The following is a 102,237-nucleotide window of genomic DNA, read 5'->3' on the forward strand; positions in this document are numbered from 1 at the left end:
ACATAGAAATCTATAATCAGTGAAAATACCCTCTGAAAATGAAGTGGAACTCTTTTCTTGCTGCTTCTTCTTCACTTAACCTTAGGAATAAGAACCACATTGCATGAATAAGAGCAAAATGAAAACAGAACAGCCTGAATAAAGTCTAAAGCCAACCCTAGACAGGATCAAGATTTTCCAATGGTACTTTTTTTGCTATCCAAAAAAAACTCCACCCTCCATGTTTTGTTTTGTTTTGTTTTTTAAGACAAAAAAAAAAAAAAAACAAAAAACAAAAACCTCCAGGCTGGAGTGCAGTGGCATGATCTCAGCTCACTGCAACCTCTATCTCCCTGGTTCAAGCCATTCTCCCTGCCTCAGCCTCCCGAGTAGCTGGGATGACAGGTGCTCACCACCACACCTGGCTAATTTTTGTATTTTTAAGTAGAGACATGGTTTCAACATGTTGGCCAGGCTGGTCTTCAACTCCTGACCTCAGGTAATCTGCCCACCTTGGCCTCCCAAAGTGGTGAGATTACAGGCATGAGCCACCACATCTGGCCAACTCCACCCTCCTTAAAGGAACATAGTATCATTCAGGATCTCCACAAATTTTCAGCAAATTAAAAATTATTTTTTAAAACCCCAAACAAAACAAAACCTAGGGAAAAAAACAACAGAAAACAGAAATGGACCCACAGGTAATTTAGAGTTCTGGCTTATCTGAGAGGGACTCCAAAATAATTAAAAATGTTAAAAAAAAAAAAAAAAAAAAAGAACAGACAATTTTAAGAGTTGGAATCCAGACAGAAGATTTATCTAAAAATCCAGGACTACAGAGAGGAGAACAGAAGCAGTTACTGCAATTAAGAATTAGATGAGTTGAGGATCTATCTATAATCAGCAGAACAGTGGATTAGTAAGCCAGAAGAGAGGTCAATATTAAATATCCAGATTAATGCACAGAGAGTATTAAAAGAATAGAAAATATATAAAAGAAAAAGATAAATATGATAGAGTGAAAAGGTCTAACCTAATTGCAATTGGAGATCTAGATGAAGAAGAGAGAATGGGACTAAAGAAATATTTAAATAACTACCCATTGAGAATTTTCCAAAACTGATGGAAGAAATCAAACCACATATTCAAAAAAACAAAACAAACAAACAAACAAAAAATCCCTACAAACTTGTAGCAGGTTAAATACAGAGAAAACTATGTTCAGGCACATCACACATACATTTGTTTCTGACAAAGGCAAAAAGAAAATATTAAAAGTTACCAGAGGGGAAAAAACATTAATTTGAGGAGAGAAATCACAAGATATGGCTGACTTTTCAACAGAAACTATTGAAATCAGAAGATGGTAGAATGGCATCTTTAAAAAAGAGGTGGAGTGGGGAAGGATACTGCCAACTTGGAATTCTATAGTCATTGCAAAGATTCTTAAAAATGAAGACAAAATAAAGATACTTTCAAACAAAAGGTAAGAAAATCCCTTATTAGCAGAGTTGATAAGTATTAAGCCAGTTATTTAAGCTGAAGGACAATGATCCCAGACGGAATTATGGAATCAGAGTCCCCTGCTGGTTTTTGTGTTAATGATGTCATATATTTTCTTCTACACATTTTAAACTTTAAAAGATATTATAATCATTGTTTTAACTGTCAATACTATTTTATATTTATCTATTAATTTACCTTTCCCAATACACATATTCCGTTTTGCAATTCCATAATTCCATCTGGGCTCATTTTAAGTACTACTGAATGGTGGTGAGTCTCCCATTTTGCTTTTCTTCTGCTGTCCTGCAGCCTGGACACAAAGCAGCAAAACTGTGAAGTGGGAGCTGGCATGGACAGAGAGGCATACAGGAAAGGTGTCTGGATTAAAGGAGTGTGAAAGAGATTTCTAACATACTCACATTGAGTGGGAGTAGTTCCCTGGGTTCCTCCCTTTTAATTCTTTCACATCCCACACCCCTAGGCAAACCTATGCCAATGTTGGCAGCAGTGACAGTAGCAGCCGTGAGAGCCCACTGGGGATTAAAACTCTGAGAAATGGGAAACTTTTCCAGAGAAACTGTTCCCAAAAAGATGAGATGAAATTCCATAGCCTTTTTCCCCCCTCTTTCCTTCTGCCATGTGGTCGTAGACATGGGTGTAAGTACAGGAAATGTATGGCAGAGTGAGATGACTAAAGCCAAAGTTTCTGGCTAGAGGACCAAAATGAGGAGTCCTTGAAAATCAGAAAGTACTTAGGAAGTCAGGGGAAATGAGAATCTTGGGAAAGCAATCATATAAAGTTATATGTGAAGTCCTGTGCTTCCCCTGTAGGTTATGTACACATGGATTTGCCCCTAATGATCATATCAAAAACTTTCAGAATGGAACTATGGGATAGACCACAATCCAGGTCCAAGACAAGATAATGGGTTTTACACGTGAGACAGGCATGAATAGCATTACAAGGCCTTTGAAAACTGAACTAACATCAGAACCAGAACCCACATAAGACTGATCAGAATTTGTGGCCTGAACCCAATTAGGTTGATCATACGTCTAAACAAGAATATCAACATTCCACATAGATAGGATTTAAATAAGACCCAGAGTCTCTTAACATTCTATTCTGAATGTCCAGGATACAAGAAAAATTACTTGGCATACAAAGAACTAGGAAAATTGCAACTCGAATAGAAAAACAATAAAGAGACACTACTGCCTAGATGGCAAAGATGTTGAAATTATCAGACAAAGACCTAAAATCAGCTATGATAAAAATTCTTCAAGAAGTAAGGATGTATACTCTTGAAACAAATGGATAATATAAAGTCTCAGTAATTAAACAAAAAATTTAAAGAGGAAACACATGGAAATTTCAGAACTGAAAGATTTATTAACTGAAAACTCTATCTCAATGGATAGGGGTGATAACAAAATGGAGATGACAGAGAAAGACGTGAATGAACTTGAAAATAGATCAGTGGAAGTTATCTAATCTTAACAGCAGAGGAAAAAATATTGAAAAGAAATGAAGAGATCCTTGGGAAATCTCTGGAGTAATACTCCAAGGTACAACACTGTGTCACTGGAATCCAAGAAAGAGAGGGGAAACAGTCCACTGCAGCAAAAAATATTTGCAGAAATGGTTAAATACTTACTAAATTTGGCCAAAGGTATAGACCTAGAGATTCAAAAAGCTCAGCAAATCCAAAGAAGATACCTCCAAATAAATTAATGCTGAGATACGTAAAAATAAAATTGCTGAAAACTAAAGGCAAAGACAAAGTCTTATAAAGAGACAAAGACAAATGATTCATTACTTATGGAGAACAAAGGAGAATGATGATTTAAATTACTTTAGATTTTTCATCACAAATTATGAAAGCAGAAGGAAGTGGAACAACATTTTTTAAAGCACTGATAAAAAGAACCATCAGCTCAGAATTCTATATACAAAGAAAATATCCTTAGTGAAAGTGAAATAAAGACATTCTTAGATGAAGGAAAACAAACACAATTCATTGTCAGTAGACCTGTTCTAAAATACTTGCTAAAGGAAGTTCTTCAGACAAAAGAGAAATGTTATAAAAAGGAAACCTGTAAAATATGAAGGAAAGGCAAAAGAAATGGTAAATATCTGAATAAAAGTTACAGACTCTTCTAGTCCTCTCCAGTTCTTTAAGAAGGCAGAAAAGGGGAAACAGGATTGAAAAACCAAGATAACACATAGAAAACAAATAATTAAATGATATACTTAAATCTAAACATACCCATAATTATATAAAATATGCAAGATCAAAACACAGGTTTTTTTTTCAAAATTGATGTATTTATTATAATAAACACAAAATTCAGGAACAACAACAGTAGGTGGTATTTGGTGATAGAAATGAGACTTAAAAAATAGAAGTGGTATAAACAGGAAAACAGGCAGTAACGCAGTTAGAACCATGAGACCTCATTAATACTAAACCACAATCTATGAAGAGAGGAGATAAATAAAAGAGTGATAGCTGAGTTTGAAATGAGATATTACCACCTACCAACCAGAATGACTAAAATTTTATCGATCAGTCTGACAATGCCAACTGTTAAGATATGAAACAAATGGAACTCTCATTCCTTGCTAGTTGAAGTAAAAGTGATAAAGCCACTTTGGAAAACTGACAGAATCTACAAACTCTGACCACATGCATTCATATTGTTTAACAAGTCCACTCTAATTACATACTCAACCAAAATGCAAACACAACAATTTTAAAACAGAGATTTTCTGAATGGATAAAAACACAAGTAGGCCGGGCGCGGTGGCTCAAGCCTGTAATCCCAGCACTTTGGGAGGCCGAGACGGGCGGATCACGAGGTCAGGAGATCGAGACCATCCTGGCCAACACGGTGAAACCCCGTCTCTACTAAAAATACAAAAAACTAGCCGGGCGAAGTGGCGGGCGCCTGTAGTCCCAGCTACTCGGGAGGCTGAGGCAGGAGAATGGCATAAACCCGGGAGGCGGAGCTTGCAGTGAGCTGAGATCCAGCCACTGCGCTCCAGCCTGGGCGACAGAGCAAGACTCCGTCTCAAAAAAAAAAAAAAAACAAAAAAAAAACACAAGTATATGCTGTCTACAAGACATTCACTTCAAATACAATTATACAGGTAGGTAAAAAGGAGAAGTACACAAAAAGATAAATGACACAAACACTAATTAAAAGAAAGGCAAAGTTGATATATCAATATTAAAGTAGATATCTAACCAAAATAAAGGTTAGCTAGGATAATGAGGGAACATGACATAATGATAAAATGGTCAATTCACCAAGAAGACATACTGTCCCTAAATGTGTATAGACCAAACAACAGATCTTCAAAACATATGAAGCAAAAATTTGACAGAACTGAAAGGACAACACAGACAAATGCACAATTACAATTAGAGATGTCAACATTCCTCACTCAGTAATTGATAGAACAAAGAGAAAAATCAGGAAGACACAGAAAAACTCAACAATGCCATCAATCAATTGAAATTAGTTGACAGTTATACAACACCTCCCACTACAACAACAGAATATACATTCTTTACAAGTGCATATGAAATATTCACTAAGATAGATCATAGGCTGGGTAATAAAACAAATCTTAACAAATTAAAAGAATCAAAATCATTCAAATGGTTTCACGTTCATTACAGAATTAAATGATAAATCAATAAAAGAAAGAGAACAGGAAAATCTCTAAACTCTTGGAAACTAAGGAATACACTTCTAATAATCTTTGGATCACAAAAGATGTCTCAAGGGATGTTAGAAAATATTTAAACTGAATAAAAATGCATTATTGTGAAACTGTATTTAATATAGATTCTAAGAAGTCAAGAATACGTATTGTCATCTCCTGGGTAACCACTAAAACCTAACAGAATATATAACTGTTCCAGTTTTCTATTGCTGTATAACAAACCACTCCAAAACTTGGCACTTCAAAACGTCAATTTATTATTGTCTTTCACAGTTCTGTAGGTTGACCAGACTTAGCTTGGTGGTTCATGCTTGGGATCCTTCATATCGTTTCAGGGGTTGCAGCTGGGACTGGATTCATCCGAACGATTGACTGGGCTGGAGGTCCCATGTGGTTTTTTAACTCCTATGTCTTGCAGCTGTCATCCTCTTCGTGGCCTGGATTTCTTACAAGCTGGCATAGGACTCCAAGATGGAGGAGGTAAAAGTTGCCAAACTACTTAAGAACTACACCTGAATCTCATCAAAGCAGTCGCAGGACCTGCACAGATTCAAGAGAGTGAGAAGTAAACTCTGCTTCTTGATAGGAGAGTAATAAAGTAACACTAAAGGAGAGTATGTGGCAATAGGAAATATTATTGTTGCCATCTCTGGAAAACAGTCTTCTACAGTCTTCCCTTTGGACACAACAATTCACATTCCTTCCACATGGGCAAAATAAACCCACTCTCTCTCCCAAGTCCCCTAAATTCTTATTCCAATAAGGCATTGGCTTGCAGTCCAGGACCTTGTCATCTAAATCAATTACAAATGCAGATAAGGCTCCTCAGGTGCAGATCCTAAAATCTTTGTGAAAATGCAATAGGCATAGAACAGTCATCACAATTTTGGAGAAAAACAACTTGGGAGGTTTACATTATGAGATATCAAGCTTACTTACTATAAACTAATAATTAGGGGACGGTGATATGGCACAAGAATAGTCAAATAGGCAAATGAAACCTAATAAGAGTGCAAAAATAGACCCATATATAGGACCAACTTCATTTTCAGCAAAAGTGCCAAGCAATTTAATGAAGAAAGGAGAATGATTAAAGTTTTCCAATTTCTAATTTTAAGGGAAAAAGTTAGAGCTACTACTTCCCTTTAGACTTTCCATCTGGTATTAGGTTAAAATTTTAAGGATCATCACTAAAAAGAATTTTAAAAAGATGTAAATTTATAATCTCACAAAAAATGGAGGGGGAATAAAAAAACAAACTCCATACATTCAGTGGAAAGAAAGTAGGAAAGGAGAAGGGCTTAAAAGGAAGGCAGAAGGGATGTTAGAGATAAATGCAAATATACCAATAATCAAAATAAATGTAAACGAGTTGAACTTTCCATCTTCATTCAAAGACAGGGATTGGTAGATTGATTTTCCTTTAAACCAAGTTATATGTTATTCGAAGAGATATCAGAACTTAAGGACACAGAAAGGATGAAAGTATAACTATCTTAGAATCAGACAAATTAGATGTTAAGGCAAAAACATTGGTAGAGATAAAAAGGTTGGTGATATAATGATAAAATTGACCTGGAAGACAACAATAATTTCAATTTCACCTAACAATACAGTCTCAAATATTCATACCAAAAATGAACAGAAATACTAGGTAAATAGACAAATCCATTACCTTAGTAAGAATTTTAACTCATCTTTCTCAGTAATTGACTGTATCAGTTTGGTTTTGTTATGTCATACACCACCCCAAAATTTAGATGCTTAAAACTGCAATCACTTGTTAGCTCATTATATTGTGGGTCAGGAATTTAAACTGAGTTCATCTGGGTAATTCCTCTGTTGATCTTCACTGGGGCCATGCAAGTTTGATGGCCTTGCTCACATGTCTATGAGTTTACTGGAGTGATAGATAACTGGACCATATTTATCCGATTATCTATTAAGTTAATGGACCTTGTTCACATGATAGAAGATCAGAAAAGTAGCAAGGAAACAAATGTTAATGCACAAGCACTTTTCAAGCCTTTGCTTGCATCACATTTGCTAATGTCCCACCGGCTGAAAAAGGTCACATGACCAACCTGGATTCAAAGGGTGGAGGAAGAGATTCCAGTTTTTTCGATGGACCTGCTATCTCATTTCAAGGGTATAGATTTCAGGTGGGAAAAGATTTTGTAACCATTTTTATAGTCTACATATTGATAGAGAAAGAAAACAAAAAATTTAGTAAGGCTATAAGACGTTTTGAACAATACAAAAAGTTTTGTATGCTTTATATATAAAACTTGTACTCTACAATTAGAAAATACAAAATCTTTTAAAATGGACATAATACATCTATAAAAAATTAATAATAAAGTTACAAAACTATTCTCAGCAAAAAACCAAAGAACTGCTCTTTTATAAACCCCATTTTCAGGCCAAAACTCACTTAAGCTAGGAATTAGTTACAAGATAACTTTTTAAAAAGCATATTTAGAAATTTTTTAATGTTTCTTAAAAATTAATTGATCAAAACAGAATTCATAATAGGAATTATAAAATATTTTGAATGTAAAATATTGGTAAGACTGTGGCATAACTTATGAGATATAGCTAAAGTGATATTTAGATAAAAATTCTAGCTTTAAATGTTTACATTAGAAAAGATGAACAATGTAAACTAATGAGTTGTGCACATTGTCTTAAGTTAGAAAAAGAACAACCGAATAAACTCAAGACAGCAGAAGGAAGAAAGTGAAAAAGAACATAAAGTAATGAAATAAGAAACAGATTCACTAGAAAGGTTCTATAAAAACAAATGCTAGTTTTTGAAAAGTTTAATAGACATGTCTCTTACAAGATGAATACAGAAAAAATGACAAAGACATAAACTGTTAAGAAAAAAGGAGAATTACAGATTCAGTAAGATTTATAAAATAGAGACCCTGAACTCATTTAAACAAAACCAAATAAAGACAATATAAGAAAAAAAATCATTTATGAATCTAGATGCAACTATAAGAAATAAAATTTGATAACATCATGTGTGTATATAAATCATGGTCAAGGAATTCAAGAATACTTCAACATTTAAAAAAATCTGCCGGCCGGGCGCGGTGACTCAGGCCTGTAATCCCAGCACTTTGGGAAGCCGAGGCGGGCAGATCACGAGGTCAGGAGATCGAGACCATCCTGGCTAACATGGTGAAACCCCGTCTCTACTAAAAATACAAAAAACTTAGCCGGCGTGGTGGCGGGCGCCTGTAGTCCCAGCTACTCCGGAGGCTGAGGCAGGAAAATGGCTGAACCTGGGAGGCGGAGCTTGCAGTGAGCGGAGATGGCGCCACTGCACTCCAGCCTGGGTGACAGAGCAAGAGTCCGTCTCAAAAAAAAAAAAAAAAAAAAAAAAAAAAAAAATCTGCCAATAAAACACCATAGTGTCTGCAGGGAAAAAAATTGAAAATCTGTCAATGTCATTTAATATGTAAATACTTTTGAAAGGGAAAAATATGATTATTCCAAAATATGCAGGAAAAAAATGTTTGATAAAATTCAACAGTTGACATGAATTGTGTTTTTTTAAAAAAACTTTTTACACAAGAGCAATAGGAGAAAACTTTTTTTTTTTTTTTTTTTTTTTGAGATGAAGTTTCACTCTTGTTGCCCAGGCTAGAGTGCAGTGGCTTAGTGCAATCTCTGCCTCTTGGGTTCAAGTGATTCTCCTGTCTCAGCCTCCTGAGTAGCTGGGATTACAGGCGTCCTACGCCCAGCTAATTTTTGTATTTTTAGTAGAGACAGGGTTTCACCATGTTGGCCATGGCTGGTCTCGAACTCCTGACCTCAGGTGATCCACCCGCCTCGGCCTCCCTAAGTGCTGGGATTACAGGTGTGAGCCACTGTGCCCAGTTAAAAACTTTTTTAATAATTGAAAGGAATCTAACAGACTTACAGCAAATGTATCACATTTAATAATGAAATATTACAAGTATCTTCAAAGTTACAAAACATGAACATCCATTATCACCACTATTATGAACTATGGGACTGAGATTCTAAAATGTTATGATAATAAAGAAATATGAATTACAAGAAATGGAAATAAAGAAAATTTTTATTATTTGCAGATGATGTGAACATGTACATGGAAAACCTAAAAGTATTAAATAACAAGACTATTAGAATAAACTGGTGATGGTAGTATGCACCTGGAGTCTCAGCTACTCAGGAGGTTGAGGTGGGTGGCTTACTTGAGCCTAGGAGTTCAAGGCCAGCCTGGGTAACACAATGAGACCCCATCTTTTCATAAAGTCTTAATATATTGGCAGCAAATAGATGAATGGAATAGAATGTAAAATTCAGAAACAGATCCACAAGTACATTAGAAATTAGGAAATAAGCACCACTTCAAATCAAGGGGAAATGATGGATTATTCAATAATGGTGCTGTGAAAATTGGCTCACAATAAGGAAAGAAATGCTATTAGATGACTTTCATACTGTGCACAAAAATAATTTTCAGATACATTAAGGACCAAAATATGAAAAGTAAAACTTTAAAACAGAAGAAAATATAGGTAGATATGTTAAAGGTTTGGGTAACAAAAAACACCAATGACCAAAGGTAAGCAGCAGACGAGAGCTATTTCAACATACGTAACAGATACAGATAAGTATTTCAAATATTTAAAGTACCAAAAGTCAACAAGAAAAAGACAATCCAGCAAAAAAGTAGGCAAATGATAGTAAAAAGCAATTTGTAGGGGGCAAAGGGCATATACAGAGATGCTCAATCTCACTTGTAATCAGAAAAGTAAAAAATAAAACAAAAAAATCAATTATGTTGAATCCATCAGATAGAAGAAAATTTAAGTCAGTTAATATTAAGTGTTGGCAAGTGTGGAGGTAGTGAACACTCTTGTGCCCTGCTAGTAAGTCTGTAAATTAATATAGGCTCTTTGAAGAGGAATATAGCAGTGATGCAGTCAAGCTCTCACCTAAACAGATGGAGGATAATTCAAGGAGATTCGATTTACACAGAGACTATGAAGATGTGAGCAGAGGAACTGTTACCACCTCCAGATCCAAAGGGACAAGGAGGAATAAAGGTTCATAGAATCCAGAAAGGGAAAATCTTGTAGAGCTTGCTTTGAGAGGAGCAGTGCTCTTTGGTTAAGGGACACAGCATAAGAAATCTTGTAGGAGGGAGCTGGTGAATAAATACCTAGACTGCACTCTCCCTTAGATATTCTGCTGGGGTTCCTCATTGGATAAATCCAACCAGGAGCTGAAGGGCCCATTGATATAGTTCATAGAGTCAGCCTCCCAGGGCAGGGTAGGATGGAGAAAGGAAGACTCTGAAGGGGCAAACAGAAGATAACTGGCAACATCAGTAGTTAACGAATTGAAAATATTTGTGCCCTACAACTAGCTATTCCATTGCTAAATATAGTTAAGAAATTTTGTTGTGTGTAAGGACACATGTACGTATGTATCACACAATACTGTTGAGAAGAATAAGTGAAAAATAACTCAAAATTGTATCAGTGAGGGAATAGAGAGGTAAAATATGGAATGAAAATGTGATGGCATACTGTAGAGCAGTTACATGGAATTAATGACATCTTCACTTTTTACGGATGAATATGAAAACAAGTTGATGGAAAAAGTAAAGAATAGAATGAAGCAACATTAGTAAAACCCCATATTAGTTGGGAGTATCTTTAGCACCACTGACAGAAAACTTAGCCACAGTTGCTTCATCAAATGGGGGTTTACTTTTCTCATGCCGTGAGAAGTCCAGAGGTAGACTATCCAGAGCTGGTGCAGCTGCTCTAGGATATGTACAAAGAGGGTTGTTTCTGTCTCACTGTTCTTAGTGTATGGCTCCATCTTATGGCTTTGAGGTGTTTAGGAACAGCCCCAATGCTTAAAATAGAACATTTCAGTTTATTTAGCAATTCTATTAACCTGGGCTTTTCCATGTCTTTAGTATTAGTTTTCAAATAAACTTGAAGTAAGTAAATACTTTTAAAATCAGTTGAATTCAAATCAAGAAGAAACTGAGAAAATATATATATCTCAGGTGCATAACCTCTGGTGCACATGATGGTATATAAAATGTTTCAGGAAGATGAGGTCCTCTGTGTGACTTGGAGAGGTGAAAGTGTAGGTAGGTTTTAGGATAAGTACCAAGTAGACAATCTGAACAAGATTGAGTCGTGTACATTTCCACACGCCAGCAATCTTCATCTATGGAACAATAAGAATGTTATCTCTAGTTCTCTCCATTATCACAAGAGGGTTTAATTTGGCTTTGTAGACAGTGGTTTCTGCTTCTAACCTGCAACTGATTGCACATCTTTGCATTTGAGTAGATACAGTTTGTTGAAGAGGAAGAAGGGAAATAAAGGGAGTCTTATGAGATAATTTATTCTCTGTTTGACTGTTAGCTGTTGTCTTGTGGATTCTGAGTATGTCTCTGCCAGTTTAGATAATTTAAGTATTTTTAATTATGTCACTACATTATAGAAAATATTTATTTCAAACAAAAATATGGCAATTTGAAAACTCTGACTCCTTTTCTCACACAGAGTATCATTTTCAGTGCAAGGCACTATAACATATGTTTTATTATGAATAACAACAATAGAAATTATACTGACTACCATTTATTCAGTTTATATCATGTAGCAGGTATTGCAGAAAATCATTTATATGGTTTAGTTCACTTAATCCTTATAGCAACCTTATTTATTTTATTAAATAAGCTTATTATTATTATTATTATTATTATTGAGACGGAGTTTTGTTCTCATTGGCCAGGCTGGAGTGCAATGGTGTGATCTCAGCTCACCGCAACTTCTGCCTCCTGTGTTCAAGCAATTCTCCTGCCTCAACCTCCCGAGTAGCTGGGATTACAGGCACGCAATACCACGCCCGGCTAATTTTGTATTTTTAGTAGAGACGGGGTTTCTCCATGTTGGTCAGGCTGGTCTCGAACTCCCAACCTCAGGTGATCCGCCCACCTCAGCCTCCCAAAGTGCTGGGATTACAGGCGTGAGCCACTGCACCCGGCCTAAATAAGCTTATTAAAATATAGGTTTGGTTATGTTAGCTAAATGACTGGCACATAGTAAATGTCCAATTAAAGTGTTATTTTAGTATAATTATTGTTATTTTATAGATGACATGGTAGATACATGAAGGGCTTAAGTAGCTTTCTGAAAGCTACATAGCTAGTAAGTGGTAGAGCTGAAATTGGTACTCGAATCCATCTGGCTCCAAGTCTGCATTAACTATAAAAGTCTACAACAACTTCTGTGACATTGCATTTAACACTTGAACAAAAACCCTAGCTCAGGATGATATTTATGTTTTGGATTAGGAAACTAGGTTTCATAGAAAATAATTAATAATGTCAGTTTTTTTTCATGACCTATTCAAGGGCACTTCTGGTTGGTGACAGAGTTGGGTTCCCTGGGAAGAAAATCCTGGTGGAGATTAGTATATGGGACACATTGGGAAGTGCTCTGGAAAGCAATACCTGTGCAAGGAAAGACAATGAAATAGGATTAGGCAGAGGGAGAATATGGGGTGTGATGCCCTCTCAATGAACGCCTCAGCCATCCCCACTGGGAGTTGTAAAGTGGGATTGTCTTTCAGAGTTGTCTTGAGTTGGGATGAGGGCCCCTGAAATTGGGGTCTTTCTATCCCTAAGTTGACCAGTCATTTCTGTGAATAGGAAATGCTATAGGGAACTCAGCTATCTTTGGCAGAGAAAACTCTCAAAGAAGGTTGAGGGCTTAGGGCTGTCTGCTAACTGCACTCTAGCCACTGGAAATAAGTCATTTATTATTAAAGGCAGATTTGGGAGCCACATCACACATCCACTTCAGTATACAAAACTTTATTAAGAAAAAAATCTACTATTTTTCTTTCATCCTATGCTGGTATTCCTATTTTATTTAGAAAATGATGTCAGGACTTTGCGTAATAACTAACCTTTTGTTTCCATATTTTAAGTTCAATCTTGGTACACCAGAGCTAACCATGTGTGTTAATTGTAATATTACCATTAATATGACAGTTAATTATAATAGTACCACCAACATAACAGCTAATATAGTTAATTGTAGTATTACCACTGAAAATTCTAGGTGTTTTCATACTCTATATTGGGGTTATGAACTCCATATGCAACACCAAAAATTGGTTTAATTGAATGAATCTTGAATCCATGATGAGAAGTTGGTTTAAATCTGGCTTAAATGTCTTCTAAAATATTTCACACATAGGGAACTTTGCCAATTTTTCATTTGTAGCTGTTTTCTTTGTAGAAGTGTTTTGTAGAAGGTTATAGGTTGAGGTTTAGCCCTACTCCTACATGGAAAATTAAGTGAATCTATTCTATACTCTCAACTGAAAAAAAAAACTGTTAAAAAACAAAAACAAAAAAACTTTGACCACTCCAATAAAACAAAATGTGTTTTTCTTTTTACAAAAGTTTACATCTTTAAATTAAGCTAATCCTACTGTTTCTCTTAATAGCAAAAATATTAACAATATTTTTTTTTTTTAGAGATTGGGTCTTACTCTGTTGCCCAGGATGGAGGGCAGTGGTGCAATCATAGCACACTGGAGCCTTGAACTCCTGGACTAAAGCAGTCTTCCCAGCTCAGCCTCCCGAATAGCTGGGACTACAGGCATGCACCACCATGTCTGGCTAATGTTTTTAATATTTTTTTTTCAAAGAGATGGGGTCTTGCTTATGTTGTTGCCCAGGCTGGTCTCTAACTACTGGCCTCAAGCGATCCTCCTGCCTTTGCCTCCCAAACATTGGATTATAGGTGTGAGCTATGTGCCTGGCCTAAGTATTTAAATTTTCTGACCTCTGATCTCATATTAAATATATAATATATGGTTATAGTGCTTGCACATACTGAGCACTCAGTGATTGTTTAATGAAATAAAATGTCTTTATAAGTCAGTTTCCCAAAACTATTATGCTGGCAACAGCCAAGTATTAAGAATAACTCTCATAATAGCAAATCTCTAAATGTGAACTCAACAGGAAAATCACTTATGAGGGGTTCAGTTTTGTCTCAGCATTGATTCATGTACATGAAGCCCCTAATGGCTTTGTTCTAATTTTAAGAATTCCAAATCAGATCCATTTCTGAGGATGGCATTATTCTGATTAGTCAGACTGATCATCTATTTTACAGATGAGGAAACCAAGACCCAAAGAATGCACAAGCTAAAAACAACAGGGCTAGAATCTAGGATACCTCTGTTCTCTCTCTGAATTTAGAGATAAGAGAAAGATTAGGGGTTGAGAAGGGACGGCACACAACAGCAGACATGGAACTCACAAAAGAAAAATAATAAAGAAGATTAAAGTGTTAGAAAGATACCAGAAAGGAAGCAAATTTATGGAAACAATTATAAAATATCTGTTGAGAAGAAGGTGAAAAATATTGTCTACTGAAATGAGTCCAGAGATAGTGCCATTCTTGAAAAGTCTTCATTTACTCTCCCTCCAAAAATGTTATACAGTATTAAAAACTTGTTAATTTAATAGAAAATATTGAGAAGATAACCTGAATTCACAGGTAAAGAAATATAGCATTGCTCAAGTGGTTTAGAGTTAGTTTTTCTAATAACTAATGAATGGTGTCACATAAGTGCAGTATAACGTTTTATTGGCACTTAAAATAAATATATTACTCACTAGTGGATATGCCGAAAAGAAAATATCCACCCAAATTCCACCCCCACAGAGCTAAAAATGATTGTTTATTAATCAGTGACAGTGACTTGGAGTGCAAAACAGAAATCACATGGTTATCTGTATTCTGGAAGATTAACCATCATCAAAGTGTTAAGATCAAAAAAAGACTGGCACAAAACTTCCCATAAAACAAAACAAAACAAAACAAAACAAAACAATACAAACAAACAAACAAACAAAACCTCAGTTTTGATTCCATTCCTTGAAATTGTGGCTGGATTCATTTTTTTTCTCATTCTACTTCCTTAGTATTTTTTTAAGTTTAATTTTTTATTTCAGTAGGTTTTTGGGGAACAGGTGGTATTTGGTTACATGGTTAAGTTCTTTAGTGGTGATTTCTGAGATTTTGGTGCACCTATCACTTGAGCAGCGTACATGGTACCCAATGTATAGTCTTTTATTCCTCATCCCCACCCTTTTTCCTGAGTCCCCAAAGTCCACCTTTGTGTCCTCATAGCTTAGCTACCACTTATGAGTGAGAATATATGATGTTTGGTTTTCCTATCTTGAGTTGCTTCACTTAGAACAATGGTCTCCAGTTCCATCCAGGTTGCTGTGAAGGCCATTATTCATTCCTTTTTATGGCTGAGTAGTATTCCATGGTATATCTATACCACATTTCCTTTATCCATTTGTTGATTGATGGGCATTTGGGCTGGTTCCATGATTTTGAAATTGCAGATTTTCACACTGCTATAAACATGCATGTGTAAGTATCTTTTTCATATGACTTCTTTTTCTTTGGGTAGACACCCAGTAGTGGGATTGCTGGATCAAATGGTAGATCTACTTTTAGTTCTTTAAAGAATCTCCACACTGTTTTCCATAGTGGTTGTACTAGTTGACATTCCCACCAGCAGTGTAAAAGTGTTCACTTTTCACCACATCTATGTCAATATCTATTATTTTTTTATTTTTTGATTATGGCCATTCTTGCAGGAGTAAGATGGTATTGCATGTGGTTTCGATTTGCATTTCCTTAATCATTAGTGATGTAGAGCATTTTTTTCATGTTTGTTGGCCATTTGTACATCTTCTTTTGAGAATTGTCTATTCATATCCTTAGCCCACTTTTTGATGTGATTTGTGAGTTCCTGCTAATTTAAGAGTTCCTTGTACATTCTGGATATTAGTCCTGTGTCAGATGCATAGTTTGCAAAGATTTTCTTCCACTCTATGGGTTGTCTGTTTAGTCTGCTGATTATTTATTCTGCTGTGCAGAAACTTTTTAGTTTAATTCAGTCCTATCTATTTATTTTTGTTTTTGTTGCATTTGCCTTTGTGTTCTTGGTCATGAAGCCTTTGCCTATGCCAATGTCTAGAAGGGTTTTTCTGATGTTATCTTCCAGAATTTTTATGGTTTCAGGTATTAGATTTAAGTTTTTCATCCATTTTGCTTTAATTTTTGTAAAAGGTGAGAAATGAGGATCCAGTTTTGTTCTTTTACATGTGGCTTGCCAATTATCCCAGCACCAATTGTTGAATAGGGTGTCCTTTCCACATTTTATGGTTTTGCTTGCTTTGTTGAAGATCAGTTGGCTGTAAGTATTTGCCTTTATTTCTGGGTTCTCTATTCTGTTAGACTGGTCTATGTGATGATTTTTATACCAGTACCATGGTATTTTGGTAACTATAGCCTATCGTATAGTTTAAAGTTAAGTAATGCCTCCAGATTTGTTCTTTTTGCTTAGTCTTGCTTTGGCTATGTGGGCTCTTTTTTGGTTCCATATGCATTTTTGGATTGTTTTTTCTAGGTCTGTGAGAATGATGGTGGTGTTTTGATGGGAATCACATTGAATTTTTGGTTGCTTCTAGCAGTATGCTCATTTTCACACGAGCATGGTATATGTTTCCATTTGTTTGTGTCATCTATGATTTCCTTCAGCAGTACTCTCTAGTTTTCCTTGCAGAGGTCTTTTTACTTCCTTGATTAGGTATATTCATAAGTATTTTATTTTTTTTTCCAGTAAAAAAGGTTGAGTTCTTGATTTGATTCTCAGCTTGGTCACTGCTGGTGTATAGCAGTGCTACTGATTTCTATACATTCATTTTGTATCCTGAAACTTTACTGAACTCATTTATCAGTTCTAGGAGGTTTTTTGATGAGCCTTTAGGATTTTCTAGATATACCATCATACCATTAGCAAACAGTAACAGTCTGGCTTCCTCTTTACCAATTTGGATGCCCTTTATTTCTTTCTCTTGTCTGATTGCTCTGGCTAGGACTTTCAGTACTTGGTTGAATAGAAGTGGTGAAAATGATCATCCTTGTCTTGTTTCAGTTCTCAGGGGGAATGCTTTCAACTTTTCCCCATTCAGTATAATGTTGGCTGTGGATTTGTCATAGATGACTTTTATTACCTGAAGGCATGTCCTTTCTATGTTGATTTTGCTGAAGGTTTTAATCATGAAAAGATGCTGGATTTTGTGAAATGCTTTTTCCGCATCTATTAAGGTTTTGTTTTTAATTCTGTTTATGTGGTGTATCACATTTATTGACTTGTGTATATGAAACCATCCCTGCATCCCAGGTATGAAATCCACTTGAACATGGTGGATTATCTTTTGGATATGCTGTTGGATTCCATAGCTAGTATTTTATTAAGGATTTTTACATTTATGTTCATCAGGGATATTGGCCTGTAGTTTTCTTTTTTTGTTATGTCCTTTCCTGGTTTTGGTATTAGGTTGATACTGGCTTCATAGAATGATTTAGGGAGGATTCCCTCTCTCTATCTTTTCAAATAGTGTCAATAGGATTGGTACTTCATTGGATGAGGAGTGTCTTTGAATTTCTAATAGAATTCAGCTGCGAATCCATCTGGTCCTGGACTTTTTTTTGTTGGCAATTTTGGAATTACCATTTCAATCTTGCTGCTTTTTATTTGTCTGTTCAGAGTTTCTATTTCTTCCTAGTTTAATCTAGAAGGGTTGCATATTTCCAGGAATTTATCCTGGGAGGTGTTCAGTTTAGCCTTGAATGATCTTTTGCATTTCTGTGATACTGATTGTAATATCTCCTGTTTCATTTCTAATTGAGCTTATTGGATCTTCTCTCTTTTTCCTTGGTTAGTCTCATGAATGCTCTATCAATTATATTTATCTTTTCGAAGAACCAGCTTTTTGTTTCATTTATCTTTTGCATTTTTTTGTCTGTTTCAACTTAACTTAGTTCTGCTCTGATCTTGGATATTTCTTTTCTTTTGCTGGGTTTGGGTTTGGTTTGTTGATGAATAGAATGTATACCCTGAAATTGTTGGGTGGAATTTCTGTAAATAACTGTTAAGTCCATTTATTCTAGGGTATAGTTTAAGTCCATTGTTTCTGTGTTGACTTTCCGTCTTGATGACCTGTCTAATGCTGTCAGTGGAGTATTGAATTCTCCCACTATTATTGTATTGCTATCTATCTAATTTCTTAGATCTGGTAGTAATTGTTTTATAAATTTGGGAGCTCCAGTGTTAGGTGCATATATATTTAGAATGTGATATTTTCCTGTTGGACTAGTCTATTTATTATTATATAATGTCCCTCATTGTCTTTTTTAAACTGTTGTTGCTTGAAGGCCTGTTTTGTCTAAGAATAGCTACTCATGCTTGTTTTTGGTGTTGATTGCATGGAATGTCTTTTTCCACCCCTTTACCTTAAGTTTATGTGAGTCCTCATGTGTTAGGTGAGTCTCTTGAAGACAGCAGATACTTGGTTGGTGAATTCTTATGCATTCTACCATTCTGTATCTTTCAAGTGGAGCATTTGGGCCATTTACATTCAATGTTAGTTTTGAGAAGTGAAGTACTATTCTATTCATCATACTAGTTGTTGCCTCAGTACCTTTTGTTTTCATTGTGTTATTGTTTTATAGGTCCTGTGAGATTTATACTTTAAGGAGGTTCTATTTTGGTGCACTATGAGGATTTGTTTCATGATTTAGAGCTCCTTTTAGCAGTTCTTGTAGTGCTGGCTTGATAGTGGTGAATTCTCTCAGCATTTGTTCATCTGAAATAAAACTGTACCTTTCCTTTATTTATGAAGCTTAATTTCCCTGTACACAAAATTCTTGGCTTATAATTGTTTTGTTTAAGGAGACTAAAGATAGTACCCCAATTCCTTTAGCTTGTAGGGTTTCTGCTGAGAAATCTACTGGTAATCTGATAGATTTTCCTTTCTAGGTTACCTAATGCTTTTGCCTCACAGCTCTTAAGATTATTTCCTTCGTTTGACTTTTGATAACCTGATGACTATGTGCCTAGGTGATGATCTTTTTGTGATGAATTTCCTGGGTGTTTTTGAACTTCTTGTATTTAGATGTCTAGGTCTTTGCAAGGTCAGGGAAATTTTCCTCGATTATTCCTTCAAATATGTTTTCCAAACTATTAGATTTCTCTTCTTCCTCAGGAATACCAGTTATTCTTAGGTTTGGTTGTTTAACATAATCCCAACTTCTTGGAGGACTTTGTCCATTTTTTTCCTTTGTATTTGTCAGATTGGGTTAATTCAAAATCCTTGTCTTTGAGCTCTGAAGTTCTTTCTTCTACTTGTTTGATTCTATTGCCGATATTTTCCAATGTATTTTGCATTTCTCTGAGTGTGTCCTTCATTTCCAGAAGTTGTGATTATTTTTTATTTGTTATCTGTTTCTCTGGAGATTTTCTGTCCATATCCTGTATTACTTTTTTGATTTAACTTAGTATTTATTTTTCTCTAGCATCTCCTTGAGTAGCTTAATAATTGACCTTCTGAATTATTTTTCTGGCAATTCAGAGATTTCTTCTTGGTTTGGATCCATTGCTATTGAGCTAGTGTGATCTTTTGGGGATGTTAAATAATTGTTTTTCTGGTTCCTTTTCATTTGGGTAGACAGTATCAGAGGGAAGATCTGGGGCTCAAGGGCTGTTGTTCAGATTGTTTTGTCCTACACAGTGCTCTCTTGATGTGGCACTCTCCCTCTTGCCCTGGATATGGGGCTACCTGAGAGCTGAACTGTAGTGATTGTTATTTCTCTTCTGGGTCTAGCTACCCAGTGAAGCTACTGGGCTCCAGGCTTGTACCAAGGAGTGTCTGCAAAGAGTCCTGTGACGTGATCTGTCTAAAGGTCTCTCAGTGGTGAATACTAGCACCTGCTCTGGTGGATATAGCAGGGGAGTGAAATGGACTCTGTGAGGATCCATGGTTGTAGTTTCGTTTAGTGCACTGGTTTTGTGTTGGTTGGCCTCCAGCCAGGAGGTGGTGCTTTCAAGACGGCATCAGCTGCCATAGTATAGGGAGGATATAAGCTTGCCCTAGGGTGACCTGGATAAGTATTTGGGTTTCTCAGGTGGTGGGCAGAGCCATAGAACTCCCAAGAGATTATGCCCTTTGTTTTCAGCTGCCAGGACAAATAGAGAAAGACCATTAGGAGACCATAAGGGTTACATGTGTCTGAGCTCAGACTCCTAGGGCGGGGCTTGCTGTGACTGCTGTAGGGGCTGGGGGTGTGTTTCTCAGGCTGATGGAGTTACATTCCCAGGGTGATTATGGCTGCCTCTGCTGCATCATATAAGTTGCCAGGGAAGTGGGGGAAAGCCGGTAGGGACAGGCCTTATCCAGCTCCCACGCAGCGTGAAAGGCCAGTCTCACTCCCACTGTGCCCCTCCAACAGCACCAAGTTTATTTCCAGGCAGCCAGTGAGCAGGGCTAAGAACTTGCCCCAAGCTATAGGCCTCCCTGCTGAAAAAGCAAGCAGAACTTTCAGATTTCACACCTCTCCACCTGCTGCAGTTTCTGTGCTCATATCTGCACTCCCCATGGAACCCCTCCCTCAGATTCTGTTCAGGAAACTTCATGTTTTGTCAAAATTGTTACAGAGTTCAGCTGGAAGTTTCCTTCTCCCTGTGGTCTTTCCTCAATTCCACTGGGAGTCCTCCCTAAGGAGCCCCATGGGACATAGTCAGGAATGGCTTCCCTGGGAACCGAGAGTGCCCACAGGGCTCTTCCTGCTGCTTCCTGTACCCCTATATTTTGCTCGGTTCCCTAAATTAGTCTCAGCTCCAGGTAAGTTCAAATCCTTCTCCTGTGATCTGGACCTTGAAGCTCCCCAGTAAGGATGTGTGTTCTGGGGCAGAAACAGTTTGGGCACTTCGGGCACTCACAGTGTTTTTGGACATTTCATAGAGCCTGCAGTGGCAAACTGCTTCCTTAAGAGGGTCTGTGGATTCTCTTGGCTTTCTTGGTATGTTTCTGTGGTAGTTCTTAGAATGAAAGTTCATGATGTGTGTCCCCACATGCTGCTATGCCCATCCGAGAGGAAGATGCAATTTAGCCCTGCCTTGTAGCTGCCATTTTTCCCTGCTAGCCCCTGGATTCATTTTGGATTGATACCCTTTTAGACATTTAAATCTTGTTTCCCATATTAATAAATATAATTCATCTAAATTAGGTATTACTGGAAATACCTTCCACAGGAAAGCCTTCAAAATTAATAGTGTAGCCTTGCTTTATGTATCATTTATCTAGCCCTAATGTAATCTTGTCAAACCTAGGTGGTGTTTTCCTTTTACTTCGCACAGACTTTAGGTGCTCTTAAAATTTTCAGCATCCTATAGTACTAACCTAAATTTTTAGCATCCTATAATGTTAACTTAAAGCTTATAGAAAAGATCCCTAGCTAGTGTTTCTGGCTTTTAAAAAAGAATCCTGCACAGTATTCTGGGGTAAATTCTATACTATGCACAAAGCAGATGCCCCAGAAATACTGATTAAAGAGTTTTACTGCCAGGATGGTAGTATGATGAATGTCATAAATGCACTCCCCAGAGAAACAAGCAAAACTGGAGAAAACTATAAAAATGCAACCATTTAAGGTCTTTAGAAAATGTCCTAAGGACACAGAGCAAATGCAGAAACATTTATTCAAGAAAATCTACTAAAACTCAGCACAATGAGACTGTAGCACTTGAAGCCATGATCCACTGTCACCATATCCCCAGCCCCAAGCCAAAACAGCTTAGCAGAAGCTCCACGCTGGGTGGATATGGCCCAGAAGACGAGCTCCCTCTCCTCCTCAGTTCCCAAACAAGTGTTACCATATCTCATCTGAAGAAGCAGCCTACCAGCATTTCTTATCCCCTTCAACTCAAATGTGAAGTGACTAAATTCTGGTGAGTATGGCTGAGAGGTTGAGGGTTTTCTCCTTTCACTGAGCGCCACAGGATGGGGACTCTTCCCCTACACAAGGAAGGCTGAGAATACTAAGGCCGAGGATACTAAGACCCTGAATGCCTTCACCCTGCTTGCTGAAAGGCAGAGGTTCCATGCTGTGAGAAGCAAACCAAGAAGACCAGAGGCTACTGCTCCACCCAGCACCTAGAATAGTGGCTCAGAGATTCTGCCTATGATAAAAAGCAGTCCTTAAGAAAAAAGTAGCTCAAAAGCTCTCCCCAAAGGAACTGACTTTATTTAAAATAGAGTGTGTGGATATTCAAGCCTAAGGACACTCTGGAAAACAATAGCTCCTCTTAATTAGGAACAAGTTAAATTCTAGACCAGTTAGTTTACCCTAGAGAACCCTAGGGAAAGAGACAGCTAAGAAGGGTCCTTTTGGGGCCAGAATACACCTCAGAGGCTGGCCTTAAAAACAACTCTGTCCAGTTTTAATTCTATCAGAATACAGAGTAATTTATTCCCCAGGCTATGTCAAAAACAATAGAGCAATTGTCCAGTAATTAGTGCAGCCTAAGGGCTGGGTGTAACACACAATGAGCCGCACAGCCTAGAAGGAAGATTAGAGAAACAGGCAGTTTAAAAGAGCCCTGCTAAAAACCACTGTCATCCCAGGGTGACTATATATGCCCAAGACTGCTCTCTCTGAGAGGAAACATCAAGGACTTCACAATTTGGGGTAAGTAGACTTCACTTATATAGTTTAGCCAAATCACTAAACAAAGAAACAAGCAAACAACTCCATGTGGGGAGGGAAAGAAGAATCAGTACTAGAATTGCTAGAATATATAACCTAAAATATCAACTTTTCAACAAAAATTATGAGACATGCAAAGAAATAAGAAAGACTGACCCATACATAAGAAAAAGAGTAGGCAACAGAAACGAACTGTGAGAGGGGCTAAATGTCATATTTAACAGACAAAGACTTCAATGAAGCCATTATAAATATGTTCAAAGAACTAAAGGAAACCATGGTTAAGGAAGTAAAGAAAGGTATGAAGAAAATGTCTTATCATAGAGGATATCAATAAAAAGAAATCATAAAAAAACCAAAAGGAGAATTATGAAATTGAAAAAAAGTACAATAAATGAAATGCAAAAATTCATTACAATGGCTCAACAGTCAGTTTGAACTGGCAGAAAAAGGAATCAGTGAACTTGAAGATAAATGAAAAGATTATATAATCGAAAAGGAGAGTGAAAATAGAATGAAAAGAAATAAAAAGAGTCTCAGAGAAACCTGGGACCTTTTGGTTATACCAACAGTGGTATAATGGAATGACCAGAAGGTGAGGAGAAAGAAAAAGAAAGAGAAAAAACATTAAAAAAAAATGGCTGCAAACTTCCCATATTTGATGAAAAACATTAATATACACATCCAAAAAGCTCTGTGAACTCCAAGTAGGATATATACAGAGGTCCATATGGGGGCTAAAAAGCACTGGGATGACATACTTAAAGTGCTGAAAAGAAAACTCTAAAGACCTGTCAATCAAGAATCCCATATCTAGCAAAACTTTCTTTCAACAACAAAAACAAAGTCATTTCCAGATAGATAAAAACTGGAAGAATTCATTGTTAGCAGACCTACCTTATCAGAAATATTAAAGAAAGTTTTTAAGAGAAAGTAAACCCAGATAGTTCTCTAAATCTGTTACTTGTGGCAGGTATCTGAGTTACCAGCAGCATAGCCATATGTGTCCACAGTAACTTCAAGTCTTGCCTCCTCAGAAGAAAGAATTTGATTGAGGAGCGTAAAGCAGAAAAAGGGACTGAGGCAAGTTTCAGAGCAGGAGTGGAATTTTATTAAAAAGGCTTTAGAACAGGAAAGAAAGGAAAGAACACTTGGGAGAGATCCAAGTGGGTGACCTGGAGAACAAGTGCAGTGCCTAACCATGATCCTAGGACTTTATAGGCTGCCATTTTGCACCCTTTTCCTGTGATTCTGCCCTTAGGGTAGGCTGCCCACATGTGCAGTGCCCCCCACCCACCCCCTTACCTCTGGGAAGTGAGCACGTGCAGTGTGTTCAGGAAATTACATGCATGCCCATCTGAGGCCTTCCTCCCATTTCTGGTGTAATGCCCCCCAAAGGTCATACTTCACCATTTTGTATTTTAATATGCATGCCCAGGAAGTTGCTTCTCCCTGGTGTCTGCATTTAATTAACACTTTAATGTTAACAGCTATAGATCATCAGGAGATTGTCTCTCCCTGGAGCCCTGGTGCCAGCTGCCGAATTAGAATTATTGTTTTCAGAGAGGCAGTGTGATAATTGTCAAATCATCACCTGACTTTCCTAGTGGGTCAGGGAGAAGAGCCTTCTCTTGTCCAGCTAATGCCTATCTAACTACTGTAAAAAATCCACACAAAAAATACAAAATGGTAAAGGTATCTATGTAATTATAAAAGATAGTATAACTGCATATTTCTTTCTTCTCTTAATGGTTTGAAAAGCTATTGTATAAGTCAATGTGTATACAATTGCACTGTTGAGCCTATGATGGATAGAAATGTATTATATTTGAAAATAAGAGAACAGCAGAAGTCAAAGGGAGCAGGGTTGTATTAGAGTAGGAAAATAATAACAGATGGTAACTTGAGCCCACAGGAACAAAAGAAAAGAACCAGAAATGGTAAATATGAGTGTAAATATAACAAACTCTAAATATAAATTTGCTCATATTTCTGTTCTCAACTTCTTTAGTAACATGAAATTATGTAAGGTAATAATTACAATACTGTAATATTGGGTCAGTAACTTATATAATTGTAATAGACATAATAATAGTTCAAGAAGATGAAAGACAGAATAGAGCTATACAAGAGTAACATTTCTATATCTTACTCAAATTAAGTTAGTATAAATCTAAAGTAGATTGTTATAAGACGTATATGGTAAATCCTAAAGCAACTACCAAGAAAATAACTTAAAATATAGTTCTAAAAAACCACTAAAGGAACTAAAATTTTACATTGGAAAATATTCACTTAATATAAAAGAAAGCTGTAAAAAAGAAATAAAGAAACAGAAAAGTTATGAAACATATAGAAAACAAAAAGTATAATGGCATGTGAATCCAACTATGCCAATAATAACCTTAAATGTGAGTAGATTAAAAAATTCATTTAACAAGCAGATTGTCAGACTGGATTAAAAAGACCCCTCAATATCTACTAATATGTTCTTTATAGAAGACACACCAGAGATTCAAAGATACAAACAGGTTAAAAGTAAAAGGATGATAAAAAGATACACCATGCAAATAGCAACCATAAGAAATCAATAGTATCTATACTATCAGACAAAATAGACTTCAAGACAAAAAAAAAGTTACTACTAATAAAGAGGACCTTTTTATAATGACAAAAGGGTCAATCCATCCAGAAAACATAGCAATTTTATGTAAAAATAACAGAGTCCCAAAATAACATTAGACAAATGATGACAGAAATGAAGGAAGGAATAGTTAACTGAACAATAATAGTAGAAAACCTCAATACCCCACTTTCAATAATGAACGGAACAACTAGGCACAAGATCAACTTCTGTCTGAAAATAGAAGATTTGAACAACACTGTATACAAACTGGACCTGACAGGCATTTACAGAATACTCCATCCAACAATAGTAGAACACACATTCTTCTCAAGCACACAGGGACTATTCTACAAGATAGACCACACATATGCTAGGCCATAAAACAAGTTTTAATAAATTTAAAAGGACGGCAATCATATAAAACAAGTTTTCTGATCACAATAGAGTAAAACTGGAAAACTGGAAATTAATAGCTATAAGGAAGTTTGGGAAATTAACAAATATGTGGAAGTTAACACACCTTTAAAAGAAACAGGTGTGGTGGCTCACGCCTGTAATCCCAGCACTTCGGGTGGCCGAGGCGGGTGGATCACAAGGTCAGGAGATCGAGACCATCCTGGCCAACACAGTGAAACCTCATCGCTACTAAAAATACAAAAATTAGCTGGGCATAGTGGCGCATGCCTGTAATCCCAGCTACTCGGGAGGCTGAGGCAGGAGAATCGCTTGATCCTGCGAGTTGGAAGTTGTAGTGAGCCAAGATCGTGCCACTGCACTCCAGCCTGGTGACAGACCGAGACTCCATCTCCAAAAAAAAAAGAAAAAAAGAAAAAAAAATAGAACCAGTGGGTCAAGGAAGAAATCACTGGAAAAATTAGAAAATATGTTAAGATGAATGGAAATGAACATATAATATACAAATACAGGATGCTTCTAAAGCAGTGCCTAAAAGGAGATTTATAGGTTGCTCTATAAAAAGATCAACAAAATAGAAAAACTGTTAGCTAGACTGACCTAAACAAAGGAAGATAAAAGACTCAAAGTATTAAAATCAGAAATGAAAGATGTTACTATCAACTTTACAGAAAAAAAATTACAAGGAAATACTATGAACCGTATGCCAACAAATTAGATAATGTAGATGAAACAGAAAAACTCCCAGAAAGAAACTTCTGAAATTGACTCAAGAAGAAATGAAATGCTGAAATAGACATAACAAATTGAATTAGTAACAAAAACCTTCCCACATAGAAAAATGCAGGCCTAGATGGCCTTACTGGTAAATACTATCAAGTGTTTAAAGAAGAATGAATACCAATTTCCTCATGAACTCTTCCAAAAAATGAAAGGGAACATTTTTTAACTCATTCTATTAGTTATTATCCTGATAAAACCAGATAAAGACATTGTAAGAAAACTACAGATTAGTATTACTTATGTATATAGATGGAAAAATCCTCAAAAAATACCAGAAAATCAAATCCAGCAATATTTAGAAAGAATTAAACACCATGGCCAAGTGGAATTTCTCCCAAGAATGCAAGACTGGTCATACCAAATCAATAGAATAAAGGACAAAACTGCATGATTATGGGAATACATGTAAAAACATTTGGCAAAATTCAACATGCATTCATGATAAAAGCACTCAACAAATTAGCAACAGAAGGGGACTTCCTCAACCTTATAAAAGGCATTTATGAAAAACCCACAGCTAGCATAGTACTTGATGGTGAAAGACTGAATCCTTTCCCCGTAAGATCAGGTATAAGACAAGGATGTTTGCTTTTTTTTAACTTCTATTTAACATTGTACTTCAGGGTCTAGTCAGGGCAATTAGGCAAGAAAATGTAATGAAAGGCATGAAGATTGTAAAGGAAGAAGTAAAATTACATCTATTTGCAGAGAATGTGATTTTGCATACAGAAAATCCTAATAAGTCTGCCAAAAAACTATTAGAAATAATAAGTTCAACAGGGCTGCAGGAATCAAGACAAATATACAAAAATCAATTGTATTTCTATACAGTAGCAATGAGCAGACTGAAAATGAAGTTAAGAAAACAATAGCATAAGAAAAACATGCTTAGGAATACATTTAACATAAGAAGAGCAAAATTTTTACTCTGGAAACTCAAAAGCATTGCTGAAAGAAATTAAAGATCTAAATAAATGGACAGACATCCATGTTCATGGATCAGATGATTTAATATTAAGATGGCAATGCTCCCCAAATTGATCTACAAATTCAATGCACTCTCTATCAAAATCCCACATTTATGTAATGTCAACTGATCTTCAGTGAAGGGTGCCAAGACAATTCAATGGGGAAAAGTACAGTCTGCAACAAATGATGCTGGGACAACTGAATATCCATATGCCAACGAATGAAATTGAACCTCTTCTTCATACCATATACAAAAATTAACTCTAAATGAATCAATGATCTAAATATAAGAGCTAAAACTATAAAAATCTTAGAAGACAACACATATCAATCTTCATGGTCTTAGATCCGGCAGTGGATTCTAACATACAGATTCAAACAACAGGAGATAACAAATTAGACATCATCCAATGAAAATAATTTCTTATCAAAACACATTATTAAGAAAGTGAGAGGAAAGCCTAAGAATGGGAGAAAATATTTGCAAATCATGTATCTTATCAGGGTCTAGTATCCAGAATAAAGAGCACTTATAACTAAATAAGACAATGCAAGTAAAAAATGGGCATAGGACTTGAATCGACATTTCTCCAAAGAAGATATACAACTGGCCAATATGCACAGGAAAAAATGCTCATTAGCCACCAGAAAAATGCAAATCATACATCCACTAGGATGGAAATAATAAAAAAGGCAGATAAATGGCAAGGATGTGGAAAAATTAGAACCCTCACACACAGTGGGTAAAAAATGTAAAAAGGTACAGCTACTTTGGAAAAGGTCTGCAGTTTTTCAAATGGTCTTATAGAGTCATCATATGAGCCCATAATTCTACTCCTAGGTATATATCTAAGAGAAATGAAAACACGTTCACAGCCCAAAATGGAAAATAACCCAAATGTTCATCAACTGATGACTGGATAAATGTAATATATGCATACAATGAAATAATACTCAGCATAAAAATTAATGAAGTACTGATACATACTAAAACAGTGATGAAGTTTGAAAAAATACTCAGTGAAAAGAGTCAGTCACGAAGGATCACATATTGTATGATTCCATTTATATGAAATGGCCAGAAATGACAAATCTATAAACAGAAAGTAGATTAGTGGTTTCCTAGGGCTGGGTAGGGTTGAGGATGATAGATAAGGAGTAAGGGGTTTCTTTTTGGGGTACTGAAAATGTTCTAAAAATTGAGTTTGGTTATGGATAGAAAACTCATAGATGAGAATCCATTGAATTGTATGCTATAAATGAATGACTTATCTCAAGAAAGCTTTTAAAACAAAACATCATTAAGTGAACAAATACAAGATCAAGTGTACATTTTTTTTTTTTTAAGACAGGGTCTCACTCTGTTGCCCAGGCTGGAGTGCAGTGGCGCAATCTCAGCTCACTGCAACCTCTGCCTCCTAGATTCAAGCAATTCTCTTGCCTCAGCCTCCTAAGTAGCTAGCATTACAGGCATGCACCATCATGCCTGGCTAATTTTTGTATTTTTAGTAGAGACGGGGTTTCACCATGCTGCCCAGGTTGGTCTCAAACTCCTGACCTCAAGTGATCTGTCTGCCTTGGCATCCCAAAGTGTTGGGATTACAGGCATGAGCCAACACCCGGCCAAGTGTACAGTTTTATAGTGCAGTCACATGGCACACTGCACTATGAAATGTGATGTTTCAGTCAATGACGCAGGAATATCTGTTGTCGGTCCCATAACAGTATAATGGAACTGAAAAATTCTTATCGCCTAGTGGAATCGTGGCCATTGTAACACTCTAGTGCAATGCATTACTCACGTGTTTGTGGTGGTGATGGTGTAAACAAACCTACTGTGCTGCCAGTCATATAAAAGTCTAGCACGTACATTATGTACAGGACATAATACTTGATAATGATAATAAAGTATGTTAATGATTGATGTATTTACTACACTTTTACATCATTATTTAAGAGTGTACTCCTTTTACTTATTAAAAAAACTGTAAAATAACTCAGGCAGATCATTCAGGAATTATTTCAGAAGGCATTGTTATTACAGATGACAGCTGCATGCATGTAATTACCCTTGAAGACCTTCCAGTGGGACAAAATATGGAGGTAGAAGACAGTGATATTGATGGTCCTGACTTTGTGCAGGCCTAGGCTAATGTGTGTATGTTTGTGTCTTAGGTTTTAACAAAGAAGTTTAAAAATTAAAAAAAAAAAAAAAAAAAAAACCAAGGAATACTTTTAAAAATAGAGAAGAGCTCATAGAATAAGGATATAAAGAAAATACTGTTGTACAATTGTACAATATATTTTGTGTTTTAAGTTAAATGCTATTACAAAAGAACCTGTTTTAAAAAATTAAGAAGTTCATAAAGTAAAAATGTTACAGTAAGCTGTTAATTTATTATTGAAGAAAAGTATTTAAAAATAAATGTAGTGTAGCCTAAGTGCACAGTGTTTGTAATGTCTACAGTAGTATACAGCAATGTCTTAGGCTTTCATATTTACTAGCCACTTACTCACTGACTCACCCAGAGCAACTTCCAATCCTGCAAGCTTCATTCATGGTAAGTGCCCTATACAGGTGTACCATTTTTATCTTTTATATTTTTCTGTACCTTTTGTATGTTTAGATATGTTTTGATAAAAATACCATTGTCTTACTTGCCCAGAATATTCAGTACAGTAACATGCTGTACAGGGTAGTCTAGGAGCACAATATAGCCTAGATGTGTAGTAGGCTATACCTCTAGGTTTGTTTAAAAACACTCTATGATGTTTGCACAATGACAGAATTGCCTAACGATGCATTCTCAGAATGTATCCCTGTCTTTAAGTGATGCATGACTGCATTTACTATTTTTAAATATTTTAATTTGCAAATCTTTATAAAGTATTCCTTATTCTTATACTTTATAACCTTATGTTTTATCAAAAATGTGATAAACTTGCTCATATTAATGGTATTGTGTAATTCCAAATTTACTATCTTACATGAAAACTATCCTAATACCAGATTTTAAAACTCTGAATTTCTCTTTAAATTTTGCAGTTTTTTTTCAATAATACCTACAATTAAACTTGTTTTCAAACTTAGGTTGTAGAGTAGGCATTTTATAGTTGTTTTTTTTCATAATCCGCTTTTGTTAATATGCCAATTTTTTACCTCTTGAAATCTTGGAATTTTGGAGCTTGAAATTGTACATATCATTGAATTTTTATGTATATACCCAAGCAACTCCTGGCCAGATCAAGATAAAATATTTCCAGTGTTCTTGATTCTTTTACCAGTCAATACCTACTTCTCAGACCTAGCCACTACCATCACTTCTATAACTTTTGCCATAAATAAGTTTTCCCTATTTCGAACTTATATATAAATTCATAATATGGTTACGTACAAAATTTTGTGTTTGGCTTCTTTTGCTCAATATTGTATCTGTCCGATTTGCCCATGTTTTTATGTGTAGTCATGGTTTGTTCTTTTTTATTACTATGCAGCATTCCATTGTCCAACTATTCTCTAATTTATCTGTTGCAGTTTTGGGCTATTAATAAACCTACAGTGAACATTACTGTATATGTCTTTCTGGGGAAGCGTGAACTCATTTCGCTAGGGCATATATTCAGAACTGATGGGTCATCAAGAAAACGTGTTTAGTTTTAGTAGCTACTGCCAAATGGTCTTCCAAAATGGTTTTTCCACTCTGTGGTTTAAACTAGTAATGCATGAGTTTCAAGTACTTTATCCCTACTACCACTTGGTGTCATTCTTTTTAAATTTTAGTCTTTTTGATGAGTGTGTAATGGTATTATATTTCATGGTGGTTTTAATTTACATTTCCCTACTGACTAATGCTGTTGACCATCCTCTGGGCCAAATTTGGCCCATGGGTTGAAGGATGCTGACCTGTGCTCTTGCCTAGCCTCACTGGCCACTCTTTAATCTCCTTTCCTGATTCTTCCTGTCTCCCTTCCTTTGAATTTTGGTATCCTAGACTTACCTTTCTTCTTTGTCTACATTATTCCCTTAGGGATCCAGTCGAGTCTTATCTCTAAAGTGACAACATTCAAATTTTTATCTTCTGCCTGTGCCTCTCTCCTCTAAATTTCTGACTAAAATACTCTGATTATTAAAAATTACTCCCTTCTCATCTCTCCTAATTGTTTTTGTCTTCTCAGAGACTTCCTTATTTCGGTAAATGGCAACTGCATTCTTCTGGTTGCTCAAGCCAAAATACTTGAGTTATCTTTGACTATTGCTTTTCACTTAGAACTCACATTCAACCTGTAAGTAAATCCAATTGGTTATATCTTTAAAACGTGTCTTGAGCTCATCTGCTTTCACTGTTTCCAATGTTAATTCAAGCTACCATCATCTAGCACCCGGAATATTGCAGCAGTCTCCTAACTAGTCTCACAGCATCCACACTGGTGCCTCTAGTCCATTTAAAAATAACAGTACAGGCCGAGTGCGGTGGCTCATGCCTGTAATCCCAGCACTTTGGGAGCCGAGGTGGGTGGATCACAAGGTCAGGAGTTCAAGACCAGCCTGGCCAATATGGTGAAACCCTGTCTCTACTAAAAATACAAAAAAAAAAAAAAAAAATTAGCCAGGTGTGGTGGTGGGCACCTGTAATCTCAGCTACTTGGGAGGCTGAGGCAGGAGAATTGCTGAACCCGGGAGGCGGAAGTTTCAGTGAGCTTCACTCCAGCCTGGATGACACAGCGAGACTCTATCTCAAAACAAACAAAAAAACAGTACATTCTATTGCTATAGTGATATTTGTGCCTCATGGTTTTTGTTCTGGAATAGTTTCCCTCCAGGTATCTGTATGGCTTACTCTCTAATCCTTTATGTTCTCAAAAGTTCTGAAGTTTGAGACGTCTTCCCTGACCACTCAAAGTACTACTTCTACCTTGCACTTCCTATTTCCTTTTGTCTTGTCTTCATAGCACTTATCACATCTAATATCTTATGCTTTATCTGTTAGTTTATTTCCATTAGAATGTAAGTTCCACAAGGGCAGGGATAATTGATTTCCCAACATCTAGAAAAATGCCTGGCACATAAGTGCTCAGTAAATATGTGAGTGAATGAATGGATGAGTGCTGGAAAGAGCATGGGACTTGAAGTTAAACTGATTGGATTAAAATCCCAGCTTTCTTATTAGCAGTGTGAATTTCGATAATTTACTTCAACTGTCTCTGAAACTCATTTTCTGTAAAATAGGAATATATACCTCATGGCCCTGGCCTATGAATTAAATGTAACATTTATGAAGTGCTTGCCATATATTAGGCATTCAAATGGTAATCTGTCCATCTCCATCCTGAGCCTAAGAAACCATAATAGTTCTTCACAGTATAATCAGTATATTTTTGAGCAATACTTCTTTTTTTCAAAAGAGAAAGTTGCAGAAATACAAGTTTGAAGTCACAATGCAGTTTTTTTTTTCAAAAGCAATTTGGAAAAAATAATTTATGAAATAAATGTCAATACATAAATACTGTAATAACCCAATAGGGAAAAATAGATGTGTTTTAAAAGGAACTGTGAAACTACAGTATGTGGAATACAGGGCTTTTAATTTGTTTCTCAGAAAGCAAAAAATATTTCAAATGTGTTTAAAATAACTGAATAAAGAACCCAAACAATTAAGATAGGAAATAATAAAGGTGGAAATGAAGTAAAAATTTTAAAATGTATTTGACCAATAAACCCAAAAGCTGATTATTTGAAAATATTAACAAAATTAATAAATTTCTGCTTAGATTATCAGGATTAAAAGAGCCTCAAATTTGTAACTCTGTGACATTAGACTGAGGTCTGTAAACTATAGTTTGGTGGGCCAAATCCAGGCAACACCTGTTTTTGTAAATAAAAGTTCTATTGTACCACGGCCACATTCATTCATTTATGTACTGTATATAGCTGCTTTTGTGCTACAACAGCAGAGTTAAGAAATTTTGACAGAGACCATATGTCCTGCGAAGTCTAAAATATTTACTATCTGGACCTTTACAAAAAAATGTTTGCTGACCTCTTAACTAGAGAAAATCCAGTATGCAAGTTCTTTTTAAAAAATGATTCTATTTCCCAGGGAAATAAGAAGCGTGGCCATCATTTTAAGAATGAGATGTGGAGGTCTCAGAAGTTTGAGGGAAGAGCAGCCCGAAATAGTTCTATGGTAAAAAGATTACTGAATGTATCAGAGAAATGTAATTAAGTGTATCAGAGAAAGGTAGTAAGATTGACAAAGAAAGAGCACTAAACACATCACTAAAGGATAGTGGCAAGTTGGGACAAGTAAGCATGCTTCTCTTTGAACGACACTTACATCCTCAAAATAGATTATTTGTACCAGAGTTGGTTCTAAAGATATAGGAGCATTTTCTGATTCAGATTAATTAAAAATTAAATACCAACTAATTTTTAAAAAGGTTTACTACTTTCAAGCGCATAGAATTAAAACTCAGTTGACAATATTTGTGTCTGTGGTTCAGAGAAGTCTCTAGGGGACACTTACTTTAAATCCTCTTCTTGTTTGAAGAAGAGAAGAAAAATGATTTATAGTGAGTTATGTGTTACAAAAGAATGGACATTCTAGAAGCAATAAATGCCTCCTTTCCCACAAAAAAGCACTGTAATCAGGTGAGATAATCAGAGTAGGAAGAGACTTATGCTCTAGATAAAATAACCAATTTTAAATTACAAGAGAAATAGTATTAATTCTATTGACACTTTACCCATAGAAGTAACTTCACTAATCACAACAATGCTGCTGTGCTTATTCTCAATCTGTAGTCTAAAAATCACCCTGTATTTGTCATGGAAATAAAAAAATAACCACTTTATGGAATTTTGTGACAAATCCTTTTGGAAAGCAAGTGTTTTATAAATTCACATTTTCAGTTTGTCCTAATATCTGTGAGATGGTTTGTTTTTATACATTACTGTATAAAGACATACACAGTAATGCTCACGGAAGATTTATTAATAGCCCCAAACTGCAACAGATAAATAACAGAATAGTTGGACAGTGGAATACTGCATAGTAATAAAAAAGAACTATGACTACACGTAAAATAGTGACCTATCCAGCCAACAGAAGAAGTATCAGTATCTTTAAGATGAACTGAGGCAAAAAAGACCATCATAAATAGATAATCTGATAGTATGTCTGTCATTTCCTGAGAGTTTTTTTTTTTTTTTTTTAAAAAAACAAGGAAATTAAAACACAAGATTTATTGAATGTTTTCTATTTACCCAAGCACTGCGCTGGGAGTGAAACACTGTATGTATTAAAATAAGTACCTTTAAAACTTCTAAAACTCATTTAAATGAGGAAATATCAGAAAAAATTACGCCTTGCTTTTTAGTAGTTAGGTTAAAATGTCAGGCACCAATTCATAGCGTGATTACTTTCCAATGACAACTGGTTGAGCATATTCTCAAGAAAAGAATGATTGAAGTCTTGTCGTTCTGGTATCCTTATAATGTTCTTCCTTTCCACAATTTTTTATCTTTGCTTTGTTTACTTCTCAAACAACTGTAGATCAACTGCATCTGTTTAAGTATGGCACTAAGTCAGGCAAGATTTAAATACTATATTCCCTGCTAAATTGGGCCTGCCTTTTTATTAACTTCACTTCAAAAATCTGAGTATCATTAGGGTGATTTTGAAAAATAAATCTTACTTTAGATATGATAAATAATATGTCAAATGCCATTCACTTTAATAACAGTCATAAGAATGTTATATAGTATGTATGTTCCCCAAAGTATTTTACATAAAAAATTCCAATGTACTTTGTACTTTCAACACTAGTCTCTAATTTTTTGCTGTTTGAATTTGTATTTAAAATACTTTTCCTAAGGATTTAATCCACAATTCAAAACTTTAACATTTTACCTTTATCCTTTGTATTTTCACAGATACTTTCAAAATTAGTAATTTCCTCATAATGTAATATAACAAAAAATCCAATAAAAATCCTTATTATGTAATAATGGAGGGGGAAAAAAGAAAGAAAAGAAAGCTGTTAATTTATGAACACTTTACAAATTCTGTAAGATTCACTATGACAAATGAGCACACTTAAAAAAAGTCAAAGATATTAGATACAACTTTAATTTTGAATGTGATTTACATAAGATCAAACCAAAGAATTACTTATACTTTACTGCCTAATCAAAATTGACATAAACATAACAAATAGTATTTATAAGTCAAAGTAACAAGTCACTTTTTTAAAAAAAAGTCTCTACATTGTCAAAATTTTTCCTATGGAATATTGGCAAAGAATGTAAAGTTATATTGTGCCACAAATAGTTAAAAGCAATGATTTTTGGATGGTTCAATAAGATGTGTGTATATAACTTAAAACAAATATTTGGGTTATTTTCTCTGGAAAGTTAGCTTGCAAATGAAAAGAAGAAAACCGAATCCGCATACTGTAATAGCTGTCCTCTTCAAAATTCTACTATTCCATGTAGATACTTCTTCCCTTAATTGTATATGAGTTGGATCATTTTCCCGTTCATTTTGCAACTAATATTTGCATGGAAAAAGAAAAGAGTTATTGTACAATACATTAATAAAAACATTTTGATTTTAAAAAATATCATAATATCCATGTTAATTCAATTCACTTGTTTAGATGTAGGCAACTCAAGATTCCCATGGAAGATTTAAAGTAAACATATATGTCTTGAAATACAGTCTTTCATTAGCATCCCATTACTGTAAATTATTAGTTTTCCATTAAAAATACATGCTGTCACAGATAATCACATTTTAAAATGGTGTTTTTATGTCATGAGACAAAGTAACTTTAAATTTAAAGTTTCTGTTTTACTTATAAGGAATGACAATTGATATTGATTTGCTTGTGTATTACATATCAATTAACATCTTACAAAAAAGTGAATCATTATTATAGCAAACCTAAAACATGAAATTTAGCAAAAATGAGAAGACCAGATGCTACTGGTAGAAACTTAATACTTTATTTAAATATAATTGCAGTAACAAATGTCAACAAAAACTTAAGTGGTTCTTTTAGTAATTCACAGCTATGAAAGTATAATACCCATTCAGTTTGTAAATTCCCACAGATACAAATTTCTTGCTCAAGAAGCTCCCTTCTCCCCTACCGTGTATGTGTGCCCACTCTGTGTGTTTCTGTGTGTGTGCTCTGTGAGAGACAGAGAGAGAGAGAGAGAGAGAGAGAGAGAGAGAAGGGGGAAGTGAGAGAGAAAAGACTTGAAGAGGGAGGACTGAGAGGAGAGAGATGGCTTTTGGGGGTGGGGCACAAGAGAAAATAAGCAGAAACCAAAGATCCTTGAAAGATAAAAAGAATCAGGCACATTTATAGAGTGATATTTACTAGAAACATCCTGTGTTGGAGTGATGACATAAATACTTTCAACATCAGCAGGAATAATGACTTCCAAATTCGACTGTGTAAATATTTAATTAAAAAGCTTGCAAAATTAATTTTAAATTTATAGCAGAAAACCAGACTCCAACGCCAACTCATTAATACCATATTCTTGGTCTAACTTCCAAATGGCTTCATTCAGCAACAGATTCCTTTTTGACACTGATGCTCCATTTACTGAATCCTGAGACAGTCATTCCTTTTATTAACCAATTACTTAGAATGACCCTTTCTGACAGGAGCCTGTCAGTGTGTTGGCTTGAAAGAGAGTGATGTGGTGTTAAAGTCTAGCCTTGACCTCTCCCACCCTCTCTCTTTGTTACCTCCATACACTTATCTGTGATAACTCGTGTTTCTTAAAAAAAAAAAACCACCTTCGATTATTACTGGTAAACTCTGAAATAATATAAGCTTAACAGGCATGATAGCATATTTGCAAATCTGGAAGCCTTCATAATTCCCTAAATCAAATCTCATGATGATGATTACTACTTGTACAAGACTAATCTAGAAAAACCAAACCATTAGCTTGCTCCAAAATTAAGACTTTCTTGCCCAAAGAACTATATTTGCCATTATTATAAACTAATGCATGTTTTCAAGGGTAGTTCTTATATAGAAATGCATAAATTCTAAATAGAGAAGTGTCATGGGAAAAAGGTCTTCTATTTAGCTAAAGAACAATGAAAATTCTCTTAACAGGTATGCATTATTAAAATAAATATTATGGTACCTGATTGAATTGTGTATGCTTTAGAGTGAGTCAGTCTCTATAGCAAAGTTTCTTAATTTCACTCATTTAACAAAAATATGGTTTTCTAATTTCATTTTAATTCTATACACACACCCTTACCCCTCACCCCCATGTTTTTAGTTCACCTTGGAGAAACCAAATGAGTAAACAACCCCGAAGCAAATATGTTTTAGGAAATTTCCTACACTAAAAAAGGCTGATGTTTTGCAAGAAGTATCTCTATACACATGCTTCTAAACTTCCTTGGGATACCCATGAAAAATAGCATGTTTAAGTAGAATCAGTTCTTTTCCTTTGATTCTTCTAGATGAGATGGAGGTAGTGATGATGAATGGTGCTATAATTTTTGGGTTGTCAGTAAGTTCAGGATGTAGCTTGTGTAGCACAGGTGCTTGACATATAGCAGGTAGTCTTATGTTTGTTGAATGAATAAATGTCAGAGATAATACAATTTCTAAGATGCCTTTTTTCTTTGGAAATAAATTATTTTCTACAAGAATTCTGAAACATGGTGCTCATTTCCTCATTTAAAATGTCCTTTCCCACCTATTATTTTGTATAACAGAATTTGCTTCACAACTTTCTTCTCACTTTTAAAAGACTCCTTTTGGGCTGGGCGCAATGGTGCACACCTGTAATCTTAGCACACTGGAAGGCTGAGGCAGGAGGATCACTTGACCTCAGGAGTTTGAGACCAGCGTGGCCAACATGGTGAAACTTCGTGTCTACTAAAAATACAAAAATTAGCTGGGCGTGGTGGTGCATGCCTATAGTCCCAGCTACTCAGGAGGCTGAGGCAGGAGAATCACTTGAATCTGGAAGGCAGAGGTTGCAGTGAGCCAAGATCGCGCCACTGCACTCTAGCCTGGGCAATGGAGTGAGACTTGGTATCAAAAAAGGGGGGGGGGGGGGGAAGACTCCTTTTGATTTAACACATTAATAGCTAGAATGACAATTTGTTAATACTTGGAACATGTATAAAGTCTATTTTGAAGAAAAGAACTTTTTTGATAAAATATTAATGAAAATGTTAAATGAATTATGGGTTGAAGCTATATAAATAATGTATAATCTAACCTTCAAATCAGATATTTCACAAAAGCTTTATAGACATAAATTTATTAAACAGATCAAGAGCTCAGAAGTGAGCTTTTTGGTCGATTGGAAGTGTTTTTCTTGATTATCCATCTTCAACAAAGGTTCCCATTCCAACAGCTTAGATTTTGTTATAGCCATTTTTTTTTGAAGTGGAAAAATCACCTATCCTTAAATACAGATATATATTATATATTTTTCTGTTATGTGTAGAAAACCAGAACCAAAAAAGTCCATACTCTTTAGAAAACAGTTAAATTATAAAAATATTACAGAGAGTCTGGACAATCAAAGTGGTATTTCATCCACAATCCTGTTTCTTTAACAGAACCAATAAATACTTCATTTATCTGTACATTTACATGTAAGTAATTATGTACAAATATAATTTCATATCTTTAACCAGCTGATATTTAATTTTCATTTTTTAACTATTTATTATTATAACAATTGGTAGAGCATATTTTATTAAGTTATTCTCCTAATATAGAATACTTATGGTACACACAATTTGGGATAAAATACTATCAAAAGATACAAATTTTTAATGGTACTTGGCACATCCTGCTAAACTGTTTTTGAAAGGGCTTGTGTTACCAGTCTCACATAAGAATATCAGTTTGGTGAACTCTAACTAGAAATTGGTAGTGATACATTTTTCCTTGCGAATTGAAAAGATAAAAATGACACATTCTTCTTTTAGTATCCATTTCTTTAATGGCCAACAAAATCTGTTTCCTATGTATATTTCTTCCTTTGGAAACTGTCCTTTTCCCCACTTGTCTAAGTGTTCCATTTGTTGCTCTTAACCAGAATTGCTTCATGGTCTAACACCTTCTGCTGTAAATCATTTGCTTTCGTTTCCCCTCCTTTTTTTTTTTTTTTTTGAGACGGGGTCTCGCTCTGTCGCCCAGGCTGGAGTGCAGTGGCCGGATCTCAGCTCACTGCAAGCTCCGCCTCCCGGGTTCACGCCATTCTCCTGCCTCAGCCTCCCGAGTAGCTGGGACTACAGGCGCCCGCCACTTTGCCCGGCTAGTTTTTTGTATTTTTTAGTAGAGACGGGGTTTCACCATGTTAGCCAGGATGGTCTCGATCTCCTGACCTTGTGATCCACCCGTCTTGGCCTCCCAAAGTGCTGGGATTACAGGCTTGAGCCACCACGCCCGGCCCGTTTCCCCTCCTTTTAATGTTAAATATATACCTTTTGAATTAAGTCTTTTAGTTTGCAGACTTCTTCACTCAAATCTTCAACATTATTAACCAATTCTTCACAAACTGAAGTAAAATTCCGGGGAGAAGCCCATTCCAACGTTATCTGTTAATATTTTCAAAAGTTCAACATTAAATAATGGAAATAACTTCCCACAACTTTATATCCACAAAGATTATACAACATTCTTAAATATTAAATTATATAATTGAAAAGTATTTTTTTTGTTTAGGATAAATACACCAAAAACAAGTAACTTAATAAAAATAATCAAATGAGCTTGCCAAATGCATTTCCTGAATATATGTATATATAACTTTCTATATGGAGATTAATATTAGTAATACCATTTACGATGAACAAATCAGTTCATGAAGGTTTTAAAAATGACATGATTCTCATATTAATTGATGTTATATAAAAATCACTGGAAAACAAGTGCATTAAAAATTTTTCACTAAGACAAACAGCTAAAACCTAATCACATGAAATAAGCTGCTTTTGCAGGCCACTTACATTTTTTCTTCCTTTTTTTGAGACAGTGTCTCGTTCCGTTGCCCAGGCTGGAGTGCAGTGGTGCAATCATGGCTCACTGCTGCCTCAACCTCTTGGGCTCAAGTGATCCTCCCACCTCAGCCTCCTGAGTAGCTAGGACCACAGGTGCATGCCATCATGCCCAGCTAATTTTCAGCTAGGACCAGAGGCACATGCCATCATGCACAGCTAATTTTTAAAAATTCTTTGTAGAGACAGGGTCTCACCATGTTGCTCAGGCTGGTCTCAAACTCCTAGCCTCAAGCAATTCTCCCACCTGGGCCTGCCAAAGTGTTGGGATTACAGATGTGAGCCACCATGCCTGGCCACTTACAGTCTTCCTATTCTAAATTTATTTAAAAATCTTTTATTGATACAGTTTTTAAATAACACACTGTTTCGTTTCCATTTTCACTTGGGTCTTCTGTCACTTTATATTTTAAACAAGAACACATGGTAAATTCAATACATGGATCAGTTTAATTTTTGGTCTGACTCGTTTTCTTTTTCTTGAGGCAAGAATACAAAGTTTTAAAATTAGTATGTAATGAAGTAATATTAAACAAATCGACTTATTTAGATCTTACGTGATTTTGCAGAACAAATGATATAATTTTAGCAAATCGGTACTATTTATTGAATTATCATGAACTTATCTGGAATGTTCTTCAGTGTTCATACTTTTCTTCACTTAATAACTTTTGTAGAATACCTTTTGAGAATTTACAGGTAACTCAGTAATAATATTCTGTACAGCTGTTATTAAATGGCCACACTGTTTATTTAATTTGAGAAGAAAGTTGAGGAACTCATCACCACTAAAGAAAGGAAACCACAAACAAGCAGGAATTACCAATAAGAGCAATTTATTTCATTCTACTAGGCTAGTTACTGAAAATCTAGTCATAAAATTAGATTCTTCCAAAAGAATTCATGGAATAGCTAATACAGATTAGGTACTGAAACAGGCACTGATTATAAAAGAAAAACAAACCTCCAATCCTGAGAATCTTAAAGTTCAGGATAAGATGCAGATATACAATTGCAGCTTTATTATTCACAGGAACACATGAAGGAGGAAGATAAAATAATCAATATTTGAGTAGCTACTATGTGAAGACACTGCACTAGTTATTTTACATTTGTTATTTCTTTTGATTTTTCCTAACAACCCCTATAGGATAGATGTTGTTAATACTATTTTACAGTGGAGACATCTAAAATTCAGGGGGAATGAATTTAATATCACATGAGAAGGAAGGAATAGGGAATTAGAAATGCTTTACAGAGATAATACTTGAATTGTGTCTGTGGTTGAAGAAAAAGTTTGCCAAGTAGGTAAGGAAGAGATTCTGGATAAAGAGAATAGCAGGTGCAAGACTACAAGGGTAAAGGTCAGTAACGTGTAATTAAAACACAAATTATTGAAAAGTAGTAAGAGAAAAGGCTAGATATAACCATTTATTAAAAGAACTTTTGTGTCAGCATAAGGAATTGAATTTTACCTTTCTGATGATGTAGAGTTACTAAGAGATTTTCAACAGGAAATTTGAAAATCAGACTTTTAAATGAGAATGTTTATTTGGAGAGTGGTGTGGATGAAAGGAACACAAAAATAGAAGCAGAATAATTAGGCGACTAACAGAGAAATGCATCCAAGAGATGATGAAGGAAAACTTAGACTAAGGATCTAGCAGTGGCAGTCTTACTGTGGGAAGGAGGGAGAGCAGTGGCTTGAGAAACCTTTAGGAGAATAAACTGGAAAACTTGGTGATGGATTGCATGTAATGGAAGAATCTATGATGATTCTCAGTTTTTTTGGTTTCCATGGAAGGCAGTGCCGCCAAGCAAGGAACTGAATTTGGTGGCGGATGGTGGAGATAAAAGAAAACATTATGGCATAATAATTAAGAACACAGGCTTTTGAGTCAAGAGTCAATGTGAGTTTGGATTCATCTTCCACACTTATTAGCTTTATGATTTTGGGCAAGAATAATCTTAAGCCAAATGTTTTCGTATCTCTAGAATGGAGACGGCAGGACTCAAGAAGACAATGTACATAAAGTACCTAGGATTGTATCTAGTACATAGCTGGTGTTCAAGTAAATGTAATTATGATGACTGCAATGGTGAGGAGACATGCAGGTGGCAACAACAAGTAAGTGGCAGAAAATGGGGGTCTTGCAAGGGTATTTATTCTGGGCTCTAAAGACTCACTCATGAAGATAGATACAATTCAGAGTCGGTGAACCTCAATGGGAAAAAAATATGACTTTATTTTCACTAACTTCTAGCCAAGATTCAGTCTTTCCTTGAATTGTGAAGGTAGCACAAACACAGTAGTATTAGAAATGTCTCCAATAGAAATCAAAACTATGATCATAAAGATGACCATAAGACATATTGTGAAGAAGGGAGAGTTGACAGGGGTAGAACAGAAAAGCCACTAAAGGAAATGTAGCCTGAGAAGTAGAAGAAAATCAGTAGTCAAGAGTTGTTATGAATGGCAGTGAAGGTGATGGATTCAAAGGAGAAAAGATTAAGCATATTAAATAAGTATACTGATTTTGGTAATGAGAAAACACTGGTGACTAGATTAGCTTCAGTGGCAGAAGCCAATTTATAGTAGAAACAACAAAGAAACTTAACCCAACAGAAAAGTTGGTCAAGGCTATTAATAGGGAATTCAGAGAAAAAAAAAAAAGAAACAAAATTTGAATGGATAATAAATGTGGGAATACAATAACCGTAAGATGCCACATCCTAGCAGAATGACAAAAATTAAGATCATTAATATCAAGAGTTGACAAGTGTATTAGATGACCTTTCTGGGGAGTCCTTTAACAGTATCTACTGAAATAAAAATACAATAAAAACTACTATTATTGGACCAAAGGTAATTTGTGTGTGTGTGTGTGTGTGTGTGTGCGTGTGTGTGTGTGTATGACAGAGTCTCACTCTGTTGCCCAGGCTGGAGTGCAGTGGTGCGAGGCTCACTGTAACCTCTGCTCCTGGGTTCAAGTGATTCTCGTGCCTCAGCCACCTGAGTAGTTGGGATTACAGGTGTGCACCACCATGCCCAGCTAAATTTTGTATTTTTTTAGTAGAGATGGGGTTTCACCAAGTTGGCCCAGCTGGCCTTGAACTCCTGGCCTCATGGGATCCACCTGCCTCAGCCTCCCAAAGTGCTAAGATTACAGGCGTAAGCCACCATCCTAGCCCCCAAAGGGTACTTCTAAGCCCATACAGAAATTCTTATTTGTAGAAGTTCTGACTACATACTATACAAAGTTTCTTTCACACTATTTCTAGAAGGAAAAGTTATAAAAAGCAAGCAATGTCAGCCTCCAATGAAAATAATAGAAAACTTCTAAGATACAGTACTGGGATGTATATAGTATTTTCATTTAAGACAAGTCTTTTCTCTTAGCTATTAGGCTGAAAAAATGAACAATTTCACTTTAACAGTTTTATAAAATACAAACTTTATAAACAAAATACATATAATCAATCACTTAGAATAAAAACTACCTGATGGTTGCTTTCAACAAGCAAACCTAAAATTAAAAAATGTAGGAAAACTCTTGTTCTGTTAAGCAATAAGTATTCATAAAACCATTTTCAAAAAATATGCAATTCTTCTTTCTTTATTCTATTTTCTTTCTGATCTTTACTCTAGAAAACACAGAACTTAGAGTATATGACACATTTCTGCCAAAGCAACAGCAGTGATTACTTGTATTTTGTTTCCATGTACTATTTATATAAGTACACTTATAACTTAGATTTCAGTGTTCTTTAAATATTCCAATTTTATTTATCAAGAATAATTACTAAATGAGTAATTCACTAATGCCATATATATTTAATTTATGACCTCAAAGAAATTAAGATCCATTGAGAATTATCATTTGAATTATCAACTGATAGCAGGTATATAATTTTAGATAGGTGATTCATGAATATATATGTGGAATATAAATTCATCAGTTCCTGTTCTTAAGATAGTAAGACTTAGTTCAAATAAACAAATTTTATTACTAGCAAAATTAGTCTTAATGAATGAAAGGAAAATATATACCTTTCTTGTGACATATAATTTTCAGAGCCACTGAATATGGATGGACAAATTGTACAAAACAAAACTCTACAGAGTGCCATTCACACTATGTGAATAGTGCGTCTCCATGACAGCTGCACAGTATACGACCTATACAACTTTACATGGCAGGCCTGATAACTTTGTGCTTATTTAAAAAATTCAAAATAAGCAGATATGACACAGGTATAGTAGACTGTATTATTTGATCAAATTCTCATGTCTTTTCTACTGAGCTAACTACTACCAGTTCCCCGACCCCTGTCAGGGGACTATAATTCATGCCCCAGTGACATGAGGCCTGATCACATGACTTGCTTTAGCAAATAAAATATGATTGGAAGTTACTGTGTAACTTTTGAACAGAAGCTTCAAGAGCCACTGAATGATCCTGCCATCTTTCTCTTCTTTCCCATGAGAGCAGTATGTCCCAGGTTGAGATTGTTCCTCCAGCCTACTCTCAGAATGACAAGATCGCTGTTGCTGACTCATGATACAGATGATCAGGAAACACAGTTTGTTGTTATAAGTGACCGACATTTAGAAATTATTTGTTACTACAGCATAACATAGTATAAGCAAACTAAAACAACAGGCCATTTAAAAAATCTGAAGTCAAGTACTTAGATAAAATTTACACTTTAAATAAAGGTATTATAAACAAAGGTATTATGTGCTCATTGTAGAATAGCTGAAAAAAATTAAAATCATCAACAATATTACCACTCAAAGACAATGACTGGTACTATTTTCTCTCAGAATATTTTTTTATAATACACATTTTCTTCCAGTGTTTTTCCTATGGATATATATAACTGACATTGCTTCACATGACCTTTTATATTGTGCCTTTTATAATTATCATGAGTATTTTCCCATGACATTAAGTTTCAAAATAAATTTAATGGGTGAAAAAATAATTATATTGATGCAATGGAATTTAACCATTTTCCTGATGTTCAGTATTTAGAGTTTCAAATTTTAGAATGTTTATAAACAATAGGGGTGAACAATACACTTTTACATAAAATCTTAACATCCATATAGATATTTGGGGTGGAGCAGTTTTCTTGATGAACATAGTTTTGAGATGCTTTTGACACCTTCAAGTGGATGTCAGTTAGCTCAGACAAAAAGTCTAAACAGGAACAGTTAAAAATTTCAAATGTGGGCTGGGCGCGGTGGCTCAAGCCTGTAATCCCAGCACTTTGGGAGGCCGAGATGGGCGGATCACGAGGTCAGGAGATCGAGACCATCCTGCCTAACACGTTGAAACCCCTTCTCTACTAAAAAAAAATACAAAAAACTAGCCGGGCGACGTGGCGGGTGCCAGTAGTCCCAGCTACTCGGGAGGCTGAGGCAGGAGAATGGCGTAAGCCCGGGAGGCGGAGCTTGCAGTGAGCTGAGATCTGGCCATTGCACTCCAGCCTGGGCGACAGAGGCAGACTCCATCTCAAAAAAAAAAAAAAAATTCAAATGTGAATGACAACTTATTATTTCTGTTCAAAATATCTAAAATTGGCAACAGAATGGATATTACAATTTTAAATTGCACTCTATTTTTTTAAGAGAGTCTTGCTATGTTGCCCAGGCTGGCCTTGAACTTCTGGGCTCAAGTTATCCTCCTGCCTCTCAAGTAGATGAGACTACAGGCACACCCCACTGCATTGGCTTTAAATTGCATACTTTAATTCTGCAAACATACTAAGGCAGAAAAAAGTAAGTGCAGTGTCTGTATGCATTGTTGTAACAGATTATTTTAGAAAATTTTGACACATAGAAGAAAACTATCTTAAAATAAATCAGTAAATTGTTGAAGTCACATTACTAGGAGATTATAATCAATCAGTTCAACTTTTCCTGCTGTTAGTTTTCTTATGACTTAATGACTAATTTCTTCTTTAAAGAATGACTTTGAACAAATGGTAAGTAAAACCTTTTCCGTAACAGCATGTAAACAAAGTCTGTGATTTAATAACAAGGTCAAATTCCTGGAATATATGTCTGCCAGTTTTATTTTTTAAAAAAAATTCAGTAGCTTTTTATAAATGAACCATTCAGGATTCTGCACATTCTTTACATTTATTAAATCCCATAAAGTAAATTCATATAGGCAACCTTGCCATCATACAAATAAGTTACATAAAAACATTTAATTTGCAACTCAATCATTTAGAACTTAGAATATTCCTCCATAGAAACAATAATGAAGAAAAGCAAGAAAATGAACAATGATATTTAAGAAGGTGTGCTGAGTTTTAAGTCCTCACAACTGAAATCCTTCACAATGCATTTAAATATTTAAGAACTATTAAGTTATTCTGAAACAACGATGAGGCATTATTTTAAATACAGATCTTGCTGTAATGAGATACATTAAGGAAGAAGAATGGAAAAATGGGAATAGGGAATTTTAATATGGGGAATGTTTATAATTTAAGCTGTATAATAAAGTTTTTAGGAAATTAGGATCATCTATATTATGTCCTGGAATACTTCTCTGAACTCCAAAATAATGTGGAAATCTATTGTTTGTATGTTTAATTAATGTTTATCATAATTACAATATTAGTTTTAGACAGACTATACTAGTGATAATATCACTGAATTTGCAAGTATAGTATAGGATATTATAATTCATTAGCTCATTTATCCATGTATTCAATAAAATTTGTCTATACAGTCATGTCCCAGGCAATGGATAACATGGTTAATATATACACCAAGCTCCTTAGGTCATTCTGATAACATAGCCAGGTAAGGAAATCACTAGCATAAATCATGGTTATGAACCCTAATATGTTTAAAAAGCATATATATAGAAACCAAGTCTCTACTAACATGTAAGGTACTTTTATGTTAGCTATGTAATCCTCATTTGTAAAATTATTTTAGGGAAAAAATCAAACGGGAATACGTTGAAATAAAAAAACAGTATTTGTATTATCAGTAGAAAAATAAAATGATTGTGATACTCTTAAATTAACTAAAAAAGAAAACTTAGAAAATAATACTAAGCTGATATTAAAAGTAAGATTAGAGGAAACTGAGGAAATGGAAAAAATATTTGTGAAGATTCCTTACAGGGAACTTGTATGCACTTTTAAAAGCTCTAGAGGCAAAAAATTTGATTTGTCCTCTGTACAGGCATTATTCCTATTCTTAGTCCCTGTGGTAATAGTTACTTTTGAACTCATATGAAACCAAAAGTAAGAAAGGAAGAGAGTTTCCTAAGCAATAGAAAAATAGAAAGAATGAGTTAAGAGAAGCTTACATGAGCAAGAGATTGGGTAAAATGTAATTAACCTGACCAAGTGCAATGAGAGGTAGAAGGTGGGGAAAAACATTTGGTTCACAAATCCTCAAAGTTGGGGAGAGAAAGCCATTGTAAAAGAAAAAAGAATTTCATAGGCTGTTTATAAGATGGTGTTGCTAAGTGACACAATTTCAAAATTATCTAGTTGGTGGAATGAAAACAATTATTATAGGTTATTTTGGATTATAAAATCTAGGGGAAAATTACTGAAAAGACAATCATATAATCTAAAAGGCAGAAGAGGCCTTATGGGGTTTGTATTCTATGCTATGGTTAAATTCTTTCCATAAGCAAAAACCTCTAGAAGTAGCTATTGTGTACAATAAAACTGTTATCTTATTTATTCTGGACATTATATTTCTATTAATGCAGCCTAACAGTGCTGGCTTTCCATGACTAGTCATGTGACACTTCAACCTAAACTGAGTTAATAATAAACTTAAAAACTCTTAGTGATTCTTCATGTATATTAAGTCCCATCCTATAGTAATATAGTTAATCTTGGACTTTCCATTTATCCTTATTAAAGTTAACCCTATTAATTTTGGAGAGATTTGCTTCAACCTGCCAAAGCCTTTAAAATCTTAATTCTCTATATCTCTTCCATCTAGCCACCAGTCACATGTAGCTATTGAACCCTTGAAATCATACAGAGTATATTCTCTGACTATAACAGAATCAAACTGGAAATCGATAACAGAAAAATCTCCAAATGTGGACATTAAACACCATACACCATGGGTTATTTAGATAATCCATGGGTCAAAGAGGAAGTCTCGAAGAAAATAAAAATATACATAGAAGTGAATGAAAATGATCACACAGTGTATCACAATTTGTAGAATGCAACTAAAGCAGTGCTGAAAGGGAAATGCAAAAGACTAAATGTTTACATAAGAAAAGAAAGTCTCAAAAATGATCTACATTTCTGCCTCAAGAATCTAGAAAAAAGAGCAAAATAAATTCAAAGTAAGCAGAAGGAAGAAAATAGTAAGAATCACAGCAGAAATCAATGACACTAAAAGCAAAAACAATACAGAAAAGTTACTGAAACAAAAGAGCAGGTTCTTTGGAAAAACAAATGTGTAAACCTCTAGCAAGACTAACAGAGATAAAAAAAGAAAAGACGGAAATCACCAATATCAAGAATGAAATGGGGTATTATAACAGATCCTACAGTCATTCAAAGAATAGCTCGAAATAGTAGGGGCAACTTTTGGCTTCATCAATTAGAAAAAATGAAGCAATTCCTTGAAAAACCACACATTACCAAAACTCAGCTAAAGTAAAACAGATATAACTTGAATAATCCTATGACCATTAAATAAATCAAATTGTAATTTAAAAGCTTCCCCCACAAAATATTCAGGCCCAGATGGTTTCACTGGAGAAATCTACAGAATGTTGAAAGAAGAATTAATGTCAATTCTACACAATCTTTTACAGAAAATAAAAGGAGAGGGAATACGTCCCAATTCCTTTTGTGAGGCCAGTATTGTCCTGATACCAAAACCGGACAAAACACAAAAAAGAAACTTACAGAGCAATATTCCTCATGAACTTAGATACAAAAATTCTCGGCAAAATACTGGCAAATCAAATCCAACAATGCATAAAAAGAATAATAACCCACAACCACATGGGATTAATCCAAGTATGCAAGGTTGGTTCAATAGTTGAAAATCTAACAACGTAACCATATCAACAGGCTAAAGAAAAAAGTCATATGGTCATATCAGTTGGGATAGAAAAAGCATTTGAAAAAATTCAACAACCATTCATGATAAAAACTTTCAGAAAAATGAATAGAGCGTAACTTCCCCAATAGCATAAAGAGAATCTACAAAAAAACCTATAGCTAACATCACAGTTAACTAATACTAAAAAAGTGGATGGTTTTCTTCTGAGATTGGGAAGAAGGCAAGAATGTCCACTATCTACCACTCCTATCCAACATAATACTGGAAGTCTTACCCACTGCCATGAGGGAACAAAAAAGGCATACAAATGTGAAAGGAAAAAATTAACTTCTTTTTGCAGACTACATGATTATCTACATAGAAAATCTCAAACATTCTACAAAAAACCTCCTACAACTAATAACTGAGTTCAGTAAGGCTGAAATGTACAGTCAGGACACGAAAATCAATTGTACATGAAAACAAATAAAAAGAGAAATACCATTGGCAATTGTGCCAAAGAAAACAAAATACTTAGGTATCAATCTAACAAAATATGCGTGAAATCTGTATGATGAAAATGACAAAATGCTGATGAAAGAAAACAAAGAAGGTCAGAAATGGTGGCTCAGGTTTGTAATCCCATTACTTAGGGAGCCAAGGTGGGAGGATCACTTGAACCTAGCAGTTTGAGACCAACTGTGGCAACAAAGTGGAAACCCTGTCTCTACAAAAAATTTTAAAAATTAGCCAGGCATAGTGGTGCATGCCAGTGGTCTCACTTACTCAGGAGGCTGAGGCGGGAGGATCACCTGAACCCAGGAATTCGAGGTTGCAGTGAGCCATCATTGTGCCATTGCTCTCCAAACTGGGTGACAGGGCGAGACCCCGTCCCAAAAAATATATTTTAAAAAAGAAAACCTAAAACTTTTAGAGATATCTGTGTTTATGAATTAGTAGAATTGACATAACTGTCAATTATACGTAAATTAATCAATAGGATTCATACAATTACTACCACAATCTCAGAAAGTTTTTTTTTGTAGAAAAAGCTTTACATAGGAAAGGTTTATCTAAAATGTATATGGAAAGAAAAAGGCTCTAGAATAGCCAAGATGATTTTGAAAAAGAACAAAATGAGAGGAATCACTCTTCCTGATATAAAGGCTTACCATACAGTTAGAGTAATCAAGACATGGTACTTTCAGAGGGATAGACACATAAGGAACACAGAATAGAGAACCCAGATTATACCCACACAAATATGCCCAATTAATTTTTGACAAATAATCAAAAGCAATTCAATGGAGGAGGAACAGCCTTTTCAATAAATAGTGCTAGAGCAATTATACATCCCCAGGTTAAAAAAAAAAAAAAAAAGAAGAAAAAAAAAAAAGAACCTCAGCCTAAACCTGATAACATTACAAAAATGAACTCTCAAAATGTATCATGGACTTAAACGTAAAACTATAAAACTTCTACGAAAAAAGCATAGGAGAAAATCTTTGAGATCTAATTTCTTAAACTGTTATTTAACTTGATACTAAAAATATACCAAAAGTAATGTTCTGTAAAGGGGAAATCTGGTAACTTAGACCTCATAAAAATAAAAGTTTTTGCTCTGTGAAAGACCCCATTAAGAGGATGAAAGGAAAAATTACAGAGTTGGGAAAAATATTTGCAAATCACATATTCAACAAAAGATTTGAATGTAGATAACTCGCAAAACTCAACATTAAAAAACAATTAATCCAACATAAAATTGGCAGAAGATACTGTTAGAATTTCACCACAAAAAGTACACATATGGCAAATAAGATATAAAAGGCTGTTTACATCATTAGCCATTAGTAAGTGCAAGTAAAAACATAACAAGCTATTACTATATACCCATCAGAAATGGCTAAAAAATGTCATGCTAACACCAAATGCTGGTGAGGATGGACAGCAAACTGGATCACTCATACACTTGCTGGAAATATAACAGTACTGCCATTCTGGAAAACAGTTGGACAGTTTTAAAATACACTAAATATGCAACCACCGTACAACCTAACAATTGTCCTCTTCAGAATTTATCCCAAAGAAAGAAAATGTATTTTCTAATAGACTCTTGTAGATGAATGTTCATAGCAGTTTTATTTGGAATAGCTAAAAACTAAAATCTACTCAAATGTTCTTCAATGGATAAATGGTTAAACAAACTGTGGCATATACATATCACGGAATACTACTCAGCAATAAAAAGGAATGAACTATTGTACTGATACATGCAGTTCAACTTTGATGAACCTCAAGAAAATTAGGATGATTGAAAAAAGTTAATCTCAAAAGGATTTATACTGTATGATTCTATTTATATAATATTCATGAAATAACATCATTAAAAAGATGGAGAACAAATTATTGGTCGCTAGGGGTTGGTATGGGGAGAAGGTTAGACGTGGCTATAAAGGGGTAGTGTGAGAGAGTCCTGTGTTAAGTACATTGAACACGGAAGTAGTTACATGAAGCCATAAATGTGATAAAATTATATATATACACACACACAGATGAGTGCATAACTCACAAAATATGAGTAAGCTCTATGGGTCGTACCAATGTAAATTTTCTGGTTTTGATATTGTCCTACAGTTATAAAAGATAGTAATACTGGGCAAAACTAGGGAAAGAATGCATGGGACTTTCCATATGTGTATCTCTTTGAAATATCCCAAGAATCTATATTTCAAAAAATTTTAAAAAATCACTTAATGCTGTATAATATATTAATAAAATCAAATATTATTTTCAAAATAGATTTGAGATTATTAATAACCATTGCTTGACAAGTTTTTAATATTGGAAATGAAGTTTACATTTTGGTAACATAATTTCTCATACAGTAAGGCTGAAAACAGAACTGAGCTACATAAGAAATGTTTTCTTATTGACTTAAGTGAAAATATTACTTTGAATTTTCAATTTAACCTCTAAAATGATTTTTAAAGGTATACTATAAAAAAGCATGTGATTGTTTATAAGATTCAATTTAGCAAGATGCAATGAAAAAATAAAACAAAAATGTTTCTATGTGAGTTAACAAGAAGACACATTGTTTGCTTCTTGGTAAATGATTTTATAAAAATTGACTTTACAAAGCACATCCAATTTCAGAACACAGTATCTTCCAAAATCTATTACCCTGGGAAAATGATCATATCAAGTAAAATGACTCAGACATTATGAAAATTAAACTAAAAAAGAACAATTGGTTCTTAACACTATTAATGTAAACAAGTAAGTTAATTTTACCTGATTTCCAACTTTATCTCTTCAGATAACTCTCCAAATTGTATCTCTTCTACCTGTAGTTCTTTAAGAGCAGCTAGAATTTTCTGCTGGTCTTCACTGGTAATTCCATTCTAAGCAGAAATAGTTTTAAGGTACAGTAAATTAGTTATACTTGAATAATTTAAAACTCAAAATAACTGAAGATGTTTTCTTACTTGATGAATTCACATCTTGAAAAAATAGGCATACAGTGGAAAAATAACACATTTCTAAAAATATATATGTTTGTCTTATAACTGTGATTGATGTTAGTTACAGCATTAAAATATTTAGATATATAATAACTATAGCCAATTTTTTTGCAATACATAACAACTATGATGGACTCCCAAAACAAATTACTAGAACTTAGTATTTGTAATACTTCAAAAAACACAGTAAAACAAAATTTCCTTCAAATTTTCATTTAAAAATCAGTGATACATGAGAATCAAGTCCTATCTTTCTTTGTATTCTACCTTTAGTGTTAAACTAAATTTTCTATACTGGAGTTAGCTTTGTAGTATGCTGATTTATTTTTAGTGATATTAAAAATTTCAAGTTTCCAATGTGGTCATGCACTCAGATCATTGCTTTTTACATATCGTATTTATCAAGGTGTCTCTAACACATCCCGCAGCTATATGTTATTAGATAATACTAGATGGCAAAATAAAAGGTCTCAATAGTTTTGAGAACCAAACAAAAGGCTTGGGAGACATGTGTTAATACCCATATCCATAGAAAAACAATCTCTTATTTGTAAGTGCCCCATTTTACAAATCTATTTCACATTTGAAACTGAAGGATCAGTTTTAGTTGAGATGTCATGACAATCTGAAAACAAACAAACAAACAACCCAAACTGTAAGTCATTACGTGTTCTTAAAGTAACTTAACACTAACACAAGATTTTAGATATGGTTATGCGTAATCATATCTAATCAAGGACAGAGTAAAAGAGCAATCTTTTGTCTGTAGCCCTAGCATTTTAAAAAGAGAAAAGGATCCACAATTTTAAAAACATCAAACAATACATCAGGAATTTCTGAAACTGATACTAACCTTTGTAAATTCATCTTCCCTCATGGTCAAAAGGTGTCTTAACGTTATATCCCTTTCCTGTATAAAAGGAAAAAAAAGGCCACCTTTCCATATAATTAAAATAGTAGAAGAAGTAGGCAAGTGTTCATAAGTTAGTTACTTGCTTCACTCTCAAGCAAATTCCAGTTTTCCAGAGGGAACAGGATATGTAGATATAGAACTATAATATTAAGTAGACAATAATGAGTATCATAATAACTATATTCACCTAAAAAGTATAAACACAGCTAGGTTTCCAGATTCAAATGATTACTATTCATAAAAGCAGTTCTATAAAATTTGGCAGAAATTATGTTTTATGAATATTTTAAATTTCTGACTGTATCACATTAAACCATCATGTAGTTTTATTCAAGATTTCTCCAAATAGGGAGACATTTGAAGATTATACAATGAAGCCCAACTCTGAAATATTTTAACAGAATGTGCACACTCCCAAGAGGAGCATACTGCTTCAGTATCCCCACCTAGCTGATAATAACTGTCATGGACTCAAACCCCATAATGTATGCTTAAAACACCCAGACAGTCCTCGGCATATGATCTGATTTAACCTTCATGACAACCCTACACTAGGTATTATTATTCTTATGAAGCAAATGAGATATTTAAGTCACATACTTCAGTGATTAAACATTAGAGCACGAATCTGATACCAGGTGTGTTTGGTTTAATATCATGCTCTTCCAATATTCTACTCATGAAGATAAGCAAGTACAGAAACAAACTAAGGGCTCAGGTGTATATGAAGGTTAGACAATGGGTAAAAACTGTTTAATCTCAGATTCTAATTTATGAAAATTTCTAGAATAATACATTTTTGAAATGTTTATTTCAAATTTAAAATTGGGATGTACTACAAATTATAGAGAAAAGTAAATAGGCAGTTATTTATAGACATGTTTATGAATTAATATCTAACATTATATTAACCAACAAATTAACATATATGCATAACTCACTGTAGGTTATATAAGATCTTACCTTTAGTAAATCTGTCATATGTTCAAGTCCAACACCATGTAAAAATACTTCCAGATCTCCAAATGCTGTATATGAACTGTATACATTTATAGCAATGTCAATTTCAGAACAGACTATAAATGCACAAACAATATATATTTATATTGCAAGAGAATATGAATAATGATGAATTCATGTAGAATATATTTGCAATCTGCACACCAGACCTATGCTATATCAAAGGAATGAGTAAGGTTTTGTGACTGAAGGTATATGAGGAGTATAACTCATCTTTCCCCAAAATGAAAATATATGTCAGTATGTACACCTTGTGAAATTTCTGCACATAAAAATCTCCTCAGCCTGGCACAGTGGCATACACCTGTAGTCCAAGCTACTTGGGAGGCTGTGGTGGGAGAACTGCTTGAGCCCAGGTGTTTGAGGCAAAAAAACCCACAAAAAACGAAAAAAAAAAAAAAAACCCACAACTCTTTAATTGCAATAAGTAAAATGTAAATAACTTTAAATGGGGTAAGGAGATAATTATTTTTGGCCATGTACTGAACAGCAGTGTTCTGGGGGGGAAGTGTATGTTTAATTTTAGCATATAAAATTAGAACTGTACTAAAAATAATTAGAAAACAAGGTGTAATACTGTTTAAACACTAATATAATTTCAGAACCTTTTAAAAATAGATTTTATTGTTGATATCGTACTTAAAGTTTACATTTAAAGTTATTATCATTAGTGTTAGTACATAAAAATGAATAAAAATTTTCTAAAATTCTGGAGAACACTAAAAACCCAGACATTACAAAAAAATGCTTGTAAACATTTAAAATACCATATATTTTAGATAAGTCACCACATTTACTACAGTAAAATACACACAAGTTTTACTTACAGGTATTCTGTTGAGCTAAAACATGCTATATTACCTAAAAATGGGATCTTTTTCTCTTTTAGAATCTGTTGTCAATATTTTACAAATAGTGTCTTCTTTAGTTAGCTGTTGAAGTTTTCCTTCCAATGGATTTAAAGTAAAAGAAAGTAAGTTGAAGATCTGAAAAAAGTTAACATCATTCAAATACAATTAACATTGCACACTATAACTTACAGTTAAAAGAAACCAAACATACGATTATCTCATATCCAGAAAGGAAATTTTAGCAAGTAAGTGGGACAGAAGTTTCACAATTTACTACCCTGACAACAACTTTAAAAAAATTGATGTACAGTTGTACATATTTTGGGGGGTACATGTGATATTTTGATACACATATACAATGTATAATAAACGAATCAGGGTAATTGGGATATCAGGTAAGTGCTTCCTTGACCTATAATAATAATCAGAAAAGAAAAAAAGTACATCTAATTTAAAATAGTAAAAATTAAAGTAAGATAGTAATTACTATTTTTGGTAAGATCTATAGCAAAACTAAAAATTCCATTTGGATAAATGACTCAGATTAAGTATTAAGATAGTACTTTGAAAACACTGCTAAGTGGGAAGAGAGTGATGAACGTGACTAAATGTATACAAATCCTAACTGAACACCTCAAAAAGATATGGTGACATTCCTGAGTTTTAAAATCTAACTTCTTAGGAAGTCAAGGTTATATCATGTAATCAGCCAAAATACAAGATCAAATCTCATTTCAATAAAGGATTTATGACTCAAAATAACCTTTGATGTTCATAAACTTCTTATGTCAAGTTTGGTGTCATCTACTCTACATTTAACAATGTAATAAAATAATTTTAAGTTTTTGAATTTTCAAAGTTTAGAAGAAAAATGGTAAATTCCTTTTTGAAGTTCTACAGGGCTTTAGTGATTACTGTTTACCCTATAATAATTCTGAAAATATTAGAATAATACTTGGAAAATGATAGCCATGTTTATTAGACTGCTTAAAAGGTTAGAGAAGTTACTTTATATGCAGTAAATGTGGCTTGGTTTGATGATTATATGACGGAATCTTTGGAATTTTACATACTTTCAAATTCAGGAACTCAGTGTTACAAACTCCCAAACTAAACAACTTAGTTTTATTATTGTACTATATTTGATCCTTGCTTACAAGTTACAGACTTGTGGCTACAGCTTTAATCTTCAGACCAAAAGTTTATATTGATAAAGTAATTTAATGTATGGCAAGTATTTATTATTGAGCTTAACAACTAAATGACAGATTATACATCCAGGTATATTATCACTTTATTGTATGCTCTGTCACACATATAAGAGTAAATATTGCTTAAATAATTTAATTTTTAAATTGTTTAATATATTAATAAACTTACAAAAGAATGTTTTAGTTACAAGTTCAAACTGGCATTTTACTAGCTTTCACTCAATAACTTAAAATTCTGGACCAGTCTGAAATGTTTAAATAGTATATTACAATTTTATTCCTGGGACCAGAATAAGATTTTATTACTCTTTTATAGAGCTTTTAAATTACTGTATTATAAGTGTCTCTTGTTTCATAGAAGATGAATACTCTAGCAAAATAAAGTTCTCATTACCTGGCTGGAGGAAAGATACATATTTAAACATTTAATAATTGCCAGATACACTATAATTACCCTTGTAAATTCTAACAAATTAATAAAAAAGTTCTACAAATGATAATGTGACATGCCACAAAAAATAAGTTTAATATGTACAGAAGGATACCTCATGATGTTTGTTTCTTTTTGCAATCTCACTTGGCATCTTTCCATCTTTGGTTTGTAGCATTTTATTAGCTCCAAGTTCAAGCAACTTCAAAACTATATTTTTATGACCCTGACGTGCTGCCCACGTTAAAGCCTGTAAGTGGGGGGAAAAAGAAGATTGTTTAAAGAGAAGGAGTGTATATGAGACAGACAGGAAAAGTTTTCAACAGTATTTATGACACAATAAAAAAGAGAACATAGTTAATTAATAGAATGATGCAATCTCTTCATTTCACAATATAATGTAAACATATTTCCAAAGTTGTAATTGCAAAGCTGACTGCAAAGCTCATTGATTTTTTAAAACCAGTGTTTTATACAATTAACTGATGTTATGGAATAAAATGATTTATTTGCCAATCACTGAAAGGTTTTCTACAAAAAAGAATTCTTACGTATATTTTAGAGCCCAGATTTTGCTGTGTGTTACAATTTTTTTTTTTTAAATCAAGAGTAAGGACTAAGAGAGTCAATTAATTCCTCTTTTTTTGAGATGGAGTTTCGCTCTTGTTGCACTTCAGCCTGAAGTGCAGTGGTATGATCTCAGCTTACTGCAACCTCTGTCTCCCGGGCTCAAGCGATTCTCCAGGCTCAGTCTCCTGAGTAGCTGGGATTAAAGGCGTGTGCCACCATGCCTGGCTAATGTTTTGTATTTTTAGGAGAGACCGGGTTTCACCATGTTGGCCAGGCTGGTCTCAAACTCCTAACCTCAGGTGATCTGCCCGCCTTGGCCTCCCAAAGTGCAGGGATTACAGGCGTGGGCCACCATGCCAGCCTTTTATTTCAACTGTTGCTTTTTTTCACCATATAGCAATTATATTCCAGCCCTTTTGTAATTATTACTTCTTAAAACTCTTTTTTTAAAATAGATTACTGATAATAACAGAAACAAAAAGAAACATTGTAAAAATGTTTCTCACAGTGTAACCATTCTCATCCTGGGTATTAACTTCTGCTCCATGAGCAACAAGGAGAGCAACAACCTGGGTGTGACCATCTCGAGCAGCATACATGATTGGGGTCATAAGTCTCCTAAGGAGGAGGAAGAAAGGAAACATTTGTGTTAATGCTGCCATTAATCTCTCATTTTCATTAATTTAACCATACACAATACCACCAGTACTACTTTGAAAACAAAGAAAAAGAAATGAAAGCTTTTGCTAAATCAGGTGATTTAAAAATCCAATCTTCCTGCAAATAAGTGAAAGAGATGACTTTTAAAGTGCTGAATACTTACACAGCACCCTCTAGTGAATAAATGTATTAAAAAATACATGAAATAAGCCATGCTTTCTACTATGAAGTCTCACTAATATACATATTAAAATCTAGAAAATTATCAGAGTACTCACACTATGCTTATGCTAGGAATATAGTAATGAGTGACACAAACAAGGTCCCTGCCCTCAAAGGATTTGCTAATACTAAATGCTTATTACATTTTATTTAGAGGATTGCTGAAACAAAAATGTAAATTTAAAAACTTTATTACTTAATGTATTCTATTCTGATTTTACTTTAGTTTGAGACTGAAAGAATTTTATTCTGACTGGGAGACTTACTGTATGTAATCAGAAAAGAGATAAGTCCAATAGATTAACCAGCTTAATATTCTTTTAAGAGTACTTTCTGGGAGAGGATAGTGGTTTCTCTGTAGTTTATCATTTCCCAAAATTAGAGATTCAATCCTTCTACTCCTGGAAGTTAGTCAGCTTCTGGGCCTATTCCAAGGACACTAGATTTTATCAGCTCTACTTGGGCTGAACATAACATCATGGTCTGTTTTAAAGGAGGTCTGAGATTCTGAGACCAATTTTTCTGAGTTGTCCTCAAGATCTGATTTATACACAAAGAACTTTGGAAAAGAAAAATAAATAATTTCAGAGCTCCATGTTTTGATCTTACCAAGAAAGTTTTTATTGGTTATTCACATTATATATACAACCTACAAATAGACTATTTCTCTGTAAGGCTTGTTAGCACAAGGTATAATCTGAAATCTGATCACTTCACACAAATGTCCTTATTAGCATAAAGCAATTCATATATATCTGTTTCTTCTATTTCATGGTATATTATAACTTGAATGTTTTATGTGAAATTATATGCTAAGGCAGTTGTATAACATTGCCTCCTCCACCTTGAATATCTCTTATGTAGTGGCTTCATTAGATAGACAACCTTTATGAGGTAAAGACTGAATTTCCTCGATAACTTAAGCAAATGTAAAAAACTATATACAACTTGCCAGGTGTGGTGGCTCCTGCCTGTAATCTTAGCACTTGGGGGACTGAGGCGGGTGGATTGCTTGACTCCAGGAGTTTGAGACCAGCCTGGGCAACAGAGCAAAGCCCCGCCTCTACCTCTACTTAAAATTAAAAAAAAAAAAAAAAATCAGCTGGGTGTGGTTGTGCACACCTGTAATCCCAGCTACTTCAGAGGTGGGAGAATCACCTGAGCCTGGGAGGTCAAGGCTTCAGTGAGCCAAGATCATGCCATTGCACTCCAGCCTAAGCAACCAGAGTGAGACCCTGTCTCACAGCAACAAAAACAACAACAACAACAACAACAAAGCCACAAAAAAACCCCACATACACACACGCGTGGCTACAACAAATTATTTGAATTAACTAACCATTCTAATTCAAATTCTTCATTACATCTAAATCCAAACTGTTGATGTCTCATCTCCACTGCACTTACCCCCATAATAACTCAAATCTGCTCCTCTCAGTCCTCCCTATTTCATGAAGCCACCATTAACCACACTACTGAGGCTTAAGACTAGGCATAGTTCATGACTCTTCTCTGTCATTCCGAGTACAAGTCATCAGCAGTTCCTATTAGCCCTACCTTCATAATCTGCTTCTGATCACTTCTCTTCACCTCATTAGCTTCTGATCACATCTCTTCACCTTCATAATCTGCTTCTGGTCACTTCTCTTCACCTCGTTAGCCACTGCAGTGGTCCAAGACAACATCATCTTTCTCTGACTTACATTATTGCCATAGCCTTGTAATTGCTTTTCTCCATGCTTCTATTCTTAGTCACTTACAGTTTATTGTCTTTGAAAATGCTAAGATCTCCCCTTGGCAGGAACTGTGCAAGTGCTCTTCCCTGTCCCCAGACCTTCATACTGCTAACTCCTTATTCTTATTCAGATCTTTATTATGAGAAGATCAATAAAATTTACAAACCTTTAGCTAGACTGATTAAGTAAAAAAGAGAGAAGAAACAAGTTAGCAGTACCAGGAACAAGAGAAGTAACATCAGTACAGATTATCCAGATTTTAGAAGTATGAGGAAGTATTATGAACAAATTTATGCCAATAAATTAGACAGTTTAGATGAAATGGATAAATTTCTCAAAATACACAAACTACCATGGCTCACTCAAAAATTTCGAAATAACCTGAATAGCCCTAGATTTATTTTTAAAAACTTACTTAGTAATTATAAATTAAATTAAATTTTCCACAAAGAAAATAACAGGCCAGATGGCTTCACTGGTGAATTCTACCAAACAGTTAATGAAAACAACACCAATTCTAAACAAACTCATCCAGTAAACTGAAGAGAAGAAGCTGCTTTCCAACTCATTCTATGAAGCACAAATTACTCTTATACCAAAACCAGAGGGTGCCGTTGTAAGGAAAGAAAACTATAAACCAATAATCTTCACTGAAAATAAAAAATGTTTTGAACAAATTTTAACAGAATTCAAAAACACATAAAAAGGTTAATACATCATGACTAAGGGAAATTATCCTAGGAATGCAAGGCTGGTTTGATATTTGAAACATCAATCAATATAATGTACCATATTAACAAACTAAAAATGAAAAAAAAAAAAAACCCTCAACAAATGCAGAACGAGTATTTTACAAAATCCAACATTTATTTCTAACAAAAACACTCTCTCAGCAATGTAGGAATACATGAGAACTTCCTCAACCTGACAAAATCATCTATGGAAAATTTACAGTTAACATCATATTTAATGGTGAAAGAGTACTTTCCCCCAAGGTCAGAAACAAGTCAAGGACGTCTGCTCTCACATTTCTACCCAACATTGTATTAGAAGTTCTAGTCAGTGGAATAAGACAAGGAAAAATAAGAAAAATGGTAGGCCTCCAGATGGGAAAACAAGCAAAACTGTCTTTATTCACAGACAGCATGATGTATATAGTAAACCTGATGGACTCTACAAAAAAAGTACTAGAACTAATGAATTTGGCAAGATTACAGCATACAAGAGCAATATTTAAAAAATCAACTGTATTTCTTCATACTAGCAATGAACAACATGAAATGAAAATAAAATAATACAACTTATAGTAAAAATATAAAAGCCAGGAAATCTATTGCTGCTTATTAGAAATGCACCCAGTATTTGCATATATGCATACATAAATACATGGTGATGGTGATGTATTTATGTATTTGAATATATCTGACTTACAGTTGTCTAGGTAACAATTTGGATCCAGAAGTCTTTTTTTTTTTTTAGATTACGAGGTACACATTAAGGTTGGTTAATGGGTATATTATGTGTTGCTGAGGTTGAGGTTTGGTCTTCTATTAATCTCACCACCCAAGTAGTGAACGTAGTACCCAATAGGTAGTTTTTCAACCCTTGAACCCTCCTTGCCTCCTCCCTTTTGGATTCCCCAGTGTCTACTTTTAACCAAGCATCCCAGCCTCAAAATGCATTTTAAAACTTTTTTTCCTTTCTTGTTTTCAGCTTTGAAACATATTTTGAAACATTTTGTTTCTACTTTTCCCACCAGGCACTTCAATGAACAGTGCTTGCTTATCTAATTATGTGCTTGCTTAGGTAATCCAGGGGCCAATTTTGAAATAAACCAGGCAGAGAGATACAGCTCCCACTCAGGGGTAGTTACGAACAGTTAGCCTACCACTACCAGGCCAAAGTCAGGATGAGGCAAACCAGACCTTCGGGACAGGCAATTTCTCAAGATAACCATTGAAACAAGACAGTGAGACCTGCACCCTTGGGTAACACTCTGCATATTTCCCACACCTTTTCCTTCTTAAACCCCTTCATTTAGCCCAAAAAGTTGGAATAGTCTTTTGAAGGCATGAGCCTGGCCATTCTCCAATTGCTAGCATTTGATAAATAAAATTACTTTCCTTTCACCACATCTTGTCTCTTCTGTTCTTGGTTTATGGGCAGCCAGCAGCTGTACTTGAGCAAGTTACCTGTTGTTTCCATCTTTATACTCATGTGTACCCAATGGGTAGCTCCAACTAGTAAGTGAGAACATGTGGTATTTGGTTTCCTTTTTTTAGTTTTCTTTTTCTACATAAATTCACTTAGGATAATGGCCTCCAGCTGCATGCATGGTGCTGCAAAGGACACAGCTTAATTCTTTTTTATGGCTGTATTGTATTCCATGGTCTATATGTGGCATATTTTCTTTATCCATTCTTGACGGGCACATAGGTTGGTTCTGTATCTTTGTAACAGTGGTTTTTTTTTTTTTTTTGAGACAGGGTTGTACTGTCACACAGGCTGTAGTGCAGTGGTACAATCATGGCTCACCACAGTCTCAACCTCCCAAGCCCAAGCAATTCTGCCATCTTAGTCTCCCAGGTAGCTGGGACCACAGGCATGTGTTACCACACCTGGCTAAATTTTTTATTTTTGTAGAGATGGAGTCTCTGTATGTTGTCCAGGCTGGTCTCGAACTTGTGGCCTCTAGCGATCCTCCCAAAGGGCTGGGATTATAAGCATGAGCCACCATGCCCAGCTGCTATTGTGAATAGTGCTGGGATAAACATAATGAGTGCAGTGTCTTTTTGGCAGAATGATTTATTTTCCTTTGGGTATATACTCAGTAACGGGATGGCTGGGTCAAATGATAATTCTAGTTTTAGTTCTTTGAGAAATCTCCAAACTGTTTTCCCCAGTGGTTTAACTAATTTACATTCCTGCCAGCAGTGTACGTGTTTCCCTTATCTCTGCAGCTTCACCAACATGCTATTTTTTCACTTTTTATTTATTATTTTTTGAGAAGAAGCCTCACTCTATCACCTAGGCTGGAGCGTAGTGGCGCGATCTTGGCTTACTGCAACCTCCGCCTCCTGGGTTCAAGCGATTCTCCTGCCTCAGCCTCCTGAGTAGCTGGGATTACAGGCACCTGCCACCACACCTGGCTAATTTTTGTATTTTTAGTAGAGACTGGGATTCACCATCTTGGCCAGGCTGGTCTTGAACTCCTGACTCTGGAATCCACCTGCCTTGGCCTCCCAAAGTGCTGAGATTACAGGTGTGAGCCACTGCGCCCAGCCTGAATTTTTAATAATGGCCATTCTGACAGGTGTGAGATGGTATCTCATTGTGGTTTTGATTTGCATCTCTCTGATGAGTAGTGATGTTGAGTACTTTTTCATGTTTCTTGACTGCTTGTATGTTTTTTTTTTTTTTTTTTGAGAAGTGACTGCTTATGTCCTTTGCCTACTTTTTAATGAGGTTATTTTTCTTACGGATTTAAGTTCCTTATAGAGCCCGGATATTTAGTCCTTCGTTGGATGCATAGTTTGCAAATATTTTCTCCCATTCTGCTGATAGTTTCTTTTGCTGTGAAGAAGCTCTTTAGTTTAATTAGGCTCCACTTGTCAAATTTTGTTTTTGTTGCATTTGCTTTTGAGAACTTAGTCATAAATTATTTGCATAGGCTAAGGTCCAGAAGAGCATTTTCTAGGTTTTCTTCTAGGATTTTTGTGGTTTGAGGTCTTGTATTTAAGTATTTAATCCATCTTGAATTGATTTCTGTATATGGTAAGAGGTAGGGATCCAGTTTCATTCTTCTCCATATGGGTATCCAGTTTTCCCAGTGCCATTTACTGAATAGGGTATCCTTTCCCCATTGTTTATTTTTGTTGACTTTGATGAAGATCAGTTGGTTGCTGGTGTGTGTTCTCTATTCTGTTCCATTGGTCTATGTGTCTATGTATGTGTACAATACTGTTTTGGTTACTGCAGCCTTTTAGTATAGTCTGAAGTCAAGTAATGTGATGCTTCAAGGTTTGTTCTTTTTGCTTAGAATTGCTTTGGCTACTCAGGTTCTTTTTTGGTTTCATATTTTTTTTTCTTATTTTTTGAGACAGTCTCACTCTGTTGCCAGGCTGGAGTGCAGTGGCATGATCTCGGCTCACTGCAACATCTACCTGCTGGGTTGAAGCGATTCTCCTGCCTCAGCCTCCCAAGTAGCTGGGACTACAGGCATGCACCAGCAAGCCCAGCAAATTTTTGTATTTTTAGTAGAGACAGAGTTTCACCATGTTGGTCAGGCTGGTCTTGAATTCCTGCCATCAGGTGATCTGTCTGCCCTCTGCCTCCCAAAGTGCTGGGGTTACAGGTGTGAGCCACTGTGCCCGGCCTCATATGACTTTTAGAATAGTTTTTCCTAATTCTGTGACAAATGACATTGGTCCTTTGATAGGAATCACACTGAATCTGTAGATTGCTTTGGGTAGTACAGATATTTTAATGATACTGCAGTCTTCCAATCTGTGATTACGGAATTCTTTTTCATTTGTTTGTCATTTATAATTTCTTTCAGCAGTGCTTTTCAGTTCTCCTGTAGAGATCTTTTACCTCTTGGTTAGATGTATTCTATAAAACGAATGGAAAATCCTTTTTTTTCAGCAGTGTTTTTCAGTCCTCCTGTAGAGATCTTTTTACCTTCTTGGTTAGATGTATTCCTAGGTATTTTAATTATTTTATTTTTTTGCAGTTCTTATAAATGGAATTGCATTCTTGATTTGGTTCTCAGCTTGAACATTATTGGTATATAGAAATGCTTCTGATTTTTGTGCACTGATTTGGTATCCTGAGACTTTACTGAAGTCATTTATCGGGGTTTATGGAGTCTTCTGGGGGAAATCTTTAGGGTTTTCTAGGTATAGAAATAATACAATAAGCAAAGTCATTTTTAAACATTAATAATATACTGTTCATATAATGTTTTAATTTGCCAATAAATGAATTTAAAATTATTTTTCTCTGAGGAAATTTCCTCTGCGCTTTGTCTGAATCACACAAGTTCTGATATAAAGGTCTTGTGTTGTCACTTTTACCAGTTCTATTTTAATTAATCCAGAAATTACCAGAAATTATTAAGATATATCTTTTTTTTTTTTCTTTTTTCTTTTCTTTTTTTGAGATGGAGTCTCACTCTGTCACCCAGGCTGTAGTGCATGGCACAATATCTGCTTACTGCAACCTCTGCCTCCCAGGTTCAAGCAATTCTCCTGCCTCAGCCTCCTGAGTAGCTGGGGATTACAGGCGCATGCCACCATGCCTGGCTAATTTTTTTGTATTTTTAGTAGAGATGGGTTTCTCCACGTTGGCCAGGCTGGTCTCGAACTCCTGACCTCAGGTGATCTGCCCACCTCAGTCTCCCAAAGTGCTGGGATTACAAGCATAAGCCACTGTGCCTGGCCGGGCATCATTAAAAAAAAAAAATTCTTAAAGACTTTTTTTGTGGTCTACGACATAACTTATGTTGAAAATAATCCATGCGTGTAAATTATGTTAAAGTCAGAAAGAATTCTAGGTAAATATCAACTGGATACTCTTGTTAATTGTATTATTCTATATTTTTTGTCTAACGTTTTTCTAAGAGATATATTAAAGTCTTCAAATATGATTATGGATGTTCCATTCTTTTTTTAGTTCTACTAGTTTTTGTTTTATGTACAAACCTGCACGTTATGTACATGTACCCTAGAACTTAAAGTATAATAAAAAAAAAATAAAAGCCATATATATTAAAACCATCTTGTTAAATTGTCGCTTCTATCAATATCATTTTCTCTTTGGTCCCTTAAGTAATTTTTGCCTTGCATTTTATTTACTACCCTATTTTTTTTTTTTCTCTTGATGTTTACCAGGTATAAATATTTGCTGAATAAATGGCATTTAAAAAATCATTTTATTTATTTTCCACTCTAATGTATGTTTTATTTTAGGTGTGACTTCACTAGATTTTGCTTTTAGCCAATATGAGAGTTACTATTACTTTAATAAGTGAGTTTTACCGATTATATTACTTTTCTTAGTTATTAATATGGCTGGATTTATTTCTGACATTTTTGCACCTTCTGTTTATCATGCTTGCATAATAAATACATGTTTCCATGTCTCCTTGGACATGGAATTACCTTGTTAGATTGATCAAGTTCTCTTAGTTTCACTCCCACCCACTTGATCTGAAAGCTTTTAATTTCATTATCTTCTTCAAGTACAGTAGTTACTTTTAAGTCCTCTCCTTTCCAACACGCTTATCCTTACTATTCAACAAAGAGAAAAGTTAATCAATAACTATACACAGTTTCATGAGAAAAGAGATGTTTACTTTTATTTTGCTTCACTCTCTCCTCAGCTACTAGAACACCAAACTTATTATATGATGGAAAGTTAACACAAATTTAACATAAATACTCTCCCCTACCCCGGCCCCCCCTTTTTTTAGGAGACAGAGTCTTGCTCTGTCACTCGGGCTAGAGTGCAATGGCACCATCATAGCTCACTGCAGCCTTGACCTCCTGGGCTCAAGCCATCCTTCCACCTCAGCCTCCCGAGTAGCTAGGACCACAGGTATGCACCACCATGCCTGGCTAATTTTTACAATTTCTGTTGCCCAGGTTGGTCTCAAACTCCTGCGTTCAAGCAGTCCTCCCACCTTGGCCTCCCAAAGCACTGGGATTATAGTGGTGAGCCACCAAACCTGGCCAAGATGGTCATTTCTTGATAGGAGTTTTCTTGATATGTAAATAATCTCTTCTGTAGTTAACTTTGAGGATTTTTGCCTTCATTCTTAATGTTCTGTAGTTTGTGATGTGTCTACATATTTTAATTAAAAATGTACATATATTTATCTATTTGTATATAAATCTTTTATTCAGTAATTCTTTCAATCCTACAAATTTGTTTTCAGTTGGGAAACATTCTTGGTCTTTTTTATTGCTTCAAATATAGTCTATCTGGAATTATTATTTGACAGATGTTAAGACTTCTGGAAATGTTCTCTATGTCTCTACCTTTCCTTTATACTTTCCATTTCTTTAGCCCTTTGTGTTATATTCTTGGATATTTCCTCAACTCTATCTTCTAGTCCACTAATCAGCTCATTAGATGAGTCCCATCTACTCTTCTACCTCTTCTACACATACACTTAGTTTTAATATTCAATAGTTCCTTTTTTCATAATTCATTGTTCTTGTTTTTTAATTTCTACTGTTATTTTGTGAAGGCAAATCCCTATTTTATTGTTCAGGAATAAAGGCCTTTTTAGATTCCTCTATTTTTCCCACTTTCTCTAGCTTAAGCCACTCTTTTATTGAATTTGTTGTCCCTGTTTCATGTTACCTACATTCTTCAGATTTTGGTGATTTATGGTTGTGCACCTACCTTCTGGTCTATGGCAAAGGCCCCCAAATACAGAAGACAAGATAACCTTGTCTATCAGTAATGCAGATTTTAGGTATTGCTAGAGTTTCCCATCTGTTTCTTTCTTTGGCGAGTTACTCTTTTTCCATTGCAGAGATAACTTTTTTGTTTCAAAACTAACTTTATCAAAATATTTTAATACCTTTATATCTAAAGCTTTCTGTGGAAGGGCAAGACTTTAGCATATTCTCCGTTTAAGAGCTTGAATTTATAAGCCTATTTTTCCAAAAATTCTTTTTTTGGTTATGTTTTTCTTCCAGAATTTTTAGAATCATTTCATCAAGTTAAAACAATCCCTTTGGCACTCTGAATAAGATGTTTAATTCTATAAATTTAGATTTAAAAAAATGTCTTTTTAAATACTGAGTCATCCTAGTCAAGATGACAACCAACATCTAGCCAACATGACGTGTCTATTCAATCTTCTTTTATTTTACTTGGTGTAGTTTTAAATTTTTCTTCATTTAGATCTTTCACATTTTTAAATCAAATTATATTCTCAAGCTTTTCGTTTCTTGTGAGTTGGAAATCAAATGAAGTTTGCACATTAGTTTTGCAGAAACTACTATACTTTATGATTGTTATTTCTGAGTTGACTATTTTCGGTTTACCAAGCATGCATTAATATCATTTAAAAATCTTGATTTTGTTCTTCTTTTCCTAATAAAAAAAATCTAATAGTTTAATTAGAGGCATAGTTCAATGGTTTAGATTAGCAGTCACAAATTTTTTCTGTAAAGGGCAAGACAGTAAATATTTTGGGCTTTGTGATGTATACAGGGATTTGTCACAACCACTCAACTCCGCTGTTGTATCATGAACACAGCTATAGACAATACATAAACAAATGAGCACAGCTGTGTTCCAGTGAAACTTAAGAGGTCTGCCAACCTCTGATTTAGAGTGTTAAGCTGTGGAGTCAGAATGCCTAGGTCTAATCTAGCCTCCAACATTTACTGGCTTAGATAAGTCTCTAAAACTCTCACTGCCTCAGTTTCTACAACTTTCTATGAGCATAAAATAGTTTCTACATTTGTGGCACCTATTTGTGTTAGTATCACAATCTGTGATGAGAAAATAATGTTTAGTAACAAAGAACAGTACCACGCACAAAGTAAATTCTCAGTAATTAATAGGTATTTTTATTATTAACTACATCTTGTACTTTTCTGACATAACTGAATTGCCTTATAATTCCCAAAACAATGGTAAAACTAAAAGTGCTTATAACAAGCATCCTTGCCTTGTTGCTGACATTAATGCAAATGCTGCTAATGCTTCTCCATTAAACATGTAATTTGTTTTGTCTGCAGATATATGCTTGTGAAATTAAGGAGCTACTCATCTAATCAAATTTTACTAAGGTTATAAAAATCAGAGATTTTAACTTTTATAAAATATCTTTCTGGCATCTATTATAATGATAACCACCTTAAAAATCCTCTGACCTACTTATATATTTCCTTAATATTGAACCATTTTTGTATAGTTGACCTGAATCAATTTGATCACGGTATATTATTCATTTAATTTGCCGGTAACATTAAATTTGCTAATACTTCATTAAGTGGTTAAGATTTGTATATCCATGTTCATATAAGATTTCTTTAAGTGGATCTTTTTTAAATTGGATTTCAGAATCAGTGTTATGTTTGCTTTATAAACAAGAAATGAAAGGCTTTTTTTTCCCCTTAGGTTTTGATAGTATTAATGTAATCTATTCCTTGGAAGTTTAAAATAAGTAACCTATTAAAATCTCTGAGCCTAACACATTTTTTGTAAGTTATCTTTCTGACTTTTTTTTCTCAAAAAATGCATTCAAAATCACAACATAAAAAAATTTAAAGCATAAACAAAAACCAAACTAGAAATAGCATCTACAACATATATTAAAATAATTAAATTAAAAATAAAATTATTTAATTTAATAAAAATAATTAAAATAACTAAAAGAATTTAAAAATACCTACCAGACATGGTGGCAGACACCTATAGTCCAACTTCTTGGGATGCTGAGGCAGGAGGATCTCTTGAGCCCAGGAGTTCAAAACCAGCCTGGGCAACATAGTGAGACTCTGTCTCCAAACAAACCAAACCAAACACAATAAAAAACTAAAGTAAAAGATCCAATATACAAAAGATTCTTGTTAATCAATAAGAAACATGTGAACCACCAAACAGCAAAACTACAAAGTACACAGGCAATTAATTAGTAGACAAAGAAATACAAACAACTTACAAAAATGTGCAAGACTAATCAAGTATTATTAAAAAGCATGCAAACTAAAATGAGGCATCATTACTTGCAAATCAAACAGTAAAGTTGACAACATAAAAAATATCTAGTGCTGTCACTAAGTATGTCCTCTCAAGTACTGTTGGAGATAGTGTAAAGATTTTCAATTTTTTCAAAAGACAATTTGGTAACACCTATTAAGGCAGAAGAATAGGGTCTGAAGGCAGGGAATTTAAGGCCAATTTGTGCTAATTTCCTAAAACTGGAAGAAAACACCTGGGTCTGAAGGCCGAGAACCTAAGGCCAATTCATGCTAACTTCCTAAAGCTGGATCAAAAGAAAAATCCCCATCTCTCCACAGCCTAGTAACAAGGATCAGAGGCTACTCCCTCTACAAGTCTCTCTGTTCTACTAAGTCTCAGGTGGAAAGGGAAAGTGCCATGGATTGGCCGTGGGCCAAGTGCGGGCTATCCCTTTATCTGCATAAGGTGCCAGTCCACTGTGGCCTCTGGGTGGCCACAGACGAACTCACCGCAGCTCTTAATCGGCCACAGGCCAAATCCTTCATCCACATAGTGAGTAGCCAATAGGGACCTCAAAAGGGGTACTTAAACCCCAGAAAACCTTGTGAGTGGGGCTCCTGAACCACAAATGATGTATTTGTCATTTCTCTGTACTAAAGGTAAAACAGTTGGTCTTCATGTCATATTTTTATATATAGTTCAGTATTATCTGATATTTTTAATCTGGTTAAAACACTCCCATCCTGTGGAGTGTTATCTTGCTTCAATATATCCCTACTTTTGCTGTTTCGTTCCTTTCTGACTTTGTGCATTTTGATCAACTCTTTGTTCAACACACCAAGAACCTGGACATCTCATGCTCAAGGCCTGCCTTCCCATAACACTATCACAATTCTAAATACACATCTACCTTTGTCTCAGCAACTCCACTTTAGGAATGTGTTCTATCAAAAAATCTATCCAAGTTGCCAAAGATGTTCACTGTAGTACTTTTTTTTTGTGAAACTAATAAAAGGGAAACAATCGAAGTGTTCGTCAATGAAATACTGTATTAAGATATCACATCCATACAGTGGAATACTGTACAGCCATTATAAAGAGAGAAGTACCTCTACACATACTGGCAGGTATAGTGCTGATGAAACACTGTTTAGTTGCTCTTGCAATAATCTTTTAACTGGATTTCTTGATTCCAATTCATTCTCAATCTGCTGTCAGAATAACCTTTACAAAATATTAATATGTTCATTCTTAAATTATTCAATAGCTTTCATGATAAAATTCGTATCTCTCAGTAGGATTACACAGGTTATTATCTAGCCTCTGCCAAAGTGGGTCAATTCTGACCCACTTTCTACTCTGATATCTCATGATCTGGTGACAATATTTCTAGATTCACTATTTATAACTGCCTAAATGAAACAGGCTCTTTCATCCTTCTCCACTTGCATGTGCACCTCCCTCTAAACTGAATATTCATTTTTATGATCTTCCGTTGGCTAACTCCTACTTATTCTTCAAAACAAAGTTTGAGGCTGGGCACAGTGACTCAAACTGGTAAGATCAGCATTTTGGGAGGTCAAGGCAGGAGGATCATTTGAGCCCAGGAGTTTGAGACTAGACTGGGCAACATGGTGAGACTCTGTCTTTACAAAAAATTAAAAAAATCAGCCAGGCATGGTAGTATGCACATGCAATCCAAGCTACTTAGAAGGCTGAGGCAGGAGGATGGCTTGAGCCCAGGAGGTCGAGGCTGCAGTGAGCCAGAATCACACCATTGCACTCCACCCTAGTTGACAGAGCAAGACTTTGTCTCAAAACTGAACGAAGCTGAAACTAAATGCTAAAAAAATACAAAACAAGACAAAACCCACCAAAACCAAACAACAAAAAACAACTAAGTTTGAGAAATGAACCTCTAGGACGGTTTCACTTGTCATCTGCATCTAAGTTTTCCCAGCTTTTGTTCCTAGAGACACTTTCTATTACCTCTAATCTTCCTATGTTGTAAATGCCTATCCTTGGAATCTCTTCAGTACTGTCAAATTCTTGAGGTAAGGACTGGGTCTTTCATCTTCTCACTCTTAGCGTTTAGCATGTATTAATTGTGGAACAGAAACCAATTTTAAAAACCAATGACATTAAGTGATTTTTTTCTTCATCTACCATGCTTCCTCAAAGTTTTTTATAGTCAAGAGTTGGCTACATGTAAAGTGTCAAGAACAGGCAAACCTATAGAGTTGTAATTAGTGGTTGCTTATAGATTAGTGGTTGCTAAGGGGTGGGGGTTGGGAGGTTTGGGTGGGAATCAATGACTGCCAATGCATATTAAGTTCCTTTTGGGAATGATAAAATTGTTCCAAAATTAGAGTATGGTGATGGTTGCAGACTGCCATAAATATACTTAAACCATTGAACTGTACACTTTAAGCTTTACGATACGTAATTGTATCTCAATAAAACTTAAAAAAAAAAAGAGTTGGTTAAAAAGAATAAAGTTTATGTACATTATGTAACCATAATTAAACTTTATTTCTGGATGATACAGAATCTTTCGTTAGTCTCAATTTCTAGTTATTTCATTTCAATAAAATTTCCACTAGAGGGCATTCAAAGAAAAGCAGAAATCCCAAATTGTCATGGCTCCATTGATGTCAGTAGTGGAAAATTTGTGACAATCTTGCTTGTCCACCTCATAAATAGAGACTTGAGTGATGTTATTCTGGTGCAGAAAGCAAAACTCAATCTGACAGAAAAAATATATTTTCACAATGATGTATTTGTCACTCATCTGTACTAAGGGTAAAATGGTTGGTCTTCATATTTTTGCATACAGTTCACTATTATATGATATTTTTAATCTGCTTAAAACACTCAGTTTATAGTTGAGAGATTAATGAAACAACTATGATAAAGGAAATTTTGACAATGATAAAATGCTAGGAATTAAGATATCCATTTCCACCTATCAGAAAAGTTTTGTTAGATCAAACCTCCCACTGAAAAAGAATGTAAAAGCTGATAAAATACAAATATGCTTACAGACACAGTAGAAAAACCAAGGTTGCCAGAACAGGAGAAGCCAAGCTCCGGGACAGAAAAGCAACATTTGTTGAATTGAGTCTTATATCCTCTTCCACTTTTTCCCTTTAGACATTTGCCAGTTCCTGGGTAGCATTAGCAGAAAGCAGTACCTTTAGACCTTCTTATGGTGATGGGGAACTCCAACACAAAAACTGGAGTTCAGGTCTACTAAAGCACTGAGAACTTCAAGAATCAAGAATCTAGAAAAAGGGGAGTAACAGAAAGGTGACCCTGCAGAGAAGTGATCTTCTGTTGGACTTCTGCCTTCAAAGTATTTTCAGGGGCTGAAGAAGACTACAACCACCAAGCTAAAACTGATGCTAAGAGGGCTTTCATCATTCCCACAAATAGCAGAGGAAATAAAAATTGGCATTCACGATCCTCAAAGGGAGAGTGGCTCAGATAAACACCCCAAGTTTGAATTGAGACTGTGGAAAATACAGGAAATAAATGGATCCTGAAATCCAGCCTAAAATCATCTTAATCTCTGATTTAATTGAGGAGATCTGCCCTTATTCTAACTATCAGTCAGAAGAATATTAAATATTTTCTGGAAGCAAACAGACCTGTACCAAATTTTTATATAATATCCAGCATTCAACCAAAAGTTACCAGGCATTCTAGGAGACAGAGCCAAGTGACTAAAATAAAACAAACAAACAAAAATCCAGACCTATAGATGTTAATAAAAACATGCTCTAGAATAAGTGTGATTACTGTTGAAGAAAAATAGAAGGAAAAATTAATTAAAGACCTAAACTTTAGGGGAAAAAAAGAAGCAATCGGAAATTGTAGAACTAAGAAACAAGATTCATGAAATTGAAAAGCTAATAGATGGCTTTAACAGTAGATTAGCTACAGAAGAGAATTAATGGCCTGGAAGACAGACCAAAAGAAAATACCCAGTGTGAATATGGAGAAGATAAAAGAAGAAAAGAGTGTTAAGAAACAAATGCAATATAGATGTAATAGTCTAAATCTCAATTGGAGAGGAGAGAGAATGAAGAAAAAGCAGTGTCTTAAGACATACTGCCTGAAAAATTTCCCAAACTAATGATATACATCAAACAACAGATTTAAGAATTCCTGTGGGACAAAAACAAAACCCCATTATACCTAGGGATATCATAACAAAGCTGTTTTTTTTTTTTTTTTTTTTTTTTTTTTTTTTTTTTTAAAGACCAACAGAAAATCTTAAAAACAACCAGAGGGTAAAATCTAGTACCTTCAAAGAATCAACAATAAGAGTAACAGCTGACTTTGGTTGTGCTGGACCCCTACTGGCTCCAATAGGGATGGCACTGTGTTTAAGGGGTTGAAGGAGAGACCCAGAATCAACAAATGAGACATAGAGTTTACTGAGAACTTACAGGGCAGTCCATGAGTGACAGGCTGGACAGGAAAATTGCTACCGTTTGTAGAAAGCATTTATGCATAATAAAGCACAAAAAGTTATTTATGCATAAAAAGCATAAATAGCATTTTAACTTTATAATTTCCACCTAGCAACCTTCACCTAGCAAACTCCATTTAACCCCAAAGGGTCTCTGTTCAGCCTGCATTCCAAGGAATGGGCTAGGGGTTCAGATGTCCTTCGTAGATAAGGAGCGAATCTTCGCGTTGCCCACTCCCGGATTCCTTAGCTTGGAAGCTAGAACACGAACACACATTTTACTTAGACCATACGGCCATTCTTAGGGAATGCTGGAGTTACTGCTGTAAAGTGCATCTGCCATACACTCCATCTCAGCATATTCTTGAATGGCCCTCACATTTTTATCATGTTTTTTTGTGTGTGATTTTTGGGGGCCAGGTATGTGGAGGAGCAGTATGTGCAGCCAAATGCTGTGGCAGCAATACAAACTATAACAAAAGAGAATGCCAAACATAATAGAAATCATACTGTATTGAAGGTTTTTCTAAGTACTTGGGATTTGATTAAACCAGGCTCAGTGACCTCAATAAAAGACTGTCATTCAGTTGTCAAACAAGTGACAGGGCTGAGCATCAAATGGAATTCTGCACTTAAGGAACTATTAGTTGATGTGCTCCCCTTGTTTGGGGCCTAATGTTGCAGATATGTATGCTATTTGGCCACATCTGTCTCTGGGAATTCCCAGACTTTGGTTTCTGGAAGGTATCCTTTAACCAACCTGCTATGGGATACTGAGTGCATACCAGCACTGGGAGCCCCTTTGTCATGTTGTTCACTGCTGTAAGAGACGATATTTAGCATTGAGTTGTTGCTCCATGATGATATATTTAGCTTCAGCCCCCTTCCATAATTGGGACTAGAACCCTAATGGCACATCCCTCAGGGTAACTGGCTATGTCCAATTCACAAGGTTGTCCCTGTACTAGAGTTTCCAGGATTTATATTTGTTTCATTATGACTTTAGTTTGTTTAAAGGCCTCATTGTCCTCTGTGGACCAGCTCCAGTGAGCCCCCATCTTGACTAAGTGGTATAGAGGCCTGAGGAGTTGGGCCAAACGGGGAATAAAAGGACACTAATACCCTATAAGGCTTAAGAAGGTCTGCAACTGCTTTGGTGTGGTAGGACACGGGTAGTCCTATACCTGATTTATAATGGCAGAGAGAACGATTTGGCTTTACTCTTACCCAACCAGATGACACCGAGTATTTGATTGATAAGCATGGACCCTTAACTGTCTGTGCTGCCCATACTCTGTTTGCCAAGTGAGATGGCAAGGTGGGGACTAGCAACCTCCATACCACTGCAATTTGTAAGGTAAAAACCACTGCAGTTTGTAAGGTAGAAAAAGACTTAGTTAGCATGATATCATCAATTTAATGGAAAACATGTACCGTCTCCAGGGTAGTCCATTGATCGATGTCTGTCCTCATTAGACCCTCACAGATAGTGGGGCTATGTAAATATCCTTGGGGCAAGAGGTAAAGGTCCATTGTTCTCCTTTCTAGCTGAATGTAAATTGGTCTTGACTTGGGGGAAATGGGGATGCTGAAGAAGGTTTGGCTAAATTAATAAGAAAACATTACATGCCAAGCACCTGTCCTATTTTCATCAGAAGGGAAGTGGTATTTTAATTTTTGGTAATGTATTGTTATTTTCCATGTCCCGTCAAGTTTTTGTACAGGCCACACAGGGTTGTTTTATGCGCTGCGCACTACTGGCCTTATAATGCCCACCTTGGCTAACTCCTTAATAGTTTCTGTGATTTTATTGTGCCCCCAATCCCCACTCACAAGTGGTATTGCTTCAGCGCTACTATTTGCTATGGGGCTGGCAACTGTATTGGTGTCCATTTTGTGTTACCGTGATTGTTTTGTCATTCTAACTCTCAGTTTGAATTTTTTGTCAGTTTGGAGGGTCAAGCCTGACAAGATCCCCATTCCCAAGATGTATCTTGGGATAGGAGCTATATATACTAAATAGGGTCTTTGTGACAGTCTCCCAACTTGTAATAGTAGTTCAACCTTTATACCTCATTCCCCATCCCCCTTTACTATCTATTGCTGCTTTGGCCCTTGGAACTGATAGGTGTTACCATTTATGAGTGTATTTGGCTCCAGTATCCACTATAGAAGGGGTCCTCAACCCCTGGGCAGCAGACTGGCACTGGTCTGTGGCCTGTTAGGAACTGAGCCGCAGAGCAGGAGGTGAGTGGCAGGCGAGTGAGCATTACCCCCTGAGCTCCACCTCCTGTCAGATCGGTGGTGGCGTTAGATTCTCATAGGAGTAAGAGCCCTATTGTGAACTGCGCAAGCGAGAGATCCCTATGTTGCATGCTCCTGATGAGAATCTAACGCCTGATGATCTGAGGTGGAACAGTTTCATCCCAAAACATCCTCCCATCCCCAGGCTTAGGAAAAACTGTCTTCCACAAAACTGGTCCCTGGTGCCAAAAAAGTGAGGAACCACTGCACTAGAGCAAACACAGTCTGTTTATTTTTAGGTGACTTATATATAGTTTTACATGAGGCCTCTGGTCCTTGGCCATCATTGCTTTTATTGGGATTCTGAGGCCTTGGCCTTTATCCTAGGCTAAAGGGGTTAGTGCCTGCCATCTCTGTATGGGAGGTGTGGTGGGCTGAGCCTGCGGCTCCTTAGCAAAGTGCTGTTCCAGCTTGAGTTTTTATTACAGTCTAACCAAAACAATATTAGACTTTTTATCTATTTTCTTTTTTTCAGTAGGTATCCCTGCCATCAGCAGGTTGCCTACATCTATCGGCAAATCACTCTGACAAGCCCCTTGACTGTTTCCTTTTTTTTTCATGGCTCCCTTGTCTTTCATCCAGCAGTGCATACCTCTTGCTTATGCAGTTTTTCTGTTTCCCTTAAGTCAGTGGCCACTTGGGCTGCCCGGGATACTGGCTGCCATATTAGGGAGCTTAAGATGGAAACCGGCATCCTATATCACTACTTAGGTGACAATTGCAGAATTATCTCTTTTATTCTGGCAGTAACCAAATCATTGTTGGGATTGTGATGATTTTTAGCATAAATATTACTAGCATGTTTCATTCCCCACTCCCAGAGGACATCCTGCAACTTTTTCATAGTCTGCCATTGCAAAGGAGATGTGGAGATGTCTCCCTCATTTGGCCAGGCCCCCTTGAAGCCCACAACCACTCAGCTAAGGAGGGGGATGGTCTGATCCTCATTACTGGTACCATAGAAATGCTGCCTCAGGACCAGGTGCTTTGTGATGGATGCCATTTTATTCATCTAGAATCTAGAGAGTATAGTATTCTCTGCCCTCACTATACACTATACATGGACAGAGAAACCACCCTATGACTGACTCTCTCCCCTTCTGTTTGAACCTATTTCCCAGTTCCACAGTGGTATAATTCCACATTGTGGTGTGCTGCCCTCTTTCAGGCAGGGCAAGTCTTGAGGGGCTTCCTCTTGTGGGGTCCACTTTTACCTTGGTGGTGGCCAATGTACATGCAGAGAGGATGGGAACCTCTATGGACTCATCCTAGTCTTCTTCCTCCTTCCCACTAGAGCTCTCCATGAGGTCCCAGGACTTAGCGTTACAGAATGATTTACTCATGACAGCCCTAACTTGTCGGCCTGGCAGTTGACAACTCTTCAAATGAATTATGTGGCAAACCAGAGTGTCCATTCTGTCATTCTGTTGGCACAAGCAGGACAGTAAGGTCTCCAACATTTTAGTCTGAGCTAACTAAGTATTTCTTTCTAATCACAGCTTGCCTTATAACTGATGCACCCTTGCCTGTGCAGTGACCTCAGCCTCAGTGGCTCCTCAACACACAGGAGCTGCCAATGAACTATGGCTGTCATAGCTTGGCCATATGACTTTCACTTAGTTGGATCTACCCCCTGCACCAGCTCTTCCAGACCTTTTGGTGTTATGGGGCATCCCCGTACTCATGCAGTGGGCCTCATCCATCAAGGATAGCAGTTATTGGGCCCCACACAGATGTGGATGGCCATCCCAGAGTTTCCCTTGTGGATTTCCTTTTCCCTGATTGCATCATCTTGGTGCTCACAGGATTCTTTCCAACTTTCTGGCTGGACTGCCAATTGTTGTGTGGGATTCTTACTGACTCCAATAGGGATAGTATGTTTGAGAGGCTGAAGAGGAAACCCCAAGCCAGTGAACAAGCCATAGTGTTTATTAAAGACATATATAAGGTAGTCCAGGAGCAATGGGCTGATTAGGAAAACTGCAGCTATTTCTTAAAAGTGTACAAGTTACATAGCATTTTTACTTAGAAATCTCCACCTAGCAACCTCCATCTAACCCACAACAAAGGGTCTCAATCCCCTGTATGGCCTGTATTCCAAGGAATGGGCCAGGGGTCGAGATGCCCTTCTTAGATAAGATGTGAATCTCTAGGTTGGCTACCCCTAGATTCTTTAGCTCAGAACTCCAAACACATACTCTCCTTAGACCATAGGGTCATTATCAGAGTATGCTTGAGTTAATGCTGTTGGGAATATAAGCTTTCAGTAAAAATAAGAGACAACAAAATGATAGCTTTAAAGTACCAAAAGAAAGTAATGCTAACTTAGAATTCTATACCCAGTGAAAATAACTTTCAAAAATAAAAAGCAAAATTAAAATACATTCAAAATAAAAATGCTTTCAAACAAAAACACAGTCACTAGCAGATGTATTAAAAAAAGGTTTTGAGAAGAAAAATGATTCCTGATTAAATCCCTGTTTAAAACATGAAAAGAGAGGATGGAATGAAGAGAGCCATAAACGGTGAGTATGTGGGTAAATCCAAATAAATGTTGGTAATAATAACATAATTGATAGCAATACTAAAATGATAATAATAAATTGTGAGATTTAAAGAGAGATAGATTTCTATAATCCCAGCACTTTGGGAGGCCAAGGCGGGCAGATCACCTACGGTCAGGAGTTCAAGACCAGTCTGACCAACATGGTGAAACCCAGTCTCTACTAAAAATACACAATTAGCCAGGCTTGGTGGTGCATGCCTATAATCCCAGCTACTTGGGAGGTTGAGGTAGGACAATCTCTTGAACCCAGGAGGTGGAGGTTGTGGTAAGCCGAGATTGCACCATTGCACTCCAGCCTGGGCAACAGAGAGCGAAACTCTATCTCAAAAAAAAAAAAAAAAAATAGACTTAAAATATATGACAACAATAGCACAAATGCACGGGTGGAATGGGCACAAATGAGGTTAAAATATTCTAAGATTCCTGCATTGTCCAGGAATTGTTAAAAGTACTAATTTAGAGTAGACTAATAAGTAAAGAATATATGTTATAATCTCTAGGGGAGCCACTCAAAGAATAACAAAAGAATAAGTAACTACAGCAAGATAGAAAATGGAATAATAAGTAATATTTGATTAATCAAAAAATAATCAGAACTGGAAAAAAAGAGCACTGACTAATGAAACACCTATCAGTGTGCACATTAAAGGCAGGTAGACTAAATAATTCAGTGAAAAGAAAACTACTGTCAATCAATCTGGCTTAAAAAAGGAGAACTATATATTACTTAAATAAAAGCACATAGAAAGGCTGAAAGCAAAAAGATGGAAAAACACTATACACATGCTCAAGAAAGATGATATACCTATACCAATATTAGATTAAGTATATTATAATGAAGTAAGAATTACTATATACAAAGGGGTACACTTTATAAAAGTAAAAGGTCAATGCATCAGGGATATGGTAGGCTTAAAAGATGTAAGCAAAAGTTGACCAAAATGCAGATCTCAGTAACTGATAGAACACGGAAGTAAAAAAAAAAAAAATCAGGACAGTAGTCACTGCTTTATCCATGGGGGATACGCTCCAAGACCCCCAGTGGATGCCTGAGGCCACAGATAGTAGTGAACCCTTTAAATACTATGCTTTTTTCCTACACATATGTGCCTATGAAAAAAATTTGCAAATCAGGAGCAGGAACAGATAACAGGAACAAAACAATTGCAATAATATACTCAATAAAAGTTATGTAAATGTGATCTTTCTCTCAAAATATCTTATTGCACTATATTCATCATTTTTCTTCTTGTGATGATATGTAATGATAAAATGCATAGGTGAAGAGATGAAGCAGGGTGAATGACAGGCATTATGCTGTAGTGTTAAGCTACTTTGACCTTCTTACAATACATTAGAAGGAGGATCATCTGCTTCTGGTGATCCTGCATTATCAAGCCATGACAATGTCTATGGTTGGATGTCAGGAGAAGATAATGTAGATGACTAACAGCCAGGTAGTGTGTAAAGAGTCTTCGTCCAGATACGCTGGACAAAGAGATAATTTACCTCCCAGGTGGGAAGGAGAGGGATGGTGTGAGATTTCACCATGCTACTCTGCCAGTACTTTCTCATATTCACCAACTCAAAAGCTCTCTACAAATCCTACAGTTTAGGGTTTTTTTAATGAAGGGATCATTAAATCATTGGCCATTGGTAATTAGCTCAATCTCCAGCCTCTCTCATCTCTCTGTGGAGGTCAGTGGGTAGTGTTAAAAATTTCTACCTTTTAATCATGTCTTGGTCTTTCTGCCTCCCTCCCCGACAACCAGTCATCTCATTAGTATAAGATGTCTAAAGACTCTTATCACTCGGGAGATTCCAAGGGTTTCAGAAGTTCTAGTGTCAGGAGCCAGTGATTAAGACCAAATATTTTAACCAAACATGCTCTACATCATTCAAAAGATCACCCCATCATTCAAGAAATTACAAGGCATGAAGGAGCTTGTCCCAGGAACCAGGGGACAAAGACCAAATATATATTTATTATATCACAATATCACAGTAGACCATTACACTCAACCACTGCCAAATCACATTATTTTATAGTGCAAAAATTGACCATAGGCTGGGCTATAAAGAACATCTCAACAAATTTCAAAGATTTGAAATATATAGAATATGTTCCTTCACCATAGAATTCAGCTAGATATTAATAATGAAAAGCAAACTAGGAGAATAAACAAACTGTAATATAGCCAAACATTAGAACATTTCTCAGCAGTAAAAAGAAATGAACTACTGATGCACAAAATATAGGTTCTCAGAAACACACTGAGCAAAAGAATTTAGACGTTAAGAAGTACAATACTGCATAATGTAGTAAACAGCACTAATGCAGGGTAAGAAAAAATAATGAGGCTGCCTTCTGGGTTCAGGGGATTATCTTGGAAGGGGCCTAAGAGAGCTTCCTAGGGTACGGAAGAATGTTCTATATTTTGAAACAGATGTGGGTTACATGGGTGTATGTATTTGTCACAATAAAAACTCTACACTGAAGATCTATGGATTTCATTTTGTAAATGAGATCTCAATAAGAAAGTGGAATAAAAAGTATGTCAAGTGGCATTATATAATGTTTATGGATGATTACATACACACGCACAGATGGATGATCACTTCTGTAATTTAACTTGGGCAGAAAAAGTACACACAAATTACAAGACTGTGATTGCTTCTATCAGAAAGAAAGAAGGAAAGGGAATAAATATGATTGGGGAGAATACAAAGGGTCCTTTAACCACATTGTATTGTTTTACTTAAAACATATTTAAAGAAAAATTAGAATAATTAGGCAAAACATAGCTTTTCAAAGACTGTATGAATTACAGTTTTGATATGCTAACAGCTCTAATAAGAACCAGTAAAACAAGGAAATAATTTATTTTAAAAAATTATTCAGAATTCTAATAGTTAAAAGTTAAACATAGTAGCAAAAAAGAAATCTGCTTTAAGTCAGTGTTCCTTTACAGCTTGTCACTGAAAATATAAATAAGGTGTCAGAAAAGTCCCTTGCTTTATTTTAAATAAAATATTTTAGCCAGCCAAAAGGGGATAAAGAAATTTGAATTCAACTATATGTTCAGGAAGAACACATTCAAATGTGGAATGTTAATTATAAGATAATCCAAGATTTAATGACACTGTTATCTGTTTAATAAAAATGAATAACATACAAATTAAGGGGGACCTTGTCAGTTATTTGAAAAACTATCAGGATGCATACAATTTAGTAAAATTTGAAAACAAATATGTATACGAGCTAAAACACTCAAATGAAAACATATTTTTATTATGTGAAAGAAAAAACTTCACTACTTCCTCTCCAGAAAAGATTAAAAAGAAGAGTTAAACAAATCCAAGTGAGGCTTCCAAGAAAGAAAAATATTGTTCTCTCTCACCTAGAAAATGTATGTTTAACTAGCTTAGAATTAAGGAATGGATGAGGACCATATTTATGACTTTGTTTGTTAATCATCCTACTGCTTGTTTTAGGAACATGCAAAATTCTCATTAATTCTTTTGGGATTACACATTTATTATAAATACTTCTATAATTTTGTGTAACATATCCCTTATAAATAAACTTTTTACGTAGATAATTTATTTTTACTATTTCCTTGAAAACATACTACCCCTAATTATTAATAGGTACTCCTTGTATTTGCTTAGTAGTACAGTCATAACTAAAGTGTGATTCTTTAATGGCATCAGCCATTTTTTTAGAAACTTGTCATATTTATATGCAACACTTTTTACAAAACAATTTTACATGATATTGCATCTGACTGTCACAAGAATCCAGCAAAATCAGTGAAACAAATTTTCTTATCTTATTCCATAAATGAAAAATAAAAGTTCAGTTTCAGAAGTTAGCAAGGTCATGAAGCTTATAGTAACAGGACTTGGGACATAAATTCTGAGTCCAAGATCATTCACAAATAAGTAATTTTCAATTTTTCTTAATACAGTAACTCAAAATACATTTTTGCTTAATTTTAACAATGAAAGTTATGACTATTTTGCCATTATAATACAATTTTACAATAAAATGGCGGATGAAACAATGTAAAAAATTACAAAGAAAGGATAACAGGGTTTTTATCCAAGCATAGCAGGGTTTTTTTTGGAGAGATTCTCATTGAGAATTTCTGGTTATCATTATACTGTTGAAAATCAATACACTAGAGTTAGACAACTTATAAACAATAAATTATAAACTCATACACTAGTTCCCTGATATCAGCTATTAGTACTTCAGGACAGGGTATGGAAAGTTGTTTTCCTGAAAGATGTTAAGAGGAAAAAAAAAAATCACATTTTTAAATGAAAGCAATTAAGCTGTCCTTTCAAATTTAGAATTTAAAGTATACCAAAAGACAAAAAAGCTAAATTCTCAAACAAATTTTATAAGGAGGGAGTGGTATAATTTTAACCTAATCAGTGTGTATAACATTATTACAATCAATAAGACTTATCAAGAGGTAGTCTATTTGATGGAGAATTGAGTTCAATTTAGAAATAGTAATTTCCTACCATGTACCAGACACTAATAAGATAAAAGTCAAGTCAGAATTTGAGAGGTGTTCATGTGTGATCTTGGTTTTTATGTATGTGTTTTGAAAAATTAGTGCCAAGAGCTTTTCATCACTTAGCTTTCTTCACCTCTATCCTATTTTGTGCTTTCAAAAGGGCCAGTTAGATTTCTAGGTATCTGAATAGCAATATTAACATATGCCTTAAATATGTAAGGTAACCCTAAGATATCTATCACTGTCTGCATACAGGTAAAACTGCTAACAAAGTAAAATCAGCTCCTATATGTAGATAAGAGATAAATTTTAAAATAATGGGGGCAATTTATTAAAAAATATATAAAAGGCTAAACACATAAGGAATGATGTTCAAACTAAAATTCAGAAAAATAACAAAACTATATAACATGTTCACTTTTATCCATGATATTGTTCAAACCACAAAGCCTAATAATATGTTAGCAAAAATGCCAAAAACAAAATGGATACTTTCACATGGTTTATCAATGTAAAGTGGAAAAAACTTTTTGGAGGACAGTTTGGATATAACTTGAAAGATTTTAAATGTGCAAACCTTTTGAGCAATTCTACTTCTGGAAGTCTTCTACAGAATTAACACGAACCAAGGATATTATCATCACTGTTATGGCAAACAAACATCTGACGCTTACCCTGTGGCTAGGCACTGTTCTAAACACAACGCAACTTAATGATGTGAGTGGTATTTTTATCCCCTAATATAAGAATGAAACTGAAAAGATGAATAAGTTGCCCAATTACAGAGCTAGTAAATAACAAAGTTGGGATTCAAACCTTGGCAGTCTGGCTCATAAGACAGTACTCTTAACTACCCATACAACATAACAATAAAAATTACAAAAAACTCAAATGCTGTCAACATAATGGTTTAATAAATTACAGTGCATTAATAATAAGGAATATTAAGCAGCTAAAAAATGGAGGTAAACTTATGTACTGACAAGGAAAGATCCCAAACAAGTGAAAAGAAGTGTCTGTGTATGTGTGTGTATGTGTGTGTGTGTGTGTGTGTTCATTTGTATGAAAAAGTGTATTTTTAAAAAGGATTAGGGACATTTATCAAAGTACTTAAAATAGCTATCCTGGGGCAGAGAATTTAAGGAATTTCTTTAGTCAACAAAGAATCATGATTTACTACATGAACTTCTATATTATTTTAATATCTTATGACAAAAATGTCTTGATTATTTATAGTTTTTAAAAGGCTAAAAAGAAAAACTACAACATAAATGACAATTTCTAGTAATGTTTTCTAAATAAGATATTTCTAAAAATTCTTTATGAAATAATAGTTTTGTAATTCTAGTCTACGCTTTTAGAGCAAAGATATGTCACACGTTTACTTACAACTAGAAAACAAGTCACTATTGTAAGCCAAAATTACATTTTTATCTACCAAACTGCTCCTGTGACATTTACAACTAAATTTATGTTCTGAGAAAGTAGGCAACATTATCTTCTGTTTATTAAAACATGTAATAACATTCAACAAGTTAACAATTACACAATGATTACGTCAAAACCTAGGGCATTAATTAATGTGTTCTGCCTTATCAATGGTAATAAAGCATCTATTGAAATTAAAATGCCACATCACTTTACAAAACCCTTATCTTATGACTGAGCAATCTTAATGTAACAAATATATATGCTAGATAAATTGCCTTCTAAATGTAAAAAAATCTTTTTTTTTTTTTAATACAAGAAAAGGTTTCAGCAAACTAGGGGGAAAACCCACAATTTCTAATAACAAAAATGTTAATTGCATATATTTTTAAAAGGCTTATTCTAACAATAAAAATGTCAACTCCAAATTTAAGGTTTAATTGAAGATTTACTATGCCAAGTCCCAATTAATTTGACTGAAGGCCACCTTGTGTTCAGACCTACAGGTGATTAAGCTAAGTTAAAATGGTAACATTTTTCTGTTCCCATACTTTTGTAGTTTTAGAGTGTTTAAGTGAAAATATTCAACTATAAATTAGGGAACAAGACAGAAAAAAAAAAAAAAAAACCCAAACCCAAAGATACAGGAAGTTTAACACAAACATTATGTTTTGCAACAATATAAAAAGTCATGCTGTTTAAACTGTTGTGAAAACATCCTAAATATAGACAAGATGAGGAATATAAATACATTCTACTGGTGGATCCTGTTCAGATTAAACTGTTATAAATACCCTTATCAAACCTCTGTTAACATTCAAAGGCACTTAAATGCTTGAGCACCAATTTTCCGTTCTGTGAAAAATAACATACCATTTATCATTGAGTTGTAAAGATTATTTAGACAATGCAATGTATTAACACAGACAAGCAATTAACACAGTGCCTATTACACAGCAAATATTCAATGAATGTTTCATTTAAAAATTATAAAGTCCCCAAATTCTAAAGCCAAAATAAACCAGTATTACATTTCCATATTTGCCACATACTGTACACTGTGTTAAATACTGTCAGTATCAAGATCCAAGAGAAGCATGAGATATAATTTGTGTCCTAGAGGCTTAATTTTAAAAATGGCTTTCAAGTTGTCAGTTTTTACCATAAGTTCCATAGATGGAAAACAGAAAAATAAAAGAAAATAAAGAAAAAATAATAAAGGAACAAAGTGGATCTACATATCATATCATATGGAAAGTTGATATGATATGTAGTTGTCCATGAATTAAATCAATGCTATTTCCAAAGCTATTTTAAATAACATTTTAAAAAAGAAGTTTGCATGAGAAGGAAAGAATTACAGAGCTGACACAAAAATAGTTATAAATAAACCATTTAAAAATATAGAAGATGCTGATTTCTATTTCTAGTAATTGTAAGTTAGATAATTTGGACCAAAATTGTGAGAGAATCTAGAAGTTTTTAAAAATTTCTTAAAAACTGAGGAACTAAATCCATTATTTCAACAACAGATTAGAAGGTGAAGTGAGATTTAGTGACATAGAGGGAGGATCAGAAGCTATAATCCAGAATATGGCATGAGACTGAAAAATGGAAAATGAAAGAAAGATATTGAGGATACAATGAGAAGATATAAAGGATATACAACCAGAGGCTCAGGAGGAGGATGTAATATTTGAAGAAATGATAGATGCGAGATTTTGTAGAACTGAGGTGGCAACCCAAAATTTAGAAGATGCTTGTCATGGTATCATGATGGAGATACCTAAATTAATAAAACCACATTAAAGTGATGCTTTTTCAAGAAGCTACTTTCAAGATGAAACAGAAGAAATGTTGGAAGAAGCTCCAAAATTTTTGCACAAAACAATGACACACAGGAATCCAAATGATATTAGCAAATTTAAATGTTTACTTAAAACAAAATTTGGGTGCAATATAAACTTTAAAGCAGATGAGAATTACTCCTTTAACGTGCCTATTTAGTAAGTTTGGAAATGTTCACCATCAAATGGTAACAATTTAATTATTTATTTTTATTATACTTTAAGTTCTGGGGTACATGTGTAGAACGTGCAGGTTTGCTCCATTAGTATACACGTGTCATGGTGGTTTGTGCACCCATAAACCCATCATCTACATTAGGTATTTCTCCTAATGCTATCCCTCTCCCAGCCCCCCAATCCCCTGATAGGCCTTGGTGTGTGATGTTCCCCTCCCTGTGTCCATGGGTTCCCACTGTTCAACTCCCACTCACGAGTGAGAATATGTGGTGTTTGGTTTTCTATTCTTGTGTCAGTTTGCTGAGAATGATGGTTTCCAGTTTCATCCATGTCCCTGCAAGGACATGAACTCCTCCTTTTTTATGGCTACATAGTATTCCACGGTGTGTATGTGCCACATTTTCTTTATCTAGTCTGCCATTGATGGGCATTTGGGTTGGTTCCAAGTCTTTGTTATTGTGAAGAGTGCCGCAATAAACATACGTGTGCAAGTGTCTTTATAATATAGAGACATAATTTATAATCCTTTGAGTATATACCTAGTAATGGGAATCCTGGGTCAAATGGTATTTCTTGTTCCAGATCCTTGAGGAATCACCACACTGTCTTCCACTGTGGTTGAACTAATTTACACTCCCACCAACAGTGTAAAAGTGTTCCTATTTCTCCACATCCTTTCCAGCATCTGTTGTTTCCTGACTTTTTAATGATCGTCATTCTAACTGGCATGAGATGGCATCTCTTTATCTGTGGTTTTGCTGTCTGCAGTAACCTGAGGTCCAAAAATATTAAATAAAAAATTCATAACTTTTGAATTGCACGCTGTCCTAAATAGTGTGATGAGATTTTGTACTGTCCCACTTGAGATATGAATCATCTTTTGTCCAGCATATCCACGGTATATATACTACACATCCAGAGATCAGATTGACAGATCTTTTCAGATCATTTCAGGTCACCAAGAAAGGTGAGTACAGTACAGTAAGATATTTTGAGAGAAACCATATTCACATAATTTTTATTACAGTATATTATTATCATTGTTCTATTTTATTAGTTATTGTTAGTCTCTTACTATGCCTAATTTATAAATTATCACATATATGTATGCCTAGGGAAAAAAAAACAGTATTTATAGGGTTTGGTACTATCCATGTTTTCAGGCATCCACTAGGGGTCTTGGAATGTAGCCCCTGCACATAAAGGGGAACTTTGAAAAAAAACTGAAAAAAATGAAATTAAAAAAAAAACAACAAAAAAAAGGTACTTAGTGATATTAATGTTTAGTACACATACACAAATGGCTTGCTGAAGCAAAACAAATGGAAACAACCGCAACATACTCCAAACATGATTCCCAATAAGCAATTCAGTGGGTAAAATAAAGGAGTGGGCCAGGTGCAGTGACTCATGCCTGTAACCCCAATACTTTGGGAGGCCAAGGCAGGTGGATCACTTAAGGTTAGAAGTTTGAGACCAGCCTGGCTAACATGGTGAAACCCCATCTCTACTAAAAATACCAAAATCAGCCAGGAGTTGTGGCACACCTGTAGGCCTAGCTACTTGGGAGGCTGAGGCAAGAATCACTTGAACCTGGCAGCTGGAGGTTGCAGTGAGTGGAGATCCACCATTGCACTCTAGCCTGAGTGACAGAGAGAGACTCCATCTCAAAATAAATAAATAAGTAAATAAGTAAGTAAATAAATAAATAAATAAATAAAATAAAGGAGTGGATAGTCAGTACTTGCTACTTGAAGCACTGATGCAAGGCACTTGTCTCTGTTTAGCGACTTAGAAAAACGTACTATATTGTCAGCACTCATGCTGTCTTAGCACAGAGCCTAAATATTTTAACATTCTGCCTACTGAAGTCTAGTTAACAACTCTGTGGCTTTTTTGTCTTTACTTTTAATTTCTAAGCCAATCGATTTTTCTGCCTCACTGGAACACTTGTTTTTCTCAGGCCATAAAGAAAATAGCAAACTACTTAATACACAGAGCATGGATGAGTCTTAAAATTTATTACACCCAGTTAAAGAAATCACAAAAATACTGTATAATTCTAGAAGAGAAAAATTTATAGTGGTAGAAACAAGATCTGGATCACATGGTTGCTTCTGGTGGAGAGGGAACCTGACTGGCAAGAGACACGATGGAACTTTCTGGAGTGATAAAAATATCCCATCTTGTGGTGTAAGTTACACAAATGCATGCATTTTTCAAAACTGATCCAACTATACACTGAAAATGTGGGTATTTTAATTATGTATATATGTAAATTATGTACAAGTTAAAAAATTTAAACTATTACAGAATTCCCTCAGTACCATTCAGCGAGATTTCTAATTAGTTAAGTAGAGGAAATTCAACAGTTTCTTCTTAATCTTTATTCTTCAATCTACCCACTTGCAGTGCAGTGCAAACAGAACCAAGTAATTCAAGTGACTTTCATTTTAAGATCTACAAACCTCTAGAAATTATCTTCCTGCCCCAATACAAATCAGTAACTCATTTTTCCCCATTTTATCTCAAAGTAAGATCCTGTCTTTTGAGGTATTTCCATAGAATGGAGAAGAGTTCATGCTACTTTACATATGGAAACTGAGACTTCAATCTCAAGCTTAGAGGCTGATCTCCAAGACTTTGCTATTACTTTCACTTCATAAGACAGGTCTACTGATCCCGTATTAGCTTTAAAAAAAAAGTTAGAAGCCATCTTTCTTTGCAGCTATCAAATATGTGACCACCTATTTAGCTTTCGCAAAATCTAGCCATTTGTTTTATGGCTGACTCTTTCCTTGTGCTCTTTTTCTTGAGAGGTAATTTTTCTTAGCAAAGGCATTGCTCAACAAAAGAGGCTACATCAATAGCTTGAAAGTAAATTCATCTAAAGATCTGTTTTTCTCCTTGACATCTGAAGAGTGGTTCCCAGATGTATTGCTGGTATGTTTTGGCACTTTTTACAAGAATCTAAAGCTCCCAATCTTCTAATAGGTTTTGACTTTTGTCACTGCTAATGAGTTAGCTATAAAATTCTCTCCAATTTTCACTGTACTCCTCTTGTGTCCTGATATGTTTTGTCTTTTACACTGACAGTACGCTACCCCTCCATGTCCCCTAATGCTATCCTTCTTATAAAATTTGCAGCCTAAAAAGCACTATTTGCCATAACTTACCCTCTTTTCAGCTCTATCAAGAAAAACACAATTCAATTTTATTGCTTTATGTTCTGAGCATTAAAAAATAAGCAGCTGAATAGTTTTTCAGGTTATTTCTCATATTAATTAATTAAATGCAGATTGCTTTATTTTCTTCAATCATTCTATAAATTCTCCAATTATTTTAGAGAGTTGACCACATACCAATCTTAATCTTGTACTCTTTCAAATTCATCTGCTTATTTAGGATTTTCAGTTTTGAAATTGCCTTATAGTGTGATTGCCTTATAGTTTTTAGCGTTAAGATGCTAACCTTGTGTCATTTTAATTCAAATGGAATCTGTTTTTCCCAATACATCTTATGTACCTAAAGGATATCTTCTAGTTCTTGAGAAGACAGAATAGTCTAGAACCTATGACACTGGCTTGACTGAATCCTGTATGTTTACAACATTTTAGGTGATTAGGAGGGTAAAGACTTCACTACCTACAAAATCTCATAGAGACAGTTGGAAAAAAATAAAGTGAAGCGCACCAAGCAAAAGTTTTATCTTATGTCACTTCTAAAGGTATACATCAAAATTACAACACTCATGGAAGTTTACTTTAGCGAGGAGTACTAAAGCACATGTCCTAATTCCAAGATATAACCAGATCCAAAAGTTACATTTTATTAAGGATTGTACCATACATGACAGGATAAAAGTTTTGGTTAAAAGTCTGAGGTGGGGTGCAGTGGCCATGCCTATAATCCTAGCAATTTGGGAGGCCGAGGTGGGCGGATCACGAGGTCAGGAGTTTGAGACCAGTCTGGCCAACACGGTGAAACCCTGTCTTTACTAGAAATACAAAAATCAGCCGGGCGTGGTGGCATGCGTCTAATCCTAGCTACTCAGGAGGCGAAGGCAGGAGAATCATCTGAACCCAGGAAGCAGAGGTTGCAGTAAGCCAAGATTGCGCCACTCCACTCCAGTCTGGGCGACAGAGCGAGACTCTGTCTCAAAACAAAAAACAAACAAACAAACAAACAAAAAAATTTTGCAGGTAGGCCAGTCATGGTGGTTTATACTTTTAATCCCAGTACTTTGGGAGGCTGAGGCAGGCAGATTGCTTGAGCCCTGGAGTTTAAGACCAGCTTGGGCAACAGAGTGAAACCCCATCTCTACAAAAAATACAAAAATTAGCCAAGTGTGGTAGTGTGCGCCTGTAGTCCCAGCTACTCTGGAGGCTGAGGTGGGAGGATCACCTGAGACTCGGAGGCAGAGGTTACAGCGAGCCACAATGGTGCCACTGCACTCCAGCCTGGGTGACAGAGCGAGACCCTGTCTTAAAAAAAAAATAAAGGTTTGCAGGTAGTTTCTCTGTCAGTTCTTTTTTTATCTTTGTTTAAATATTAATTATCCACTCAATAAACCTTGGCCCTTTTCACACTAGATCACGGTTTCTCAACCGTGGCACTACTGACATTTTGGGATTTGTAATTCTTTGTTTTGAGGGGTTGTCCTATGCATTTTGGGATGTTCAGCAGCAACCCTCGCTTCTATCCACCAGTACCAGTAGTATCTCTCAGGTGTAACAATAAAAAATGTCTCTAGACATTGCCTAATGTCCCCTGAAAGGTCAAATAGACCTTGCTTGAGAGCCACTACAACTAGACCAAAATATATTTTTAAAAATCTCAACAAAGATTTAGGCATTATCTAAAGCTGTAAAGTACCTTCCAAGGTTGCTGTCCAGGTATCATATAAACTAAACTAATTTAGAACAAAACTTCTAGAGTAAAGCATAATTATTTCTATATATCAGGTACTAGATAATTATTATCTGAACTAAAAAATTATGAATAATAATTCTATTTGTGCTAGACATTTTTTTAGATGGGTACTTCCTACTCATTTTAAAGATTAAATGAAACACAAAGAGAGATTTAATACGAAGATGAAATACAAGATGCAGTCAGAAAGGAAGCCAATGTGATAGAAATTTTAAGCATTCTGATTCATTTTTATTTCTGACATTTCAAAAGATGCAAGATAACATTTACTGCTTGACTTCTATGTATCTAGGTGCTATTACATACATGTTATTACCTAGTTAATTCATGAAGTCTTAAGAAAATGTAAACACTTAAGAAAACAGAAAATGGATATATTTTCTTAGTATTTTTGTAAAATTGTTTAGTTGTTAAATGTTATACAGAGAGAACATTAAGAGGCTTTACTCTTATAGGTCAATCGCCATATTCTTTTGAGGAGTATGATTCATAAGAAATTATACTATAGTTTATTGTCCTCCTTTTCCTCTCATTCTAAATTATGACATTCTTCTCAAAATGTAAAGTTGAAAGACTACCTTCATGATATCCGCTTCTTCTGATAATCTTATAGAATTGGAACCATGACCTTATGAACTATTTTCATTCATCAACTCTTTGGCCAAGTAAACACTGTTCATGATTTTTAAAAGGCTGATACCAAAGAAAAATTATGATTCGACTTGAATTTTGAACAGATATAAAGGCTCTTACCTACAAGCAACATTTGGATCAGCATTTCTTGAAAGTAGTAGCTCTACACACTTCAAGATCTGTTCCTCTGAGCCACGAGCAGAACATGCAGTTATCAAAATAGTTTGCTTATCTATAGTGAATAGAAAAGTGAGGGAAAACCCCCATACATCAAGAGCATCTATTTGATGTCTTTACCACTCAAAACATTCTATTATTGCACTCTAAAACTCTATAACCTCCTCCCGAATCTCTCACTCTTAGCAGATAACTTTGTCTTCCTTCATCAAAAGATGAGATTAGACATGAATCCCTTCAGTCTCCAAAGTTTATCTATAAGTCATTTAACTTCCTTCCCTTCTTATTCCCATTACTTCAAGAGAACAGAAAGTGGTTAAGGACGTGGACACAGCTACATTGTCTGGATTTGAACAGTTTTTGTTAAAATTTGCCTTGCTAAACTCATGTTTGGGAAACAATGATCTATATTCCCTGATTTCACTTCTTACCCATTTGAAAGTTCCTGAAATCTGGCTTATAAACTACCCTACTGAAATTGCTGTAACTGCCACATCCATTGGTTTGGTTTCTTTTCAGTACTTTTGTACTTGATCTTTCTGAACTCATTGTTTTCTAAAACTCTTCTTCCCTTGGCTCTCATGGTGTCAGCAAAGATTAGAGTAAATTAAACACAAAAAACACCTATTTTGAATTAAGACTTCAAAACAGGTCACCACATCTATGATTCACATTAGTGGCTCAATATTGACAGAGCATATTCTAGTCCCAGTCCTGCCACTGAGAAACTGTAACTCCTGTGATGTCTTAACATCTCATCAGATCTAATATACAGATAAGAACCTAATATCTGCCCTTTGTATGTGATAGGGTTATTGTGGGACACATAAAGGAACTTATGTGTACATTCTGTGAAAAATATATTTTATAACTAAGTATCCCTCTGATTACAAGAAGGGAGAAGTATAAAAATAATAATTATTAATTTTTTGAGCAGAATATTTTATACACTTTTGAAAACCTCATTCCTAAGCATAGCTTTCATTGAGTAATTTTTCTTTTTTTGAGACACTGTCTCACTCTGTTGTCCAGGCTGGAGTGCAGCAGCATGATCATAACTTACTGCAACCTCAAACTCCTGGGTTTAAGCAGTCCTTTTGCCTCAGCTTTCTGAGTAGGTGAGGTTGTAAGTGTGTGCCACCACCTCTGGCTAATATGTTTTTATTTTTAGCAGAGACAAAGTCTCACTATGTTGTCCAGGCAGATCCTGAACTCCTGGGTTCAAGTGATCCTCCTGCCAAGAACTCCCAAGGTGCTAGTGCTAGGATTATAAGCATGAGCCACTATGCCTGGCCAAGTGATATTTTTAAATGATCCATAAAAAGAAAAACCTAACAGAAAAAATTAAACATGAAACTGTTGTTAAGACAGAAATTTATGTAAACTATATAAGTGAGAAAAAATAATAAAATTGTAGGTATAAAATTAATGTAAAAATCAATTCTAAAATGAAACCTATACCTGAAATTATGAAGCAAATTTAGTTGTCTATTGAAAATATGTTAAAAATAAGTAATCAGGAATTCAATGTAATAATTAAACTGGATTTGCTCATATACTCTTGTTCTTCTAACACTCAAAGTACTACTGAATGGAAATTATTTAGTAACAAGGACAAAGATGGATTTCATGAACTATCTTTGAAACAACTTTAAGTGATGTAATTTGGAGTTCAGTTTAAAATTCCAGACTGATTTTCAAGTAATTTGCACTAAATTACAAGCTTTTTAATGTTTCTTTCAAAGAATTTTTCCTTTAAAAACAACCAAAACCTTAAAGTTAAAGGTATATAATAACAACCAGTTATAAAGATACTGTAACTGGAATTTATGTTTTTGGAAAGAGTTTTTCAGAATATGTATGGCTTCTAATTTGATTTTGTATACTATTTACATAATATAATAAATAGAAAGGTTACTTCAAACTGCTTTAGTTTTTTTTCACTTTATATAATAGCTACTTGGAAATCAAGGAATCACAGTAAGCATAATCATTTAAGTTATCTGAAACATCTTACCCTTCTCAAAGCTTGCATTAGCACCTCTGTCCAGAAGGACCCGAACCAGCTCTGCATTGGCAACACTAGCAGCATACATAAGGGGAGTCCATCCATACTGAAAGGTGGAATCTACACTAATGCCTGTCAATATAAAAACAAGCTTTTAAAAGCCCACCACCACCAAAGAAAAAAATCAGCCACCTTATATGCTTAAAGTACTGTGTAAAGTGACGTACATCAAGTACTTTATTCCACCATGGGAAGTTTTGGTAATAATGGCTTCCAAAAAAGAGAAAATAGTTCTATTGGGATGTTAATACAATTTGCTAAGTTCAGTTTCGCTACAGGCACTACGTTCCAAGAGAACTGATCTGACTGATGTTTTATCATATAATATGTAACTGAGTATGTATATATTATAACAGGTTTTTACATGCTACCTTTTTTTCTCTAGGGGAGCTGGGAAAGGTTTCACAGAGGTAAAATGTCTTTTAAATTAGAATATTATCCCTGAGCAATATCAATTATCTCTATGGTTGAAAATACCACATATATCCCTCAAAAACCTTTAACTTTACTCCAAACACTAAACTTACCCATGGGTGACTGATAAAACATGAAGTTAAAAAGACAGGTTAGGGTTAGATTATGAAAGCTCTCTTAAGAAATGCAGACTCTGTTTTTGATTCAGAAAATGACATCATTACATATGCATTATAAAGAAAACATAGATACCACTATTGAAAATGGGACAGGAGGCAAGGAAACTAGTTATAACGCAGGAAGTTTATAAGAAAATCAGAGCAAGGGCAGTGGAGAGAGAAAGGAAGGAAAACAAAAGGACATTTCAAAGGCAGGGTCATCAGAATTTAAAATTACTTTGAGGAGGAGGTATGATGGAAAAGAACAAATTAAAAATGACTATCAAGTTCTACCTAGGACAATCGAATGACAAGCAGTGAGCTAAAATAAAGGGAGATATCAGGTACTGAAAGTAAGTTTTGTTTTTGTTTTTTTTGTTGCTGTTTTTTAGATGGGATCTCACTCTGTCACCCAGGCTGGAGCACAGTGGCATGATTATGGCTTACAGCATACTCAACCTCCCAACTAGCTCCGACTATAGGCACGTGCCACTATGCTGGGATAATTTTTTTTTTTTTTTGTAGTGGTGGAATCTCACTATGTTGCCAAGGCTGGTCTCAAACCCTTGGCCTCAAGCAGTTCTCCCACCTTAAGCCTCCCAAAGTGCTGGGATTACAGGTGTGAGTCACTGGTCCTGGCCAAGAAATCACGACTTAAGTAGCAATCTTTCTCTTAAATCTATGAAATATTTGCTAATCGCAAGGAAACAACATTTTTCTGTTTCAAAGAAGGAAAACTTGCATGTGAAACACCACTGAAGGTGGGCCTGCCTTTAATACCTTGTAATTTACAGGTTCTATTGTCTTTGGCTATAAAATGTCCTATGTGCACAGATTAAGGTCACATCACAGAAGAAATGCAGACTTGGTGGGGGGTGGGGGTGTCACTTTTTTCACTGTATAAACACTGGGTCACTGAAAGACTATATAGGTCTAATTTCTAATTGTCTAATTTTAATTGATATAAGGTACATAATAATCATTAGGAGAAAACATTAAACCATCTTAGTATAGACATACACTGCTAGCCCTACTTGTCTTCTCTAACAAGTCTTCTTCTTTAAACTGCTTCAATTGAAAGCATATCAATGAGATCAGAGAAAACATCATTGTTTTCTCAATTTACTGAGAGTACTGCTCAAACTGTGATAGCAAAGATAGAAAGGAAAAGATGTGAAGAAAAAGAAGCAAAGGCCAGGTGCAGTGGCTCACGCCTGTAATCCCAACACTTTGGGAGGCCGAGGTGGGTGGATCATGAGGTCAGGCGAATGAGACCATCCTGGCTAGCACAGTGAAACCCTGTCTCTACTAAAAATACAAAACAAAACAAACAAACAAACAAATTAGCCAGGCACTGTGGCAGGTGCCTGTAGTCCCAGCTACTTGGGAGGCTGAGGCAGGAGAATGGCGTGAACCGGGGGGGCAGAGCTTGCAGTGAGCCAAAATCATGTCACTGCACTCCAGCCTGGGCAACAGAGCGAGACTTCGTCTAAAAAAAAAAAAAAAAAAAAAAACGCAGCAAATGTGGCATTATAGTATAAAAATTCTTACGAAAATTCTAACTTAATATTTAACCTCTAATATTTAACATAAATTACTAAGCACATGTTATGTTCCAGGAATAGTGCAAAAAAAGGTAGGTTTCAAAAAGATGAACACAGTATACTTACTGAGCTCAAAAACATTCAAAGTAATACTATATTGTTTAGGGATATAGTAAAAGTATAAAGATACTCATAAGAATAATAAACATCAACTATAGAAAAGTAGTTATCCCCAGAGGGGTACCTTTCTTTTCTGAATGTCTAAAATATGTCATACTTTAAAGAAAATTGAAAATGATAGTACACAGAACAAAAACTGGAGACATCTTCAAATGGTTAAAAGTGGCTGACTCAAAATGTGCTTTTATTTTTAAGAGTTTTCAATTGGTGCAGAAACATGTTTCAAAAACAACAATGACTTTGAAAGGCAAAAAATTAACAATATTTTAAAAAAACAGTTACATAATGACATCTGGAAGGAAATACCCTAAAAACAGGAGTTAACCTGTGAAAGTGAGGCATCAGCAGTAAGGGGAATGAAAGTGATGGTAAAGAAATCTTTCTACTTCTACCTATATTTCTATTACTGGCTTTTAAAAATGAACTTTAAAAATTTTTGTAATTAAAAACAAATTTCAAATGGTTGACTAAATAACTACTTAGCAGCAGGCTCTGTTCAAGACACTGTAAACCTCTAACCTGCCCATCAATCATATCAAGTCTTAATCCTTCAAAAGCCTCTATCATGTTAACTGTACCTAGTCCCATTACTCCTAAGGCAAATTTTCTTTTCTAAAACAAATATCTGCTTATTCCACCCCATGCTATGTACACTATACATATATTAACATTAGGTATTCAGGCCTCTTTCTACTTACTCAGTTTATTCAATTTCATTTTTCAATTACAAACTCAAGTTCCATTGTCCAAAAAGTCATACAGATCCTTCTCATTTCTTACAAGAATAACAGCTAATGTTTACATAATTCCTATGTGTTCTAAGTCCTTTAAAAGTGTATTTTAATTTTCCCCCTTGCCAACAACCCTTTGATATAATAATCCTCATTTTAAAATGGGCAGAAATTGAAACTTAGGAAGATTTGGTAACTTAGTCAAGGTTACAAAGTTATCAAGTGGCACAGTTAGTAATCAAACCCAGATCTGTCTTGTTTTCAAAATTATTTACTTTTCAGTAAACTATGCATTGATTCTAGCATAGAATAAAAACATTGTGCTATATATAATCACATCTAACTACCTTGTGTGTGAATGTTTTGTACCTACAATGGCAAAAACCACAATTACTTTTGCACCAACCTAAAGTAAATGCTTGTTATTCCTTTGAGTAATTTCAATCATTATAATCAATAATTTACATTTTTATGTGACGGTAATTAAAATTTTTTTTCATTTAATCCACACACACAAAAAAAGTCATGAAGCCCAGGACAGAATTATGATGCTTTACATAAAGAAACTGATGCTCTCTGGCTGGGCGCGGTGGCTCATGCCTGAAATCTCAGCACTTTGGAAGGCCAAGGTGGGTGATTACTTGAGGTCAGTAGTTCCAGACCAGCCTGGCTGACGTGGTGAAACCCTCGTGTCTACTAAAATTACCAAAATTAGCTGGGCTTGGCAACTGGTGCTTTTAGTCCTGGCTACTCGGGAGGTTGAGGTGGGAGAATCGCTTGAATCCCGGCCCCCAGATGGAGGCTGCAGTGAGCCAAGATGGTGCCTCTGCACTCCAGCAGGGCGATAGAGCGACGCTCCATCCCCTCCCCTCAACCCCCAAAAATGAAAACTGATGCTCTCAAAGCTTAAATGCTTCTTCCAAGAAACCAGAGTAGGCAGTAAGCTGGAAGAAATTATCCATATACTTATTCTGATTCCTAGCTCAGGCCTCATTCCACCAGCACAAAAAAAAACTGTAACAAGAAAAACTAAAATGTACTCAAACCAATTCTTAAGAAACATACAATAGGCAGGGCACGGTGGCTCATGCCTGTAATCCCAGCACTTTGGGAGGTTGAAGCAGGCGGATCAAGAGGTCAGGAGATCGAGACCACAGTGGCTAACACAGTGAAACCCCATCTCTATTAAAAAAAAAAAAAAAAATTACCCAGGCATGGTGGCACACGCCTGTAGTCTCAGCTACTCAGGAGGCTGAGGCAGGAGAATCACTTGAACCTGGGAGGTGGAGGTTGCTGCAGTGAGCCAAGATCACGCCACTGTACTCCAGCCTGGGCCACAGAGCGAGACAACATTCCCCCTCGTCCCCGCCACCCAAAGAAAAGAAAAGAAAGGAAAAGAAAAGAAAAATACAACATTACAGTAGAGTAAATGAAGAGAAAATTAAGAATGATCAGAGTGGGACAGGATTAGAGTAGGCCTCTTGCTTGAAGGAGGTGGAAGAACTGATGGAAGATAAATAGGGTGGCATTCCAAATGTAAGGAGAGAGTAAGAAAATAAGACAGGCAGGACTTAGAGTCAACGAATATTATGCAGGATAACTTATATTAACATTTGTTGTGTTTCCATTAGAAAAGCAACATAAATCTTTTAAAAATAAGGAATCCTTGCGAACTTAAGACAGTTGTGTTCAGGTGAAACTGTCCTTATCTCTCACCAGAATCTAGGAGCTCCTGGATCAATGAAACATCTCCGATGGTCATTGCTTTCTTAAATTTTTCTTTCTTTTCTTCAATGGGTAACAGCCCTTTCAAGTTCTAGAAAAGTGTACAGTTTTAAAAAATTCTTGTTATATATAGTTTTGTTTCCACCTCATCAGGAAACAATGATGTTTGGTTAAGTACATAGGTTTTTTTTCTTGGCTTTATCTTGACCAAGCTACAAAGTTTGAAAATAATTCGTGTCCAAAATTATCTTTCAAGGGAATAGGTAATGATGGATCCAAACCCAAGTGAAGAGCTACGACGACCTAAAGAAGCGTATTTGGTGGTAACCACAGTTGGGGAACAGGAGGAAATTTGTGCGGGCTTGCTTAAGTACAAACGCCCGTATTTCCACTGGGAAAAAGGGAAATGCATGCGAGGAAGTGAGAGGTTTCACCAGGCTGGGCCTCCCCTTCTAGGGCCAGGGAAGGCCGAAACCAGGTGTGGTCAAGACAAGGCCTCCTCTGCTACCTGAGACGTCCGGTCGAGATACCCAATCTCCCAGCCGTCATCCTCGCTCTCGCTACTCTCCCCTCCGCCGGCCACTGGCAGGCCACGTAGCGCGCCCGCCGCCATGCTAGCCAAGGTAGCTCCCTGTGCGCAACGCGCCTCCTTCAGTTCTCCAGGCGCATGCGCACCGGGGTGGGGCGTGCGTAGGGATGCGCGGGAAGCAGCGACGTGCAAGCGCGCGGGTCCGGAGCCCTCCAACGCAGGCGCACAGCGGCCTGCTGCTCATCTCGGTGCCCCATCCCTAACCTTGAGGCTTCTTGAGGTGAAAACCTGGCGTGTCTAACACTGGTGACGAAGTTCGTGCGCCAGGCTCCTGCTGGCACTTCCAGTTCCTCTCAGGGACTTACCTTTCGACCTCTTTAAAGTATTTGCTTGATGAAATTCTTGCTCGGCAAAGAATGCCTTACTTGTGGCAGGAGCACACTAGGATTTAATGGCAAGTAAGACTAGACTTTCCCCGCCATCCTTTTCATCTGCCCCCTGCCAAACGTCTGTTAAATCTGTATCCCCTGGGAGACGGACTCTTCCTCGGAGTACCTCTCTCAGGAGCACCACTCAGACATTCAAGAAGCCCTTACACAAGTAGGAGCCGACAAAGGAGCCAGGAGAAAATATTGCCGCAAAGAATTCTTCCTTTTCATTTCATGTGATCTTAGATCTCACCTTAGATTTAGAAGCTTCAGACCATCAAAACACTTCCCCGCTATGTAGTGTAGATGTCCTAGAGGAAAATATGAAAGGAGGGGGTTTCCGGGTACAGTGGATCCCAAGAGCCAGAAAGAAAGAAATGACTTAAACTGTCAGAGAGCAAACAATTCAAACAGCTCCAGGTGGAAGTGGCCCAAGCTCAAACTCATCTTTCTACATGGTAGAAATGTAGAAAGGTTCTAGACAGTAGAACTTCTAGATGTTGGTAACACAGTGATTTCTTTGCCACCACAGAAAAGTAGATCTACCAAGAAACGGCATATTATATGTATCTCAAAATAATAGCCATGTACTATTATTTGAAAGCTTTTGCTGTTTTTTTCTTGCAGATTCTTTGATAAAAGATTTTGAAATTATTTACTTCAGAGGCTCAGAGGTAAGTATTTTTAAGTACTTTAGCTATTTTGGGGGCCACATCTGTCTTTCTAAATGCA

General features: G+C 35.4%; 1 protein-coding gene across 2 annotated transcripts; it reads right to left on the minus strand.

The window, feature by feature from the left end:
- Positions 1-35,699: 35,699 nt before the first annotated feature.
- ASZ1 (ankyrin repeat, SAM and basic leucine zipper domain containing 1) lies at positions 35,700-101,194 on the minus strand. 2 transcript variants are annotated; one of them, XM_023228231.3, is made up of 13 exons: positions 101,057-101,188; positions 100,540-100,639; positions 95,746-95,868; positions 93,672-93,783; positions 58,836-58,947; positions 57,875-58,009; positions 56,129-56,253; positions 55,211-55,286; positions 54,188-54,244; positions 53,105-53,214; positions 41,429-41,534; positions 40,174-40,287; positions 35,700-36,231 (listed from the first exon to the last, which is right to left on the minus strand). In XM_023228231.3, exons 1-13 carry the CDS (start codon positions 101,159-101,161, stop codon positions 36,079-36,081), a joined length of 1,428 nt encoding a protein of 475 aa, XP_023083999.2. In that variant the 5' UTR covers positions 101,162-101,188; the 3' UTR covers positions 35,700-36,078. The 2 variants fall into 2 exon arrangements, with proteins under 2 accessions (XP_023083999.2, XP_023084000.2); XM_023228232.3 differs by lacking the exon at positions 58,836-58,947 and having other exon boundaries at positions 101,057-101,194.
- Positions 101,195-102,237: the final 1,043 nt, after the last annotated feature.

The sequence above is a fragment of the Piliocolobus tephrosceles genome, chromosome 8, assembly GCF_002776525.5.
Source record: "Piliocolobus tephrosceles isolate RC106 chromosome 8, ASM277652v3, whole genome shotgun sequence".
In the NCBI taxonomy this organism is placed as follows: Eukaryota; Metazoa; Chordata; class Mammalia; order Primates; family Cercopithecidae; genus Piliocolobus; species Piliocolobus tephrosceles.

Coding starts and splice junctions, on each gene's coding strand:
- ASZ1 (XM_023228231.3), bottom strand. CDS start 101,161: ATGGCGGCGGGCGCGCTACGTGGCCTGCCAGTGGCCGGCGGAGGGGAG. Junction 100,640..101,056: donor ATCTCGACCGGACGTCTCAG/GTAGCAGAGGAG, acceptor ACACTTTTCTAG/AACTTGAAAGGGCTGTTACC. Junction 55,287..56,128: donor GAAAAAGATCCCATTTTTAG/GTAATATAGCAT, acceptor AAATGTATACAG/TTCATATACAGCATTTGGAG.